Source organism: Lagopus muta, chromosome 1, assembly GCF_023343835.1.
Source record: "Lagopus muta isolate bLagMut1 chromosome 1, bLagMut1 primary, whole genome shotgun sequence".
Lineage (NCBI taxonomy): Eukaryota > Metazoa > Chordata > Aves > Galliformes > Phasianidae > Lagopus > Lagopus muta.
In genome coordinates, this window is record NC_064433.1 from 44,215,049 (window position 1) to 44,358,847 (window position 143,799).

The 143,799-nt window shown below is 44.6% G+C and overlaps 3 protein-coding genes across 4 annotated transcripts; 2 read left to right on the forward strand and 1 right to left on the reverse strand.

Moving 5' to 3' along the window:
* Window positions 1–467: 467 nt before the first annotated feature.
* On the reverse strand, window positions 468–9,200 carry LOC125693492 (uncharacterized). The gene is made up of 3 exons (XM_048945556.1): window positions 8,916–9,200; window positions 7,859–8,178; window positions 468–2,876 (listed from the first exon to the last, which is right to left on the reverse strand). Exons 1-3 carry the CDS (start codon window positions 9,198–9,200, stop codon window positions 2,498–2,500), a joined length of 984 nt encoding a protein of 327 aa, XP_048801513.1. The 3' UTR covers window positions 468–2,497.
* A 61-nt stretch (window positions 9,201–9,261) lies between these two features.
* On the forward strand, window positions 9,262–14,461 carry SOCS2 (suppressor of cytokine signaling 2). Its single transcript, XM_048933472.1, has 2 exons — window positions 9,262–9,352; window positions 9,957–14,461. The coding sequence occupies exons 1-2, from the start codon at window positions 9,331–9,333 to the stop codon at window positions 10,403–10,405; spliced, it is 471 nt and encodes a 156-aa protein (XP_048789429.1). The 5' UTR covers window positions 9,262–9,330; the 3' UTR covers window positions 10,406–14,461.
* A 6,070-nt stretch (window positions 14,462–20,531) lies between these two features.
* Window positions 20,532–94,763, forward strand: CRADD (CASP2 and RIPK1 domain containing adaptor with death domain). 2 transcript variants are annotated; one of them, XM_048933467.1, is made up of 3 exons: window positions 20,532–20,678; window positions 23,741–24,046; window positions 93,046–94,763. In XM_048933467.1, the coding sequence occupies exons 2-3, from the start codon at window positions 23,749–23,751 to the stop codon at window positions 93,339–93,341; spliced, it is 594 nt and encodes a 197-aa protein (XP_048789424.1). In that variant the 5' UTR covers window positions 20,532–20,678; window positions 23,741–23,748; the 3' UTR covers window positions 93,342–94,763. The 2 variants fall into 2 exon arrangements, with proteins under 2 accessions (XP_048789424.1, XP_048789425.1); XM_048933468.1 differs by lacking the exon at window positions 20,532–20,678 and adding an exon at window positions 20,914–21,015.
* Window positions 94,764–143,799: the final 49,036 nt, after the last annotated feature.

The window sequence follows — 143,799 nt, forward strand, 5'->3', positions numbered from 1 at the left end:
TACCTCATGTTCACACTAGGGAAGCACCGTTCTCGGAGGCTGCAGAGCTGTTGCACCTCATTTCAGGCACTCTGAACTGAACAAAACGCAAGAAGGCATCATTCCACATCGGACCCACAGAGCACCAGAGTGCAGGGAGTGCTGCGGAGTGGGGAAGCAGGAGGAGCCCAGGAGGAGCCACATTGGCACGGCGGTAACATCAGGAATGTTCTTATCCAGAAGTACAGACATGCCCTGTGGGAGCAGGTGGCTGTTCTCACAGACAGTCCAAGCTCAGGCTCTTTGCTCCTCTTATAAACACTGTGGCACAGGCACGTCGGGATGTGTGAGAGCAACAGCTCGCATGCAGTTATTGCTCTCTCCGCACACCTTGAGTCCTCAGCATGGTCCTGCCCAGTTCACAGGTGTTCCAGTTGAGACGGCAGTAAACATCAAAGTATTTTTCTTCTGAATAAGCAAAATAAAAAATACAGTAACATAAAAAACAGCCCGGATTTAGGAACACACAGCTCTCAGCAGTCTGCATCAGAGTAAATGGAGTGAATGAAGGGTAACTAAATATCAATGCTCTGTAATCCTGGGCCTTCAGAGGATCCAAAAGTCTAATGAAATAGCTCAGGTTGAGGCATTTGGGAAAATAATGAGGCTTCTGGACAAAAATAATAATCGAACATTAATTTATTGAAATCTTCATTGAGGCATTTTAAAATAAAAAGGCTGTATTTTCATTTCAGAGCTAGTGACATTACAACAAAAGATATATCAGAGCATTAAAGAGCTCCCTTTCTTCTCAGGATGCAATAGGTTAATGCATTTAAAAATCTGCGACACTGGCAGATAAGCTTTTCCCTCTAAATTACTTGCCATTTTTCCCCCTGTTCAGCTGCTCTACATGACAAATTAACTTTGCCTGGAAGGCACTACCAGCACAGCTCCTCTCCTCACTTGGCACCCTGCTACCCCCGCAGCAGCCCCAGAAGCCAGAGCTGAGGCTGCCTCAGGAATGAAGTTGCCTCCACAGTGCATCAGAGCATGGCTGTCAGCATCAGCAATCCGTCCTGTGCGGGGATTCCAGAGCTGCAGCTGTATACTTTTGTCAGCCAGTCCAGAGGGGTTTCATTAACCTCTCCCCAGTACCTCTGTTTAAGCATGGATGGTGACTAGATTGTGAAACTTCTAGAAAAAAACTATTTTGAAGTGTTAAGTACATAAATGCAATTGAGTGGAAACAGCTGTTATTTACATACGCTGAGCACAGGATTCTGCTCCCAGATGGATAGAAAAAAACTTGCCACTACAGGAAAAAAAAATTGGAAAAATATGGATTTAGAAAAAATACATGCAATGGACCATGCTGTCAAGTTTTATAAGCTATCACAGCTCCACAGGTTTGCCACAGTGATGGGATACAGCCCATCCACTGGAGGGCTACGTGCATCCCTGCAATAGAGCTCTGCAAGGAGTGGGCATGCTGCTGGGCACAGTGAGGATGCATGGGCCATGTGTCAGCCTTGTACACAAAGGCAGAGAGCCAGGAGTCTTCACAAATAGTCTCGCAGAAAACAGCCCCCTTCTTAACCAGATTTTGCCATGGACTTCTGTAAATTCAAGATTATGTTCTAGAAGAGAAATAAAAAAATAAAAAAAAAAGAAAGAAAACAAAGCAAACTTTAGAACAATGCAAGCAGCATAGAACTGTGTAGCTAAAAGTGGTGGATGGCTGGGAATGCCCATCCCATCCCATCCTGTCCCAGCAAGCAGCTGGCCCCAGGACATGAGGTGGCTATGGCACTGTACAGAAAGGGGACACAGACCACCTTGGTACTCTCCATTGGGAATCAGGTTGGGAGCTTAGGTGGGGAGGTTTGGTTGGCTTTTCCTCGTAGGAGCTGCTGTGAGAAACAGCAAAAGCTCAGGCAGAGCGAAAGCTCAGGCACAGCAAAGCCGCTCAATTCTTGGAGCTTGCCATGGGATCCCCTCCAGGATCTGTTGTGTTCCAGGGCTGCTGTGTGTATCACTGCACACAGAACTGATGCAGGCACATGTGTGGGACATAGGTGCCACCTGTCCCACTTCAGATACAGGCCCCCAACAACCCAGCCAGCAGAGGGACATAGGGCAGCTGAATGTGTGTGACCGAGCAGAGCTGGGCCACAACAGCAGAGCTGGTTCCATCAGACACAGTGGGGCCCAAAATGCTGGGGCAAAGTGTGCCGTGCCCTAGGCGGCTCGCTGGGCCAAACTCATACCCAGAGGGATAAGCTATCAGGGGAGGGAGCTCTGAAGAGAAAGCTAAAAATAGTGTTAACATTTTGAAATATGGGACAATGGCATTCACAGTCAGAAGGGACCCAGCCCCAGACTTAACACTTTTTAAAAAGCTCTGCCTGTTTTGTAATAATCCCAGATATTTTTTCCCCTCCCCCATCCATTTACAAAAGCAGAAATAATAGCAAAAACTTCAGCAAATCTAAACCCGGTTACGCGGAGCCATCTGTTAATTCTGGTCCATGGCAGCAGAGGGCATCTGAGGATTTCGAGCCACATCTGGCACGGGGCTCAGGCAGATAGCTGAGATAGGTGCCCACGATCCGGCCTCGGTCACGGCTTGTCCCAGCCGGGGCTCCCACAGCCGGGCATCCCCAGGCTCCGCACCGCAGCGTGTGACCGAGGTGCTCCGAGCATCCTTGGGCAGCAGGCGGGCGCTGGGCAGCTCACTGAGGTTGTGCAGCGCGTGGGGCTGTGCGAGGCCATGCCCAGCCCTGCAGGCCTGCAGCCACGGGGCCTCGGGCAGGCCGTGTTCGTTGCCTGCTGTGAGCGCTCTGAAAACACGCCTGAGGTGAGCACTGCGCACAGCCCCAGACTGCACGTTGTCACTGTGTGGAAGAAGTTTAAAGTTACAGCGATGCAGTAATACCCATCTGATGCCCTGTTATTCAAGCTGCTAAGTGCAGAAGCACGTCAGGCCCGAAGCACTCTGCAGCCTCTCTCCAAAGTGTAGCAGTGGCTGAAGCCCAGGAGAAGGCTCTCCAGCTCCCTCCGTGCCTCCCAGCACTCCCAAAATGATATCCTCCTGCTGCTTCCCGTGGCAGTGCTCGCAATCACAAACACGTAATTGTAGGAATCCATCCTGGAGACCAAACAGCTCCGAGTGAGTTAAACATCCTCAGGACAAGAACTAGAGCAGTGATGTAAAATAAATCCTGCTCTGACGGGAGAGCATTTACTCAGAGCCACGTAACCCAGTTTCTGCTGCATCCCCGTTTCACTTTGCGCTCCGAACCCTCTCAGTCAGAGCCAGCCACAGCTGCACCTATTTTAATTTTCCCTCTTAGTTTCAGGGCTGCCCCTACCAACCAAGGTTCTGTACTAACGCACACAGCACCCCTGAGAGCCTCCTGCCCGCTGGGGGAAGGCAGCCGCACAGCACGGGCTGCCCCTCACGGCGCAGACACCGACCCGTCCTCGCTCAGAGCGGCCGTGTTGTTTCTGGCAGCGGCCGGGAGGAGAAGGCAACACTGCACAGCGCTCCCAGCCGCTATCTCGGTGGGCTTTAAGAAGCAAAGCCGGGGGTGCGAGTGCCGACAAACACCCGAACTTCAAAGAGCGCAAGTGTGACCAGCGGAGCCGTCGGCGTGCGGCTGGGTGCGCGGCTCTCAGCCGGGAAACAAGCTGAACAAACAGCACGGCCACGGCACCGTCTGCTACAGCCTGAACGCTACAGCTACAGCCCGTCACACTCTCCCAGCAGCAGTTTGAATGACCGCTGTCAATGCAGGGCTTGCAGCAGCCTCTTTTTCTGCCGTGCTGATGAAAGGAAGGACTAACGGAGAAGAAAACGCTGTCAGAGCACCAGTATCTGCCCGTGAAACCCTCCGTACCTCTGTGTGCGGTGTTTTCCCCATCCCAGCCGGGGACGCGGCACCTCCATGTGATGGCAGTGACCCAGCAGATGGGGCTCTGAGCACACTGCGACCCTACACATCAGGTAGGCACTGCCAGGTACTGCACCAGGTGGGCACTGCTATGGAAATTCTCTTATTTATTATTTTTTTAAAATGCTTATTGCCCTATGCCACCACGTCTTTTTTCCTTAACAAGCAAATATTTTCATGTTGTTTTGTCGTTGCTTTAAATCATAAATAATAAATTGGAGAAGCTATGAAAGTACTGCATGCAGCATGGTTCTAATTAAAGCTCCCAAGAGTGTGTGAATCTCATTCGGTGCAGCAAAGGCCTCTGTGTGCCACCAGGAGTTTCTACAGAGGAGAGGGCACACGGGGAGAGGGCAAAGGGTCCTGATGCCCCTTCCCAGGGGCCGAGATCTGTGCCTGCCATGTGCTGCATGTACAGAAAGGGCAGGGGGACCGACCAGCCCTTTCAGGGGGAAACCAGCAGGACCCAGCACTGTCTCCACAGTTTGCTTTCTGATTCTGAGCGCTGCTTTCTCTTAGGACAGCACTAGATCATAGGAATTATCCACCCACTTTTTGATGTCTCTCCTCGAGCAAATATATATTCTTAAGGAAGAAAAAGTGACTGTGTCTGAATAGATCAACATGGCAGGAAATAAGGTGGCAGCTGGTTAAGAGTAAAATTGTTTCGTATACATCATAATTGATTTCATCAAAACATTCTGTTTCTCGGGCAGCTGGGAAGAGCAGCGTGGTCCCACTTAGGGAAACGCTTGTTTTCTCTCTACTCTATTTATTATGTTTTAGGAGCTCTTTGTAACAGAAGCAAAAACCTGACTGCAGGGCGAGAAGTTCCCCAGCCCCTGCCCGCGGGGTGCACCCCATTAACTCACCCTCATTTGCTCACAGTGAGGGCTCCATGCTCCCATCTCTGTGCCTGGGGCCGGGATGTGGCAGAGCAGGGAGCTCCTGCTGCAATCTGTATGAGCCCAGCAGTGCGTGGTTGATCCCTTAGCGTGGGACACGAAGCCCCCAGCCCTTTGGCTAACGCAGGTTGAGCTGAGCACAGGGCACGCTGAGGGCAGTGGGCTTTCTGAGCAGCATCCTCGGGGAGCAGGGATGCAGCAGCAAGGAGAGGCCCCTCTGTTCTGGCCAGTGGGATAAATGAGCACGTAACTTTTGCAGCACAGCACTGCAAATTTAGCCAAATCGGCTGCACCAGGGACGGAGAACTCCCCCCGTTCCTCCTCACATCGCATTACATAAATAAAGCGGTGCGAGCTCTCCAGTGCATCTGGCACACTTTTCAGGAACAAAGTGAGAAGCATTTCTAGCAACAGCCACACTTCGCACCACTGCAAAAACACTGCTGCCTCTTCCCTCGATCATGGAAGAGATATTTGCCTCAGGGAAAAATAAGCAGGGAACCACCTCGTCCTCCCGTTCTCCCCCCCCCCTCCCCCCCCCAGCACTCGCCAACCTTTCTCTCTGGGTACATCCAGAACCAAGTGAGAAATGCGACACACGCTCCATGATTCCAGGAGCTCCCCACTCTGCTGCGGATCCGAACCTCCATCTCACACGTCTACCGACGGCCGACGCACTGCCCGACTGCACTGCTCGTGTGCGGGGGAAAAGATCTGGGAAAGGAATCGAACTTTCTCATTCCTCAGCCTCAAACCTCCGACGTTTGTGCCCTCGTCCCGGCCGGACACTGCATGCCGGGTGTTGGCAGCGGCTGTCCCGGAGCCTCACCGGCAATATATAAAGCACGCTGCCCGGGCGGCATTACCCATTTCAGATCCCTGCTTACAGACGGTCGTTTTCCTTTCGTATCAGTAACCCCGATTAGAAAATTATTGTTTATAGCACGGCAAATTAAAGCCGGATTTTGTTTACATGGAGCAAAGCAAAGCTCTCAGAGCCCGAGATTTCTGTGCCTCTCCCGTCTGCTTTTCCTCTGCATCCCATCTCTCTCCCACCACGCACTTTCTCATCCAGCAAAGCACTCGTGCAGACCGACCGAGCCCGTATTAAACGCCCTAATGCCAAAGAAGCTACAAAGTAGCTTAAAGTACTTTAATACACCGCATGTGGCCCGTAATCCCCAAAGTAATTTAATTTAATCGCCTTTTCTTCCACCACCGAATGTTTTTTTCCTCCCTGTGACCGTGCGGGAGTCTCACCCCGAGGCGGGATGGGGGTGGGGGGGCTGCGAGGAGCGGAGCCCGAGGTCCCTCCTGTCCCCCGCCCCGCCCGGGGGGATCCCACCGAGCGTCCCCGCACCGCTCCGCTCCGAGAGGGAACGCCGCGGTCACATCGCTGCCTCGGACCTTCAGCGCTGCTTTTAAACAACACTGACTTCTCGTGAAAAGTTGAACGGGACCACGTTGAGAAAAGCCCCCGCTGGAGTTTTATCGCAGCTTTTCTCGTAACAATGGCCGGAGCCGGTAGTAACGCCCGTTCATTGCATTCCGCCGTTCCCGTTCCGCCCCCGGCTCATGAATCGCGGCGCTCCACTCCGCTCTCCGGGAGCGGTTCCCGTACGGCTCCGAGCGGCCGAGAGAGCGGCGGCGGCAGGGAGGGGAGCGCCGAGAAGCGGTGCTCCTAAAAGTGCCACCGACAAATAACGCGGGGGGACGGAAGTGTGGCAAAGCGGCACAGCACAGCCCCGGCTCGGGGCGGGATGCACCGCCCCACGGGGAGCTCCTGAACGGCAAGGGGAGAGCTCCGACTGCAATGCTGTAATAATAATATAGATACCGCAGCAAAAATAAGTAGCGTCGCAAAATAGATATCACTGCAAAAATATACCTCGTAGCGGAACAATATAATCGTGAGCAAAAGCTCTGTATCTGCATATAGGGAATTATTTTAGGAAGAAGAACGGAGAATATTGCTTTCTTGTTTTTTTTAAATGTAGTTTTCTGGACGTACTGCAGCCGATGTGAAGCAGTAAGTCGGGCTCTGCACAGGCTGCCCCCCCTCCCGCCGCCTCCCCACTCGCCCACCCTCGAGCACAGCTGGGAGCGCGGCCGAGGCGGGGGACCGGAGGGGCATCGACGGCCCGCGGGCAGCGCGTACGTAGCACGGCCGCCTTTCCGAAAAGCCCAACGAGCGAAGTGCCCGCACATCGCACACACGCGGAGCCACGCCGACCACCTCGCTTAACAACCGTTATTCTTCCACACGAATCGCTTTAATTACTAAACGCACCGCTTGTGGCTAATTTTTATTATTTTATTTCTTTTCTTTTCTTTTTTTTTTTTTTTTTAAGGGAGAATGATTAACCCCAACGCTCCTCGCTCACACCCCGCAGAAGAGCTTTTAAAACTCCTGAACAGCTCGAAGCGGCTCCCCCCGATCCCGGCGTTGCCGGAGCTCAGTTCCCGGCGCAGGGACGGCGCGGCCCCCGGTTGGGGCTCAGCGGACCCCCCGCGCACCGTCGGGGCCGTCCCGGCCGCGGCCTTCTGCGCCGCGTTCCGCCGACGAAGGGTCCTATGCTCACCCCTCCCCCCCCCCACCAGACCACCACACACACACGCACTATTTGTAGATCTGATTTTGCTGTGACCGATACCGGCCTACAGCAAACCTAACGGCCCAATGCAACCCCGATTCCATCCTCTTTCAGACCCGAAAATTATCTCCTTCCCAACACCGCGGTTAATTTGAGGGCGATCCCCACCCTTCGCCAGGGACGAGCCCGGCACAGCCGCGGCCGCTGTCTCTTTGCTCCCTTTTGTTTCCCCGTCAGACCCCCCCGCACCCCGCACCGCGCGGCCGCTCCGCGGCACCGCGCCCGCACCGCCCCCCTCCCCCGCCCCCCTCCGGGTTCTCCCTGCCCCGAGGCCGCGCCCCCCCCACTCGCTCTCAGGTGCCGCGGCCGCGGAGCTCCCGCTGCCCGCCTCCCCCCCCCCCCTCCCTCCCCGGCGGGCGCTGACCTGCGGCGGCGGCGGCCTTGCGTCTCCGCGCGATCCGTGAGGCGCGGTGCGAAGCGGCGGCCCGTGCGGAGAGGGGGGTTGCGCGGCGATGCGGCGGAGCGGCGCTGCCCGGGAGCGGTGCGGCTCGGAGCGGGTCCTGTCACATGATGCGGTTCCTGGAAAGTTCCTGGAAAGCGGCCTTTGTATGGAGCCGGGCGGGGGGAGGATGCCCGCGCCTCCTCATCAAAGGCGCGCGGAGCGCTCGCTCCTGCCCGCTCCCGGGGAAGGGGGCGGGCGGGGGGTGCTTCCCCCGGAGCGCGATCCTCCTCCTCTTCTTCCTCCTCCTCCTCCTCCTCCTCCTCCTCCTCCTCCTCCTCCTCCTCCTCCTTTCGCGGCGGTAGCCGCCCGCCTCTCTGTCTGTGTCCGTCCGGCTGCGGGAGGGAGCGCGCTCCGCCGTGTGCCCGCACCGCCCGCACCGCCGCGCCCCGCCATGCCGCCGGCCCCCTGACGCTGCCGGGAGCCGAGCGAGCGCCACGCCCCGCCCGCGGGCGGCCCCGTCCCGCCGAGCCCGGGTGAGTGCCGACCCCGAGCGCCCGCCGCGGGGCCGCGCGTTCCTCGACAGCGGGCGCGGGGCGGGGGGGGGGCTCGCGACCGCTCCGTCCCCTTCGCGTCTCCTTCCCGAGGTTCCCCACCTGCGCCTGCGGCCCCGCGACACCTGCGAGTGCCGGGCGCCGCGAAGTCAGCTCCGGGAAAAGTTTCGGAGCTTCGCCGCGGGCCGTGCGGCGGGAGGGATCCACTGCGCTCTGCACCGCAGCCCCCGCAGCACCCGCCGCCCTCTCCCCGCCGGCACCGCCCGGCCCCGGCTCGGCCGCGAGGTGACAGCGGTGCAGCGGTCGCTCGCGGCTTTTCCGTCCCCGCAGCCGGGCGGACGGGAAGGCGATTTTTCTTTTTCGATATCCCAATTTAATGGAGCGGGGAAAGCGCTGCGTCCCCGCCCCCGGCGCGCCGCGACTCGCGTGTTCGGGAGCCGCCGAGCGCTGCCCCGCGCCGCTCCCAGTCCCGTTCCTCGAGGTCTCACCGTGCCCGGCGTCGCCTCAATCCGGGGCGGTCTCCGGGCGCAGACCCGCGTGAGCCCCCGATCCCCCCCACCCTCGGCGCTGCCCAGGCCGAGACCCCGCTCTCCCCGGTCCCTCTGTGAACGCGGGGCGGTCCCGAAGCGCCGCACGGAACCGCTCCGGGTGCGCCTCCCGCGGGGGCCGCCGCTATAACCGCGCTTTTCTCCGCTCACAGGCGGCGGCGGCCGCGGGGCCGGGGCCATGCCCCCGGCGCGGCGCTGAGTCCCCGACCCGCCGCCGCCCCCCATGACCCTGCGCTCCGCCGAGTCCCTGCGGAGCGCGGGGAGCGCCGGGCCGCGCTGGGGGAGCCCCGGGGCGGCGGAGGCGGCCGCGCCCGCCGCAGAGGAGTGCCGGGAGGCGGCTCAGCTGGTGGCGGCCATGGAGGAGCTGCGGCGCGCAGGTAAGCAGGGCGGCTAGGGGAGCACGGAGGTGCCGCCGGGAGCGACGGGCAGGCGCGGGGCGCTGCGCGGCGGCGGCCCCGCGGAGGCGGCTCCGAGCGCCCGAAGCGAAAGCGGCGGCAGCGCCGCGCCCCGGCGGGAGCCCGGATCGCCGGGCGGTCCGGCGACGGGGAGCGGGCAGCGGCGGCATCCCCGGAGCCGTGCCCGCCGCCCCGAGGGGTGCGCGGTGCGGGACGGGAGCGCCCCTGCGATCCGCCCTCTCGCTCCCCTCTCCCCAGGAGGAGCCGCTCGGGCATCGCGGCCACGCGGTGCGGGGCCATTCTCGCGTGTCGCCGAACGGAGCGACTCCACGGGACGCGGGTGGGGGGTCCGGGGGTCGTGCACGCACTGTCTGGCAACAGCCGCCGGCCCAAGGGGCGCGATAAAAGGAAACGCGTCGTAAGGCAAATTATTTTCTATGGCAAATAAAACTTTACGATGCCTGCAGGACTCCAGCTTGCGAGCAGCGCAAGAAGTGGGTTAGTGCAGATCTGTCGGGCAAGGAGCAGGCTGTTAAACAGACAGCCAGCAGCAAATCGATCTGTGCTTTCTCCCCTCCTTTACCAGGGTGGTACTGGGGCAACATGAGCGTTGCCGAAGCCAAGGAGAGGTTGCAGGATGCCCCCGAAGGGACTTTTTTGGTTAGGGACAGTTCGCATTCCGAGTATCTGCTGACCATCTCGGTCAAAACCTCGGCGGGACCGACCAACCTGCGCATCGAGTACCAGGACGGCAAGTTCAGGCTGGACTCCATCACCTGCGTCAGATCGAGGCTCAAGCAGTTCAACAGCGTCGTGCACTTGATCGAGTACTACGTTCTGATGTGCAAGGACAGAACCGAAACGCCTTCGAATGGGACGGTCCACCTCTACTTGAACAAACCCCTGTACACGTCAGCCCCGTCTCTGCAACACCGCTGCAGAATAACTATAAACAAATGTACGAACCAGATCTGGGAGCTGCCGTTGCCAACAAGGCTAAAAGAGTACTTGAAAGAGTACCGGTACCAGGTATAAATGTCTTTTCTAAATGCCTCTAACGTAGAGTAACTTTTAAATGCAATTCTTAAATTCAGCCAAAGAACTGAGTAACCAGTTGTACAACTCAGCGTGGAATTCACTATCAAAACAGTGGCAGTTCTGGGGAAAAGGTTTTTATTTCAGATGCCACAAAGGGAGACTTTATGTAGAATTATCCCCGCTTGCATCCCTGGGGTTGGACAAGGTGACACGCTGTCCCTGCAGGGGGAGCAGAGCCAGGAGGCTGTCTGCATGGCATTGCTTTGTCAATGGGGTAAAGTAGTACCGTGTAAGGACGGAACGCTGACTGAGCGGGATGGGGAGAGGCTGCGGAGTGTCAGAGATGTGCAGGAGTGCATGAGGAGCTCAGCTGTCTAATTCTGAGATTCATGTGGTGCCGGTGTTCGTACAATCCTGAAAGTTTAATTGGATCACACTGTGATAATCTTGCCAAAGTTATGCAACTAATCAAATCCAGTCAATAGAGTGATCATCTATCCAGTTTTTATTGAACTCTGATTTTTGTGCTTTTCTGCAAGGAAAGGTGTACTGTAAGCAGTTTTAAACCTTGTTTTTCAAAGTTCTCTAAAAGTTGATGTTAAGGAGCAAATGCCACATCTTTCATAGGAACCCAGTATGTTGCTGATTATACCAGATTGGTATCCCAGAGTCTTTGTTAACATGTTAACATCTTCCCGGTGGTGAATATATCCATGTTGTTACTATTAAGCCTCTTTTGGTTGAGGCTTTAGGACTCCACGCTGCAGAGCTGCAGCCGCTCAGTTCCGATGTCAGAACATGGATATCAGCAGATACAGCTGTCTTCTACAGTGTAGAATGTTTTCTTCAGCTTGTTTCCCAAAATATGGGGATATTTGGATTTATTTTTTTTTTTTTTTTGAGGGGAATGGTTTTTGTGGTTTTGTTTTGTTTTGTTTTTCTTCTAATTCACGAATGTAGCTCTCAGACTATTACTCAATAAAATCAATCAGATTGCACATCTATCTTCATCTCTGTATGTATGGATCTGCTACTCTTCAGGAAAGAGTGACACTAAGGACCCCTAGCATTTCCCATCTAATACCTACATAAGTGGACATGTATCAGTGACGATGAGTACCCTCGCTTTGCCTCTGTGGTGCTGCTCACAGGTACAGCTGCCTGGTGTTCAGATTACTGCCTTATAAGCTGCCTGCTGAATTCCTACAGTTAATTAAGTTGAATATTAGCATAGGACTTTGATTTGTGTATTACGGCAGTCCTCCGAATGGGAAGATGGGGCTAAGACCCTCAGTATCCTTTCCTCTCTCTAAATGTAAAGCATTTAACAGAAGAAACATTCCAATTTGGGAGTAATATGGGATCAGTGAAGAGGGAAACTAGAGCATAGATTCATTCTCATTAACAGTTTCACAGTTTTAACTCTTTTCCTAGCTTAACTTAATTAAAGCAAGAAGACTTGTGTTTGAACAAGGAGAGTTGTCAAGACTTGCTGCAGTCTAGCCCTGCCCAGGCTGAAACAGAAACAACAGAAAACAACTTTGTTTTCCCTGTGCCTTAGCTGCTCTGCAGCGCTTCTGAGCATAACTGAGTAAATAAGGGGGAACTGACCAGCTCATGGCATTGCACCCAGACGTCTCATGCCAGGCACTGCGATTCCAACAAGCACATGGGCATGGGAGACCAACAAGGCTGAGGGGATGTTCCTTGAGCACCACGAGTGCTCAGTGTGCCGTTGTTTCCTCTGTGGAAAGGTGACTTCTCTCCTTCACTCAGCTTGCATTCTCTGCCCGAATTTCATGTCGAGATGGGCTGGGGGCAGTCTTCTCCTGGAAAACAAAAAAGATTTTGTTACGTAATTTTTTTCCCCATGCCCTGCCAAGATGCAGCAGTGCTGGAAGGTTTCCACCCTCTGCGTCCCACCCCAGCAGAACTGTGGCACCGCAGGGACGTATCACCGCGACCTGCCTGCCCTGTCCTTGTCACCTGGCTGACTGGCACCTGTCATCTCAGCACGACGAGCAACTGCTGTGGTCAGCAGAAACACTTTTCATTCCAGTAAATGTGCATTTTTTACAGCTCTTGCCTAACCCTAACGCAGAGTTGAGGTGGCTGCTGTGTGGAATAAGCAGCACCTGTCAGGGTGAGGAGATGCCCTGGCCCACTGCCATGCTCACTGCCCGTTCATGGGCACACGCCGCCAAGATGGCGCCCGCCACGGCACTGTGGGACTCGGTGTGAGCACGGTGCATTCAGCACCCTTACAACGGGTTCCCTCCGGACAGCCCCTGGCTTAGCGATCTGAAACAGAGAGCAGCTGAGAGAGGCTAGTGAGGTATGGGGAACAGTGGGGGGCAGCTGGAAGGGCCTGGTGCCCGCTGCCAGCCGTGGAAGCCTGCCAGGCCCTGCCCTGTCCTGCCCAACGATGCCAGGCTGAGGCATGAGAGGGCAGAGGCTGTGCAGCCCTCGGGTGTTCGGCACCGCTCCACAAGGCACACGGGCTGAGGGTGAGGGGTGAAGAGGGGGAAAGGTGGCGACGGTCATAATTAAGCGGCAGAGGTCCCCATGCTGCACAGTCACATTGCTAAACGCGCAGCACCCTGACAGGTACTTCCTCTCCTCAGTATTGGATGCTGGGAGGAGGGAGCAGGGTCTGCAGCAGCGCTGTGCTGGAAGCAATGAACAATATTTTGAACAGACTGGAGGGGGAACTAGACCTCTTTGTATGAGAGCAGAGCTCTTGTCCTCATTAGGATGCCAGCCCTAGGGCTGATGCACTCACACAGCTAAACTTTGCTTGGCTTGCTGCAAGCTCTTCTCCATCCTAGTGCAGCACAGGGGAAGGACTTGCTCTGGAATAATAAAATACAAAGATAGCACGTGATTCAGATCACAGTGGTGAAAAAATCTTGCATGAAGACTCCTTGATTTTTCAGGCACGATCATTTGCCCAAACATTTTAAAGAAAGACCCATTGCTTCTTAAATTTAGTATTACTTTAACTGCTGGCCCTTCAGATCCCCAAAATGACTTCTAACTGACAAATGTCAACCTGAATTGCAACCACGGAGTGTTTGGTGAAGGCAGTCTCACAGATTTAACACCTCTGAGTCGACCAAAAATCATCATCAGGACTTTAATCACAAGTTTCTTTTCCTCTCATTTTTCATTTTTCAGTCTTGAGGCTCCAGATTTTTCAGCCTGCGCCTGAATATTAGTCTCAGAAAATGCCTTTGCTTTGATAAATGAAAGGTGAGAAACCCACGACTGTAAAAGTAAATTGTAAAAGCTAATTTTTATTTTTACTTTTTTGTGAGATGGATGGTGAAAGTAGAATTGTGCCGGGATATAGCTGAGCGCTAACGCCAACACAAATGTGAGATACGGTTCCATTTCAGCTGTTCGGGCATTCCTCTGCCACCAGCGTTAGCACCAGAGACAGAAAATGGTTCAGTACAGGATGGGTGGGCAGAGTGGGAGTATAACCAAACAGCTGCATTCATTGCATTCTAATTGATTTTATTTCCCTCTGATCTCATCAGCATCATCCTAATTGCAATTTATGTAACCACGTTCTAGATGTACAGTATGTAATTGTTGGTGAGCAGGAGAACGGTGCACTGGAATATGAGGTGGGAGTTGTTTATTTTTAATCTCAGAACAATCTGCCACTTGCACCTCGCTATAAGCTGTGGAGTTTTGAAATCTAAAACCCTCACTGAATTTCACCCCCTTAAGAAAAAAAAAAATCTAATTACAATAGGAAAGACAGTGCTGTGTAGCTGCATGAATTTGTATATGTTGGTATATGTTACCTCTTGTGTCTTCGGAAAGTGTTTCTCTGGAGAAATGATCTTGTTGCAGAGTGTAGAAAAGCTTTATTTACTCACATATTCTATTCTATTCAAGAGTTTTTCCTTGTATTCCTGGTACAATTCCTATGGATTTTTGCTTGTCGGGCAGTGTATTGCTTTGTTCTTCACCCAAAGCACACGATGGGTATGGGTGGAGATGTGGGTGTTGTGTCTGACAGTCATTTGAAATAAAGTAAAACAAAACCTCAGCCGACTTTGCTATTACTGAAATAAATCTGTGTGTCGTACTGACTGCTGGAGGAAATAACGGGTCGAGGGGCTCTGAAACTTGTATTACTGGTTCTCAGGGATTGTAAGGAACTTCTCTGTCAGAGGGGCAATTAAACAACTACAGAAATACGGGAAACTTGTAGCAGATAAAAAAATGAAATTTCCAAATAAAATAACTAGGACGTTACTTAAAAGATGCAGCTACTTATGGCTGCGCACAAAAGCGTGGGGGATGACAAGCTCACTCAGCACAGCCCCTGGAAACTGCTTCCTCAGTGCTAACTTCAATACGACTGAGAATGCCTGGAAACAGCATTTCACCGACACATCCCTTCAGATCACCCAGACCTGAGCTCACTTCACAACGCCATGGCGATTTGCCACGGTGTTGCTCAAACGGGCTAATTTCCACAAAGGGCTGAAGATCAGCCAAAGGAGTGAGAAGGCGGCGTCGCTGTTAGCGGGGCTGGAAAGGTCATCGGTGCCAAACACCCTCAAGACGGAGGGCAGCTGCATTCTCGGTAAGGCACAGCACGCGGGGAGCCGCTGAGAGCTGCTCTGCTCATTGCACAGGGAATGACCCGCCTGGTGTCCGAGGAGGGATGGCTTCACTGTGGCAGGGACAGCAGGGAAGGACACGGCACGGCCGGCACAGCTGCAGGGCTATGGGAAAGGTGCATCGGGGGAGCCTCAAAGTCAAGGGAGGGGGGGACAAATATCTGCACACAACTGTGAACTGCACACCAAGTCTGTCAGAAAACTGAACTTCGGGAAAAAAAAATCAGCTTACAGCAAAACCAGTCTGTCCTGGTCCCAGGGTTGCCAAGGGGATGAGGGATTAACCATGTTTATTCATCAGGTGTCTATATGGGTTGGAAGTAGCCAGTTCTTCTGAGAAAGTCTATGGGAATGTAAAAACATAGCACCGCAATTATGGTGCTTAATCTCCTTGATAAACTGGATTTTATTCTACTTAAATCCCACTGAAAGAAGGACTGCACCTGTTTTGTTTTTTTATAGTTACTCTTTTTGTTTTTTTTGTTGTTGTTGTTTTCCTCAGAGTTGGAGCTGCTAAAACTATCCAGGGACTGAAACATCAAAATGATATCATTATTTTTCATGGCACAAAGGAGGAAAAAAAGTGCAGGAGCAAAACCTCCTTAAACTAGCATAAGAACTAAGCTGGGTTTTACCAGGAAGGAGTTCAAATGGATAGGACTGGGGACAAGTTCTGTGCTGTGTGCTGTACAGAACAAAATACATGAAAAAATCCCCCAATTAAATGTGCCTGTCTTTTAATTGCTCTTTCATTGGCAGGCAGGGTTTATGTAAGTGAATCCTTTTGTTTTCAGACAAATTGTTACATAATTGATGTTTCATAGCCGAAGACTGTAATTCGGTGCTCTGTCAGCTAACAAATGGTAAAGGCAGAGAAACGGTAAATGTGGGAAAGATTTAAAGCCCTGAGCAAATTCTTCTTTCTACTTTCCTGGAGTTATTATTTATCAGACTTTAGATCGGGCTCAATAACAAGAAATAAACTAGAAACAGCTGTGGGATGGACATTTCAAAGCTCTAACCTCACTTTTCAAAATGCTTTGTTAAAATTTAATTGTGCCTCTTTAGGCTGCGGTCCCAAAACAGGATTCGTTCAGCTCAGCCTCTGTCCCCACACCCAGCCTGTCTCAGTGGGAATGCCCCAGCCGGAGGGCTTCCTCCGGACACCTCTGTCACTCGTCTGCCAGTTGCTTCTCTCTTACCTACCGTGCTGCTCACTGACACAAGGCAGAGGAAGCTGTGGCTCAGCTGTGGTTGTTCGTGGAACTTTTTTGCTGCCACATTTTCTTTTCAGAAAAGCAATATTAAATGTAACCGAGCCCTTACTAGCTGCAGTTTCCATATCTGTAGGGCAGGAGATCGACTTCATATTTCCTAGTTTTTTAGTGTGGGTGAAAAATAGCTTATTTTTCAATTAGCATTTACTCTACAACAATGGTGATCTGCCCGAGCAGCTGCTTTGCTCTGCAGAGAGCAGAAAATAAGTAGGGGAAGTGTGCTGCTTGTCTGCCTCCATTGCAGTGCCAGGGCATCGCAGCTCCTCTGTGAGCTGAGTGCTACACACAGAAGCACTGCGAGGAGATAGCAGCTTCTGGAAATCATCAGTTTCTTCTGAGTCCCTCGTTGGCAGATGCAGTGCCCACTCGAGGCTGCTGAGCCAGCGCCCTGCAGCCATGAACCACACAGGTTTCATTTTGCAAAAGAACAAAATCGAGCCTGAGGACTGTGAATTGAAGGGTATTTTTTATTGGAGAACAGGACATATGGAAGAAGTATAAGCACAGCTCCAGCTAGGCTACCTGCAAAAACTTTCCATGAGTCATTACCAGCTCCTGAAAAACTTAACCTGAAAGCAAGAGCCTTTAAAAAGAGATGCACTGTATGTGAGTTTGTGCAGCTCAAAGCCCGAGAAAGGAACTGAAGATGACAAAAATCAGTGGTTATTCTCCTCCCAAATAAATCCTGCGCTCTGTATGGAGTACTAGGCAGGCAGTTCCTGCTCTGGAACTTGCAAATAAAAGCAGTTTATTCTGGGACAGGGTTTTAGACCTGAATCTGAAATTCTTTTCCCTTATTTCTAAGTATTCAATTTTCAGGCTGATTTGTGATACTTCTTTACTCTCCCATTAGTAAAATGGTTGCTTTGCCTTAGAAAAAGAAAAAGTTTCCAAAGTCAAGAATATTTCAAGGCTTTCAGAATTTCATCTCTTTCCTGAAAGCATCTTTAAATTGAACTTCAAAACAGAGGAAAGCATTAATTCATATGCTTAAGGAAAATGGACTACAAATTCCTCGTAGGAGAAATATTGAGTCACATTTTGCAAATATGCATTGCAGGTTTTTTATTACAATTCGCTGCAGAGATTCTTTTTCTCTGGAATGAACGTGCCAGTTTCACATTCGATGCCTGCTCCTTTTCTTAGGACTCTTCTATGTCTGAGTTTTGGCTGAGATCATTAGCACCAAAGTAAACAGCACTAAGAATCAATTCCTCACAGCACTGCTAATATTTATTTACTTCATTTTATTACTGAAACAAACGTAAAAGCACAGATGCTGCGGGGTCACTGCAAACCCCAGAGGTTTGATGCTTTGAGACAGTGCTTCACCTACACACTACCCATGCCTTTAAATAAAACAACACGTTTACAAATGCTGATGACGTGTCACCTACATTTTACACCCTTTGCTCTCTTTGAAGTGCACTTAACTCAAGCCCTTATCGTTAAAGTTGGGGGGGGGGACTCAGGAAGCATCAGAATAGCCCAACGTGCAGGCTGGGGGCTGGCTCCCTCCCACCCCACCGGGTACAATCTCCCCACAGCCGGAAAGAATAGGGTTGTCGGGGCTGCCCACTGCCCTCAGAGCCTCTCTGGCACCAGCCAGCCTTTGCAGCAGCACCAGGTTTTGGCGTGAATGACAGCCAGGCTTGCCGAGGGCGGCATAGCAAGGGGAGGCTGAGGAGAGGGTGAGAAGGAAGGGATGATTCGCAGGACCCTCATCTGCTCCTCAGGCCACAGCATTTGGGCCACCCTGGCTCCTATTTTAACAGAAATGTTCTCTGCACTCGTCTGTCTAAAAATGACAGGCAGCCCTATAATACATGCTTCTTTTTTCCATCTTCATTTTGGAGGTTTTGTGAGAGATTTAACCAATTAGATGTGTTTTTAATAAACAAATATTGAGGCTCATATTTCTTTTCTTTTGTCCCTAAAGTTGGAATGCTGTCCTAAAGACAATTGAAAACAGCATAGTCCTAATAGATTAAATCTGGTTGCACGAGTTTTAAAAACACAGTTTGGCTCTCGTTATCAGCAGAAACAAATTAGTATGTAGAAAACAAAGAAAATACATCCACGCTAGGATGGAACTCAGCTCTAATTAGCAGAGAGGATCCTCTCAGAAGATATATATACTTTTTGATGGACTTACTATACTTGTAGACTTTCCAAAAAGATTCAGGATTTTTTAAAATGTCTACAGCACATTTAAAAATCTGACATTCTCATCTGCAATAGCAGACATGTAAAAGGGAATAGCCCTGTCAGAAGAGATGCTGCGTAGCTTGGTTCCTATAGAGTTGGACTTAGCTCTCAGAGTTGGACTTGCTGCCCTGATCTCAGTAGTCCTCAGCAGCATGGCCTGAAGACCAGTAGCCATTCCCAATCCCACAGAACCACAGTGAGCAAGGTTTTAGGTCAAATGTCCTAAATGCTGATGTGTGGGATTGATCGTGGTGCACTGACCTACACAGACCGGGAGATACTGTTTTGATCTATGTGTTTAACCAAGGTCAGAGCATTCAGACCTGAGCAGATAGCAGACAAATGAGCCAATCCCAATCTGGATCATGTGGTGGTTTTTTTCCCCTAAAACTGGGATGGAACTGAACTGTTCTTCTGCAGTTTTGTTGAAGTTGGATCAGACCTGGAAGAACCACAGTCAGAGCTGAACCTAAGCAGAACTGCTAAGTGTGAGGGCTTCTCTCCCTGTGCTGTTCTGTGGCTGCAGGGTGAGCGTGGAGTGCAGTCACTGCTTTGTTTGTGTCACTGCCGATGGACCTGAACAATTCATAGCACTTCCAGCTTCTACCGGTAAATTTACGACACTGCTTACAAACCATTGGAAAGAACAGGAAACACCAGATTTTCCCTTTAATCAAGCCTGGACCTCTGCCGTTCCCCTCTTCCTTCCGAGGCTTATCTCCTTCCTCCCACCACTCTCCTTCTCTGCATGTTTAGGCTGTAAGCAGCGACGTGACCAGTGCTGGCTGTGCTAAAGACAACGAGGCTGCTGCTATTTATTAGAGAGGGAACCGGAGCTGCTCTGCACACATCCATATGTTTTGCTAACTTTCTAAGATATTCTTGGACAGTATAAAATAAATAATCACAATTGCTTCAACTGGCAGAAAGAATGCAAGCTATCTAACGAACTGCTTGTGTCCCTTCTCTGGGCTAAGACGTGGGCTCATTGTTTGCACGGAAAGGAGCCGCCAGGATGGCAGTGGGGCGGTAATGGAAGTCCCCAGGTTTGGTCCCTCTAAACACAATACAGTCCCTTCCATGGTGACTAGAACTGAAAAACAAAGCAAAGCAAACATTGGCAAGCAGAGGTACAGGAAGTTAAGAAAGGAAACTTTCAGCAGACAGATGGCTGTGTGCGAGGGATGATCTTATCCATTGATTGTGGCGTCCTCCGCTCCCCGATGCCACTCTGAATCGCTTACAGATGCGTTTTCGCACCGCAGTACTACGGACGGCCCGAGACACAGAAACGTGACAGCCGTATTGCGGCTCCAGGGCAGCCGGCTCCTCGTCACTCAGCGGCTGACGGTGCCTCCCCGTGCGGTTTGCAGCTAAGGTCACAGCGCATGTAGGCTGTCCCGCCCCCGTTCCTAGAAGGCTGAGGTGTGCCTGAGACAAAGCATTTACCGCGGTTTGACGGACGTGCCGAAATGCAGCATCACCTACCAGTTATTTAAAAGCAATTTCAATCCCTTGCGTCGAATTTATTATCATCTGCCCGCCAACCCACACCGACACGCGTACGCCGAGCGACCCAAAGCATTGTTTTCAAGCCGCCTCGCACAGCGCTATGCGCGAAAGTGCCGGCCGCACAACCACCACTCGCGTCTGTCAGAGGCAGCGCGCCCCGCGCCCAGACGGCCCTCCGCGCCCGCTGCGCTCATCGTGTCCCCCCCGGCGATGCGCGGCTTCCGCGTACCGACCGAGAGCCGTGGGGCGGGAGGGGGGTCGGGTTCCCGCAGGCGAACGCTCTTCGCTGCGGGCCGCTCGGAGGAGAGCGGGGAGGCCGAGCGGAGCCGGGTCGCGACGTCCCCCTTCCCGCGGTTCTCGTTCACCTCGGCGGCGACCCACCCGCCCCGTTCAGGGACAGAGCCGCCCCCGCGGTCCCCGCGGCCCCCGCCCCCCGCCGCGCCGCCCCCGCTGCCCACAAGTGACATGGCGGCACCCCCCGCCCTCGCCGTCAGCGGGGCCGGTGGCGGCGCTCCCCCGGGCGGCCCGCGGCCGGGCGGCGGCTTCCGGCGGAGCCCTCAACAAAGATGGTGCTTTCCGCGCCGGGTCCGCGGGTGCCGGGGCGCCGCGTGTAGTTCCCCGGTTCCCTCTGTAAGTACGGGGAGCGGGCGGAGGGCTCCCCCGCCCAGCGCTGTCCGCTCCCGGCCCGCTCCGGGGTTCGGCTCGCCGGGGAACCGCCGCCGCGGGCCGCGATCCCCCGGTTCCGGGGGCGGAAGAGCGGCCGAGCCGGCTGCTGGCGACGCCGCGGGGCGCTTGGCTGCGGCCCCCCGCGCTGCGGGGCCGGGGCCGGGGCCGGGGCCGGGCTTCCGCGGGGCGGGCCGGGGCCTGCGGTAGGGGCCGCCGCGACGCCGCCCCCGGAACGGAGCGGGGCAGGACGGGGCCGTGCGCTGCCCGCCGGGCTCGGCGCTCCGCCGCGTGCGAAACCCGAGTGCGTAGGGCCGGGGAAGGACGGGGCCGGGGGCTGGGTGGGCCGCGACCTGTCAGAGGGCGCGGGGCCACTCAGTGGCATCGCGGGCGGCGCGGAGCGTTTGGGGCTGGGAAATGCCAGCCTGTGACCGGGGCAGTGTGCGTTTTGGGAACAGGAGGTTCGTCTGCCTTAGTGGACGGGTCACTTAGGTCCAGAAAAGCCCAGATCTGTGCCTGCAGGTGTGGGGATGAGTCAGGGATCGTGGGATGTGGAGGTGCGGTTCCTAAGTTTGGCTCTGCAAAGGAAAGATGTACATTTAGGAGTGTCTGGGAAGGACTGAACTGTGCCATCCTGCAGCTAAACTGGAGTCGCATCTGTTAGTTTCGTTTCAGCAGCAGCCTTACAAGGAAAGTTTACTTTAGAGCTCACCATGGACCTCTAGGTACAGATTAATTAGAATTAATTGAAGATGTTTCCCTGTTGCATTAAACTTTGGTCCTATACTTGCCTGCATCAAAATCCTGATAACACCTCTGTATCTGTCTGCCTGGCTCCTTAATCAAAAGTGGTAAACACCCTTAAAGAAACACTAATCCATAAAAAGACCCTAAATATCAATAAGCACTAGCCTGGCAGTTGCTGGGCTGCTGACCTTGGTGGTGAGTGGCCCTGCAGGCTGTGAAACCTCCATCGTGCTCACCCCTGAGTTTGTGGGCTGGGTACATCCTTCAACAGGCATTGCCACTGCCACTTCATAATCCAGTCAGCATTTCCCAGTGCACAAAGGTGCAAACATGGTTTGGAAAGGGTTTGTTTGTGGGAAGCACTGAGCAACTTGGTCATGAGAACAAGGAATGGGGCACGTGTTCCATCCATGGTGACTGGAGGCCTCTGTTTCCATTGTTCAGTGTGTGGGGGAGGCCCATGAGGCTACTAATACCCATGCATAGGAGGAAGCAGGAGGGTTTTGTGGCATGGAGGAGCTTTCTGCTTGGGTTCAGCGCAAGGTTCTTAGAGGTGCCTGTTTTAGGCTCTGCAAGCACGTCATGAGCTCACAGGTCAGTAGGGAATCTGGGAAGCAAGAAATTGCAGGGATCTGCTTTCTGATTCTTGGGCTGCTCCCACATGTATAAGAGCATCTAGAGACCAGAATGTTGAGTTTCACTGATCCCTAATGAGCATCCTAACACTAGACACTGTTTGTCTGCCTCCTGTCTCTCACTATCACCACACTCCATGGGGTTCAGTGTTTAGGTTGCACCCCTCAAATCAGGCCTTGTAAAAAACAAGTGCTGGGGGGAGCTGCTCAGCTCCGAGATGGCCCAAAGCAGAAGGTGGGCACCTCAAGATTCAGGGTAACCTCCTGGGCAGGTGCCATTAGTGCTGCATTCAGCACACAGGGAGAGTGTTTTCAGAAAGCTGCTTTGTCAGAGGGTGTCGCAGATGGAGTTTTCCAGTCCCTCCCTTTTGGCTCTTGCATTCTGTGCAGAACACCATTTGTGTGCTTGTATGTTCTGCTAATTAACTGCCCTGAATGTCAACAATTAGGCCACATAGGCATGTCTTTAATGGAGAGTTAATGGGCATCTCTGACAGTAGAAAAACTTAAGCAGAGCTCTTAAAAATCTTGGTCTCTCGGTATCTTCGAGCTAAATGGAATATAATTCCTGTACAGTCAAGCTGTTATAACAGCAACTTCTAATTTAATTACTAGAAATTCTCCTGGTAATCACATTCAACACCTGCTACAGTTTTTTGGCTTCATGATTTAATCACAAGAAAGTATTTAATTGTATTACTAAGTCATTTTCCTTTGCAAGTGCCATTAATGGTCCTGGGGATATGTTTGTCATTAGGGACTAGACTAGACATCTTGATTTAGTTCCTAGCTCTGGCACTGGCTCTTGATTTGATCTTGGATAAGTTGCCTGGTCTCTCTGGACCTCGATTTGTCTTTCTCAGAACGGCTATAAAATGCATCTTTTCCAGCTTTTGTCTAGTTGGAGCGTTAGTTGAGTGAAATGGAAGCTGGCAGGCAGCACCCAATTGCTTCCTATAAACACATTAGAAGGGTGAATACCAGGGAGGGAAAGGAGCTGTCTAGGCTAAAGAATGATATTGGCAGAAAAAAACGCCTATAAATAGAAGGTGAATGAATTTAAGATGGAAATTTGAGGAAAATTTCTCATCACTGGGTCAGTCAAGTCCTAAAAGAGCCGTCCAGGATGGACTGGGGGAGAGGACAACCTGGTGCCTGTGGTACGTTTCCACCCCTGCTGAAATTAGAATGTGTTGGATTGCCAGGACCACTTGCTGGCTGGCGGCAGAGCAGCAGCCCTCATGTCTCAGGTGTTGAGACCAGAGGTTAGGTGTGACACTGGGTTAACTTTTTGGGGGTAGAGTCTCTCATGGACTGGCAAATGCTCCAACTGCTTCAGGGGTGGACTTTGGCCAGTTAGTGAGCCAGGTACTTTGGCATGGTTGTCATTCCATCTACGCACTGGTATTCACAATGCCAAAAGTTCTCTTCCTGTCTAATATTTCCCAGAAATGGCTGTGTTTTAGCTTGTGAGACTGTATGATTTGGGCAGAAAGGAGGTGGTGGAGATCGTTAGTACTTTTCTTAGGCTGATGATTTTGAGAATGGAGTTCTTTCTGAAGAATGTTGGGCATCAAACATCACTTGGGGGTGTTAATGGTTCGTGTTTTAATCTTGCATTTCCCCAATCCCTTCCTTATGTTCTAGGTAGCCAAATGGATGCCAGAGACAAGCAGCTTTTGCGCTCCCTGCGCCTGGAGCTCTGCACGGAGGTGCTGGTGGATGGACTGGTTATTCAGTATCTCTATCAAGAAGGCATTCTCACTGACAGTCATGTTCAAGAAATAAAATCCCAAACCACCAGCCAAAGGAAAACCATGATGCTCCTTGATATTCTTCCTACTAGAGGACCCAAGGCTTTTGATGTGTTCCTGGATTCCTTACAGGAGTTCCCATGGGTTAAGGACAAGCTGAAGGTGAAGCGTAAGGAAATGACAGTACAAGATCCTGCAGGTAAGGCCAGGGTTGTTGTTGCTGATATTTTGAAGCTTGTTCTCAGCTGTAGTTTTGAAAGTGTTGAACATACCAGTAATTTCAAGTTATGCATCATGTAGATACAGAGCACGATAGCAACATAGGGTACAGCCCGAATTTCCTGGAAGCCAGACCAATGCCAGGAAGCATTGCCAAGCTTGGGGTGTGAGCAAGGCTGAGTTTCTGGGTATGGGGAGACAGCAGCTCAACTGAGGCTGCCTTTGGAGAGCTGGGAGATGTAAAAAGACCCAGACTCCTTTACTTGAAAGGGATAAAAAGTAGTTTTCCCTAGCTGAATAATGGCCTCTTTGCTACCCATACCTGATTAATGTGTGTTCTATGTATGTTGTCTGGTATTTTGTTTCTGGATTGACAGAATTTTTATTTATGTAACTTAATTATTTTAATGTCGTTTTAATTTAGTAGCATATGCTAATTTAGAATTACGTGGTTTATCATGTTTATTGGAGTGCAGATATCTGGGATTATTGCCACCAAAATTACTAGCTGCTGCTTAGTTTTAAAAAGAGTTTAGGAGTTAACTGATGTAGTGTACGTTACGTAATCTTGTTGAACCTCTGTTTTTCTGACATTTAAGCATACTTCTAAAACAAGTTTTCTGGATTTGATGTTTATTCTGAAACCATTTCTCTACCAATACGTGTATGCAATTACTAAGCTGTTTTGAAGTCAGGAAGATCGCTTAGAATACATTTCCTTGCCCTAGTTTCTTGCAACATGTGTTAGTTGTTAAATAGTTAGTTGTAGGTAATAATAGTTAAATAGTGAAGTAGTTCTCATTTGGGAACATCTTTTTCTGAGCAGTTGGATTAACTTTCCTTCCTTCCCTCCCCTAGCCTCCCCCCTTTCAGATTTGGTCATATTATGATGTGTGATCTTTCCAGTGTCAGTGTGCTTTGCGTGAGGCTCTAAGCTTGTGAAGATGTGTGACTCAGGACTGTTGAACATCATGTGCACCTGCATCTGAATTAGCTGCATGCTGGAGAACGTTTTGTCAAGATCTGCTGGACAAATATGGCTTTATCTTACCTTAGGACGTTTTTAATGAAATGTCACGACAGCTTATCTTTCTGCTGGGTCTCTGTGGAGACCTGCTTTATGCTTGCTCCACAGCTGCGGAAATAGTAAATAATTTTCAGAACTTTTTGGAGATTAAATATCATGTGCTGCCCATGGGTGAAAGCACTGTGAGTTCTCAGCATGGTGCAGACTCGTGGTGTTGAAAGTGTTGGAAAAGATGGTGCTGTTATGACAAATCCTGTCATGCTCGTGCTCCTTACTTGCCTTACAAATGAGAGCGTGTGTCTGTTTGCTGATTACTGGTTAAGCTATTGAGTAATCCTCAGAGTTCTTCAAAAACACACGCAGCTATCAAGTACAGGCAAGGTCCCATATTTTTTTTACTAGAAAAATGCTCTCTGATTTTTATTCTTTTGGCTGTTTTGTGGATTGCTCGTTTCCATTGTGACTAACATAATGTATTCATGCATATCAGGTTCTTCGGTTTCGAGTGGGCTGATTGTACTTGATATTGCCAAATCTCATGTATAAAGAAAAGATTTCCAGATTAGATCAAAGGTTACTGTCATTTTGTACTGTGGCAATCCGGAGTGTAAGAAAAGGGTAAGCTTTAATATTTGGGCATGTTCTTTAGTAGCCAAAGAAAGAGCACCATCTGGACCCTAATAAATGATGAGCGCATCCTGCAGTGAATTGGAAACTATGGTGACATCATCAGGGCTGATTACATGCAAGAAAATGTGGTTTGGGATAAAAAGCCTCACTTTGCATTCAGAACAACAAACTTGTAAGCTTTTGTCTCAGCAGAGTACTTGAGCATATGCTTGGCTTTAAGCATGGAAAAAGCCACTGCCTCTAATAAAACTGTAAGCATGCTTAAAATTAAATGTGTTCTTCAGTGCCACGCTAGATAACTTCTACCTTACTGGAAACAGTTCATACAAATGATGATTTGTCACTGGCAAATTGTTTTAAAGAATCTACTTCTAGTGAAAAGAGCCTCCTATATACATCTTATGTTTTTTTAAAACTGTAAGACCTTTAAAGTTGAAATCTGTTTCGTAGTCTCAGATTTTAAAATCTTTATTCCTTGGAATCATGCATACTTATGGAAATGGCATGCCTGCTGTTCACTTGTTCATGCTCAATTAAAATTCTGTTTCCTCAAGCAAAATATCCTCAGTTTTTGCAGATCTTTTGCAGGATTAAGGACTGGTGGCAAGTTGTTTCTTGGAGGAAGGCTTTATTTTGTAGTCCTTCACTTCTTACAAACTAAACTGCACGCAGGGTTTTTTAAAAGTTAATGCAGGTACGCTATCGCTTTATCTGTAGGTGAAAACTCTGGCACATGCACAGTGATTTTTCTATTTAGGGCTTCAGACTGTTGTGCATTTTGCTTGAAGAGATCAGGCTTTCTGATCTCTTCTGTGGATCAGCTGTGAAATAGTTTGTTGGTTACCGCTTCAAAAAAAAAAAATCACAACTGTAAATGTTAAGAAGCTTTTAATTTATTTTGTTCTCCTTGTAAAAGCAAAACAAAACAAACAAAAAACCAAAAAAAAAAAAAAAAAACCAAACAAAAAAAACCAAATTAAACAGGAATTTTAGGACAGAAACAAGAACACTTTTGGTGATGCTCTGTAGTTATGATCTGGTGGACTGAGCAGCTACGAGATGGAAGCCAGAGTCTGAGACATAAACAAGACACTTCTACTGACTCATCGTGAGCTTTGGGCAGATTTTTCCAAGGCAATGCGTTTGTCAATCGCAATTTGTGTAACTCAGTGTAATGTTCATGGAGCGGCATAGATTGTAACTGCAAATTGGCCCGGGATTGAACCCAGAGTGTGCTGCTTGGCTGCTTGCAAATAAATGAGCCTTAAAAGCTGTGACATCCTGAGTTTCATTGTTTAGTATCAGTTTAGCTTTAAAGTGGTAGTTTCAGATACGGTGAGCTGCTGTAGTTACACAGAGCACAGAAGACCCTAATCCTGCAGAGCTCGAGGACAGTTTCTGCTGGCATCAGGAGACTGACTGCAGGTAGGGCCACTTACATCTATATAAGTCCAACAAAGAGAGCTGAGATTGCATCCCTTTGCTTGTTTCTGCGGAGGACAACCTTTTGTCTAAGGTAGCTTTTCTCCTATCCTGTATGGTTCTGCCAGGTGGCTGCACCCTGGGGAAACCTTTCTTAAGGTAGGCAAAAAGTAAATGTAAGCCCAAAAGGATCAGGAAGAAAACTTCAAGTCATGTGCTTTGGAGGTAAACACTCAGGACTTTGATCAATTTCAGGATGATTAGGATGTACTTCTTGTTTTTTTAAGAACCTGAGATAAAGTAGCTGACCCAGTGCGGTGTCAGTGCTTGGCTTACGAATCGTTATAAAGATCAACCCCAGTTGTGGGTGTCTGTTTTTGAAGGTCATAACTTCTGCTGTAATGAGAGTTAACAGAAATAGCACAGGTCTTTTAGAAGACGATTGTTTTTTTCTGCCCTAGTTTGGATAGCTTTAAGCCTTTGTCAGGAGCATAAATCTTCAATATAGTATTATAAGTCCTCTGAAAAGCTACAGCTGTTGGCAACAAAATTCCATTCTTTCTAGGAACAGCACACAGTTACCCAATATTTTTTGCTCTGAGGAAAATAACATAAGCTTTGAAGGCGTTTGTTTATCAAAGTGCCTTTCTACTCTCTCTCTGCTCAGGAATTTCTCTACCCAAGTATTATATTTCTATATATACTGTAGGCTGCTGTAAAATTATTTACTTCAAAAAGTGTTAGTACTGCACCTCTTTGTAGTATAGATTATTTCTCCACTCCTCAGGAAATCACAGCATATTGAGAAAGAGAAAAATGTGAGATACAGTGTTTGCCAGTGGAATTCTGCAGCAGCCGTTGCTGTCCTGGCAAATGTTAGTGAATCTGGGGCATTGAGTTACACAGAATCATCTTGGGAAAGCTGTTTTGTCACATCTAAGCCAGGAATATTTTCTGATGTATGATTTCTTTTTCTTTGTTGTTGTTCTTTTTGCGGTACCTACTGAGCGGTCTGCACTAGGGTCCTATTAGACTCAGGTGAGGTTTTATGTTTTAAACAGATTTTAGTGGAGTTGGGGTTTTTCCCTGGACCTGTGTGAAGTGCATGTTTTTGTATAGCTCTATAAAACTCCATGTTGTGTAACACTTTGGATGAAGCATGCAAATACAAAGCAAAACAAGTACTTTTACTGAGAAAGCCATCCTTCCCTCCACCCCAGCTTTACCAAAGTTCTTTTCCACAGCTGGGTTGTAGATTTATAAGAGTTTTGATTCAAATGCAGCAGCATTAGGACATGGGGAAGTTTAACATCTCTTCTTACCTTTCTTGGCTGCTTCCTGCCCTCTTCCTATCCTGCTTCCTCTCACCTCTAATGCAGCGAGGAAACAAGCTGGTTTCTGCCTTTTCCATTTGGATGTGAGATAGGAGAGCAGCTGAGGTATTTCATTTCTTTTCTTTCCCTAAAATGGTGGACAGAAAGGGGTGTTTTTTTTCTTTCTTCTCTTTCCCTCCCCTCTCTTGTATAGCCCAGTGACAGAAGGGGGAGTTTCCTCCCATAGAGGAAAGGGATGGGCTTAGCAGTTTTGGCTGCACTGAATTGACCTGGATGAAGGAATGCCCTTATGCCACATCCCAATGCCTGAAGGCTGTAGAAAAAGTACTTCAGTTCTCTGGAGAGATTCAAATCCATCTTTGTAGGAGAATTTCCCAAACTCTTTTCCATATTCCCATCTCCCCTGAAAATCGGGTGTTACATTTACGGCTTTGGCTTTGCTCCTGACCGCAGTGAGATCTGGCATTAAAGGTCTGTGCACACACTCAATAAACAGCATACATCGTGATATGGACAAGTAATCAACTTCCCTGGTTCTCCTCAGCGTTCTGTGTATGTATTTTAGTTTGAATGTGCATATGACTGTAAGTTTTTTTTTATTATTATTTTTTACATTTTAAGGAATATTTTTATTGCTTTTTTTTTCCCCCTGTTAATAAGCAGCCATGTTTTCGCTGTTTACATTTTTCACATTGAGAAGCCTTAATCATAGGCATCACTAATGAAAACTGTAACAGGTCTCAAGCAGTTTCTTTCATGCAAGTTAACAGCCATATTCATTTGTAATAGGTGTCATCCTTAGTAACACAGGTATGTGGGACTAATGGTAACTAGAGACTTAGTAGAATGTTTAGTACTCTGGGAACAGGAGAGGAGTGAGTTCTGGCAAGAAAAGTGTTTGGGCCAACTCTGTCTGGTCAACTACTCATAAGCAGTGCCAGTGGTTTGTAGGAAGCAATGGGTGACAGGGATTGAACACTCCCTAGCACAAGGAATGGGAACATCCATCTGCTGACCAGACCTAATGACTTCCGAGGCTTGCTGCTTTCCCAGGGACTGGATCCAGGACATCATGGAGGTTGCGAAGGCCAATCATCAGACTTTGCTACTCTTTCATGTAGGCATTAGTAATACTTCGCAGGTTGAGGATGACTGCAGGGCTCAGTGACCCAGAGTGAAGAGATGAAGAAATGTTCTCCATCCTGGGCAGCAGTGGATGCATCCTGTGTTCTCACACTTTTCTGTGTACCTGGTGGCACGGTCATACAGGACTGTATGGCCACAGGATCCTTTTCAAGAAATGGGGATTGCTAGGGACCAGTGGTATCAACTGAATAGTATGGGGCAAAAGTGTCTTTATCAGCAGGCAAGCTGGAAAGAAGTGGCTTTTACATGGTGCAATGATGTCATTTTTGCATTTGAATTTGCAGAGACACGGTGGGAAGTTCACACAGTTGCTCTTGGACAGGGGTGCTATTGGAGTCTGGGCAGCAGGCTGGTCAAGAGCTATGGGTGAGGATCAGATGGGGAGCTCAGTACAAAACATTGTGGTAGCATCTGTGGTCAGCTGGCCTTGCTTCTCCAGATAAGGAGCAACAGTTTAGGGATGTGATAGTTGAAGTCAGTCTTGGCTGCAGGTACCATGCAATACTTCAGTTTCAGATCATGAAAGAAGTGAGGAAGGCAAATGGTGAGCAAAGATCATGGACTTCAGCTTGTTTGTGAAACTGGTTGATGGGGCACTGTAAGGGACAGTTCTGAAAGACAAAAACACCCAGGGGACGTGATTGATTATCAAGGAAAACTTCATATCACCAAAAGAGTCCATTCCTGTGTGCAGAAAAAGGAATTACAGGAAGCCAGTTTGACTGTAAGAGGAGCTTCCAACTGAATTTACGATAGAATGACTACTTTTCTGGATGACAGGAGTAGATTTTGTTTACCTTAGGGCTTTCAGCACAGTTTCTCTTAGTATTCTAGCTATGGAAGTATGGACTTAATGCATGGACTGCATGGTAGGTGGAAGAAAAAAGAAAAGCTGGACCATCAGGCTCAAAGGATGGTGGTCAATGGTTAATTAATTAATTCTTTGTCTGTTTTGCTCCTTAGCTTGTATCATAATATAAAATCATGCCAGTGTTTTTTATGTCCAAAACCATGCATAATTGCAGTCCTCTGTGATCCTTAAGATCTTTAGTTAATTGTTGCCAGCTTCCCACTGTTGGCCTTGTCTCAGAATGTGGCATGGGAACCACTGAAAATGCTTTGTGCAGACAATAATCATTGTTTTCTGAAACAGAGGAGAAATGTTCTGCTAAGTACCTACAGCTTGATAAAGCCAGTTGTAAACTTAAAAAAAGATGCAGTTGTTATTTTTGCATTATGTTATATACCTGTACTGGCATTCTGTTGATACTGATTAATGACTCTTGGGGCCAATATGCACACACTAATAAATACTCCTGAGGAACTGAGATCAATTCCTATTTAAGTCTTTTAAGATCTCTTTTCACAAAATTTTTCTTAATGGATATTTTCTTTCAGAGCTGGCCGGCAATTTTTTTACCACCTCCAGAACTGCCTTGGAGCTTCATCTGAAAAAGTTTGTTTAATGCTTGTATTCCCACTGTGTGGAAAAATCCATTGTCTTTTATAAATTAAGACTGTGAATGCTATTTTTAAAAAGAAATTAATCAACAAACCATAACCACCTTAGTTTGCATGTGTTGTGGAGGCTGCACAGCTATCCAGAGTCAGTAAAAATGTTGTCTGATGTGTTACAGTAAAAACCTGACTTTGCTGAAGTCACAGGATGCTGTTGGCTAGAGCAGGACCACTGGTAACTTGATGATCAAGGATGCTGAAGGTCTTGGCACTGATAACTGAAATGTTCAGTGGGGAAAGGATGCACTGCTGTCTTCCCTACACTGACAGGGCACTGTGTCTTGACCTTCAAAGCAACATCTTTTCTGCAGCTGAAAAGCTATTTAGTTCAGACTGCCCATGCTGTGGCATTTTGCCTGTTGACTGAGAAGATCAGCAATGTCAGAATTCCCTCTGACTGGGAAATGTGTATGACAAAGATCAGGAAGTTTCTCTAAGATCCAGGTAGTTATTTATGGTTATTATATGTGAGAAGCCTCCCTGCTTTGCTATGCTCAACTAGACTTCCCTTCCAGATTTGTTTATTTGCTTTTGATCATATATGTTTACATAAATGAGAAAACAAACAGAATTGGTTGTAACCTCAGGGGGATGCGGCTTCAGTTTATCTTTTTAGACTTAAGATTTTGTATACAGAACTTTAAAGGCAATTTTTATATATTTAGCAATTTTCTGTGTAAACAGAAAACCAGTTTTGTTGCTTTATTAAGCCGTTAAACCCTTGTTCCACTGTACTGTCAGGTTTTCTTAAAGTTTTCTTCCTGCTCTTGCCTTGTCTGTGAATAGATTTGTATTCCGTTATAGACTGATGTATTGACGAGGAGTTGTACACGTGTTTTGATAAACATTTCTGTTTCACAATGCTGTGAACTAAAGCTTTACCGTTTCTTCCAATCCACATTTAGAGAAGGAGCTGATTTGATTTATACTACACAGTTTGTGTGTGCGGGAAATAAGCATTAATGCATCAGGTCAAGGGGAATAAATTGCCATTAGTGCACCATTTCTTCTGGCAGCCTTCTTAATCTTAGTGTTTCACCACCTTGCCTGGGATTTGCAAAGTACTCAGAGTTAACCCAACCCTCCACCCTTCAAGGTCAAGGGTAAGCTCCCTGGGCTTTAAAGAAGGCAATTTTAGTCCTGCGCTGATGCTTTTGAAAATCTTACCTTTCATTTGTGGTTAATGATGTGTTGAGCTCTTTAACGAACAGCTTGTTTCAGTCTTTGGACCTGTCTAATACATGGGCTACGATTGAGTGAAGGGGCTTTGTGTGATTTCAAACAGGTAAAGGGTTAACAGAGCCCCTTGCCAACCCCTGGGCTTCCAAAATAGGCAGCAGATTCCGCCTTTATGCAGGGGTATGCGAATCCTCAGCAAAGTAACTGCTGAGAAGGGACAGCTGGACCAAAAGGAAAATCAGTACTTCCTAGTATTTCTGGGTAAAAAATGTAATTCTTCCAATATGTTTTTATTTACTGCAGCTGATGGCTGTGTTCGCTCAGCTTTTTGAAGAGACATTTCATTCCTACTCCTCTTCTGCTTAATTAAGAAGTCATGTGTTTCTCTGTGATCCAGTTCTGCCACATCCCACAAGAGATGAGCTTTTTCTTGGTGTCTAAGAGCAGTGACTGCTGCAGTCATGATTGCAGGACACTCCTGATCTCCTTGTTTTGTGTGCTCATGGGACATCTGACAAGTTTATCTGCAATGCCCACATTTTAGAAGCAACTCAAGGTTATAGCTAGAAGTGCTGGCTGGCTGTTTATCATAGAAGTTAACTCGGGATTATGGCGACATTGCCCTTGCAGGCACTCTGATCCCAGAGGGGAAGCCTTAAATCATTCCCCAGGGAGCAGCTGAATGTGCTGCAGCCAGGCCTCTAGGCCTTGCAGCTTTTGCTCCCCGCGTCCCTTGTCACCCAAGGCATGTCCCAAGGCTATCTGCCTCTTGGCAGCAAGGTCAGGAATTTCTCCAGCCATCTGTCTGTGTCGCCTAATCCAGTGGACATTCTCAACACTGCTAGAGGGCTTGGGCAACCTCTGCCAGCAGCAGGGCAAGGAGCCTGCACTTCCGTTTTGTCCCATGTTGCTGCATGGATGGTGGATCCTGTGCTGAAGGGCCTTCTAGCTTTATAGGAGAGGGCTCTCAGTCCCTGATGCCGCAGCCCTTTGTGTAGAACATTTGGCATTGATGTGGCCCAGCCATGTGACAGGTAGATGCTCCTTGGTGATTTACCTCTTAGGCACTTCCCTGGGGTGTGCACCTCTGGTAGATGTGTATGTGGCCACTGGCCTCTTCAACTGTCTTTAGCAAATCTGGAGTAGCGGAAGCTCTCCAAGAGAGCTACGCAGTGCTTTCTGGCCATTGAAAGAAACATACCTAAACCCCAGGAAGACATAAGACAGGGCTCAAGATCCTCTCATCCTTGTTTCCTGCGGGCTAATTTAGTCAGCTACTCAGTTGGCATGCTGCCCTTTGTGAATCCTATTCTTAATGCACCTAACTTTCCCCAGAAACTGTGCCCGGATTTTAGTGAAATAATTCAGACCTGTCCTGGAAGTGATAGTGCTGTGCTTCTGCTTTACACCTGACCTCAGAGGAACTGATGCTGTGATTGTGAGTCTCATTGAATTTATCACTATTTGTTTGTATTTTTTTTTTGTTTCTCTAGTTTTCTTACATAGCAATATCATTGTATGTTTAAATTGTTCATGTAAGTACATGGTCTTTCCCATGCAAAGTATAAGTACATACACTTCACTTGACTGTCAATAGCTGTTACATATGCTAGGGATTTTTCAGCTGCCAGTGAAAACAAGCGGGACTGAAAGATGCATGCTGAATGTAGTATGTGTCATGTGTGGATTTTGTTAGGCTTTTTGTTTTTATCAGTTTGTGATCTACTATAGTGTAAAAAAGAAAAGAATCTCAGTAGTGCAGTACTTTCCCTAATATTAGGTATATGGAAGGTAAAGCTGCTGTTGTTCACTTGACTTTCATGTACTAGTCTGTTACATGACAAGGTGTTTTCATGACTAACGCTGATCAGAGGCATTCCTAATGTGATTATATGTCCGCTGCAGTGTTCATTTTGCCTCTGGTATGTTACCCTCTCAGAACATTCTTGGCACCCCAGGCTCTAGTTTAGAAAATTTCTCCCTGATTATTTTGTGAAGCCAGATAAGAAGGAATCCGTGATTTACAGCCTTGAATGTACGATTGAACAGCCTTTACTTCCCCTGCTCAGCAGCCCGTGCACTTGGTAACCTTCCTTCCATATCACTGAATATTTTTGTTGACAAAGATTGCGTTCTGATTAAGAAGACAGCGTGCTGAACTTTTCTCCAATTGTTCTGCCTGCCCAAATACACTACTGCTTCCTATTCAAAACCTTTTTTGACAAGTGCTGAAAGAAATTTGGGATGTATATAATTTTAAAATCAATTCTGATAACGTGAGCAATCGTATTATCTTCGGATTCTCTGCATGTCTTCTGCAATCATCCGTAAAAGTAAGGGAAGGTATAACTAGCCTTTTGTATTTGTTCATAGACCTTTTACACGGGCTTTAAGCATTACATTGTGTTGTCATTGCCCTTCCCTTCTGGTTTTGTCCCTCAAGATGAAGTTCACCACTGTATGCATGTCCAGTTTTGTTCTTCATTGTAAGTGCTTAGCTGAATTCTATCAAGTATCAGGTATTTTTGTCCATAAAATTTCAGAGGTCTAAACTAAGGAAATATATGAGATGTCCATCTCTTAATGCTGGTTCTCAGACAGCTGATTCCTCACGGTACAGATTGAGGAATGACTGTGAATTATTTGTGCAGTGTACAGCATTACTAGTTTCATGTACTAAATAGCATACTGCCAAGTAAAATTGCAAACCCCCCAGTTTATGTAAAGATGGACGCTGCTTGTTTTGGTATTTGCTGTCCTTTCCTTGGAGATTCATTCTGGGAATCCATTATCACGTCAGCAACATTGTTATAATGTCAGCAGCATATATGGACAGGACTGGAGCTCTTAAGACTTTATCACTGTCTTACATTTCTGTCTGTGAGATGTTTGTGGACTCCTCCCACAAATGGTTCAGGAATGCTGGAAAACACCACTGCACTAAACAGAAGACCTGGATTTGGACACCTGGTAGTGTTAATACTGGAGCATCAGATAAGCAGGCAGTCACAAAGCATTCATATTCCTGTGTGTAAGAGATTCTGTACTGCCAGAATTAATTAGCTTTCTGATTTGGCACCAGCTGATGTTTACGTGCTTATAGGCTTTGCACTGATAAACAAATCCCTTTTCTCCTGTTCTATGCCATAAGTGTGGCTTTTAGCTTTCACTAGCACTCAGTTCCTATCAAGTGTACAAGTCGTTGCAGTAGCCCTTTTTTCCTCCTGTAGTGCTACGACCTTTTAATTACTCAGATTGCTGATTTGATCTTGTGCATCAAGAAAAGTCTTTACAATACTATATTATTAATGAAGAGTTACCCTTCTGAAAAGATTAAGTCCTTTGGTTTATTGAGTTAGTGAATACCTGAGCATGGTATAAAATCTGGAACATCACTTGTGTTCCTACATCATTGCTGCCTGGATCTGGTTCTAAATGACTCCTTGACAGTCCTTATTTGGTACCAGTCATCTGGGAGCCACAGCAGCTGTGCTATTCCTCATTTTGGATAGCTTTTTCCCTCTCAGTTTACTGTTTCCACTTGCATAACCCTTTCTCAGATACATTAGCATTATGGCATATAGCTGACTTAGTTCTGAGACGCGAAGCCCAATGGTCATACATATCAATGAAGAGTTTAATAGCATTTCTGTGAACAAACTGAACATCACTGTATTGCATCTTCTTTGAAGATCTAAAAGTGAAGGTACTAGGACCTTTTGCTAGGATTAAATGCTCCGCCTTTGTCAACAGATGTGGAGTAAGTACATTATTATTTCTTATTCTTATCAGCTTCCAAGTCCAATGCCATGACAAAATTACAAACAGAATTTCATTGGCATATAGAATATACAGAGAAAGAATCAAGAATTAGCTTTGTATCACCATAGAAAACAGCCATGAGTTACCTCTGTGTTTGCTTTCTTCATTGCACCAAAATAGACTATTACATTTTATTTTATTTTTTTTAAATCATTTCCTTTCTGGTTAAAAGCAGTCCACACCAAAGTGACCTTGAAGTGTTCTGCTAATACACAGTTGCTTGTCCTTCTTTTGCAGTGGTAACATTAATGCTTGCCATCATGGTCTTCTGTCTTTTCCAGGATATTGTGTATCTGCTGTAAAGACTGAAGAACACTTGTGGCTTCTACTTTGTCCTTAAATCATTGCAGCTGTGCAGTAGACACTCACCAATGATGGGCTTACATTTCATAGTACATTTTATTGAATTCCTCACCTTGGTTTTGGAAAAAAAAAAAAGAAAAAAAAAGGAGCTTTATCAACACTTAATCATAATCCTGTCTTATCCTTGCATAGCACACATTATGACCTACTCAGTATTCGTATTGGATAAATCTTTGCCTTGCCTCAGCTGTACAGGCATATAAACTTTGAAATGATTGTTTTCCAACTTTCTGTTATGCTTCTAGGAATATTCCTTTTAGTATCGTAGTCTTGTAGTTGCTAAGAAAGCTTCCTTGCCCATCAAGTCTTAGCTGTTAAAGGAGGGATGCCTGGGGTTTTGATCTCTATTTCCATGATACAGCCTCTGGAGTAAGAGGATGGCAGGAGGAGGAAGGAAGATGATAGGACAACTATGCTGGATCTGTCTTTCTCAGTATACCATTGAGCCAAGAAACTCACTGTCAGTGGCTGTGGGAGAAGCTAGTCTAATCTATCTTTTAACCCCACAGTCGTAATTATTTTCATGTGAAGTGGTAGTGCAAGACATACCTGAATAAAATGCGTATGCTATGTCTGGAACACGGAGATGAATTACCTCAGAGGTAGAGGCAGAATGGAGTCATTTTAAACGAAGTATGATTTAAGATTCAGATACGGGAAATGTATTATCAGATAAACTTCCCCTATCATTCCAGGCTTATAAAATAAGGATTGGCATCAGACCACAAAGACAGTTGGTGCTTCAGGAATGCCAAAGAAGATGCAGTTATTTGTCAGAATAACTGCTTGGGTTGTTGTTTTTTTTTTTTGCCTACAAGCTACAAGAAAGTTTTGAGAGCTGTTCTCAGCTTTTAGAGGTTCACCCTTTCTTGGTAGCTTGAATTCAGGGTATACGTATATACAAGTAATTTATTTCCCATGAGAAATCAATGTGCTTAAGTAGATGAAAATAATTTGTTTCAGGGAATTGGTGCTACTAGCAGACCACAATTCTCTTACTTTATGATGTATGCAGACTGACTGTTAGATGTTTGGTATTGGGAGGAAAAACAGTGGAATCTGATGCTGTTCTTTGATGTTTTCTTATGGGGGAAATGATTGAATTATGTTTAGTACAGAAGAATTGTTTTAAATCATTTACTTTTTTCTTTCGGATGTGTTGTGCTGTAGGCAGCACCCAGCTGAGCAGTCTTCTCAGAAAAACTTCTAGCACTTTGAACAAGCAGTACTTAGCAGCTGGAGATTTGTCCCTGCACAGAAAGTGTGTGTGTTATATTTACACTGTAAAATACACCAACGCTTAATTTCAGGTTAGTTTTCTTTGTGACTAGAGCCAGGTGAAAAGCTGAAATTTCCTTTTTGTCTACAGTTGTCTTGTAGTTCCCATAAATCACCAAAGCCTTATAATTGGTTTAGTTTCATTACAAAATCTTGAAATCGAGCTTTAGAAGGTCGCTCCTATTTGGAGGTGAAGCCTGTTGTAACTCTTTTTATTGTAAGTTGAAGTTTTGGATTGCTTTTTATTTTGTTTTGTTCTGAACACCGAACACCTCTTTTAATATCAAGAAAAAACAATGTGGATGTGCGCTTGATGTGTGCAGTCCTGTCCACTTTGTGTTTTCTCATCATATTTCTTAGTATGTAGGTTGCTCTAGAAGTAATGTCTTCTACTTATTTCCATGGAAACTACAATAGATGCAAAGAGCACAACAACACCATTTGATAGAGCAAATTCTCAGCTGCAAAGCACTATTTTCCAACATAGTCACTTCCATTAGCTGTGCATTTTCACCAGTGATGAACAAGAGCCTGCATGCTGCACTTAGAAAAATCTGCATCAGCGGAGGTGATCCACCATTTCACAACTGCTATGACAGCACTGTTGCTAGGAAAGTTTTGCCCCTTCAGTCAGTCCATCCTTCATTGAACAAAGCAGTCAGAAAGTTCCAAATCCAGACTGTATGGTAGGTGTGGTAAGACAGTCCAGCCCAAGTTGGCAGTGTGCTCCACAGTCTTCAAACTGGTATTATTGTATTGCAAGAGAAAGGTTGTCTTTTTTTTCTGGACTGACTCTGGAAATTCAAACCTTCAGCTTAGTCTGTGGTGCAGCGTAGCAGTCAGAGTTCATGTCTCGTCCAGGTTCCTGGAAACCCAGAAGGATCACTCCTTTCTTATTCCAAAAGACAGTGCACATCACTTTATCCCCAGAGGGCTGCATCTTGAATTTGTTCTTTGATGGAGAATTCACAAGCTTGCGTACAGTATTCTTTCTGGTTGTGCATGAATATTTGTGGGACCTACCTGGTGCAAACTTTGCAATATTGCAACATTGCCACCATCATCTTCAAAGCATTGAAGTTGCTATTCAGCTGTGTATGCAGTTCACTGGTCATAATCTGCTAATCAGCAGAGAGGAGCTGATGGAGATGCTCTTCATTTTGTGGTATGACAGCTATGTACGGCCGCCTGGAACAGGGCTTGTCTTTCATGTCAGTGTCACCACTGCTGAAATGCACCAGCTATTGCCTCATTGTGCTCACATCCACTGTTTGGTCTCTGTCAACATTCAGCAAGCATCAATGGATGTCAATGGGTGCCATTTTTCCCCCGTGGAAGAATCCAGTGATACACTTCTGCTTCATACATACTTCCATGTCAGATGCCATTCTGTCACACTGCCCCTCTGCTTCCATCTGTCTCATGGCAACAAAATGAAATGGAATATTGGTGAGAGGGTTCAACCTCTGCTGCTATACCAATGACATCTGCCTCTGATGTCTTGAGCCAACATAATAAAATAGGAGGCAGTACTTTCAGAGCAGCCCTTGTATAAATGGAGCCAGTGTTGGGCGACATCCTGTATTCCTATTAGGCACAAGCACTAGTAAAAGAACTTCTGTTAATAGAAACAAAACTTCCAGACTTCTTGAAGGCCAGCAGTGATTTTTCTTAAGAAGTTTATAAAACAAAACAAAAGTTCTTGTAAGGCTTGATCTTCCATAGGAATTATATTCTTAAGCCTTAAAACTTTTACTTTATGTTTAAAACTCATAGAAGATACGGTTGATGGGTGTAATGCTGAGAACCCTTTAAGCCCAGGGGTCTGATGTCAGAAGACACACTTTTCAAAGATTCACACTTCTCAAACATTCACACTTTTCTTGCAAGGCTCTGTTCAGTGCTGCAGGGGAGTTTAACACCAGAGTGAAGTCTGGATGTGCCAGGTGTTCATAACTTGCCACAGGAGACATCCTCATTAGCTAGATCTCTGTTTCTCTAGCTTTTCAGCAGATTGTGATCAGCAGCTCGTATTGCATTTAGAAGAGAAGTGAAAACTGGTCTGAAATATGCATAGTCATTCAGCAGAGCTCGTGCTTTTGGTGTCTGTGCAAACCTTGATTTTCCTGTAGTTAACCTGTTTTGATTTGACTGCGTGATGCTATCCTTATCCTGGTGCTTTTGTCTCACACTGCTTCCCTGGAACTGCCTTGACTTGACTGTTCTGAAAGATGGCATCACTTAATTGGCTTTTCAGGAATAGCTCCTTTTTTAAACAGTTTGGTTTCCTCCATCAGTAGGTACCACTGCTGCTTTACTCTGTTTCAGAATTTCTGATCCAACTAATTTATGGCACTGGAACTCCTTAAACCATTCTGTAATTTGCCATACGTATATTTTAATCTCCCTGCTGACTACCATAAAAATATTTGGAAAAGAAATTTCTCCTTTTAACTCATAATAAAACTGATGTAAAAAAAAAGTCAGTGTAACTGTGTGCTGCGCTCCCATGGGTGGCTGCGTTACTCGGGCCATCTTATTGTTCTCCTGCTTAAAACAATGTTACCAGGGAAAATGGGTTTCAGAAGTCTGTTTGCGCACAGTTGGGCCTGCAGAAGTAGGATTCCAATGGGGGCTCTGCTCTCCAGCTGCACCGTGGCTGGAGTTGTCTGGATGCCAAACCAAGGTCCCCACAAGGCCCCTGCTGAGATCCCCACTGCCCCTCAGACCAAGCCAGGCCACGGGCACGGAGGAGCGCGTAGTGCTTGGCTTCCATTCCTACGCCTCAAGGGTTAATGTTCCTGAGTCCTCCCCCATCATCATAAAGAATGTATATATACATATACTTTTCATGACAGCTAAGAACGGTGGGTCTGGTAAAATGTCTCTGTGAGCCAGGCACTTAGACCAAGCAGCAGATAGCGTCCCCTGGGAGCGGTGCTGGCTGGGCGGCAGAGGTGAGGGCAGGCTGGGTGCCATGGAGCGAGGCCTGCCCATCAGTGCTGCTCAGTGGACCTTTCAGCGCATGCCCTGCCTGACGCACAGATCGCGGTTCTCTTCTGCAGTGAGCGGGGTTTTTATTCTTTGAAGAACACTTTGGTAGCTCTCAGGCATTCGTAATTCTCAGCTTACTCTCTCAGGCTTAACTGTTCCCTTTTGTGGCCTGTCTTGTAGGTCACAGACTGTTTTCTAACATGCTGCTGTCAGCTCGCCTCTAAGCCCCTTGTGTGGTCTGATGGATGTTGTACTTTCTGGTGCGATCGGTGCCCTTCCCCAAATGCCATACATCTTGTGCTTCCCAAGATCTGTCATGTCTGAATTGGGGCAGTAGGCTTCCTTCCCCCCTTGCAACAGCTGTATTTATTTCCTACCATTATACTCTATATGGTCTCTTGAAAGTCTTCCTTAAGAGCCTTTTGCTTACGTTTCAGTAGATGGCTTCTCAAAGCGCTCCCAGCTGTGCCATCCATCCGGGCAGCGTTGGGCTGCTTGGCTTCAGAGCTTTCTGAGAAAGTTGAAAGGATCCTCGTATTACTGAGCTGTGAAAAAAAGCCTCTGTGAAAAATTCCATCCCTTCCTTCTTGGGGTTAATGGTTGCATTTAAGTTGCAGAGCAGAAGAAAGCTTGTTTGGGTATTTGAAACAAAATAAAGAAGAAAAAAAAATTGCTCTGTGTGCTGGTGCCCCCTTGGTTTCGGTTTGGTTTGGTGTTAGTGCAGAGCACAGCCCCGCAGCGCGTTCGCTGGGCAGAAGGTTGTTTTCTTTAAACATTTGCAGCCTTTTCACTCTATATTCTCTTTTAAATGGGTTTTAAAGATCATTCCAAGCAGCATGCCAGGGCTCTGAAACAACTCTCCTGGCCTATTCCACCCATCTCTCCCGTGTATTTCTAACCTATATTTGCTGTCAAACTTGCAGCTCAGATTCTCTGCACTATATGATTTCTGATTCAGGCAGGCATCTGAACTTTGCTGTTTCTGCTCATTTCTATTTTCGTGTCAAGTGCTGTACGGCCCGTTTTGCTTCTGACCTTACTGAATTAGGACAGAAGGCTGCTTCTGTGTCTCTGTGGACACATGCATTTGTTTACTGGCAGTAATGGGGTGGTTGCTGTTTTCCCAGTGTGTTAAAATCCTGCTTTTTTCCTGAACTGGTGAGCCGATAATGTCCAAACCTGTTCAGACTACCCACTTTTCTTTGAGGTTTAGCAGCCCTCATGTTTCAGGTGGGTGCTCAGACCGAGCCCAGATGCACGTCACTCAGCAGCTGTTCTCCTTGTCACAAAGCTCCCCTCTTGCAGTACTTTCCCCTCTGCACCGAGCTGTTAATTTTGTCTGTATGCCTGTTTGGTTTTGTGCTGCAATCTTCTGAATCGTGCCTGAACCAGGAAAGCAGAGTGATTTGGGAATTTTATTCCCAGTTCTGCCCCTGATTTAAAGTGTGGCCTCGGGCAGGCGGCTGTCGGTCTGCCTCGCCGTCTGCTCACAGGAGGTGGTGGCATTCCCTTTGCATCTCAGGGACCGTCGGCCGAGGTGCGGGGCATGGTGGCACGCTGCTGTGGCATGGTGAGCACCTCCGAGCCGCCAGCTGCCTGTTTGAGTTGTCCCCTCCCAGGCCAGATGGATTTGAAATTTATAGTTCTGAGAAACTGAAGTCCTTTGTTCGTTCTGCAGGGCTGGGGTTTTGTGTGTGTGTGTGTGTGTGTGTGTGTGTTTTCTGTTGTTTTTTTTTTAACCTCAAGATGGGGGTACCTAATTTAATAAAGGATTCGATCAGCTGGAATGAGCACTTCTGAAAGCAGCACACAGCAGAGGCTTCCAGGAGGAGGCCAGATGCACGAGCCGGCTTTAGCAGAGAGAAAGAATGAGGCAACTGTAAAATAAAAGATGTCTAATGTAGTTAACATACAAATACCGTGCTCAAAATGAATAGTCTGCTCTCTGTCTTCATCCTGCTGGAGCATGGTGGTGTGTCAGACCTCGCCAGCTCTTTACTTTGAAGAGGTTTAATGCTTTTTGACAGGTGACAGGTTTGGTGGCGTCTGCTTTTCTGAGATAAAAAATTAAAAAATCCACCTGCCTTCCCTTTCACGTGGGGTCTGCAAAGGGTTAAGGACTGCTGAATGCAGACGTATATGGTGTTGTATTGATATAATGTACTTTGTAATAGAAAACAGAACTATCCAGGTCAAATATCAATAACATTCTATAAGCCTTTCTAGGAAAATATAATTAAAACCATTCAAAGCTGTTTCCCATAACTGAATTTACTGTGTCTTATTGACTTCAGTCCCACGTCTACAGTATGATATTATTATTGACTGTTAGAGTTCTGCCTATTTTAGAAATAAAGAAAACACAAACTCAGGTGGTGGTATTCAGCATCCATTAGAAACCTTGTCCTCCTTTTCTCCCTGAAGCAGGGGTAATGTGGTATTGTTTGAACCACAGAAAGGTTGGGTAGCCCTTGGGTTTGTTTAGCTCCACGGAGCTAAGTCAGTGGACCATCAACCGACAACCTCTCCCACATCCTACATTTAAGCAAGTCACTAATTTGCACCAAAGGCTGCTGATTACAGCACGACCTCTGGTTTTATTGTCAAGCTATATTCAAGCTATATATTGTTTTCGTATTGAATATCATGAATAGGATCCAGAGTAGGAAGTTCACTAAATTGGTTAAATATTTATGACAGAATGACTTTGCTTGTCTAATCTGTTCCTTCCTCTCCTTGAAGCAAATACTTTGTCATTTCATATACATTTAAATCATGAATGTAGTCTCCCAAGCATATAATTTTCATGATAAATACATTTGGTATATTCAGTGAGTTCTTAAAAGCTAGCACAGCCTCTTCAAAGAATAAGTGTAGCAGACTCAAAACCTGAATAAAGACCTGATACTATACATTCACTAATTATATTTATTCTGAAGACTTGTACTAAATATTGACTATGCTTGTATTTTTTTTACACAAATCTGCTAGTGGAATAATTTTTAGTTATAAATGGTAATAATGTCGAGCTGTTTGTGCAAGTATTTCAGAGCCTAAGAAAAATCTTTTCAGAGAATAGATTTGTTATTGTTGTTGGCTGTGGGTAGATTAGCACTTTATGATTATCACTCAATGTTTGATCAATATTTAAGACTTTTGAAAAAGTCAGGTATATGCGTGTGTATAAAATAGGTACTCACACAGAGATGCATATATAAAGAAGAAATGGGCACAGAACCTCATAGGGAGTTTTAATGCACACTTCCTTAAAATTCAGTGTACTCTTTTAACATTGGTCTGCTTTTGCTGAAATCAGAAATTTCTCAGAGGTTGGTAGGGGTTGCACTGCAGAAGAGAGAAGAATTCAGTCTGTTTTCTTTCTACTTGAATTGCACTGTATTGGGTACATTTGTGGCTCGCACGGAGCACCTAGATTTAACATCAGCTTGCTTGAAAAACATTTAGATATGGAAATGTATTGGTTATGACAGCCTAGAATATTTTCAGTTTACTGATGTTTTGTGTGCCTTTTTTATTTAGCCGGAGTTTAATTGCTAAAGGAGCACCCCTCGTGTCCAGAGGCAGACAGTGGTAGCACTCAGAAAAATCTGATAGTCAGTAGTGAATGTGCTCAGAAAGAGATGAGCTATAAGAAAATCCTTCTGGAAGTGTTGAGAGCCAAGTAGGAATATTGTGTGTGGAACAACAAAAACTATTTTTTTTTTTCTTTCTTTTAGCAAGTATCCTTTTGCCTTATTATAGCTTAATAGGTACGTGTGAAGTTGGTAGATGAAATGCTTCGGTAGGAAACATAATTTTATTCCTCATGCTGTCAAAATTGCTAGAACTCTGTGACTGAGTTTTTAAAATTACAGATTTAAAATTCAGGATAATTTGAGCTAGTGTCTTCATTGCTGTTAGATCTGAATGTTCAATACAAATTCATCTGAGTGAATAGTATCTTAATTTCTTTTCTTGTTCAGTCATTTTAAGTTGCCTGCAAATTGTAGGCAGGTCTGAGCCATAATTTTAATATTGAACTTTCTGAACAAATAAATATAAAAGCCCAAATCCTAAACATTTCAATTTGAACTGCAGAATATTTTACACTCTTGGTATTTGTTTAATATTGTAATAACTATATTTTTGATATCGATATTTTTTGCTCAAAGTATTAGAAACTGCATTAATATGTAAAATAGAAAAGAGTAAATGATTTGGAAATTGGAAGGACTCTGGTGTCAATTTCATTACTTCTTGTCATTTCTGTTTCTCTCGTGTTTGGCTTAAAAGGGGCTCTGCAGTCTGGTTTTGAGTCAATGCACATCTTCTCTAAATATAAAGATGCTGATTGTGAAAGACGTGCCAGGGGGAATCTGTATGGGATTTTCATGTGCAGTCCTGTTGTTCTCTTATCTGTAAAGAAAAATGCCTCCGAACTGATGGACGAGCACACAGGCTGGGCAGTGGCTGTAGAATTGTAGTCCCCCAGTTCTTTTTTTCCCAGAACTGATAGTCCTGTGCTATGGCTCTGCAAGAGCTAATATTGCTTGCAAGCATTATAGTATCACAAAATGCCCTGCATTAAAACCCCCATGTTTTAGCATACAGGTGGCAGTAGGAAGATTAAACCAAACAAAAGAACATTACTAAAAGACGACAGGAAACACAGTCTATTTCTGACCTGCATCACTTGTTTTCGGTGTAAACTCCCCACCTCCTCCTGATTTTTCATATAACCAATGGATGCTTGGAGAAAACATTGTTAAATCAATTTTTCACATGCATGTATAAATTTGGCAGAGTCAATTACTTGTCTGGGCCCGCTACTGTTATATTTTTAACTCTGTTCTCACTTGCTATGTGAGAAGCATCACTGCAGCATGCAGAAAAATTGTTGCTGCAGTAACATCTGGAGCTGCCTATTTTTTCCAGCTTCAAATTAATTATTCTCTTTATCTTTAGGATTACTGTAGAACGTTGTGATTTTATGATTATTATCAGGCCTTATGAGGTAGTTAGAATTTCATGTAATAGCTTCATGAGTTCAGAGACCAGACTTTACTGTACAAGAGTGGTTAATGCATATGGATACACCCCCAAAGTTTCCAGTAACAATTACATTCCAAGAAAGGTGCTAAATATATTGCTACCAAGAATCTTCTGTTTTTTTCCTCCCTGGATCTTTGATGTCATTTGGGAGTGCCAAGAATTTTCACTTCACCTACTTAAAACTTTTAAATGTGAATATAAAATTTGCTTCAGATTTTATTCTACCCAGGAAGCTTGATCCTGTGGCTATCACCTAGCAGAAATTCCCACTGCATGAAAGCGAGTCTCCCTTGTGTCAGGGCTGCAGGAGGAGGTCTGCAGCTGCAGTCAGCCCTTCGTGAGGAAATTATTCGGAGCCCATGTGAGGCTGCCGGTGCTGTTCCTCTAACTGCAAGCTTAACTACAGCGGCACACACTCCTGAAAGGAAAGTTCTCAAGATGGGTTCCGATCGCTTGTTTATATTTTGTAATTCGGCGATGTGAACCGGTTGACAGTGATCTGCTCAAAGTTTGCTTTAATTCGGGGAGATGCTGGACTTCTAAATTTTGGGGAGAAGGAGTTCTCAATATAATTTTTATATGCCCAGAGCAAAAGCTCTGAACGGATCTGAAAGTATGACATACTTCTTTAGGTCAGCGTTATACTTACTACATAGTTTCTACCCATGGTTACTTAGCAAAGAGAGAGCAGATGATAATTGGGGTAGTTTGCAGGCAATAATAACCTGCATTTTCTCACAGGAACCTTAGTAACAGTGTGACATAATGAAGGTAAAAGCAAATTGAATTAGAAAAACAGCAAACATTGTGTTTTATAACCCAAAATAAAATTCTTCAGCAGCAACTAGTCCTGTAATGTAATCCAATCTGTTTTAATACTGAGATTTTTCCAAGAAAGCAGGAAACAGTAAAGGGTAAGGCTTTCAAACCTCTGCTGTTTCGTTTACAGATCCCTTGTGTTAATTTAATGCTTCTAGGGAACTGGGGCTCTTTCTTTTTCTCAGAATCCCTTCTCTAGGAAATACTGAGTGGTGTGGCGCTGAGAAGCAGTCATGGTTTACAACAGATAAGCCAAAGGACCTGGCTTCAAATTCCACACTTCTTTGAGAAAACAAAACACGCCAATGTGTGTTTTCTCTAAAGCTAATGTTTTCTTGCTCTGATATTAGAAAAAGTTTACCTTAGAAGGGGTGTAGCAGGCAACCTTGCAGGCACTGACTCTTCTCCCCTTCTCGTGTCCCTTCAGTGCATGTCTCAGCATCTAGTAGTTCTGTGCAAGAAGATTGTTAAGCACTGAAGATAAACATTTACAGCTAATGCTTTTGAAGCACTGCCCTGAAAGTTTTGCTGGCCCAAAATTTACACTCCTGCCGATGCAGCCGTGCCAGCTACAACCCTGGAAGATGCACTTGCTGCCCCTTCCCAAGCCCTGGCTGTGCACTTTTCCTGTTCTTCTCTTCCCGCAAACTGGAGACACCCACCTGGAAAACTGGATTTTGCAGAGAAAACTCATTTTGTCTGGAAAAAAATAGAGTGAGTTGCTTGCAAAAACAGTCTAGCTGACGTCAGCTGCGTGCTTATTTGTAGTCTTCCTGTTGCAGCAGCTTTAGGAGATGCTGGGGCAATGCATGTTTTGGCCTCTGTTTCTTTTCCTCATTTTGCTTGTTCAGAAAAAGGTTTTGCACAGTGAAGTCTGAACTTACAACAGCTCTGGCTTCTGCGGTGCGGTTGGCGGGGGGTGTATTGGGCATAAATCATAGGTTTTGGGCAGTGGGGGTTGTGAGGCTTACCCACAACCTGCCGGAGCCCTGCCAGCCCCAGCGCCTGTCCCACACCTGCCTGGGGAAGAGCAACAGCTGACCATGGGAAGAGGCACTGGGAAGGGGACGCGGCAGGGGACATGGCTCCGAGGGCTCCAGCTGTGGGTGATGCATGCCCTGGTGGAGGAGAGCAAACAGCAGGGAGCATTGGAAGAGAGGCGGTGGGAGGGAGGCTGAGCAGGGAGGGCCCTGCATTGCCAGCCGCAGCATGGCCTGTCTTCACAAGGCGTGCAATATGTGGGGAGTGGGGGGTGGGAGAGGGAAGGGGGGAAGAAGGGCTGCTGGAGCTCAGGGATGGAGGAAGAAAGGTGTTTCCCAGAGCATTTAATTGTTCCTGTCTTTTTCTTTCCCCTTTGTATCTGAATCAATAACTAAAATTTTGTGTTAATTAGTAATAAACTAAGTGAAATTAAAATTAGAGCTGGAACAGCTCTGCCCACCACAGGAAGGGAAAAGCAAAACTTAGCGTGCTTTGTAAGCAGCAGCCTCTCCTGTCTTCAGCTGCAGCTTGGCTGGCCTGGGAGGAGATTTTCAGAAGCTTTGTTCTTGCTGTGATACAGAACATCCTGATGGACTGATTCTTTCCCTCTGGTCATTGATTTTTTCATTACTATGTACAGGCAGGGAGAATATCAAAGGCTCAGCTGTATCCTCTCCCAGGTCCTGGGAAGGCCAAAAGGATCTTGGATTCAAACGAAGGGAGTAGAAATTTGGCAGGAGGGAAGAGTTTTGCACTAAATCATACGTTCCTAGTCTTGGCCCCACCTCCAGTGCCATACAGCTTGGGAAAGAAAATTCAGCAAACAGTCCTAAGTGTAACACCGAGAATCCCGCTGCCAGGCCAGGGAAGGTGCAGCTCCTTCAGGGGCACGTTCTGTGTTTAAGCTTACGGTTGTGAAATTGGTAGTTCCTGGAATCAACACCAGAGTGGGATGTCGTGGCATTCGTGAGATTACCCAAGATCTCATCTAAAGAAGTATCTTTAGAATCTTCTTGAGGGACAGCTGTTACTCCCACACATGCAGAGGATGAGAAACCTCATGTGTGGTAGCTAAAGCACGACCCTTTCTTCTCAAGTTGTCTTTCCAGGGTTTTATACGGGAGGGAGAGCACTTCATCAGTTTCGTCAGCAGGTTCGGTTTATGCTTACACTGTGTATTAGAAAAACTAATAATGAGGTGCACTGGGAGAGGAAAAAAAAAACAACAAAGTTATGATTTTAGAGGATATTCATGTAGCTGTTACAGTTATAGAGCTTCTTATGTCATTTTCATTTTCTGAATCCTGTGAAGAATTCTTGGTAATGCAGAAGTGTTGTCCCTACCAATTTTGGAAACACACTTTGAAAAACAAATTGACTACCGAGCCAAGAATTTGCAAAATAAACTTCCTCTCTCTGCCATTTCCAGATTTTTCTTTTGTTTTGTCTTCCTTGTGCATGAACTGTTCAGGACTGGCAGTGTTATATCACTCATTTCTTCTAGGTTGCTCTAGCTCTTTGAAACGGCATCGTGTGCGTGGTATTTCCATGAACAGACTTGGAGAAAACCAGAACTTAAAAATTAACCTAAGGATTGCCAAACCAGGCCAGAGTCAAGTCCATCTGTCCTATCAACCTGTTTCCAAGTGCAGTCAGTAGTCCGGTGGCTGAGGGAAAGCTGCATGAGGAGGCTATGTGTGTAGGCTGTACTCATGCTGTGGTCTGATGCTCAGAGGCTTCCCGAGCTGAGTTTGTCCCTCACTGTTTTGTGTCCTTTCATGGACTTTTCTCAGCCTTAACTCAAGAAGGTGCGTGTTGAAATCTGGCACCCATGTCTGGAGATTGTGAAAGATTTAACTTTTGGCCCATTCCTGTTCTGCTGCGTGAAATGCATTTTTGTTCCCAAAGCACCTCTCACTTGAAGGAGAAAGAGCAGCTCACCAGGGGTCGGTGTAGGCTCAGGAGACTTTCATGGTTGGCCCTCTGAGGTCAGCCACTGAGACTGTTTTCACCCAAGAAGTGCTTCTGATAAAAAATACTGGCACATTACAGTGTTGGGGTGTCAGTTTGATGTTATTTACGTAAAGCCTTGCACAAAAAGCCAGAGCATTTTTTTGTTGGCGTGTGATGTATGGTAGAGCAGCTCCATTCACCAGAAGGCAGTGCCTGTGGTCTGCGTCCCCCGCAGAAAATAGCCCACAGCAGTGTTGTGGCTGGTGGCTGCATGATGGCAGGCACAGTGTTTGGTGGTGATTATTTCTTTCCTGTGTAGGGTTAATCTGCAGCTATGTGTGAAATTATATGTCCTGTGATGTGGAAGTTGGTTCAAACTGATCATCTTCCAGACCTATGGAAAGAACCTCTCCATCTATTCTGTTGCTTTGACACTGAGCTGAGTTTCTTGGCAGACAGAAGGAAGATAATAAAAAAGTGCTCTCTGGACACAAGGCAGATAGAATTTGTCCCATGCCGTAATAATTGTGCTTAGTAATTCGTAGCTGCTGTGTTTTTAAATGAAGAGTGAAGTTCATAGGAGGTCAGATGGATTTCTGCATTGCAGTATAGGTTGTAGGAGTAATAATTAGCAAGAAAGTTATGAAAGGCCTCGCATTACAAAATACGGATTAAAACAACTCAGCTTTTATGCAAATATGGTAATCCTTGCTTTCACAGAAGTTTCTTCAGACCCGCTCACAATGACAATATTGTTTTCTGTGCTGTTTCTTTTTGTTATGCTGCTGGGAGATAGTGAGTAAAACTGGTGGATTCAGAGAGACTCTGACATGTAGTATATGTTCTGTAAAGAGAAAAGATGTTTGAAATGATGTTAAAATGTATGTTTTTATTTAAGTATTGACAATATGACTAACTGTGACCTTGGAACCTGGAGTCTAGGTCCTATTAATGTGTTTGTGACTGCAGTTTTATACTGCATGGAGTGTAGTTGTAATTACTTGCTCCTCCATGTACACATATTCCATTTACAAGCAAAAGTTTTGATCTCTCACATTGCTCCTGACCAACACAGATCAGCCTGTGATTGGGAGCTCATGACACTTGTCCAGCACTGAAAGCTGCTGCAGAGGAGTGGTGGTGAGGTTCCATCCAGAGTGGCAATGCTCTTGGGACTGGGAACAGCATGGAGGGGGCCTGGCTGATTGCGGGGGGCTCAGCAGGTTGTTGTGTGATTTTGCTTTATGGCTCAGCCTGGTCAGTCTCCAGAGGCTGACACACTGGGAATAAGCCAGCAGAACCAACGCTGTCCTGTGATATACACCTGCTTGTCCCAATAGTGTGAGAAAGGTAAAATGAGAACAGGCCCTGTTGTTTGCATCAGTCACTGTCTCCAGGTGTGGAGGCTTCCAGACACAGGGCAAGGGAAAAAGATAATTATTTTAATTTTACAGCTAGCGAGTGGAGCAGTAGAATGGATAGTTTCCCCAGAGTTTATGGCAAACTCAGGAACTGAACTATTAAGTCCCAGTCCACTGTCCTAACTGCAGACAGTTTTTCCTATTGTCAATTAGATGAAGTAATTTTAAATCTGTCGAAGCTTTTTTCATGAGTACTGCCCGTCTTCACCTGTGAGTATTTTAAGGTCTAGCACCTATGTTAATTAAACAGTGAAATATTTACTTAAATAGTAAGATAGTACCTGCTTTACTTTATTTGCTGTAATTTAACTTCTGAGGATAAAATCACCTACCAGCTCATCTTTGAATCCTTCTGCAGTCCCCCGAGAGTGAGAAACTGTGTTCCTCTGCAGAATATTACTTGAACCAGCAGTTCAAAGTCACGATTAGACATGTTTTCTAGAAAACCCAGTGAAATAATTCTTTAAATTCCTGAAATATTGCAACCCTGTCTTAGCTCTAAATACTTTTTCCTATCATTCTTGCTTCCCTCCTTGTGAATGAGGGAGCGTAGTCCTGCTCTGGAGATCAGACAGCACAGAGATGAATGTGTTAAAAAGAGAGAGCCTCTTCTGCAGTGCAGCTGTGCATGTCTGAACATTGGCTTCCAGTAGGCATAAAGAATAGGTATCAGATTATTTGCACTGAATTTTCACGTGGTGTCTGGAATTGGATGTGGGGAATTTTACCAAAATACATAACTCTAGAATGCATGAGCTTTGAGTTGTTTCAGTAATTCCTCATTTTTATAGTTATCACTGCTAATAATGAATTTGCTGCAACTGATGTTAATGGCTTTCAACGTACTCATTAGGCTTCCAGCATACTTACTGTTTGTATATCATAAAAATACAACGCTGTCTTTCAACAGACAGGTTTTCTTTTTAACAATCTTTTTAAGTACATTTCATGAAGTAACAAAGACATCTATTAAAAGACAGTATTAAATAACTTCTGCCAAGTTTCAGTGAACAAATTTTTATTTAAATTAGGAATGGAAAAGATTTCCTGAACCTAGCATTCATTCTCTCACTGTTCCAGGCAATCTCCTCCTGCTGTTCCATTTGCAAAGTGATCAAAATCCCGTTAAGTTCTTTGTCTTCCTACTGTTATTAAAAACATGCTTCAAAACCTCAGTGTGGTCAGGCTAGAGGCCTTCCCCTAACTTCAACCGAAATTTCATTGTGGCTTGTTTATATCCACTTGTTCTTAACATTGTCATTTTGCTAAGTAAATCTTTTACATCCTCTGTGATACATTTATAGAGACAAATCTTAGAGCTTTCTCAGCCTACTCCTTCTGAGACTGATCAAGCCAAGCTCCTCAGAAGCTGTTCTGTTCCTCTCACCGTTCTAATCACCCTGCTCTGCACCAGTTTGAGTCCAGTTTCCTCCAATACGAGCAGTAAAACCTTTGCTCAGTGCTGGAGGTGAGGTCTTTTTCTTGCCAAAACTCTGCAGAATGGCAATGATTTGTATCTTACACAAGCCTATCTGAAACAGTTCTGAAGTTACCTTTGCCTTTTATGATTATTTCAGGGCGATTATCCGTGTGATTGTATGGATTGCCTTTGACATTTCCAGGTGATGAGTTTCCAGTTTATGGCAGAGTTTTTTGCTTTTAGTCCTTTTGTTCATCTTTTTCAGTTTGTTTGGCTTTGTTCAGCTTTTTCAGTTTCATTTCTGTAGCTATGCTTTGCAGGTCGGTTAGCTCCTCCTACTTGGTATCTCCTCAGTACAGGTGATTCTTTAATAACTGATCTCTTTTAATTTATCAAACTTGCCCTTTGAAATCCTGAACTTTTATGACAGGCATTTAGCTTATCTGTTTAACTAGAACAAATGTAAATAATGCTCTCTCAACTTGTAATTATTTTCTTAATCTATTCTTATTAGAGATATCTCTACTCCTTCAAAAATCAACCCTGAGTTTACAACTGTTAAAGCAGTTGTTGGTAAAGAGATAAATGGGATCTCAGATTCAGAAGTCTCCTCTCTCCTGCTGTCCCATGTGTTCTACTATCTGTGTCTCCTGAATTAAAGTTTTGTTTTCTGCTAGGAATTCTGCTTTTTGAATCTCAATGAAAAACTTCTTTGGTGGAAAGAGGGAAAAATATTTGCTGCAGAGGAACCTAGTCTGCTGCAGAGCTCATCTTCCCCTAAGCACATTTTGTGTTGTCAGAGGTATTCCTTGCTATCACACTGCTACTGACATTATTAATGTTCAATTCTTTCCCATCGTTTTCACTTGTATTTTTATTTCTCCTAAACACAGTTGTGTTCCCATCTTGATTGAATTTTCTGTTATTCCTTCGAAGTATTGCTTCACATTTTGCACCAGCAATTAAAATTCCTCTTTTCCTTTTCTGGTCCATGGCCTAAGTATTATTAGTACACAAACATTTCACTTGTTTCTCGCTAACCACATCCATTTCCCTCACCGAATTAGGTATAATCCTGTGTTTCCTTTCAATTACTGCTCTCTGCAGTACCGAATCTGTTTTCTTATTTCTGTCTTTCCCTCGCTGACATTCCTTTGTCCATTGTCATACATTAAAACAGAAGATTTTTCAGGATCATTCTTAACTCCATATCCCGTAAGCATTGAGTGCACACTATTCTTTTTTTCCTACACCTAATCGTATGACACATTTTGCAGATCTTCCTAACGACAATCTCCCTTCATCTATAAAATGTCTTTTTCCTCTTCCCAGTGTGAGTACATATCTGACTCCTTTCTCTTCCATTTCTTCTGTCCATGGATCACCCTACTTCCCAAGTAAGCCTCAGCCTCCTGAGCGCTGTCAGCCTGTTCCTCGGTGCCCCGTCCCTCAGTGTTGCTTTCCTTTTCCTTTCTTGTAATGCTGCTTTTCTCCACCGCTGGCAGGTCTCCTGATCTAGGGGCTTCTTTTTGTTTTCATTTAGTTCGGTTTGCAGATCTGTGTGCCAAGACTGTCACATTATTGGGCTGTACCAGTACTCTTCCTGCATAAAAAGCACCCGTTGTGTACCCAGTTGAGGATAAGGGGTGTCTCATTTTCAATATCCAGTCATTTTGGTGTCTTTGTAATTATTTGGGTCTGCCCCACCACTGCCATCATCACTGTTTTCTCATCGTTGCCTTACATTTATAACACCAAAAACAATAAGAAAAAACCTTCCTCTTCCAAACTCCTGAACACTGCCCTCTTTTCTGCTTTCTGTCACTGGTTCCAAGGCTGCTGGCTCTGTTCCATTCTTACTGGCTTCTTTCTCAAGAAAATACATACCGTAATCACTTGGTGAATTGTTTAATAGAAGGACTTACATCGAGGAACTGTGTGCAGTGTAGTAAAAGTTGATGAATTTAATATAGCTTGTTACTGTATTAAAGAAACGTCTGACTGTAATACATACCAACAAACTAACGCAGCAGCTTTGCAGGAAAGCCTTTTAATGTTGAACTGTATGTATTAGCATTAATACTTTAAAGTTAAGGTTTCAAAGAATGTTTTCTTTTCCTGGAAAAGAAAAAAAAAAAAAAAAAAAAAGATGCTTCTGTAAATTAACTTTTCCCTAGTTGAAGCTGTATAAAAGCCTGACAGCCTAAGGAAATGTATTTCTCTAGTACGGCTTATTCTAATAACATTAATTCTCATCATATGTTTGAGCCTGAAAAAAATGCAAACAATGTTGAGAATAATTTCTTATCGTTCATGCAAATCATTTGCAGTAATTGGGGCATTATTAAATCATTACTTAGTAAAGCTTGTTGGTGGAGTCACAGAGCATTACATGTTCACTCTTTCTCAGGACTGAGGATTTTTTTTTCTACAGAACAGCATGGTTTAAAGCTTTTGAAAAATTAGTAGATAATCCTTCCTATTCAGCAAAACCTGCATCAAAACTACATTAAAATGCATTAGGTTGATTACTTATTCCAGTCTGATAGTTGAATAAGAGACCAGAATTTCTATTCCATTTGCAGATGTCTCCTGTAGCTGACTAAGAAATTAAGTAAATTTTAATTAAGTTACAGTTGCTATTTGTTGAGCTTTTGCTGTTCCTATTTTTTTTTCTCAGTTACTCTTACTGTTTTCCAGGAATTCTGGAACTAAGAAATGTTCTACTTAGAATTTGAAAACATAAAGCCTTCAATTCAGGGAGTTTGTTTTTAAGTTTGGAAGACCAGTGAAATAGAGGTTTCTAATTTGTTACTCTATGTACTATCTTGTAAACACGTTTAATATAATTTAATTGCACTTCATGGAGCAAAGAAACCCACAAACAGTAATTGCAGATAGATTCCTGCAATGTTAAACAAACATCATTCACCAAGAGAGAGTACTTCAGTAGCAAGAAAGGAAGGAAGGCATACGTAACTAAATAATGGAGTTTTTAGAAGTACAGAAATTATGTAATAGCTTGCTGACCTTCTCCCCTGCGCTTGAATTAAACTTATCTGTCTTTTGTTCTTTCTGGCTTCTTTGAAAGTAGTAAACTCCTTCTTTCCTACCGTTCTCCTGTTAATTTGTTTTTCACATTAAAGATGCCAAAATTTGAACTTTCTCTTCCTTTATTTCCTTTCTTTTCCAGCTGTTTTCCTCGGAAGCATTCTATCTTTAGTCCTTTTCTGCCTCTTTTATTTCTCTACCCTCATTCTTCATTTCACAGGGCCCAGCTCCAATGATGCTCAGTACCTCAGAGGAAACCACAACAGTCTTTTGCTTAAGCTGGTGGGTCCGGTCCTATTCTTAGTGAGGAACAGAAGAAGACATCAATCCCTTAGTCACCCACACCAGATGCTGCAAACTGAAACTGATTATCAATGCTCCCGCTTCATTTTATTTTAAGTGAAAAAATATGAGAGGAGAGGGAAAGAATCTCTAGGCTAGTAATTGCAAAACACAAGCAGGCACCATATCAGCAGAGTTTCAGCTTGTTTTTAGGAACAGGAATTCACTTGCCCTGCTATTGCAGTGTTTCTCTCAGCTGCCAGACCTCTCCTGTTTTATTTTTAATATCCATCGTAGCTCACCTCGTTCTCTTTTCAGTATAACAATAATCACTCCTGGGAAGAGATGAAATAAGTAGTCTATGAAGTTAAACGCATTTTAAGGTAAACAGGCCGGTTCCCACATGGTGTAAATCGATACAGCTCCACTAATCCTGGTTGGGATTACAGCAGTTTCTGCCATTTGAGGGAAGTGAATAAAGCCTTTGGTGGAAGACCCTGCGCTTAGCTTAATTGAGTTGTCAGCTGAAAACACAAGTAGTCGGCCATTGGACAGTGACACATGCATTAGTTATCACAGCCCAAGTTTATTTTATGAATAAGTATTACTGACGTGTGCTTTCCAATGCTCTGTGAGTGAAAGCCGACCTGAAGCAGACAACCAATAGCAAAGCCAGTTGCCTCCACTTACTCGTGAGAAATGTGAGTGATTTTTGAAGTTTGGTCATCAGGTTTGTTGTTAAACCTGACTCAGCTCTCAGGACTCGTGCTGATGCTTTCTCTGCTCTCCATTACTTCACTTCACACGCAACAAACTGCTTGCTCAGTGGGTGCCAGTTTGCAGGACTGGACCTGCCATCTTGGCCTTCTGAGCAGAAACATTCTGTTGTTTCTGCCTGTGCTTTGCCTCTTTGCAGGTGCTCCAGAGCTCCACGGAGGGCTGACCATAGCCCTTCCTTCCAACTAGGGCGCAGCAACATCATTACCACTCACCTGAGCCTGCGCCTCACCTCCCTCAAACCAGCTCAGTAGAGGCCCAGCAGCTCAGACGTGCCACCTGGCAAAGCAGCACACGTCCTTCCTCCTTGTCCTGCTGTGTGTCTTTGGACACGTTCCTCGCTTCACCTGTTGGAGAGCCAGTCCCGCAGCATTTGCTGGCGGTGTGGTGTCACCCAAGGAAGGCAACAGGTGGGAGGACGTGCCAGCTGCATTTCTGTCAGGTGCTGAGGGGACTTTTAGAACCAGATATGTGGTTATCCATTTGGGGATTTCATGCTGCTCTTTCAGGTTGCTGGGGCAGATAATCGATCTCTCTGCTTTCTTCCAGTGTGAACATTGCCTTGCATTTCATTTTCTTCATTTCCGTTTTCCTGGTTATGAGCTTTTTCTTCTCTTGGAAGAGGAAAAGGAAAATGAGTTTCCTTACTGATAGCTGGTGTTTGCTTTATGCCAACTGTGGTAAATTAAATTATAGCTTTCTCAGTACCGAGAAAACGATGTTCTTGTCGATAAATATGCTTTTGCTAGACGTGTTGGCACTTGTATCCGTGGGTGGAGACTGGCCTAAGGTTTACTCTTTAGTACTTGCTGGTGACAGGGTGACATCCATTTCCTCACCTCCTTGCAGCAGGTAATTTGGAGCAAAGCTCTGTATTTGCAAGGAACGCTTTCTCCCCAGCCTGCAGATCCTTCCCCGTCTAGGAGCAGCAGTAGGCCTTTTAGCACAGACTCACTCACAGCGTTGCTACCAGCTGTGTTAAATCTGACCATTCTGCTCTTCACCGCACTTTACTTTTCCCGTCATTTAAGGACTAATCTTCTAATATTTAAAATTAATTACTTTATTTAGATGGTAAGAGTTTTCTGCATATCATGATCCTGCTGGACAGAAGTCACTGGCTGCAGAAATACTAGAAATGACTAGAAAAAATAGAAAAGCCGTCTATAAAACATCTCTGCATTTGTGCTGCTAGGAGCAGGTGTTGAAACTAGGTGTGAAAAATGCCTGTGCTGTCTTGGAGCGTAATCATTCAAATGATGTACTGGGAGATAACTGAAAACAAGAAAGGAGAGTGTGTGTTCTGGTGATGAAATGTGTTAAATGTGATGCAATCTGCACAACACATTTCCAGGTTGGGGCATGCTGGACTCTGGAACCTGTGCTGCTTCCAAGCACCTTGTACTGGGCTTTGTGCTGGCTGCCATCACCCTGTTGGGCTCACACACCGACCAGGAAGAGGCAGCAGATTGCCACCCTATGCATGCAGTGCCTATGTCGGCACCCGCAAGTCTGTCTCTAGCTTGTAAACCTCCCACTGAAGCCCTCTTTTTCTTCACCACTTTAATATATTCTCCCTTTCAGAAACATTGACCACAGAGCTGGATAAGGTAATCCATCCAAAATCTCGTAACACTGACTTGAAGGGTATATGTTTTATTGTTTTCCCTAGAGAGCTCTTTCGATTCTAGCAAATTTTTCCATTCACAATTCTCTTGATTTCCCTCTCAGAAACCTCAGGCCTTGCATACTTCCACTCCTTGGTCTCCAAACCCTCATTCCATTCTATCAGATCTCTGGGCTCTGTGTGTGGCCAAGGGCCTCTCTGCTCACCCATTCCTGTTTCTGACTGCTCCCAAATGTGCCCAGTCTTCTACCCCACATGCACGCATGCTGTCACAGTGCAGTGGATCTGTTTGTTCTTTCTTCCCATTGCATTCTGGAATGGACTAACTCTTAAGCTTATGAACACTTTATACACAGGTGGGGCTCTCCCCAGGCTTCAGGAAGAAGCCGGTGCCTAAGTTGTCTTAGTGCTTGAAGCAATCTGCAAAAGAAAAATCTGTTTCTTGTCCTCTTAATGAAGAATACACGTTCTTCTTGAAAGAAGCTTTCCGGAGTTTCCTTGCATGTCATAAAAAATGAGCTCTCCTTTTTTCTGCATAGCTGGAAGGCGGGCCTGAATGGTTGAGGAAAGATGTGGTCACCATCCTACATAATCCTTTCCAGCTCTTTTGAAGGAAGATCTTTGTCTTCACTTTTTCTCTTTCCTGCTGTTGCTGTGCCTACCGCTCAGTGTCTCGGCCGGGCTTGGCTTTGCTCAGCAGCTTTTCCTTCTGAATCTTCCTGCTTTCACATACCAGCTGCCTACCCTGCCATCCGGACAGCTTTTCACACCATATAATGTTTTGCTGTTCTCCTCCCCCTGCAATGCTGTGTGGTGCTGTGCCAGGCTGGGGCACACTCAGTCTTGCAGGGATGGTATAGGGTGGCAGGAGGGACCATATGCTGTGAGAGGTAAGCCTAGGGAACACCGGGGACCAGGTGTCAGTGCAGGGCTGGGAAAGCCTTCACTGGCTTGGGGAGAGCTGTTCTGTGGGCCTCCTCCCGCCATCCCCTTGCTGCCTTCCCTGTGATTTTCTATGCAAGAGCAGCCTCAGCTTGCTGTTCCCCATCCCTCCCTTCCTGCCTCCTCCTTCTCAAGCTGGCCGGGGAAGGCAGGAGGAATGTCCCCCAGGAGAGTGGGGAGGGAAAAATGTTGAGGAACTGCTGCTGTGGCTCTCTCCTTCTCATTAGTAAGAGAAGTGTCACAGTGAGCTGCCTGTGACTTGGTGTGTCTGGGACCACTGCCAAAATATCCATTTGGTGTGAGTTTTATTGGTGGAGTGATACAAATAGCAGAGGGGTTTGCAGAAACCAGGAACTACCAGGCTTGGTCAGTGCTTTGTTTTCTGTTTTTGAATTGCTGTTAGGCTTCTAAAGTGACTTGAAGTACTTTTTGTCCGCGGTAAATGGAGTCTTTATAAAGCTGGCATTAGTAAAGAAATCCTTGAAAACTTAGGTGCAGTCATTGAGGTTAGAGACTACAGCAGGTGGCTTGAGTGTTCAGAGCATCCCCCATTCCTGGTATTCTTTTCTCCCTGAGGTTTGTTTGCTCGTTTTAATAGAATCTGCATATCAAGGCCAAACCACTGAATCAATCTCTCTTTCTTCCTCTCTGAACTTGGGTTTGCTTTTACGAGAGTAAAAGGGGAACTGGAGGCCCCTTGGGGCTTTGAAGTAAATGGCAGGCTTTGACATCTGCAGAACGTGGGGAATGTGATTGGTATTTTCTTTAGAAAATTTAATGGTGTTTGATAAGGAACCTGAGAGTTAGGAAAGCTGCACTTTTGAATTTGCGTCTTAAACAGTAAAATTCATTTGGGGGCTGTCTTGTATTTTATGTGAAGGAGAGAAAACAAGCAAGGGAAAAACTGATTCCTTCCATGTTTCTTTTATTCATGTAATAATAAAAAAGAGCTCTTTGAGTGTGGTTAGGGCGTATTTGTTCACCAGTCCCATAGGAAGTGGTATTTTCTGAGCAGCACAAAAACACACAGCTCTCAGGTACTTCTCTCAAAGTTATAAAAAAAGAAGAAGGCAGCACGCATGCACAGAAACAAAAAGAACTCCCCAGACCAAACTGCAGGCAGAGTGGTACACCCAGACAACATCACCACCTATTCTGAAGTTTTCTGTCCCCAGATTTTCATTTTATTTTCCCTCCGGAGTACCTACATCAAAACGTGGGCAAGTTGCTAAGCTGATTTTCTAGTGAGCAGCAGTGAAATCGGTTAGAACTTTCCTGTCCTTCTTCCCTCGGATCTCTTGACCTTAAGGGACAATTTTACGTTAAAGCACAGTGGAGATTAGAGATCCCTTGGTACCTTGTTTTGGCTAAAATGATCCTATAACAAATAAAACTGATACACTTTTTTGATGGCATACTGTACATATATCGCCTGTTCTAACCTTACTGTGGCTATGGTGAACTTCAACAGATGCCTTGGCATAATTTGCATTGCAAGACATATATGTGTCTATGTGAGAATTACCTTGTTTTCCTGGTAGCAAAACTGTTCTGCCATTTTTATAGATTCATGCTATCTGGCCATATTCAGGAGCCTTACTGTCTTTTTCCAACAGGTTGTGTTTCAGAGTTTGAAATGGAAATAATTTCTTTTCAGTGTTATGAACATAGATTGAATTAATTGTGAATTGGTGTCTGTGGCATAAAAACTCCAGTAAGTATATTAGTAGGTGTAACTTAAAGGGCTGCTGGATATAGTCCATTAGTATGTTGTGCTTTAGTATCTTCAGTAGGAAGGAAAATTAGGGAAAACTCAATAAGGAATACTGCTGCACTCGAGAATTTTTAATTTTGGCTTGTTTGGCTGATTGTATTGCTCTAGACCATGTCCATATGCTGAGCAGGATTTGAGGAGGTCCCTTGTTTGATATTCTGGCCCTTTTTCAATGGAGTACTTAATCACAAGCCTAACTTCAAGCATACGGATGGTCTCACTTATCATAGGTGTTGACAAAGTCATCTTCAAGAGTCCATTTGCTGGCCTGTCTAAATATAGCCTGTTTTATTTTCTGCTAACACAAGTTATATTTGACCATTCATCCTGTATTATCTTCCTCTTCCTGTTTTTTCATCCCCAAAACACATTAGATTCTTTCAGACTGGAAGAATTTCATTCTTAACAGAGTGAACGAGGCACAGAAAAAAATTGTTTATCAAGAAGATCAAGGGAAAGAAATCTACAGAACATGAACATTTCAAAACATTTGGTTTGCAGCTAGGGGCAAATGAGTCCTCTGAGTGGCAAAACAATATCCCCAGTGAAAAGGATTTCAGCATGCACATTGACAGCATCACAGAGTGGTTGAGATTAGCAGAGGCCCCAGGACATCATGCGGTCCAACCCCTTGCTGCGAGCAGGGTCTAACAGGGCAGGTAGCACAGGACTATAGCCAGTCAGTTGTCTCCTAGATTGGCTTGGGGATGGCATCAAACAACACCACTGCTCTCCCTCCATTACCCAGCAGTCTTCTCATTATAGAGGACTTTCAGGTTGGTCACACTGCAGCCATGATGGAAGTAAGGATGAAAGCAGCAGCAATACACTGGTGCATTCCTTTCTCAGCCAGTGAATTTACTAGTTCAAGTCTCTAAACAGGCTGTGAAAGTCAGATGAAGTTTTAAGCCTGAAGATGACTACTTTTAAGATGGAAAAAAATGTGTTTTAACAAATAATTAATAAAGCTCTTCTTTATTCTTTTATCCTAGTAGCGTGGATAAAATCCATACCAAAAATATTCTTCAGTTTTGTATCAAGCAAATTGGTAATCATGACTGATGAGCTCATTAGGCATTAAAAGCAAGAAGGCTGCATAAGACTACCCTATTATGGCTTTTCAAATGTGACTAAATTCTTTTGTACTGGAAGCTAAATCACATTGAAATCTGGGGTTTGGAATTTTGTGTACTGTTGCAATTCATGTTAGGTCTTTTTTTCCTCTTGTTTAACTTTCTAACTTCTGTGCTAGTTAATCATTTATAGGTATTCAATACTATACTAGATTTACAGGGAGTAACTTTGGCTCACTGCCTGCATAAGTAGTGCTTTTTCTTTTTTTATAAAAGTTTTAATGTGCTGCGAGTCTGTGGCCACTGTTGAGTCATGCTGCATAACTAGGCCAAGTAGGGATATCTTGCCTATTTCTGTCTTTATGAGGATATTTCTAACATTCTGCTCTAATTAACAGTGTGAAGAAATGAGGGAAAACAAGATTTCATTTTTTTTTACATGACCTTCAATTACTTAAAGAGGGAGTTAAACTTAACAGTTTGAGTTCTCCTGTTAAAATGAAACTAGAGTGGTGGGTCATCTGTACTGTGTAGGTACTTTTGTGGGGAGAAAATACTGAATGCTAAAATAGTGAGTTACTAAAAGGTCACTTTAACAGGAGCAGAAGGCATATCAGGAATCAGTGGCTGGAAGCTGAGGCCAGAAAACTGCAAATGAGAAGCAGGGTTCGTATTTTTAATAAGAGAAGTGGCTAACCTTTGGAGGAAATTGCTGGCTGGCAAATTAAATATTTCTCCATATCTGCAAGAGAAGACTAGAGGATATTCTTAAAGATGCAGTATAGTCGGACATAATTTTGTCCTGTATTCAAGCAGTTACTGAACTTAGTGTGTGAGCAACAGTCTGACAAAAAAAAGCTTGAGGTGATGCGAAAGGTTGGACTGGATGGGGTGGGTTAGCCTGTCTAACTCCAGATCATATGTGGCCCTCATACACTCTCTGTTACACTGCATTGTGAGACAGGGCAAAAAGTGGTATAACTCTGGGGAAGCTGGTGGCTGGTAGCCTCTTATGCCAAGACACACATTTGTTCAGCTTTGCGTCTGCTTAGATTAGAAGAATTCCGTGGATGCCGTTTTAAGACCGAGGCTGGCAGGTGAGGTCTTGCTTAGCCTGACTTTCTGTCCTGCACTTCACATAGCAGTGTATCAAGTAGCTCACAAGTAGCTCTTCTGTGAACCTCCTAACTTCTGGTGAAGTCAGTCAGACTTTTCTAGAGGAGATGCAGGGAAATGATGGCAAGGAGCAAACATGCTGTACCTCACAACATCCACGTGTACAATGGAGAAAACATTTGGCTAATTGACAAATGCTTAGCGCTGTGGTGGGGTACCCTCTGATCCTTGGATGGAAGGTACACAAATACATGTTTATTTTTCTTGGGATCACAGGGATCAAGGCCTTAAAGATGAGTCCGATATGAGTTAATAATGTGTTGAGCAATTAATAAACCCATATAATTGAGTGAAATTATTTTCTCATGGTAACACAAAGTATGTTGCGACACCTGTAGAGAGGCCATAGTTCTGTCGTTGCGTTTGGTCCTCTGACTGAAACCAATGAGAGTGTCCGACATCTGGCTGAATCGTTTCCATGGTCCCATGAATTAGAAGAACAGATTGTTGTGCCTGCAACTTAGAAACACATGTCTGTGCATCAGGATTCTGCTTCCTGTCGGCTCTGCTAGTCTTCTCTGGAAATCTCTGGCCTGAATTGCCAGGCAGATTTAGCTGCTTTTATCTGTCCCTCCTGTAGGAACTCCAACTATGAGAAAGGTTGTTTATGCAAATAAGCGGCCTAAAAATAAGAACAGCATTTATAATGCATTTCAGCAATCAGTAGATTACAGTTCCTGGGGACTTGTTTTAAGAACGTGGCAATAGCTCTGATTCTTCTGCAGAGGAATGAGAAGATGGTAGAAAGTAAGGCATTGTTGGGAAATCAGTATTTGTTGTAAGATGATTTTGGACTGTGAGATACTGCTTTAATTACTGTATTTTTGCTGTTATTTTTATGCAGGGCATTTTATTACGAGCTAAGGGAATAACCAAGGATGATTATGTAAATGCAGAGTGTCATCTTCGTTCTACAGATGGTTCCGCTCTGTCATACTTTACATAAATTACCCTAGCACGGAATAACTCATTTGATACCTGAAGTTCTTAGCTAGACTAAGGAGAAACATGCTTTGTTTCTAAGATCTAAAATCAGAGGTATCCTTAAAATGTGTAACTCCACTAGCAGTCAGAGATCTCGCACTGTTGAGATAAAGAGAAAGCTCGAAATACATGGCCTTTTAAAAATCTTACAAATCAAACCATCAGATTTGCTTTCTTTTTGTATTTACCTCGCTTTTATTATATTTACCCTGCTTGTAGATCTTGAATGTAATCAGTGTCACAATGACCTTACAAGTTTCTTACCCAAACTTTTTATCTCCACGTCACCTCTCAAGTGTCTTACCCAATTACTCTCAGCATCCTTCATCACATCATCTTTCCCACCTTCTCGATGCAGCCCAAACTGCCCGTCAGCTTTTTCCGCATTCCGTTGCCTCTTACCACATTTGAAGAAAGCAATTCCATCTTTTGAGTTACAGAAAAAAAAAAGATTTGTCTTTTAGGCCAACCAGTTGAGATCTTAATCTGCTGGGCCTCTCAGAAATCCTGGCCTTTATTCACACCAGAGCGGTTATTTAGCAAATAAACAACCCACCATGGCCCACTGCGCGTAACAGAATGATGGCCGTCACCAAGCTGGTATGTACTGAACTCAGTGCTTGAAATGCTGCTGAGGTTTTGTAGGCAAAAAGCAAAGGAGAATTTTCGAGAAGGAGTTGAAAGATGATTTTCTGAAGCAAACTACAGATTTTCTCTCAAGTTTAGCCAGCTGCTGTAGGAGTGAATGCTATTAGAAGATGCTGACATAACCTGTTAATATTAATAGAGCAATTCCAAGAAGTTCTGAAAGCATTCTTGTGATTGCTCCCAGGCATTCAGATTATTTGAACTTGGTTCTCTGGATTGATTCATTTCTTTTTTTGTACCATAGCATCTAATGTCATGATAGCCTGTTAGAGGTATTTAGCACCAGCTTGAAGTACCATGAAGTCTCATTCAATGGTAGGATCTTTCTGCTGGAGCTTAGAATCTAATTTCGAAGCCATTGATGGGATTTATTTTTATTTTTGGTGGGAGGCTCTACTTTTAAGCATTTCTCTGTATTTGAAAGGCCAGTAAAAGGTATGCACTGACCTGGAAAAGTAGCCCTACCTTGCACAGTATTGCTCTCTGTAAGAGGCTGGTAGGAGGCACTGATAATGTAGAGGACATACGTGTGTCCAAAGCAGCATTTGGATGACTATATTTTGGAGACTATTTGTCCTCTGAATTTGTCTAATCTGTTTTGAACCCTATTTTAGTTTAACTTCCAGAACATCCTGTGTCTATGAGTTTGGCAAACTGTAGGGTGAGGAAAAAAAAGCTAATTGTTTCCTTACTGCTTTTTATGTGCAAGCCACCTGTTAACCTGGTAAGCACCTGTGCTCACGGGTGGCTTGCATCTGTCTTTCTGTTCCTTTGTATTCAGTGAGTGTTGCTGACATGGTGATAGGTACTAAATATAAAAATATGATTACCAAATGGGAAGTATGAGGATAAATAATCTTTTCAAGAAGATTATGTATTCTGTGCACAGATGGTGGCTTTTTAGTGCCCACAGACTCAATTAGTCCAAGTAAGATAAGCACATACTTTTTATGATCTTTTGAAACACGGTAAGCCACAAAGCAGTTTGTGATACTGCTGTTGTGAGAGCACTCATTTTTGCATAGGTGATGCAGTCTCTTGCTCTGTGGTGGTTTGAGATAGGGATGGACTCTGACAAGGGTTAATGAGTTATGCTCAGCCTTGGACCTCTGGCAAGCACTGTAGCACAGGATCTGTCGTAGGGTATGACCTGATTAATAGCCAGGTGCTGGGGGGGAGGAGGCCAAGTGAACGTTCAGCAGGCTTACAGATGGCATGGTACTGGGAGAACCAGTCAGTATGTAAAGCACAAAGCTCTGCCGTTCAGAGGTGCCTCGACAGGCTGGAGGCATGTGTTGGTGATAACCTTAAGAAATTCAGTGGGGACAAATGCAAAGTCCTGCATGTGGGAAGAAAGATTCCTGGCAGCACTACAGGCTGGGGACTGCCTGGCTGGGGAGCAGCTGTGCTGGAAGGATCGTGACACACAGCAAAGCAGAATGTGAGCCAGCAGTAGACCCCAGCAGCAAAGGGGCAACAGCAGTCTGGGTTCTATCAAGCAAAGCAGGGCCTGTAGATGGAAGGAAACAGTTTTCTGCCTGAGCTGTCACTGGATCACACCTGGATACTGCAGCTGGTTTTGTCCTCTTGAGTGCAGGAGGGATGTTGATAAACTGGCATGAATTCACTGTAGGTCCACCACAGTGATTGGGCTGGAGCACCTTCCCTGTGTGTGCAAAAATCCTATATGTTTCAGAATGTTTTGGGGAGCCTCGCTGAATGTATAATTTCCAGACATGGTGCTTAGAAGACATGACATCCATGAAAGCTTTGGAACTTTTGCCTGTAACTATGATATTGTATTCACACTTTTCTCAATAGTCTGCAGTGGAGAACCTGATGGACGTGATCTCTGTGACACCTGACATGAAAAACAAGTACATTCCGCTTCTTCATTTCTCTGAGAACATGAGAGCTCTTGAACTCCTGAAATGATGCAACCTGTATTGAGATCTCTGTTAGCACTTCACTTTCAGGAGGTAAAGATAAACTTGTAAATTTGAAGAGCGGGGCAATTCTTGAGAAGTTGGTACCGATTGATCTCTTTGCTGACAAAGCTGTTGACAAAGCCAGCATTTTAATTGCAGGAGCATGAATTCAAGGATGCAGAATCACAGTATTGCAGGGATTGGAAGGGACTTCAGAAGATGATCAAGTCCAACCCCTTTGCTGAAGCACATTCTCTACAATAGGTTGCACAGGGGAGTGTCCAGGTAGATTTTGAATATCTCCAGAGAAGGAGATTGCACAGCCTCTCTGGGCAGCCTGTTCCAGTGCTCTGCCACCCTCACAATCAAGAAATTCTTCCTCATGTTTGTATGGAACTTCCTGTGTTGCAATTGGTGCCCTGTCACTGGGCGCAACTGAAAAGAGCCCAGCCCCATCCATTTGATTTCCACACTTAAGATATGTATAAAATCAGTAAAACCCCTTGCAGTCTTCTTGAGACAGAACCATCCAGGTCTCTCAGGCTTTCATCAAAAGGGAGATACTTCAGGCCCCTCATCATGGTCTCTGCCAAACTCTGTAGAAGCTCCCTCTCTTTCTTGAACTGAGGAACCCAGAACTTGATCTAGTACTCCTGATGTGGCCTCACCAGAGACCTGCTGGCCATGCACCCCAGGATACCACTGGCCTCTTTGGGTAAGAGGGCACGCTGCTGGCTCATGGCCAACCTGTAGACCACTAGGACCTCTGAGACCTTCTCTGCAGAGCTCCTTTCCAGCAGGTCAGCCCCTAACGTAGTGAAGCATGCAGTTATTCTTTCCCAGGTACAGGACTCTACATTTGCCCTTGTTGAACCTCATGAGGTTTCTTTCCACTCATCTCTCCAGCCTGTCCACATCTTGCTGAATGATGTGTGCTGCTGAGCACAGCCTTCTGGTGTGCCAGCCACTCCTCCCAGCCTTGTGTCATCAACAGAATTGCTGAGAGCACATTCTGTCCCTTCATCCATGTTGCTGATTAAGATCTTGAACAAGATTGGACCCAGTACCTTCCCTTGGGGAACGCTGCTAGTTACAGGCCTCCAAATGTACTCTACACCAGTGATGACAGCACTCTGAGCTTCTGCCAGTAAGGTCTCAGTCCAGCTCACTGGTCCGCTCATCTATCCCATACTTCCAAAGCTTATCTGTGAGGATGTTATGGAAGACAGTGATCACTATCTTGCTGCATGTGGTCTCCTTTCTCAGCCAGGAACTGGTTTCAGCAAGATTTCTAAAGGCTGAAGAAAGAAAGCCATGATCACTTTCAGAGATCCAAACTAGCCAGGACAGAAGTGGCAATACCCTCTCTCTATTGGGACGTCAGCAGCTAGCACTTCCTTTACAGCGTAAATACATGTCAAAGAGCGTAAGCAGTTCTACATTCTTTTCAGTGAACATGCTGGTTACACACATGGTCATTGTTTCTGGTCCAGCTGAGGGAGGCCTTCACAAAGCTATGGCCAGATTCATCACCTGGATCAGAGCTCGGTTTGGGGCATGGAACTAGCACAGGCAATGTGCCGAGCCACCTTCTCTGGCACAGCACATTGCCAGTCTAAGTGTGCATGGAGACCCATAATTTTGTATTCAATCCGTGCTCTCTGTGGCTACAGATCTCAGAGCAGAACCCTTCAGCTTTTCAGTCAGCTCTGTTAATGTCCACTGCTGTTGTACAGGTGTTCTCGACCTCCCCTCACCACTGGTGCTCTGGTTTCTTAGAGCCTTGCTAGAGAATTACCCATCAATGAGGAACATGTCCTGCCCACAACATCTTGAAACCTACCAGTTCCTTTTTTTCTTCTTCTTCTTTTTTTTCTTCCCCAGAATGCTGTTAGTTTGTGCAGATATGAACCATTCCATATACAGTGTCACTGAATTAACTTGTTTCTCAATTATTACTTTCTGCTTTTGCTTACGCTGCTGTTTTCTTGAATGCAGATCTTATCCTCCATAGATGCTCTTATCAACATCAAAGAGTACAGCTGAGTTTTCAGCTTGTAGGTAGTGAATGGGACTGAGAAGAAAAGACATTGCCAAAAATCCCCCCCAAGCCTATGAATTCCTTGTGAATTGAATTAATTTTATCCTTAAGTCGCCAATGCATAAAATGTACTAAATTGTAATGTATTTTTGATGAGGCACTTTCCAGAGCAAATTGCACTTTAAAAACTCAAAGTTTTAATAGCTATGCTTGTTTGCTAAAAGCTAGCAAGTACAGGCAGATGTATTTTTAGAATGGAATAGAAAGAGACAGACCATTATTGGTTATTCAGAGAAAGTAAGGGAAGTAATAAACCTCTGCTCTATACGGAAAAAGACCTCATGAGAATATTTGGGTTGCTACAAGAATTATTAATAATTAAGAAGGCAAAATTGTCCTCATTGTTTAACTCCTCATGACTGGTTATGGTAACATTCTTGAATTGTGCTGCCATAAATACATATTTTCAGCAGTAACACTGCATCAGTGAGGTGAATATTGGAATAGGTAAGGTGACATCACTAAGGTTTTACCAAAGACTTTGACCAAAGGCAAGGAGATCTTAAGAGATACATGGCTTCCTTGCAGCAAGTATCTTCATCTTCATTATACAGACATTATGCTGCGCAGTGGATTTCCAGTGTTGTTTTGTTTTTTTCTTGTTTTATTCTCCAGCTGAGGAAGGATAGTATGTAATTTAATATGATGAAGGTTATTGCAGAGGTAATTGTTGCATGGGTAACATTGAAGTAGCACTTTGCAGCTGATGAGCTCTTCACTTCCCATTTCAGAGCTAAAAAAAAACCCCTCGACTCCCCCTCCCCAAACCTCTGAGAAATGGCATCATTTAGATCTCTTTAAAAGAAAGCATTAGAGCATTCTTCAGGATGTGGAATATTTATCATTTCTCCCCATATGTAGTTTGCCAGCAGAAGCAATTAAGAAAAATAAGACAAAGTCACCAAGTGCTGCAATTGCAGATCCTCCATTATTGGCACTGTGAATGCTTTTTGAAGTTTAGGAATAAATGAGGATGCATTTTCAAACATTTTTGCCCGATGGAAACACTTACATGCCATAATTAAAATTTGTCTTTGCGTCATTAGTTTTCATAATCCTACTTGCGTGCTTGCTGTCGTTTACATCCCGTTGTGGGAGTATGGTCCTATCTGGGATTAATAATCAGAGCCTGGCTGTGCCCTGCTCTCCAGTTTGGACTCAGGCGTGTTCTGTTCGTATGCATATTGCTTGACTTGCAAGGCAGCTGTCTGGCTGTGACGAAGATGTGGATAAGAGAGAACAGCTTCTAGATTCTTGGCAAGCTTTCTGGATTTTCAGCAAACCTGCAAGACCAATTTGATTAGTGAAGCAAGCCTTGAAGGTGATCAAAGGACATCACCTGTCAGCAAAAGGTGACAGAACTGCCATGATGCTCATATATGTTTTAATATAGCTTTAATAAGCGAAACATCGCTGCTGCCTGCTTACAGAGCCAGATCATGAACTCCTTATCTTGTAAATCCATACTGAGCTTATGGGATGGATGGGAAACCCACAATATTTTCTGAAGAAAGAGATGCCTATGTTCAAACAACTACCAAATCTCAAATTAATTAGATTTTATAAATTAAAGGGGAGCTTAGGTTATCAGAATATAAAAGATTGCAGTACTTCTCTTTACATTTAGCTGTATGCTTTTTTATTTAAGTTACCAGCTTTAAGCTGCCAGATTATAATTCAGATGCAGCAGAATTTCAGTAATAGACAAAATTATTCTTAAGCACAGCTTGTTTGTAGAGCTGTTTGGGACACATCAAGGACTTGTGTAAATGTTTTCTCTGAAGGCACAGTATTCAGGTCAAATACGTAATATGCTGCTGGTGTCTTAAATTTAGGAATTTTCCTACACTTCAGTACTGTCTCTCTCTCTCAGTGTATCAGGTTTACAAATGCCACCGATAGCCAACTGGCTTTTCTTTTAAGAAGGCGCAGAATCCTTGAACAAATTAACAAGCTGCAAGGGCTTCCAAAGGGAAATTGCCTAGACTGGAGTTTGTCTGAGGAGAGTTTGTCATCAAGAGGAATTCTCTGCCATCTAAGAAATCTTTCACCAGCAGTAGACATCCCTTGCATAGAAATCACTGCCAAGCACTTATGGAAATATTTGAACTGGAAATGACTGACTAATTGATTGACTGGGCTTTTTCTACCACAGCCTTTTTTTTCTTTTTTTTTTTTTTTTTTCTTCCCTTTTTCAATCAGGCAGTTTAGAAACCAAAGACATTCCTGGCCACGACTGCTGACTCAATTGACTCAATTTTCCCATTTCCTCCCTGGCTTCCGCTGGGATCGCTGTGACAGGAAGTTTCGTGGTGCTCACTGTGAGACTCACCTCCTTCTGCAGCTCAGGCCCAGAGGTTTTCTGGTCACTGCAAACCCTCCAGAAACCTCAGGTCTGAAGGGAATGTTTGCCCTGTAAGACTTCAGAACTGACTTTATTATCATCCTAAAACTGTGCAGCTTGGCGAGGGTCGTGTGGCAGGTCAGGATCCTCTCCAGCCGAGGGGGAAGGCTCCGAGCATCTCGGCAGGAGGCCAGAAGGCCACGTGTGCTCCTATGCCAGCCAGCAGCCAGAACAGCTTCATTGACAGGGAGGGGAGTGCAGAGTGCCTTTGGGAACCTAGAGGTGTAGCTTCAAACCCTTCAGACCCAGAGATACTGGACAAAATGGGTCAGCAGCAGCACTGCTGCTCAGGTGTTAGGAGAGAGTACTGTAGCATTGTTCACCTGTGAAATTAAGGGTTTGTCCAGATCTGCAAGAAGATTCTGGACTGAGAACGCCGACCAGAGACTTCTGGTAACCCTCTGCTAGGTGCTTTAGATCTCTGGAGGAGCATGGCTTGGCACTTCTGATCTCTGTAAGCAGGTTGTTGTTCAGTCTGCCAGCCATTATGGATCATGCTGTCCAAAGCCCAACTCACCACATGCATGGCACTGAGGGAGTCTCAGCGTTCAGGAAGGCATGTGAAGCCCCATCAAAATTCAGTCTTCGAAATCCTTCAGGTCTGCACTTCCCACTTTCCCTTTGTTCAGGTCTCTGCGGAGCCCGTAGCTGTTTGGAGCAGTTCTCTCTTTCCATTTTAAGCACACAGCACAATACCTTTCATCAACGTCTTTTCCCCCGAGCGCTGTTTACGTGTGCCTGTTCCTTTCAAGAGATGCAGACCTCGCTCCCTTCAGCAGTCTGAAGTGATCAGCTTGCAGCGTTTGAACAAGTTTCCCTCTCCTGGTAAATTCCAAAATAGAGAACATGTTATTTTTCTCTAATTTTCTCTATTTTTCCATTTTTCTCCTTTGCTGCTGTTCTGTCGGGATGACATGTCAGGATAGACAGAAGTCCCCCTGCCCAGCCTCTGAGGTAGTTTCTCTCCAGCCTCATTTCTTCCAGAGAGACTTGACGTCTCAGGCTTTGTCAGCGTCCCCCAAAAACGCACCTCCCAAATCTATTCTCCCAAATTGCACATTTCTTACTTTGTTGCTTCAAGTTGCTTCATCTTCCTGTAAGATCACTTCTTTCCCTCAGTGGTGCTTGACAAGAGGTTTGGAATTGCCATTTCTTTGATGCAGGCTTTTGCTTGCTTGGACCTCAAGTGGTTTGTCTCTCAGGCAATTTAATGCTTAACCCTCTAGTTCCCCGTTGAATGCTGCATGCCTTGTTCTCAAAGAGCAGCGGAAGGAGGGAGAAAAATTGCCATATGAACATTTTGCAATACTGCCAGTTTACGAGGCATTGAGGGGGATTGTGGCTAAGCCTGTCTATGAGTATCTGTTAGAGACAATGTCACTGCTTTCCATTGCCACAATGCTCTCTTTTCCCTCAGCTCCTTAAACTTTGAGGCCCCATGCAATAAAGGAGAAAGGAGCCTGCATCGGCATCAGGATGCGAAGTCTGAGTGTTATCAAACATTAAAAAGGTTAATTTCCTTCAGTTCAAAGGAACATATAGAAGAAAACTTGAGTATTGCAATGTGTGAACCAGGCTGTTAGCTGGGGTATGAAGCCGTTAAGACTTAACCTTATGGTTATAAATTACTACCAAGGCAGCTGCCAGATGCCGTTTTTCTGATCTTGGTGACAGTCATAGTGAGAGAACTTTGCTGAACTTCTGTCTGTGAGGAGACAGCTTGGAAGTGCTGGGACAAAGGGCTGAGGACAGATCATTGTATTTTAGATGTGGTGGAATTGTCATCGCTGTTTTGTAGCGCTGACTTGCAGGACTAAGTTGATGCATTAAAACTACAAGTACCTTGCAGCTTTTTGATATAATGTGATTTTTAAGTCAGTACTGCCGGACAACAAATGAAATATTTTAATCTAAGTTTACATACAAGTAGTCGTACCAGCCTGGAACTCTTAAGTCTGAAAGAACTTTAGCAGCTGGATGTGTAGTTCTCTGTTGGATTTCCCATGCATAGGCTGCAGTATTTACAGACAGTCAGTGTTGATACCAGAGCCCAAATTTGTTTTTGTTTTTTCTTTAATCACAGAATTTGCATTTCATGGTCACAAAAGGTGGAGAGAGACCGGTCACTTTCACTTTCCTTTTTAAGGGCTATTTTTAATGCTTTTCATTTTCTGGCTTCCCTCCATTTGACCTGTGTTGTAATGTTTGGATTAGAGATGCTGCTGGGGAAACATTAAATCCAAACAAACTCCCTTCCACCTTGTTTTCATGAAATCTTTCTTGGAGAGTCACTGATGCTCTCTTTTTTTTTCCATTACATTCCCTGCTAAACACAGACATGCACTAGAGGTCTCATGATTCGTAATTTCCCAAAACTAAAGCAGCTTTAAATGCTTTTTTGCATGTTCTCTATTGAAGAGAAATTAGAAACACCATGGTATTTGCTTGTCTGTTTTATTTTGCTTTGCTTTGCTTTGCTTTTCATTGTTTTTCCTGAGGGTGAGCTGTAAGAAGTGAGGAATTAGAAGCCCTGGAAGTACTTGGCACTAAAATGAGAATAAATTTTTCCCCTTTGTAGCACGTCTGGCACTGAAGAGTGTGGAGTCATTACCTGGTTGGTCCCTTATACTGTGATGCATGGAAACTTTCCATAGTGACAGTGCCTTCGATCACACCTCAAAATGTATGAGCTCATTCTTTTGCAGCATGCTCACGTGTTGCGTCTTCCTGAGGCTGTGTAGGCCGTGCAGATGCAATGCAGGCAAGCTCTGGGAACGTTTTGGAGAGGGATCTTCCTTTTTTACAGAGAATGTGGCAGAAGCATAATGAAGTATTCACAGCTCACTATTAAGAATTTAATAAATGGCTCCTCCTTGGCCAATTCCCCAGTAGGTGTGACACAGCAAAGAAAGAAGCAAAGGTCAGAAGTGGAGAAGAACAGCAGCCCAAGCGATCAGCATAGAATCGTTGGAAGGTTTGCCGTGGCTGTGCTCTGCCTGAACCTTCTCCGAAAGCAGGCTTCCTGAGAAGTGGCAGTATTTCTCTGTCTTGCTTCGTCCGTGCTTTATTATTTCATATCAAGTCTCGTAAAATCAGCAACTTGAAATGCAATAAAATCTGCATGCTTTGTTTATGTCCAACACAACTATATATCTTCCTCCTTACGCCCTGCACCTGGGATAACACGAGAAAGGGTCTCTTTCTCATGTCTTCACAGAGTGCCTTTGTTCCGGAATTTTTAAATCTAATAATTTACTTTGTATCCTGTTGTTGGGTAAAATATGTATTTCATATGCAGCTTTGGTAACTCAAGTATCTTATGAGACTTACATTCTTCCTGCTGCTGTAGTGGATTTTTTCAAATGTATCTGGTTTGAGTTGATGAATCTGAGAACCATGATCTGTATTTTTATTATGAGCTTCTTGGCACTGATGTGTAATAAATTGGCTTCATTACCCCATCCAGAAGAAATACTGCTAAGTTGAGGGCCATGAATGTTTCATATCAATATCCTGTCTTTAATAAAGCCTGGTCACTGCTGCAAAAAATGTGTCTGCTTTATGTTTTGGGATATTCAGGAAGAAAAATATGGAAAAATGAAATGTTTTAGTGTGGGACTTCCTTCCTTTTCACTGCTGCTGTCTCCTTTGTCTTTCTGGTAGATATTGATGGTCTGTGCTCACTGGTCCAAGCCACAGCTGAACTCAGGAGCGGGAGCTGAGTCAGTGCATCCATACTTCTGGTAGCTCACTTTCTAAAATGCTCTGACGAAGAACATTTTAAAGCTTGTCTGGGGAAGAGGAGGTGGTTACTGGTACTGGAGCCATCTGCCCTGTGAATCTAAATCTCTTGAATATAAGGCACTGCCCTGCATTAAGCAGGTTCTAGCCTAAACTCAGTCATGGTGCAAAAATCTCCATTTTAACAAGGAGGATTGGACTGGCTATTTAGCTTAGATCCAGCTGTGCTCTGCCCAGTCTACCCTCTGTTCCCAGTTCTGCTGGCACATGTTGGTCAGGACAGGGAAAGCACAGTTGCAGATGCCATGGATTATCTGCTCCTAAAAACTGCTGCAGTGGCAACCAAAGGTCTGTCTCCAAGAACAGGCAGAGGCCAAATCTTTTGGAGCAACCTAAGAACATGACACAGAAAGAGTGACCCTTGTGCTTACTGTTATTATGTAGAGTGAAAGAAAGTAGATGAAAATAAATTGACTGCATCTTTTTATTATTTTATTATTTTTACACTTGCAGGAGATGGCATATACAAGGCCCGTGCAGGTACAAGCACCTAGTGATGGTGGGGATTGAAATCAATACCTATAACAACACTTGTTATCTGCAAAAAAAACCTCAAGCTATGTGCTCATAACAAACGAAAGCTATGGCATAGTAGTTTTCCAAGTGAGTGGTGATACCAAATCTTCAGTTTACTTTGGAAGATGCTACCAGGATGTAATTTCATAGGTGGGTTTTCTGTGCTGTTATAACTTGTCAAAACACACTTCAGTTAGTCCCGTTACTGGAATCCCCTGGAGGAAAGCAGCCTTCAGAGGAATGAAAACCACAGCGTACTGGCACAGATAGTTTCACCATCTGTTGCATAATGGGACAGCTTGCTTGGTTACTCTGTTGTTTTCTGCTCCTGTCCATACAGAAAGGTATTGGGAGGCAGCGTGGATTCAGATTCAGGCCATCTCACGTGTGCGTGCGGGTGCAGAACACTTCATATGCAGTGCCCATAAGAGATCACGTGTTAGCACTGCTCCACACAGAAGGTGTCTACAGTGTGCATACACGATCTTTTGTTTTGGGAAACAACATCAGGTATTAAGAACACTTGGCCTGAAGTTTCCGACTGTACTGTTCATTGTTTGGTTTGCTTTTCAGCTCACAGAGCAGTACTTTTCAACTCTTAACTGTAGCTTATCACACCAAAAATGTGCAGTGCTGTTGCAGTTGCTGTGGCAAACTTTGCTCTTAACGACATGCTCCATGTGGAGAGCAGCAATTCCATGCAGTGTAGCTAAAGGCTTGCTGGAACTTGGGAGAACAGCTGGCTTGGCTGATGGATATACAGTCTGTGATGTTGTTACTGAATTTGGGCTGACACCGTAAAATCTGACCCATTGGTGCTCCATTGCTTGTGGAGGGTTGCTGGACTCCAGCTGCATCTTCTGGCTCAGCAGTTGCTGGTGGTCTGCTGAGAAGCTGCATGTGTGTGTGTGTGTGGTTGGGGTTCCCGCTCTCATACCTCCAGGTGCAAGCAGATTCAGTCGTAGAGGAAAGAGTGTGAGAATTGTTTGTCCCCAGAACTTGTCATATTTCCAAGGGCTGTTATTTCGGTTGGTTTGTGTGGAATTTACTTGTGCCAACGAAGGTCGCTGGAGTTTCGCTTAGTTTGTGTTTTGTAGGTAGCTGTTAAGCATTAGGCAGCAACGCCCCACAGGGTGGAGAGGTACTGGGTCACACCTGGAGGTGTTGGGATGTCTGGCTGCACTGCAGGAAGGAAGGGAACCCCAAGGTGCTGCTGCCATGGGGACTGCTGCAATGTGCACAGTGGGTTAACAGCCAAGCCTTATAAGGAGGCTCCTGGCCAAAAACAGAAAAGCTGCTGAAGGAATAAGCTAAACTAATATATGGTTCGGACACTCTTTTCTGGTACAGTTCTGCCTTATGTATTTGCTAGTGGTAATAATGTTGGGGTGTTGATGTGGTATGACCAGAGCGGCAGGTCACAGTCTGAACTGGTGGTGTAGGCACTGCTCTGAACTGTAGGGAAGTCAGATTTATGGTATGGCCTCAAACAAACCAAAACAACAATGGTTGAAGCAGGAAGATTGTTGTAGGTAGTTAATTAAAAATTGTGTAATGGTAATTATGTCGTCTGGCTAGATACTTACTCCTGAAACATATAAAATAATAGTGTGACGGAAAGAATTGGAGAGACAGTCATTTTTGCTTTGGTAAAGAGAGAAACATTCTTTATTTTTGAAAACAGCCTGGGGCTAGTTTGGCAGAAAAATGTTAACCCAGCAGCCATCACATTTGCCATCTGCTAAGACAAAGCCTTGAACAAGGTTGACTCCTCAGTACAAACACAGCGTGCAGTGTGTACGTACGCTTGTTCCTCACCATCCAAACTCCCTCGAGCCTCTGCATGTCAAAACCATGTTGAAGTCTGTGACCTTGGGGAGTTTGTCTTGCTCTTCACTGGTCACCCCTCTCTCTGTCGTTCCGTACATGGGAAGGCTGTCTCGTAGCTCAGGGTGCTCCCTCCCTCCACCCCTACCATGCGGAAATAGTGGGGATTACTCTGGGGCGTGTGGAGCCAACTGGCAGAAGGAAAGCATCACACACTGCGCTTCTACGCTGGGCTGTGGGGTGTGATTTCTTCCTCCAAAACCCCAACAAGCATTTCTTAAAGACACAGCTGAAGAGAAAAATTCAAGCTGACCTCTTGCTACCCGTAAAGCTGGGCTTTGTGATAAACAAAACAAGGTCAATAGTTACCGGCTCTGCGCTGCCTTCCACCCCAACTGCCTGTATTAGCTGGACACTCCTGTAGGAAATTTTTAATAAAAACAGGATTCTGAACTTCGCTAAAAAAAAAAAAAAAAAAAAAAAAAAAGGAAGAAAAGAAAAATCAGGAACAAAAATCTGTCTTGGTGGAAAATTTTTCTGTGTTTTTTTTTGTTTTTTTTTTTTTTTTCCAACAGAAGCTGAGGAAATCATTATTCTCCCTGTCACTTTCCTTCCCACTAGAAAAAGTGGGAGGAGGAAAGAAAGCATTAAAGGAGGAAGAAAAAAGAAGAAAAAAATGCATTTTCTAGAAGTAGGAGGGGATTTTTATTACAGAAAAGCTTGCAACACACCTTTGGCACAGCTGCTTCCACCCATCTGGACACAGGACTGCATGTTGGCTGGTGTGGGATATGTGACAGACAGCTGTGGCAGAGGATCAGCCATGGGCTTGAGGTACTTGCTTGTGAAAGCATCAGTTCCTTTGAGAAATGGTCATGACGACACCTGCATTCACAGAGAAGGCACCAAAGGCCCACAGTTGCTGTAGGCCAACCACCGGGGTGTCAGTGCTCTGAGTGAGCCACATCAGCGACCTCCACTCAGCCCCAGTGAGCTGCAAAGGCTGAGCAGCAGGGAGTGACCATTCCAGCACTTCAGTTCTGTACTTACGATGGCTTGGGACAATTTTTGGTTTGCATTTCTAGCACCTCGTAAATTAACCTCTCTGATTAAAACCGCGGAGACATAACGGATCTCCATCAGCATCTAAATATAGGCACCTTTCACGAGCAGGAAATCCAGCATGGATGAGCAGGATTGCTCCTCATCTGTGATCCCTTTGGATGCTTTTCCTGTTTGGCCTGTTTCGGCCCAGCTCTTTGGAGCTGTTTGAACTCTCTGACGGCAGTCTCTGCATACATAAATGGAGACACGCAGAGCCTTTTTCAGGAGCTGGGATTGCCAACTGTCTGTCTGTCCTTCCTTCATTAAAGACAATGAGGCCAGTCTCACTGGGAGTTTCCAGACAGTACAGTGTGGAAGCCACAAAATACAGTAGTTCAGATATAAGACTAGAAGGCTGTTGGTTTAGAGTTCCTGGAAAGCCTGGGATGGTGTACAAATGAGCTAATATCTAAAACATCTTCAAATATGTTTCTAAATCAAATGTTGCACAATTAATGCTTCAGAGGAATAAAAAGTGGAAACAGACTTGCTTTTCTGTGCAACAGGACAAGCGTGTCACATCTAGTGATTCCCATAGAAAAAATGTGAACTTCAAATAAAAGTCAAAACTGTGCTGTCAGTCTAACCAAGTGTATCAGATTGGGACAAACAGAGCTGCAGATTCTTGCATAAAAGCAGAGAAGTTCTGACCATCTCTTTCAGGCAGAGTTTTGTCTTTTCAAGGTCTTCTCTTTTAGACTCATAGGTATATTCATGCATTAATTAGACTTTTTCTTGGGGTCAGAGACGGATGAGCACCAGGGCTGTGCTGCAGATTGCTTCAGCTGCCTCCTGCTGTCCCTGCACGTAGCTCTGATCTTTTCTGATAGATATTCTCAAGCTGTGTTTCTTAATGAAACTGTCTTTGGAATAGCAGCTTGTGGGGTGACAGGGCTACATTTTTTTTTACAGTTGTGTATCTGAAACAATTTGATACGTTGCTTGAGATTGCTGCATTCAATTCAATAGCTCCAAAGACACTTCTGTTCCCTACAGACAGCACGCTCCCATGGCACGTACAGATGGAGGCATCGTTTATTGACTGAGTTTCTCCAGTTGCATGTGGAAACAATTGCATGACACAAAGAATGGTATTAAAAATGGCTTGTGCTTTCCTTGCTTGGTTTACAGAAGAGAGAGGTCTGTTGAGTCAAATGCTTTGGACCTGGCTTTGGTTTCTCATGCTCATCCTGAAGCTCTTGTCTGCGGTTTCGCAATCCGTCTGTACAGAACTTCCTGAAAACACTCAGGCTCTTTGCAGTTTTCAGCTTGAGTATCCAAACTCACTCAACAGTTTTGGAAGTGAGTACCTTCATAAATCTTTAGGCTGTAAAATGTGCACAGCAAGACCTTCTCATGACATGCCTAAAGTGCTCAAACAATGTAAATACGGTATAAATACCACTAAATAATAGGTCTTGAAAAGCCTGAGTCAGAAATACTTTTATGTTCTTCTTGACCTCTTTCAAGTAGACAAGAAGGCCTCATTTTCAACATAAAAAACTGAATGGAGATGTTTAAATAATTTAGTCCTGCATCTTCAGGACAGAACTCCTAGGCTTTATAATCACCTCAAAAAGCTGTGATCTACAAAACGAAGGAAAACCAAAGCATGAAAGCCAGATTTTCATCTGTTTCCTGCACTTGAACCTGTAAACTTTGCACATGACCCCCCTGCGCTTGTTATTAACATATTGATACACACTGAAGTGCAAATGGAAGGTCAGGTTAGGTAGCAGGGCTCTGTTGGTGTGGTTTGTTCCGCAGCAAAGTTCAGTTTGCGCATGTTGATGTGGTGTGTCATATTCCTCAAATCAAAACCTGAAGACAGTTTCTCAGAACTTGTCAGCCTTGCATTTCAGAAACGTTTGGTTGTTCTCACTGCAGCTGGGAGGAGCCCATAGGCACAACTGAGTGTGGAGTGTGTGAGGTTCAAACTACTTCTCCTTGTCTGACTCCACAGTCAGTTAGAAAGGTCATTGCATCACGTATTTTGTTTATTAAAGTCAACCAACACCTAGCACTTAGATCTGAAGAAGAGAGGGAGAGAAAAATGTTCAGGTTTACTGTTCTGGCATGAAAATTGACAGCATTATAAAAAATCCTGATATCTTCATGAGTTTGTTTAACTAGAGAGATGTTTGCTTAAGAAAAATTTTTATTTCCATGTTTTAAGATTGCTTTTCCATTTTTACCTCTAGGAGGTAGATGTGATGTCAGCTGTTTTCAGCTGCTGAGCAAGTAAGAAACTCTTCTCGCTTGTTCCTAGCATGGCTTCAGATTTGGCTCCCCCAGGGATACAAGCATAGTTTGTATTTCTGCATCTCTGTGACAGAACAGAGTTGTTTAGTTTCTTGTTTCGCCTTTTGGTTTTGTTTCAGTCTCACTAAGATTAGCAGAGCTGCGTCAAATTCCCAAACCAAGTAAAATAAATCTTCTATGGTCTGTCTGATCTTCCAGCCTTTTCATTTCTGATGTTAAGACATTTTTATTTCTGATTTGCTATGCATAACAGCCAAAATGACTGAAATTTTGATTCTGAATCAAAATCTGACAGCTAGTAGACTATGAAACTGTGAGGGAGAACATTGCTCTGCATGCACGAGACGTGAAAGTTAATTGCTTAAGCACAAGATTTTTTTGGATGTTTAGGTTTGCTATATGAATTATCCCACTAATACTGGCATAAATCTTATATAAATATCTTAAGTAATACGAGTGTTTGCTTATAGCCTGTTTGATTTTGAATATGCTTCAGTTGCTTTGGCAAAATACTGTTCCTAAGAGAGAAAGAGCATGGCTACAGCTGTGAGTCACCTCATTACTTTCAGTACTGTCCTGGGACCCTCGATGAGCGCAGTTGGTCGGAGTGCTGCATCCCAGGGCAGGTACAACGTGTGCCAGCAAGCACATCCTGCCGGGTGTGAGATCAGCACTGAGGCAGGGGGGAAAGAAAGGCAAGAACTTGTAGTGCAGAGTGGTTTGTGCAGCAGGCTATACCTGCACTCCTACTTCTATTTCTCAAAGGGAGGCTTGCCAGTTCTCTAAAGTGAATTGCGGAAATTAAATCAAAAAAGGGATGAATTTGACTTGCAGATACCTCAGACTTTCATCTTTTTTTTTCTTTCTTTTTTTTTAATAAAAAGTTGGAAATGTTCATATACCTATATATACACACACAAATGTGTACACCCGCAGATGTGATCTCCCATTTGCCGTAGAGATAAATGAAAGTCCTCTGACTGTGACCCTTTAAAATTACTGTCCTATCAGTCAGCTGGAAATGCTTTCAGTCCAGCTGTGTCAAATAAGTCACGAGATTCCAGATTCATTTCTCCCAGATCTTTATGTGACTTGGCACCTGAGCAGGCTGTGGTGCTGAGCCCCATTATTTTGGGAACACCGGTACCTATGGAGCACCCGGCCACAGCTGAGCAGTGCGTTTTAGTACCAGGAACTGGTTTTCCTGGGGATTTTAAAATGTCAAAAACTCTACGAAAGTTCATAAGCCTTTAGGGAAAAAGGTTCTGTTGCAAGAAAAGGAGCAAAAAAGAAGCAGAAAGGTCGAAGTCCATCTTGCTTATGGCAGTTGGTGAAGTCTTTCACACCTGTGCAAAATGTTTATAGAAAGACGCTCAGCTGACCCATTGGTAGCGTTTTGATTACTTGCTTTGCATGGGTGTAAATGATTAAGTGAAGTGCCAAGCAGTGGAGAATTCAGCATAATGATAGCACTGTTTTAGCTTGCTCTGCACAGCTTGTTCTATTAATATATGTGGTCAGGAAGGAACGCAGTCTCACTTTGCTAAAATCTGAAACTCAGTAAAGCATAATATGTGCAGTATTAATTTTGGTTTGACACCTGCCAGGCAAAGATCTTCATGAGCCAAAGGCATTCTTCTAAACGGAGTTCCATCTGTTGCACAGATCTTTGATTCTGATATTTCTGATTACTCAAGCCAAGGCAAAAAGAATAGCCAGCTTGATGAGAAATCTCTAAGTGGAATGAGCAGTTTTATCAGGGTTAAGTATAACGGCTAGTTGTCCTGTTTTGTTTAGGTTCTGTAAGGGAAAAATGTGTGACTGGTTGTGTTATATAACAGAACAGTCCTTCGTGTTGGCAGCGCTAGCTTTGTTGTTGCATGAGAGAAACATCTATAGCAAAGTCCAAGTGTGTGTTTTTATCTTTGAAATGCCTCAGCCTTTAGAAATATTCCTGTGAAGGAAAGTTGCTGGTAAAAAATTTACTCACTCGTTGTGGTTATCGGTAGATAAACATCCTGTGGGTCCTCCTATGGCTCTTACACACAGAGGAGCAACAGAATTAATGCGTGCCTCAGCTCCTTCAAAGACATTTGCAGTCAGCATTCAGGTAGTTTCTGTCAAAAGAAGTTATGTGCCAATCCCTCGACAAAAATTGTATGGTGAGTTTGTCACATAACTGACAAAATAATCATTAATTGCTCCAGCTGTCTTTGTTTTGCACTTAGAGTGGTGAGTTCTTCTGTCAGTGCTGCCCTGCCCACCTGGATAAACATTGGTTTCCATGAGAAGTCTGCTGCAGATACAAATGTGCCTTATGATCATCATGACTTTGTACAACCAGCCGCTGATTGTTAATTGCTATTTGTGATAGTGCACAGAAGAGACTTGATTGAGAGAAATGATGGCTCTACATGGTTCAGACCCATAATTAATGGTTGAATGTGTTGTGAGTATTATCAAAGTCCATTGAATTCACTCAGAACTGCCGAGCATTCAAAATTAAACAGAAATTCGCAGACATACTTTAGAATTTGATTTTCAGCATTATTTCTAGAGTTGACTCTTGGTGTGACTGATGGCATATAAACCAGGGACTCTTGTCTCTGCTCTGGCAGGCTATCAGATAGCTTTGTACTAGCACATAGTTGTACTTGGCTTCCAAAAGCATGGCCTTACCTGTTCTTTCCATGAAACTTTCCAAGGCATATTTGGAAAAATCTTTGGCCAAGATCTGAATGCTGACTATTTGTATTTATGCAGTTCTTCCAAGCTCAGGTGTTCCTCAGAATCTTCCCATTAACGGGATGTTTGTTTCTTCTTTCCTTAGTGCTGCATGCTGAACTTGTTAATGCAATTCATCGAGTCATAGAATCATAGAATCAAGAGTCATTGAATCATAGAGTCATTAAGGCTGGAAAAGACTTTTATGAACATCTCATCCAACCATCAGCCCATCCCCACCGTGCCCACTGACCGCGTCCCTCAGTGCCCCATCCGCACAGTTCTGGAACACCTCCAGGCATGGTGACTCAGCCCTGCCCTGGGCAGCCTGTGCCACTGCAGCACCACTCTTTCAGAGAAGATATTTTCCCTAATGTTTAGCTGAAGTATCACTGCAAGGATGCTGTGGCTTCACTACTGTGTGTGTGGCTTATTTATGTACAACAATGTTCTATGTAAATGCATATAATAAATAAATGTAAATCCATATCAAGCAAATGTTATTTCCACTTTAGGTGCTAGAGCAGTAAGATATAATGCTAAAACTGAAAAATCATGAAACACAGTATAATTCAGTCCAGTCCTGTCTGTAATGCTTAGGTGATCCTGCTTGAAAAGGGAGCAGGCGTTATAACCTTTTGTGTTTGTGCTTTCTTTGCACAGGAATTCTTTTCCTCTTACACATCGATATATGTCATTTAATTTATACAGTCAATTACGTGATTTCTCAGTGTGCAACAGCAGAGAATTACTGGGTAGGGTTGTAATTATTTAATTTTCACATGAAACAGAACAAAATCGGGGGTATTAACTGCTGGAACTTCATCCCTGCTCTTCCTGATAGAAAGCAATTGAAAAGTGAAAAACAGATTAGCTTCAGCTCCTCAAACGCAGGGATTGCTTCCTGCAGCCTGAAGAGGGTGAAAGCATGGATTTATTTAGGGACTTCCCTGTCAATCTGTTTAACGTGGATTAAACAGGACTAATACTGAAGGCTAACAGTCTGCAGAAATCCGTGGAGGTACAAACATGTTAGACACATTACAAATAATAAATCCTGGAAAACCATGCAGCTACTGGAACTGAATAGTGAGAAAACAATTGAAACCTTTTGTCATGAATGTTTATGTTTCAGGTTTTCCTAGTCTGCTACCACATCCACAGCTACTGTGCATCCGTTAGTGAGTGATAAAGAAAACATGAATTAGCTGCTGGTACTGAGCCGTAATAGAAACATCTGCATTCTGGAATTGCCTGTAGATTTACAAAATTTTATGCCACCTTTTTTTCCTACTCTAATATCACAAGTTTATTTAATGTCACAAAGCACGACGCTTTACAGAGCTTGCAGATGAAGAGGTCACCAGTGAATGAAGATATATGTACCTTTGTATTACTGTAGAAACGCACAATCTCAGTGGGAAGGAGTTGAATTTGGTGCCAGGGGTGGGTAGGATCTTACTTGAGGGAGACTATTTAAAGTCGCTGTGGCTGGGATTATCACAGAATCGTGGCTGCATTTTTGTCTACACATTGACTGTCAGAGTTTTGGGTTCATATTTGTTTAAAAAACAACAGAGACCTTTCTGTTACGCGGCGCGTTTTAGAAACCAGCATGATGTGGAAGAACGCAGCCAATCTTTGTAACGTGTATTTACTTTCATTTTGATTAATGTCTGATAATTTAATTATGAGAAGTGGAAACGTAAATTACCGTAATAGAAGTACACTTAAGGGTAAGCGTGTTTTACGATCTCTAATTGCTGAGGTTGGTTTTAATCATACACATTCTGTATATTAATGACTGCATGTATTCATAAGATCAGAAAATACCCTCTTGCAGAAACTTTAAAAGTCTGCATCTGTGAAGCCTACCTATAGCATATACTCAGGTGAACATAAAATTCTCTGTCAAATTTGTTTTGCTGTAGCATAGTCAGTGCTTTCTGCCCTTGTATGTGCTTATAGTACAGACTCCATTCTGTAGTTTAGTCAGAGTATTTAAATGAAAAAGGTTTCATTTTGATTACATTAGAGAAGATAGCATTTATTCTGGATTTATCCAGGCATTCTTAGGAAGGTAACTGGGCCTATTCTTCCTGCAAAGCTGCAGGGTTGTCATCACCAGGGTTTTCCTGTGTTGATACAACTCTATGGAAGAAGGGGGAGTTTCCAAGTGGAGATCAGCGCATTTTTGCCAGTCATCATTAAATGATGTCCCCTGATACAGTGAAATGGGTTGAAAGAGGTAGGTGAGACTCTCAATAATGAGCAGAAAGCTACAGAGGAGGCAGCAGGCATTGGCAGATGGAACAACGACCACACTCTCCCACCATGACAGACAAACAGCTGGGCATGTGCTAAAAGCAGAAGTCAGTACATCTTCTCTGCTGATCTTCCATTTTAGTCTTCCTCTGTAGATTATTTTAATCTGGGTGTATTAATTTTATATACAGAAATATCTGTAATGGGGTCAGATTTCCATGTTCAGGTACTGCAAGGTATGGTTCCATTTTTCTCATTCCCCGGTCCAACAGTTTTTGAAACTCACCGACATCAGGAAGCAGACCACAGTGGTTTGAAGAGTCTCTTCTGGATGGACGGCATGATCCATATTTACAGATTTATACAAAAAATACCTATATGGTGATATATAGAAGATAAATATTTTTCCATATTCCACGGAGCATGATTATTTGAAGCTGTTGCATTTTACTGTGTTCCCTTCCCAGCCTTTGAATCAGTTTGATGTATAATCTGCAACAGCAAAAAGAAAAAATCAGCACCCAAATTATTCAGTACAAGTTGGTTTCTGGGTAGTTTGCTTGTACTTTTTTTTTTTACTCATCAGTGTTTTGAGCTGCTTTGTTATGTTTGAATGGGTCTTGAATCAGGCCTTCTACAGTTCACAGCAACGAAATAATCTTAAAGTGCTTCCTCAACATTTTTAATTCGCACAGGACAGAATAAGTGCTTCATTCTCCATGCAAGCCCACCAAATAAATCTAGCATGATACATTCCATTCAGCACTCCCGTCCTTCATTGCCAGAGGCTGGCTTAATGCTCATGAATTAGGATATGGCTGTAAGAAGAGGGCAGGCATATGCCTTGCATTCTGCCTGTTAGGACAGGGATGAAAGAGAAGAACTGAACAAGAAAGCAGAAGAGCAGCCCCACAAAAGGAGGCCCACTATCACCTCCCATCCCCTTTTCTACAAATTGAGCCAACCCGCTCCCCGTGGTTACCCAGCAGTTACCCTCTTTATTCCATCCTTCCCACCATGACCACTTTCATCATCTGGTCTTGGATTTTGTGAAGTACGTTACTTGCTAGGAGCCCTCAGGACTCATAATTTCCTCTTTCCCTGTCACCCAAGGTCTCTGATAGCTCATGGAGGGCTGCTGCTCTCCAACATCTCAGATCCCTCTGTTAGCAGCAGCCTTACACTCTCACCTTCCATTCAGGTTCTGCAGCCCCTCCTCAAAGCTCTTGAAAGCTTGTCCCAGCCTGATCCTCCAAGTGTTGTTCTGCTTCACGATCCAGTTCTGCTGTTATGCTCGGCCCAAGGGGATTACACTTTAAAGCAAATCGACATGATTACACGCAGGTTTTTTTGCTATTATGACACTTAGTCATTAAATGATTCCTGGAACATAAGGCACCTGCCAAAACACACAGCACACAGTCTGGCAACCATGACCAGACCTGCTCAGTCCTGGGTCGGCTGTTCTGACTAGTTGAACAAGTGCACTGCGTTTGGAGGGGGCTGGAGGGAAGCAGCGACTGCCACTTGTTCTTTCTTATGTATGTTTTCATAGAATCATAGAACCACAGAATGGGTTGATTTGGAAGGGACCTCAGTTAGTTCCATATTGCTGCCACGGGCACGGCTGTCACTAAATCAGGCTGCCCAGGGCCCTATCCAGCCCAGCCCTTAGCTGAAGTGCTCCACATGTGTCTGGCTGCTGGCACGTGAGCTTTGGTGTTCTGTGGTGCCCTTGTCACTGGGAGTGCCCATCTTCTGTAACTTAGTTTCCTATTAACCAAAGCTGTGCTGTTCTCTTCTGAGGGCTGGTATGTATACTTGTCTACCCTTAGTACCTTCTGAACCTGTTGGCCAGTTTGAAGAAACCTGCCTACTTGCAGCGGTAGAGAAGGGTGATTTCATCAGTAAGCCTCCAGAGAGGTCCTATGAGGACTGGCTGAAGCAGGAGTCAATCAGCTATGGGACTCACACCTGGGGAAGCAAGGCTTTTTTTCGGCTTGTGCTTGTGGGACTGCTTGCTCCAGCTTTAACACTTCTCGGGGAAGAAGTGTACTCCAGATGCCAGAAAAGACGATTAAAGAGGACTCTGAAATGCTTGCTTTGAACTCTTTAGATATTATGAGTAGGATCTGGTAAGCGTGTAAAGAGAATAAAAAGGGCTAGGCAGTTGATTCAGATCACTGAAGGACTGTGCGCCTACCAACAGGAGATGTGGAGGCCAGAAGCCTGCCTAAGAAATTATTCCTTTCTGCAGTCTCATTCCCAGCTGTGCAAGATTTGAAGCCCAGAATCACCTGCCTGTTTGTGAGGTGATAATACAAAAATAAGAGTGTTTGCCTAGTACTTTCAGCCAAGGATCTTGCATTTGATTTTATTGTGTCTAAGCATACCTTTCTTCCCAGGAGTTTTCTCTTTCTCCACCAGCCTCTGTTCTGGAGGCTGGGAAGTGTTCTTAACCCTTCACAGGGAAAATTTTCTATTTTTTACCGGAATTATTAATCAAGAGAAAGAGAACAAAGTAGAGCTTTATCATGCTGCTCAGCACTGGGATGTGCAGCTCAGAGAGACCTGGATTCCAGTCTCTTCCAGGACTGCTTCTGCTTTCTTATCCAGTGAGTGCACTTGGCCATTTTAACAGATAAAACACAGAGGCAGTGCTGGAAGCAGAGACCAGTTCCCAGAACATCCTTTCCCAAGGGGCAGCTATAACCAGCAGTTATAGATAACAGGTGGGCCCAGTTATCCCTAACTCTGTCCTTAACTGCCCATGGAGTTGTCCTCCAGGATTAGGTGGCAGCTGATTGGGACTTTTTCAGCATTTTGGATTCAGGCACATCATTTCTATCAAAGTACTTCTTACACAACAGATAGCAAAAACCAGTAAAATGAATTGACTGCATGAGGGAGAAGGATCTTTGAAACTCTTAACAGATGCTTTTGGTCACACATAGAGAAGTCATATTTACACAGAAAAGAGTCGTTCAGACAAAAGCACTTTAGGTTCTGAGGAATCAGCTGGGCACTTTGCAGATCACCCAAAAACACCTCAGTGCTTATTACTGCTGTGTCCCATGCTGGAACCAAGCTTGTTTGCTCCCTTATTCAAAGCTCACTTTGCTGGACTTTGCGTTACATCCTCTCACTTCCACCAAGGGGGCTGAGCTGGGGTGAGTTTCTTTTTCCATCTCCCTGATTGCTACAGCATCCTGGAGTTTTGTGCTTGAAACTGGGAATGTCTCAAAGAAAACTGAATGCCAAAGTGGGACCCGGATGCTTTTGCCCCAAACATATTTTTGGTATCTGGGTTGCTCTGTTTTGTTTGGTCCCTGTCTGTGATAATTTCTATTTATATCTAGATCTGTTTCCTGTCCACACTCACTAGTGTGGCTATGTCTCCCACTTTGAGCCACGGTCCAGAAGCACGCAGGCTGGTAGTTGTCAATGTTTTCTTTTTGTTTTCAGCTGGGATGGTTAGGATTAAGGTTGAGGGTGAATGATCTTCCTTGACCAGCTAGAGCCAGTGGCAAGGAGCAGGTGGAGAAGGGGAGAAGCCCTTCCCTTTGTGCTGCAGCTTTGAACAGGAGGAGCCATAGTTCTTTCTCTGGGTCAGTTCCAACTCCAAATCCAGGGTGGAGAGCATCCTCCCTGCTTTCAGCCCTGAGAAAAGGAATTTTTGTGGTCCCAGTGCTGCTCCAGCAATCTGGCATTAGAGCAGCCCTGCCCCAAGTCAACGTGCTCCCCAGCATAGAGCTGTCAGCTTGCCATTTCTCAGGGGCTTGGTGGTTTTGGTGTGAGCAGTGAAAGTTGGACTCTTAATCTCCACAGCACGCAGCCATGACACTTCACAGAACAGACTATGTCCACAGCTGTTGTGGTCTTTCACTTAGCCTGCTCTCTGGAGGTAGAAACACCGCAAATGGTCTTTTCTGTAATACCCATCAGCACCTTCCAGGTCCTCCTGTGAAATACAGCTCACACCACTATAGCAAAATAATAAGCAGGCAGCCCAGTGGCACCTTGGGTGCAAGTCAGGTCACCCTCCATAAGTCCCACTTCTCCCCATTTCCAACGATGCAGTATGAATTTCACAAGCCTGTATCTATCTTAAACACAGACATCTTCATATTGGATCCACCTAAAGCTAGAAAAGCTTCATATCTTTGCAAATTTAGGTCTTAGTTTCCTGAATGTATATTTCAAATGCAGTCAGAGCATCTGCATAATTGGAACTTATACTGTAATCTTGCTACCTCGTTCAGCCTGTTCTGACCAGTGCAGATTGTAAGCGGGGGTCTGCAGTAAAAATAACCAAAACAAGCTGTCTTTAATGTTTTTGCAATGTGTTCAAAGCAGCTTGGTTGCTGCGGACAGAAAAAGCATTTCCCTTTTACCTGAAATGCCCTTGTGTTTATTAAATTAAGAGTGTTATTAATCGTAGATCATATCCAAACCTTTACATTATTTTACATTTGTCATAACTAAATGATCTCACTAAATATTTCTGTATACCTCTAAATAATGTTGCCTGTCATGTAATACTTGTCTTGGTTTTTTCTCAGTGAGAAGTGAGCTGAAAAAGAGCTATCACAAAAAATAAAATGGGACTAAAGTAACAGGCCTTTGTATTAAATTTAACATTTGGCTCCTGTCCCAGAATTTCCTGCATCCATATTGGAATCAGATGCTAGCCCAAGATGAAAAGATTTCCTGGATGGGTTTTATTCTTATTCTTATTAAAGGGCTGATAACAGGCTGAAGGCAAGATACTTGTTGTAGTAAAAAAATCTGCCTGATATCAAAGGCTGGATGGACAAGCTGACATATATTGTTGTTAGGCCTCCCTGCTTGATCACATTTCAGTACAATAAAATCATTCTGCTAGTGAACACGAGATGTAAAAATCTCAATGTGAGAGCAAAAATCTTGGGCTGGCAGGTCCTCCTCCTGGGCACAGAGTTCTTGCTTAGTATCTGAGACAGTACGTGGGTTCAGTAGCAAGAAGTACTGTTTGCTGCAGTGCAGGGTTGCTGTCTTTAATGTAAATCGTACTTAATATCAAATACGTGCGTTCACTTTTGTGTTCATGACACGCACTCAGTGGTCTCGATGTGCCCATGGAACTGGCATTGTGTGTAATGGTGGTGCTGCTCTTCCTTCTTTGGGAGAGTTGTGCTGGGGTGACAGGCCGCGGAGGCTCCTTTGCCACTGCTGACATCGACAACAAAATGTACAGCCTGCATGCCACAGAGCCTTTGTCTTTGCAGATGCGTTCTTGGGAGGAGGTGAGCTCTGTCTTGGGTGTTCTTGAGCTCTGTGATGAGGGCTGGAGCCACTGACCTGACACAAACCCTTCTGTCAGAAGCTGCTGAAGCTGAAAGGTGGTCTGGACATTCAGCCTTTGCTATTGTAGCTGGGACCTGTGCAAGAAAGCTGTGTGACCTGTGTCCTACCCAAAAACCAGCCACTGTCCCAGTTCCTTTGGCAGCCAGGAGATGAGAGGCCCTAGTGCTGCGGTTTAACCCTGCAGGCAGCTCAGCACCACCCAGCCACTCACTCACACTCCCCAGGTGGAATGGGGGGGAGAATTGGAAAGGGAAAACTGCAGAAACCCATGGACTTGAGATAAAGACAGTTTTCTGGGTAAAACAAAAGCCGTGTACGTAAGTGAAGCAAAGCGAGTAACTCATTCCTTGCTTCCCATCACCAGGCAGTGTTCAACCACTTCCAGGAAAGCAGGATTCATCATGCATAATAGTTTCTTGGGAAGACAAGCGCCATCACTCTGAAAATCCACCCCTTCCTCCTTCATTCCCCTGGCTTTTATTGCTGTCCATGATGCTGTATGGTATGGGACATCCCTTTCATCAGTCTGGGTCAGCTGTCCCGGTTCTGTCTCTTCCCACCCCTTGCTGCCAGGGCAGCACGAGGAGCTGAGAAGTCCTTAGCTCTGTGCATGCACTGCTCCACAGCAGTGGAAACATCCATGTGTTGTCAACACTATTTTCATCAAAAATCCCAAACGCAGCATCACGTGAACATCTAGGAAAAAAAAATACCTCTATTACAGCCAAAACCATGACACCTAGGTGCTCTCCAGAAAGCAATTTTGCCTTTACTCAAAACAGCTCCATACAACACTCATGTGTGATTGGCCTTCAACGGTACGAATGGTCACAGGCTCTGGGTATTCTATGCAACAACAATTATTTTTTTTTCAGACAGTGGAGTAGTGCTTTCTAGTGTTGCTCTTCTGCTGTGGCAGAGACTGTGAGCAGGGTATTGGAGCTATAAATTAGATTTTGCAAAGCAGCTCTTCTGGAGGGAGGCTGCTGTTTCAGATTGGCAGGCTATAATTAGCATTTTCCTGAGGTTATTTTTGCTCTGTTTTGACGCAGTATCTTCAGTGACAAGAGTAGAGTAGCAATTGCAGCTTGCATTGACCCTTCATTACAGCTTGTGATCTCAAAAGGTATCAGTGAATATGTTTTGCAGATATGCTGCTTTTCTAGATACACCTTTTCAAAGCAACTGGTCTGTGGTTTGAATTTACAGGCAGAGAACTGTTTCACCAGCACTGGGCGTTTACAGCATCGACGTCAACATGTGAGCTTATACTCAGTGCTCCTATTATAGTCAACGGAGAGAAATGTGCGTTTTTAGAGGAGTAATTCATCTAGTCTATTTTAAACATCTTCTTTCAAATATACAAATTGTATTCTAGAAGAGCCTATTTCTCTCCTCAGCAGTAATTAATCCTAGCACTGTTAGGGTTTATTCAAAGAAAAGAAAAGCCCCCAAAGCTGGCCATCCAAAGATGATTTTGCTATATATGACAGCAAACAAAGGATAAGCAGCATCCTAGGAGACTGAAGACTTTCTGGTAACTAAGGAATCAGTTATTTCTGATGTGTATCAACAGAGAGACAGGACCGAAGTGATAAGTTGTTATTGGTCCTATATGTGTCGTTGTCATACTCGTACAGCAAGGCTGATTTTCAGAATGTGCTGACTGCTGGAATCATGTTCCTTTAAAACCTTTCTTGTTCACTCTCCCAAAATCTATAATTACTTTTGAAAGTTCTGGCTTGAGAGTAGAATTCTGATATCTGGATTATTGGCATTCAGAAGCTCCAGGCTCTCTAATAAGGTCCATTGAGCATTAGTTTTCCTCTAATTAATCTTGTATTTGATTATGTAATTCATTTTTCCGGTTGAGTGTCCTTGCTGTTTCTCTAATTAATAAATTATTTCACCTCAGCTTTGCTTATTCTCTCCTTGTCAAGGTTCTGCATTAATATTTGCAGCATTGCCTAGTGACGTGTGTTTGCATTTTCTTTCCTTTTTTTTACAGATGCAGTCGAAATTGCCCCATGTATTTTGAAGAGTTCACCAACAGATCGACAGATGAACAAGCTTGCGAAGAGACTGGGACCCGAATGGGAGCATATTGTTCTGTGCTTGGGTTTGTCCCATACTGACATCTATCGATGTAAAGTCAATCACCCTCACAACGTTCAGTCACAGATAGTAGCTGCATTTGTGCTGTGGAGACAGCGCTTTGGGAAAAATGCAACAATCCAAAGTCTGCAAGCCAGTCTGATGGCAGAAGAAGTGGATCCTTCTGTGATGCAGTACATGCTTGAGTAAAGCCTTGCCATTCATTGGGAGCTTTCAAGTACTTTGCTAAATTAAGTACATCGCTGAGACGAGTCGAAGATCTGGTGCATCAAACTGGCAAAACCGGGGTTGAGAACTGTGATTTTGTTAAGTTTCTACATTTCAGTTTTCTGTGGCACCTTGTGACTTGTAATTCTTTTCATGCCAGGTTTCTGTTTAGCAGGCATTAGAAAATGGATCACTCTTTCCTCTTTCTTTGCTCTTGTACTATTCCAGTGGGGATATAGGGTGACACTTAAAGTCCTTGCACACAGGAGGCCCTGCAGTCAGTTCAGCAAGGTTTCCCATTTCACTGTGGAGGCAACACTTGATTTAACCTGTTTTCTGCAGTATGGGCTAAGAACCTTTTTTACTGCTGTTCCATGCTAATTCCCCGATATCCCAGTAAGAAATGAGAATAATCACTGTTACTAATGCAATGATTATACAGCAGTTACTACAGGTGACCCGTTTCACATGGGTCAGAGTCTTAGCACGTATCATTTCTTGCTCGGGTAGATGGCTGCCACCTTACTCTACCTTTTAAACTGGCCCTAAGAGGGAGTAACAGGAACCTGGTGTGCTCGTGAGGTCTCTTCCCATTATAGTTTAATAGGTGTAGGTTTCTACAAGGAGGCAGACACTGTGTAAGTGTGGGTGGGGAATTCTCTGGGAAGATATGCAGCAGGAAAGTGACCAGAGAATAGGCAGGGAAGGTGCCTAAGAAATGAGATGACTTCTAAGTTTCCCATCTTTGTCTCAGCTAGAAAACTGGAAGACAAACGGATGTCTGCTGAGTCTTTGTACTATAGCATGTGTGCAAAGGCAACAGAAGCAACCAGCTGCTCTTAGAGACCTGATGGCAAAAGGCTAAGTACATGTTAATTCTTTATAGACACTTTACTGTACTGTAAATGAGGAACAGTGTTTGAGTGCAGGGTTTCCAGGTCTATTTATGAGCAAGTTCTGGTAGACCATTTCATCTATACAGAGTCATTGCCAAATAACTTCCCATCCTACAGGATCTGCTCCATATAATTTAACAGCTTAACAGGCTTGTCAGAAATCTTTACTAGAGAAAGAATGAGCTTTATTGCCTTTTTTTCTTTTTTAATTCTTCCTCTACTCTGATTTTTGAAGCCATTTCCCAAAGATGGGAAATTAGGAAGAACAAAGACATTTTCAGGAGACATTGTCTGCCTTGCTTTTCAGAAGCATGAAGAGAGAAAACATGTCCTGGCAATTCCTGCAGGTCCTGAAGTGATCTGGTAGTAGTCTTCTGCATACAGTTTTCACCTTCAGTAAATCATGATCCTGTTATACCTCATTTGGATCTTAATTAATCATATCCTATCACAGCTATTTACAGAGTCTAAGTCTATCAACAAGTCCGAAATAAACAGTTTAAATCGATGTAGGCCGTGTTACTTATTTTACTAGTTTGTGATGCTTTCATGCCAGCATAACTTTTTGTTGAAAAACTCCTAGAGGTATGCAAAGACATTTGGCAAATTCACATAGACACGGTGCAAAGAAAGGAGTGTGAGGACTGTGAACCTGTTCTGCCATGAGATGAGCACCAGTGTGACGTGGAAGAGGGGCAGAGCGGCGTCCCTGGCAGCAACTTGGAGGGAGATGTGGAGTGGGACGAAGTACAGAAAGCATGGCTTACAGGAGGAATGCAGCTGACGTGTGCGACTGACATCAATGGAAGGACCTTGTCTTGTTCTGAGCCGGCATGGGCCAAGTCTGAACACAGACTGGTGGCGTGGGGAGCCATCCCCAGTTAGCCCAGCCTGAATGCAGCCAGTCCTGCAGTGAATCAGTAGGATGGGTGGCACACTCACAGGGTCCTGCTACTTACTTCTCCGCATGAACTTTGGATTTTACGTTTTTCTTTTATAAGGCCAATGTCAGATTATGCATAACTATATTTACAGCATTTTAAAGAAAAGAGCTTGGAACAGGTACGAAGTCTCATGCCAAAGAAGCCTTCCTAACCAGTCAGGTATCCTGACAAAGCACCTAATTCATAATTTATAGCTGCTTTTACGTTCCCAGGCCCAAAATTAATGCTGTAATACTTGAGCTGCAAATACTGAAGGGAGAGGTTTACTTGTTTTATGAGACTTTTTCCATTGCTGTTATTTTTAAATTCATGGAAATGTTTCTATTAGACTCTTCAGTTTTATTAAGGCTTGTTTTTGCACCACACAAATACAGGGACACATTAAACTTGACAGTAGTATTCCTTTAACCCAGTGGATTTTTCCATCTACTTAAAAATATTTTTCTTCTGTATGTAATGCTTTATTTTACACGAGGATGTAATTAAGACAATTTAATTCTTCAGATGTAAAGCAACGCCTCTTATTCTCTCTTAGCACAGCCAAGAGATCTTAAAATGTTTATTCTTCTCTGGCTAATTTGGGAGCAAATGTTACTTGTTTAAATGTCACTCTGAGGCAAGCCTGCACTCGAGCATTGTTCAGGGGGAGGCAACTCCGTCAGCGAGTGTCCCCATCCCTGCCTTCACACTTTGGGTGACAATCCAGGGCTGGTAGGGGCTGCTCACTGCCCCAGGGACAGTGATGGGAACAGCCCCCACAGAGGTCATCTCGCCTGGTGGCAGTTCAAGTGTTTTCAACTGTGTTCTGGTTTCTGAGCTGAAGCCAAAAAAGGCTTTTGAGCGCAACTGGTGTGATTGCTCTGTACTTGTTTGCAGCAGTGTTTAGGTGCCCTGAGAGAGGAAAGCAAAGGTGGCTCCTGGGTCTTCTACAGAAATGAATGGCTTGACTTCTAGCTCCTGGAATAAGCAACCATTGCTTTTCTTCCTTGACTTATAAAGGAGATACTCAGATCCTATTTAACTCTTCAGAGGTAAGTAGGCTTTACAAAAAATTGTTTTGTACTCGGAGAGTACAGGCAAACTCTTAGCATAGCAATAGGAAAGGGCTAAGAGCAGTACTTCCCATCTGCACAGAGCAACGTGGATTATGACAAAGGAGGGACCACATGACCACACGGATTAGGCTTCACATTGCTCTAAACAGTGGCTGGAGTGTAGAGGAGAACTAAAATGCAGTCACCTTTAACTGCTTCTCCAAGATGATGTGGGGGAAATTTCCGCTTTGACTCATATATTACAACAGCCATCGATCTATGGAATAAAACATGTTGCTGAAGGCTGGAAAAACAAACAAAAGTCACATTATATTCAAAGAATATAAAAGGCATGCTGATCTTATTCTAAATATGGTCATGCTGCCAATTTTGTTTCTTACTGGAAATAAAAACAAGCTCCGAGAGCTAAACTATTTATAAGCTTCTGTATTCTGAGTGGCCGCAAACTAATCCTGAGGCATAGCAGAAGTAGAGCTGAAAAGACAGTTCCTAAAAGGTTTGTGTTTTTAAAGTAATTTACAATCTTTTATTATTATTATTATTATTTGGTGAATTTACAAATGGTGTCCGGATTTCACTAAATGAGAAAAAGATTGACCTTCAAGGTGTCTATCACCCGATAAGTAAACCTAAAAATAGACCTAGTGATTTGGCTTCTTTTTAGCCTGAACATAGTGTCTTTCCTAAGAAAGAGGAACAATTGCTGGAAATGCAAATAATCTTTCAAAACATCTTTCCAGATTAAAAAAAATAAGGATGTGTTTTATCTGAATTCACTTCTGAACCTGGCATCTTAGTTGTGAGACAGATGAATTGGTAATTTTCCTTTGAAGCTGTCGGGGAGGGCTGAATGCTCAGTGGAGCGGAGCGGTTACCAAAGAGCTGATGGTGCAGGAAGACTCCTGGTACTTCTGTATGGAGACAGCATTAAAATGCCTGCACGTGCTGCAGATGCCATTTCTGACACTGATGTTGGATCCAGGCCCCAAAAGAAAGGAGACAAAAAGTCTCTTATTGACTTCAATGCGCTTTGGATTAGGCTGTCTCTAATTGGAACCTGCTGAAGCGTGGTACTTTTACTACCTCCCTTTGAAAAGCAGTCTTTATGAATTTGGGGCAATAAAATGCAAAGGGTTTTTGTGGGTGCAGAAAGCATTCTGGGTTATGGGGTCCTCTTTGCCTCAAGTGCTGTTTTGCACTTCAAAATCAGCGTCGTGAGAAAGGAAAAATAAAAGAGGAGCAGAAAAGGGCAGAGGATGGAACAAGCCAAGCCCTTGACCCAGAGCTCTCACAAACCAGCAGCAAGTTTGCTCAGCAGAGAGGGCATGCAGCTGCCCAGCTGCTGGCTGCCATTGCTCTTTGAGTGCTGTCGTAAGCCTTGATGAGGAGCATGAGCCCAGCCCCAAACACATCTTCCCCATGGCCATGGCCACCAACAGGCTAAGGGCCAGGCAGCACAAGGCCTCAGCTGGGAGCACAGCTCAGCCACACGTCTCGCTGGCCATGACCAGAGCCTGAGTCAGGGTTATTTTTTGATGAACAGTGTCTTTTTATTTTGTCCCATGGTGAGGATCCTTGCTGTCGGCCACCTGGCAGATGTGAGCCAGCCTGACTCATGGCACGAGGCTCCGGGTTAGGCCCCAGAGTTAGCCATTCTGGCTTTAAAACATGCACAGCCTCCTAGCACCCGGGACATCTGCATGTTGCTGCTAAATGCCATCTCAATCATTCTGTTATTGTTGCTGACTGTAATCTTCAATTGTTGCACTGCTAGTTTGGGGTTTTTTAAGGGAGTCACTCAGTTATTCTCACAGGGCAGCGTGGTTTCTTTGTGCACGCACGCTGAGTATCATTCCCTAAGAAGCAGCACACGGAGCTTATTACGTTCCAACAACGTTCATTTTGTTTTTTCAGCAATACGTTCTGTCATGTCCCACTCCAGAAAGTCAGTATTTTTTGCTTTACACCTTTCCTGCTGAAACGTGGTGCTTCCCAGCTCATACAACCCAGCCTCCAATTTCCAAGGGCTTCTGTTGGGCCTAGGCTGGCATGGCCGAGCCAACCACCCCAATTCATCTTCAGAGTACCTTGGTGGGAACAGCACTGAGCACACACGGCCCGTTCGCCACCCTTTGAATTCTAAGGGGCACACAGCAGCCCTGTAAAAAGATATAAAGGCCTACTAACAGGAAACAATACAACTTCCAATTAATTGAGCAGGCAGACCTCAGTGATACCGTCTTCTATAAGGTAATTTTATTTTTATGGACACGTTTGCAAGCTTTTATTTGAATACTGAAAGCAGTTAACAGCTAGAACATGTGGAGCCTCCTGATAAGGATCCTTCTTTCAGGTTATTAAGCGGACTGCATAACAAGTGCTTGATTATTCTGGAAAATGCTTAAGCAACACCTTTTGTTCAGAGTCCCGTCCCAAGCTACCTCCCAGTGCGGCGCCTCCCAGCAAGTTCCAAGAAGCAGCGTGTGATCAGCACACGCCCCTGTGCTCCATAATAAAGATTTCTGAGAAAAAGCATTAACAAGCCAGCCACGTATGGACCTGGGAAATCGAGCCTTCTGATGGAATTTTATTTGCCTCATGCTGTGCCTCTGTGCCTTCGGGTCGGATGTCTGTATGTGAAATGAGCCTCCATAATTAAATATTCTTCCTCTCCATTGCCGGCCCTGACTTAGCAAAATTTGAGAAACGACTTCAGGCTGCAACCCACAGAATAATGCAGATTTCCCGTGAGAGGAGCCCAACTCACAGGTAGCAAGTCCTGGGTTATTTGCCACATGAACGTTTGCCTTTGGAGCAGGGTACAACAGAAGCCTCAGCAGAGCACTGTGAGGAGGCAGAGCATAGGGCTTTCTCCTTGTGACACACAAGGGTCCTCTCACCCAGCACCCAGTCCCGCAGACCCAAAGGACAAAAAGTGACAGGAGCTATCCATCTAAAGCAAAAGTCACATCACAGAAGCACGTGAGAACAATGGCATACATCTGAAGAAAGCCAAACTAGAAGTGAAACCCAGAGACGGGCTGAACAGTTTGCTGTGAATTTGAGGACCATGATTTCGTTTTGCTTCAGCCCCAGAGCAGGCTCTGTGCCACAGGCTGTCAGTCCCTGCCTCTGTGGTGGCTCTGTGCTCTGGTGAGTCAGCTCCTGGAGCTCCTGGTAAGGACAGCAGAAAAAGCAAACAGTGCAGAGAGGAACACGTGGGTCAGCATGGTGGCAACAGAGAGCAGGGGGACAAATTTAACAGGAGCAGGAGAGGAGGGAATGAGCTCTGGAGACAAAGGCTGCTTCCCAGTACCTCTTTGTCCCTACCATGAGACCCCATGTCAGGAGATATCCATCTTGACCTTAGCAGATACCGCAGCAGGTAGGATTTTTATTTTTCTTCTTTTTCTTTCACTAGGTGAACACAGTCAACACATCAGATTTCACCCTGAAATCCAGCTGACAGGCTGGGTCCAGGTTTAACACACTTTCCTAGAAGGGACATTGCTCACAGGGCATTCAGCTGCCATTTCCAAAAGTTAATCCCAGGAGGCGAGAGATCCTGGCGAAATGACAAGCTGTGAATGACTGAAGCAGAGCCGTCATCCCAGAGAAGTGCCAGCAGGCACGCTGCCACGCACTGCCAGCAGCAAACGCTCCTGGCCATGGCTGTTACCCACCCAGTACTGCATGAGGGACACGCAGCCATCACCACCGCTGCGTGTAGGACATGAGCACTAGGTCAGTGTTGGGACACGGGGACATGTGCCACCCCGGCCACCTCATCCAAAGCCAACTGCTGAGTTTTGGCCCCAGTCTGGGGACGTGTTTAACCTCCTTTCTGACCCTGAGCCATTGAATCCAGCTCTGATGGAGCTGGAGGACTTCACTGGACGACACAACCTCCCCGCTGCTGTGAGTGCTGTGAGGGACTCGCCCAACCCTGGTGTGGGACTGTGAGTCAATACACAGCCAGGCTTGGAGAAACTCGCACCCAAAATAGCTGGTTCCTTGGGAAACGAAAAGTCAACAGAAACTTTGGCTGTTTCAAAGCCCTTCTGGAGTGTCTCATCTAAGAAATGCAGGTTGTTCTCTTAAGTGTTATAAAAATAAACATTTCAAGCATGGGGAATAGGAATGGACGAGTGCTGGGTGCAACGCATAGGCGTGTGCTCCTGTTTGCTCCTCAGGGAGCACCCCTTGGTGCATGTGCCTGCCTGCCCCTGCTGGGGGCACTCCACTGTGGGTTTGCGCAGACCCTCATGGTGGGCCATAGTGACACATTTCAATCTGTATTGTTCTTCACCATTCGCCCGTGCAGAATTCCCTCTCTCCTGGACACAGAAGACATGTGCAGTGCCCTCAGCCTGCTTGCTCCCGTGTCCTCTTTACCCCATGGTAGTACTACCCAACAGTACCATGCAGAAAAGTCCTCTGGGAGGACTTAGATGAGGCAGGTGGCCAGGCCAGATCAGTTCTGCAGGCAGCCTGGGCTTCACTGGTCATAACAACACAGGAACTGCATCTGGAGGCACTGCGCACATGCCCAGGTGCAGGCACCTGTACCCGGGCAGCAGTGTAGGCATGGCAAAAGTAATCAATTCTGTAGTGCACTTCTGATGAGCCCAGCAGAAAGCAAATAACAAAGACTGTTCCCTGTTGAGTCTGTTATCAGGCAGTGGTGAATGTCAGTTCCCCAGCAAACAGCAGAGTTTTCCATCAAAAAGCCAGCACTTCTCCGGTAGTGCCATTGTGCTCTCCTGTACTTGAGCGTGTTGGCAAATGTTTTTAAGGGCCATTACAGCAACAAAGTGGGAGTGCTGCACAAAAGTAAGCGAGCAGTGCAGCTGATCAGAAGCAAGATTGCCATGTTCGCTGCCATGAACTCTGCTGAGGACATCAGCTTTGTAAGAGAAGGAGGAAAAGAGGAACGGCATCATTTGACATTGGCTATTACTAACATGGCAGGAAAAGCCTAGGCCTAGTTTGCAGAAGACAATCGTATGCCATAACAGAATTGCTCATCTGTTAAGCATTACTAAATGCTTACTCTACTAAGCATTGCCGATCTCCAGGAAATGTACCTAGGTGAAGTTGAAGATTTTTAAATCTAAAACTGATGGCATAAATCAAACCCTTCTTAGGATCCTGCAACAAGAGGAGAAAAGGAAATTGCTTTTCAGCCCACAAAGCATGCTCCTAGTAGCTGATAAACTGGCTGTGACTCCCCGTAGAAGGTACAATGAATAGCAAGAGGGCAAATATCATAACTATAATGAGCCTCCAAAGGGACACAGGGAGTGACAGCAACTGCTGCTGGAGGCACCTGGGGCCACAGGAAATCTTCCTGAGATGGACTGTAGTGGTTAGGAGGGGGGACTGTGCCTTCCAGGTGAGGACTGTTTCCTGGGGTGGAGTTTCCTATCAGACGGGGGCTTTCCTTTGTCATTTTACCTGCTTTACCTGAGAAACGGTATCCAAGAAATGTGAAAGCACCATGCCAGCCAAAAGATGAGCCTGACTGAGATGATGGGTGAGGACACACATAGGAGGGTGTGATCCTGAAGCAATGTAACCCTGTGAAACAGGAACCTGGCTTCTTCCCCTCTGACCTTCCCCATCTGAAGATCAGACACATGGCCCAGGCTTCTCCCATATCCAGCAGAGCAACGATGGCACCACTGTGGTCAGCTTAGCCCACTTTGCAGATTAAAGTGACATGTTCCAGAGGGATCTCTTCCACTGATTATCAAAGGCACTTAGATGAGTTGCTTTGACCAGCCCCTTGGCTTTAGAAAGCCAGGGAAGGATCAATTTAACTTTAGACATCTACAGTAGAGACACTGACATCAGAGCTGATCCTTATTGTGTCCTTTCATAGTCAAGAGAGAGAAGTGGGACCCTTTTGGGAGTAATGCATCTACTTTTCCATATATTTTTGGTAGGATGAATGAACTCATACCCTACTGACTATAACAGATGCTTGACTCAGCTGTAGGTGTGCACATTTACTGAGACAAACCCCATCCTTCATGGCAGATTAAATGAATCCTGTCCCAAAATCTTGATCCTTGGAGAGAGCATGCCCCAGCAGGAACCAATGCTCCCAATAGTTTTGGCTGCCAGAGCAGATGGCCCCTGCAGTAGCGCTGCCACCTCGCCTGTCATGGAGGTCCGTGGGAGCCTTGACAGCATCAGTTTCAAGGAGGCCTTTCAAGGAGTAATAAAGGGCTCGTAGATCCAATAAAAGGAAATTGAAACTTGGTTGACAAGCTTCCTTGGAAAAAGACCTACTCAGTTTGTATAAACAGCTCACACACAGCAAGAGGGATTCTGGAACATTGTAATCCAGTTCTACTCTTAGCCATCCACAAACACAGAGTGGATCTCTGCTTCAAAAGGAAATATATTAGAGGGAGCCAATAAAGATGATTGTGCCTACTAAAGTTGATAAAATACAAAACAGTACATCTTACATGTTACCTTTGCAGACGTATTTTATCATCTGCTTTGTGAAGCACCAGAGCAAAAACGTTCCACTTTCTGCCACGAGAGGTTTGGTAGGATTTGTTGGGTTGTTTTTTTCCTCCTCTTTGTTGCTAGAATTTTAGAAGCTTGAATTTGGAATAGACTTGCATTTCCTCATGTCTGTATGTCTCACCTCAGTGCCATTAAAAGTCATGACACGTAATAGAGAAACAGCTGTGCAGGAAACTTCAGGCATCTGTTTAATATTAATTGCATGTATTCCTAAAAAGTCATAGCATGTTTTTAAAATTTCACTGCACATCTGGTGCGTCACTACTTTGGGTTTTTTTAAATAGGTTTTATCTGTGAGTCACTGAGGATTATCAGCCACAAGCTGGCCAGACAGCAGAGAGATATATAAGCAAGTAAAATGGAAGAGACATTTCTAAATAGCTTGTAAAAAAACCCCATCTCTCAACAAAAAATGACAAAGCAGCACTGACTCTGCCCATCAGAAGACACTGAGTTGAAGGGAATTTAGGCTTAGGGAAGGACAGCACATTCTATAAATAAACATTGTATGATTTGAAAGATACAGTTCTAAGTCCCGTCTTGAACTTTAGGTTAAAACTTCTTTCTCAGCCAGAGAAGCTACTCAAGAAAATATGACTTGTTCCCTTCTACCTCTGAAAAGTATGTGAAGTTTCTGAGAAGCTTCTTCTGGATGAATGAATGAATGCTTGATTTTTGCACATCTTTCTGTATGCCTACCCATTAAGAGGAAAGGATGCCTAAAAGAGTCACTAGGAATGATTCTTTTCTTAATGTAGAGTTGTGTGGTGTTTTTTTTTTCAAGAGCTGTTCTTGTATACCACACGGCAGGGTGTTTCCTACTGTCAGTTCTTTAAAATATTTGCTGCGTGGTCATAACTAGTAATTAACTCAGTAACAAATGATGATTTAAGGTTTTGATTAATATATCTAAAAAGAACTAGAAGGCAGAGATCTGAAAAAAAAACCCAGATCTGTCCATGTTACATAGCAGGCGTGTGCCACAGTGAACACCATTTAGAGAAATATGGAAGTAAGCCAATGGCACGTGTGTGTCTGGGGTTATCTTCAGTAATGAGTGGAACCACAGAGGCAAGGGCAAGGGAAGAAAGGAAGAGAGCCCTCATTCCAACCTGCACTGGAACAGGTTGCCCAAGGAGGCTGTGGATGCCCCATCCCTGGAGGCATTCAAGGCCAGGCTGGATGTGGCCCTGGGCAGCCTGGTCTGGTGGTTGGCAACCCTGCACAGAGCAGGGGGTTGAAATTGGATGATCATTGTGGTCCTTTTCAACCCAGGCCTTTCTATGATTGTATGATTCTATGATAAGAAGGTGTTTATGGGAGTTGTCCTCTCTAGTCCCATGCTTTGGAGGTTATTCATAGGAGTTATTCATAAAAAATAAAGACATGTTCTCATTCTCTACTCAGGAGGGTTACAACTTTCTCCTTTTGTCTTGGAAAGAGCTTCATTGAAATGAAATAGTCATTTCACACCTGCCCTCAGCTCTGGGGAAAGTCCCTGTTTGGGGCTAAAATTCACCATTGCTTCCTGTGTTTCTATTGGGGTGTGCCAGCGTCCTCTTTGGGGAGCCTCTTGTCTGAACTCGATAGCCTGGGCTCCCTGACAGCTGTGAGCTTCACACCTCTCTCTGCTTACCTGTAAATTAGGGCAGTGACTGTACCTTCTCCTTGTGAACTGCTTTGATTTTTTCAGAAGGAGAAGTCTTACAACATCTAGGAACACGTGGGAAGGTGTGAAGTGGGTGTGCTCCAGAGATGCAGGGACTGATTGTCCATTGTGCATTCCCTGTGTTTGCATTGCCAGCACAAGGAGTACCTTCCAGTCCTTATTTTTCCCATCTCAAAATTTATGGCTCCTTATTAAAAAGGATTATACTCTGCAGCTGAATGCAGAGCTAGTTTTAAAAGCTCCAGGCCAAGGGGAATCGGTCAGAAAAGGAATTATAAGGGGTAAATCAAGAAACAATGCAGTGTATCTGTGATGTGAGAAGGGGAAAGGGAAGGCTTCTCTGAGCCTCTGCCGGCAATCCAGTAGGTCTGGTGCCAGCTTAGGCCATTGTTTGAGCCAAGTGTATTTTATCTTGATCTTTTTACAGATATGGATGAAATTAAGTTCCTGGCAGAGAGCAAGAACATTATTTGTGGACTGAGTCGAAGGGAAAACACAGAACCTGCAGAATGCTATTTTAAATTAATACTAGTGAACAGCTGCATTCAAAGGCTGCAGAGTAGAAAAAGTAAGAAAGCTCAGGGGCCTCTGAGCAGGGGCAGTATTAAGCCCTCACAAGCACTATGGCCCAACGGAGAAGTAAGGGAGGCTTTTTGCTTTATGCAAAATTTTATACTAGCCTAGCCCCTTTGCTGGCCCTCCCTTCTAGCTCCTGCTCATGGTGAGGTAGGTGAAGGCAGCCACTGCTTGTACTCTGGGACAGAGGCAGGTGGTTGCTGCCTGTGCCATCAACAGGCACTCACTGTGCCGTGCTGGTGCAGAGCAAAGACTGTTTAACTCACCCTCTCTGAACAGTGCCCTGGCATTCTCTGTGCATTGAAGCCAATGCCCTCTCACCAGGCAGATGGGAGAGCTCCTGCTCACGGCCCATCCCTGCGGTGGCACTGGGGCTGGCGTGGCTGGCATGACTGGGCTACATGAGAATACCAGAGAGCATCCTGAGTGGCCCAGCTGCGGCTGGGTGTCATCGCTACCCAGGGCCTTTTCCTCACTTAGCAAGAGGTACCAGGATCCACCCCAATATCGGTGAAAGAAAGCGATCTCGCCAGGGTAATTACTGCCAGTAACAGGTTAAAGGCATGAGGAGTGATGAAGAAACCACCCGACATGGATCTTTGTTTTTTTTCCTCGCCAGCATTCCTCACCTTATGCTGCTTTCTCACAGCATGACTTCACTCTGTGTTTTCTCACTGCTGGCAAACCCTGATGTGCTGCAGCCCTGCAGCCCTCCACAGTGTGTGCTCAGCTCGGGCGGCAGTGGGACGAGCAGGAACAGGGGCCGTCTGTGCGTGGCGTTGCCGTCACACCAGTGAGCGGGCAGCGCTGCAATTTACAGTCTGGGGCCGTCCGCCTTCATGCGGCAATTGTTCTGGCAGCACAGAACAACCACGGCAGCGCTGCCAGGAAGGAAATAGGACTCCAAGTATGCCGAGTCCTGAGGGCCTGCGCGGTGCAGGGTGCGCTCTGAGCAAGGCCGGTGCCCACGGAGCCCTGGGGCTGTGCTGAGGTAGGGCTGAAGCAGGGGCACGGGCCCAGGGAGCAACAACAAGAGGCAGCGAGTGGTGCGCAGAGCGGAGAACAAGATCTGCTCAATTCCATCAGTCAGCACTCTCTTCCAGAAGATGACCTATTGAACATTTCCAGGAATAGCTGTGCCAAGCCTGTCAACTGTTTCTTGGAAATACACTCAAGAAAAATGGCCTCCTTCCAGTAGGGATCTGCAGAAAGCCTGGACTGGATCGAGGGCTGCAGCCCGGTGCCAGGATGGGTGGGTGGATGGCTCTTGCTCTGCTACTCGCTCAAGTTCTGTGGCCTGGGGTGCTCAGGCCACGTGGTGTCCCCTTCTCCTCCTCCAAAAGTCCTCCTGCGTCTCACACAGACGGCTGGAGGGAAGGGACAAGGCCTTGCAGACTGACTTAGCCCTCAGGCCTGCTTCTCTCTAACTTTCAGTCTTCACAGTGAGCCCACGTGGAAACCGGCAGTGCTGGAAGTGCCACATGAGCACGTTGGTGCCGTCCCACCGGCTGCAGTGGTACCAGCTGTCCAGGGCTGCTCAGGGCCTGGTGTTCAAACCTCTTCCCTGTGTGCTCTTCCTGGAATTCCCTTATCATTGTCTTGCTGATACTGACACCGCAATCTGAAGTAATTGCTCTGACACCTGAGTCTCAGCATGCTGCAGCAGCAGCTCCATGTGCCAGCCTGGCTGCAGTGGCCCCATCCCAGCAGGAAGGCCCCACTGGCTCAGGTCAGCCATCAGGGTGCGGGACCATGAGTCACAGTGATGGGGACATCTGCCTGGGCCCAGTCACAGGAGCATGCACTGTGGCCTGCTACCCTGCCGTTGCCAAATCCATTGCTCTTCTGCTGGCGGGAAGTGGTAAAATACAAACCAGAGGCACATACCAACCTGATGTACAAGAGGATTCTCTCAGATTTAAATGTTGCAAAGTGGTACTGGTGCAGCAAATGGCTTTTGGAAGATGTGTGCCAAAGTCCTTCGCATCTCACCGGTTGCTTTCCACCATCGTCCTGTGACATGTGTCCGGGTAAGCAAAAACCCACAGAAATAAATATTTCCCCACTGTCATATGCCAAGAGAAAATAGCCAGATGCTGTTCCGTTATGCGAGAGAGATTGTAGAGCTGCCCTTCGGAGTTGTTCTGGATTGACTCCAGATCTGGATTTACATTGGGTCCTTCATGACGGGTTACAAATAAACCAAAGTAATGGGATCTGGCATGGCTTGGCAGATTTTTAATAGGATACAGAGCCATTCATTTGTGGGTCATTAATTCAAACCAGCCCAGATCAGTAGTGGGCTGGTTTGTTGCAGTCTAATAGCTGTATAATGACCTCTCTGAACAGAATTAGGGAGTCCATCACCATAATTTAAATTAATGATAATAACTTTTGTTGGCTGTCTCATGAAGAAACCCAAGACTGAATCCTGCTCAAACTGGGGGACTCTCCAAGAAGAGCAAGCAAGAGGTGTGGGGCAAGTGGTGTTCCTCCTGCAGCAGATGAGTGCAGGCTCTAGCACTGGTCCTCAGGAACTGTTTACAAGGTGAAGCTCTCCAGTGCACAGATAGACCACCTGAGCAGTGTGCATCCCTGCGGCTATTAAAAACTGGGCTCCAGATGTAGCCTCCAGCTTAAGAAAGTCCCTGCAGCCCCTAATTGACTGTTGGAAGTGTCCGATCACTCGATAGTTGCTTGCTTTCTTGTATTCTTTCCAAAGCATCTGTCGTTGGCGACTCTCCGAGTCAGGATACCGGGCTGGCTGGGCTAGTATTTGACCTAACAGGGATCCTTTAACTTTTTTTGTTTTTAATATTCTTATATTCTGAAACCCTCAGAGGGAACATTAATGATAAACAGTGCACTTGTGTGGGATCTATACACATGGATGCATTCACCCCTCAGTTCACACATGCACTTGTACATGCTCACTCCCAGCCAGAGATCGTCTGCATTTTGCAATGGCCCAGTAATTAAAGAACCTTCGAATGATTTATAATTCCTTTGCGAGGAAGGAGAGCTGTCCTTCTTTTTTTTTCTCTTTCTGTGTCAGATCCAGTTAGCTCGCCACCATCTCGCTTGAAAAATTAACTAAAATAAGCCTTCTGTTTTCCTGGGAGGAATATTTTCATGTTTCTTTCTGGGTGTGGTCAGAATTTCTGGCAGCACTGTGCTGAACTGCAGCATATGCCTGACTAATGCAGCAAACAGGCTAGTACACTGTGCCATCTGCAGAGATTATTCATTTCATACCATCAGATCATATCATTTGTAATTTGCTGTAGTGATTCCAGAGAGCCCCAGAGCTTCATGCTAACTACATGTAGTTGCTTTCAGTACAAGGCAGAGGAGACTGGGAGGGGGTGGAGGAATGCTGTTAAAGTGATACATGAAATAAGAGCAGTGGAAAAAGCCATTTCTTCTGAGTGTCAAGGCTCTATCAAACAATTTATCTTCAAGGATATCCCTTCATTCTTGGGATGTCTCCAAAAGAGTCATGTGTCAGAGATGACAGTTTTCATTTCTTTGCATCATTAGTTATATCACTGTGATTCTGGTGTTGTGGTTTGGTTTTTTGTTGTTGGTTTTGTTTTTTGTTTTTTGTTTTTTTTTTGTGGTTTTTGTCTTGTGATTTTTTAAAAATTTACTTAATTAATAATCATTATTAAATAATAAAATAATAACATTAAATAATGTAATAATAACATAAATTATTGCTGCTGTTGTTGTATTATTTAAATAATAATAATTCATTCTTTTAAAAGAGAGGCGAATGTCCTTTCTTCATCTAATGAAAGAACAGAACAGTGACAATCTCCAGGTCACCTTGTCAGTATCCTGCTGGGCAACTCTAATTCACCCACAGCAGTGCTTGCTAGTATGGACTGCATTTAGCACTTGTTCTGCTAGCTGTCCCAATAAGTAGGCTTTGCTGTAGGAATCAGTTCACACCACTGTATTCCAGTGGTCTCTTGCCTTTACCTCTTGCCCCTGCACTGCCTAGTTGCTTGCTGTCCACTGGGACCTGGAATGCAGCCTTGAGCTTTAACGTGTGCACATGAGAATCGGGGGGCTGAAATGCAAAGGCGACTCTCTTTTGAACACAGGGAGACTTCATCATGCTTGTTCCCACATTTTACCCATTCTCATTACAATAGCAAATGCGAAGGGGACACCTCTTTTAAACACAGGCAGAGATGGTCTGAAGTTCTTCTAGTTACTATGTGTGAGCAGTTTGAACTGGTCACAGAATTAAGCAAATCACCTGCAAACAATTCAAACACCGAGTGCTAAAGCTGCCATTGGAATAGCAACTGCAGCTCTTATTTGGATAATACAGGGGTTTATGCATGGCACTATGAATTAGAATAGATTTTGGAAGGGTATTAATCAGGAGCTCAGATCACTTTGGGAACCAGTTGTAGCTGCCAGGCCAAAAGTAAACAACTCAAAACTTGAGTGCTGCACAATGACAATAATATACCTATCAAAGTATGAATGCTAGAAGAGAGATTACAACTCCATTAAGACAATCAACAATGTATCTGTGCCAGTGACAAAAAGAAATTAAGCCCTTTGGTGGACAGAAAGCTTAATGGAGTTTGCAAAGCTAAAGCAATTTATGGTGGAGACTGCCATTCTTGTGCCAGTTGTGAGTATGAAATCAAGCTATTATGGAAAGCTTTCCTGAAGAGTAACAGCACAGTTCTCTTGCAAAAGCATGATCAAAGTAGACCGGTAGTTTAATCCAAGAAGTATATGAGGAGTGCTGTGCTGATGAATGCTGCCCATAACCTCTTCTAATGACACCAAAAGAACTGCAGACAGCTGATACTGAACATGGAGAGGCTGCATCCAGCTTGGTGCAGGTCCAAGCTGGGCAGAGCTGCAGCCCCACACCAGGCATGTGCAAGAGTCTCTGAGCAGGGCAGCATGAGGCAGAGCTGTGGGACTCACACACTGAGTCATCAGGTATGACCTCTTGGAGCAGGGATGAGGGTGGACTGTTGAAAATCAGCACTGGCAGCAGCATGCTGCTGTACTTCCAGTTTCTTTCACTGTTTCCTAAAGGAACAGGAAGAATTGCTCTCTACAGTTCTTCAGGTTTTGGTCTGGCTTAGATTTAAGCCAGTGAAATTTTAAGTGGGAAGAGGCTTGAGACAACCCTCAGGCTCATTTTTGCAGCAACAAGCAAGAAAGCCAATTATATTGACCTTGGTGACAGTGATGGTAATTTTTCACTTGTTCTATGAGAATTGCACTGACATCAGTGAATCATGTCCCATGGGTGATGAAACACCCATTCTGGGACACAAACTCTTGGTCATCACCAGTAAATCTTGGCTTTCAGTCAATTCTGCCATCTGTTGACATGGCATTGCCAAATCCTCATGAGTGTCACGAGACTGTGCTGTACACAATCTAAATGATGCGTAGGTGTACCTAGCTAGATCAAGAGAGGCAGCCCACAGAGTGTAACACCCAGGTCCTAACACATTTGCTTGACTTAGGGGCTGTACAACACATTAGCCTTGTTATATTGATCAGTCTCCATTTAGTGAAGATGTAACATGAATACCTTTCATGTTTTCTGCCAGCTCTCGTGTAGAAGAGCTGTTGCATGTCAAACAGTATGTAGATGTCAGAGTGCCCAATGAGCTAAAAGACACTTTGAGATCCTTGACTGACATATACTGCAGAAATGGACTGTATCATTATTATCTGACCACGGCTGTGAAAATTGTTTCCTTGTGCAAATTAGCTGGGCTAACCAGTTTGATTTTTCCCAATAGTTAAAAGAGGAGACTAATTCTTTTATTCTGCCTACACCCCTGACTGGAATTCAAACCTTTATCAGTCTTCCCTACAGAAAATCACAAGTGCCAGACTGCAAATTCTTTACAAGTGACCCAAGCCCTTCATTTTATTTCATTTGATGTCTAGCAATGAGCTCTTTTGTAGTGTTATTTCCTCAGGTAATTTTACCTGTGCAGCCATGCTGTCCTTAGGTGTCAGTTTCACAGATTTGACCAGGTTGACTAGTTGACCAAGGGAAGGAAGCTAGCTGATGTTTGATACCATTTTTCACAGTATCCCTCTGGAAAGTACATCCGGCAAACATAGGATTTGAATTTAGGGTGGTCCTCTGTGGAGCCAGTAGTTGGATTTGATCATCCTTTTGGGTCCTTTCCAACTCAGTATATTCTATGATTCTGTGAAATAACAGTGAAGTAGAAATCTCAAAGATTCATTAAAGTCTTCTGAAAATAGGCAGCAGAGCAGAGGAAAGAGACTCAAATTCATGGCCTTTCTGAGAGGAAAGTTTATATATCAGTGGAGCCATTTTCTGATTTAACATGCACAGTTCTATACAACAGAGTATGCGCTGCCTTCTCTCCAGGTAACAACATAGGGAAATTGAAAGGAATTCATACAGATAGGGGGGAAGAGGTCCTGTAGGCCCACAAGGCTGAAAGAGGGCCTCTTCATGACAGAAGAAACTTCTGCCTGCACTGTCACACCTTAATGGGTCATCATGGCTCTGCCTGCCCTGGCTCAGGCCACCTGCTGGAGGGCTACCCTCAAGACCCGGCTCGCTAATACCACAATACCACAGGCAGAAGAGTAGCAGGTGTGACCAAGGATCCATCTCTGCAACAAACCTGCCCACATGGTGGAGCAGCATGGCAGCACCAGGCAGGGTGCGCTGGCAGCTGCAGAGCAATGGGATGGGACAGGGCAAGGACAGGAGCCTCTGGCCTGCGCTCCTGCAAAGAGCTGCCTCCCGCAGGGAGTTAAGACCAGCTCCTGCTCCCAGCACCCTTTGCTGTTCCTTGTAAGGAAGTGCCTTAATTAAAATCCGATAGTTTAATCTGGTTATCTACTTCTGAAGTTGGAACCGCTTAATTCAAGCTTCCTAATGAAATACCAGGTAGGTCAAAATTGCTGCTGGAACATGCTAGGCTCACGAAGGAGACCAGAACTGCAAAGCAAATGGCAACCTCACGTCTGCTTGCATAACAAGGACTTGTCTTGATCTTCTTCTTTCTGCTTTTTTTTTGATGTGTCTAACTTAAAAGGTAATCTTGAAATTTAGTTGTTTTCCTAGAAAGTGTCGCAGAGAGGTGTTAATATTTTTTTTTTTTTTTCCTAACAAGCTCGGCATAAAACCAGAGAGAGATTAGAATGATGTCACTGGGAAAATGGAGTGCTTCAGACCTGAAGCTCATCTGAGTATTTGTCAGCTCACAACTGACAAGGCTTGAGTCCGAAATCAGAGCCTGATCTCACAGGAGGCTACAGGGTTTTGTAAAACCCTGGGCACTGGTTCCAAGTTTTCTGTGCTTTGTAGCCCTTGGTGCCAGGTGAGCACAGCTGCCAGAACTGTGGGAGACACTGCATGGGCAGCTGAAGTGCTGCAGCAAGGTGGGAAGATGGGGAGCATGTGTCCTGCCCGGCCCCAGCCCCAAGCCCCTTCCAGGCATGGCCTGAGGCTTCCCCTTCCTCTCCTGCTGTTCCCAGAGGGTGACATGCTGAGCTCTTGAGCCTCTGGAGGCCATAGCGGCACACTTTTTGGAGGGAGGCGCTACCAGATAGAGTGATATACTTATGAAATTGTAGTATTGACTGTGGTGTGCATATGCACACATCATACCGCAAAAGGCATAGAAAATTGAAGACACCCTGCCTGAAAAATGCGGGTTTTTTTCCTGTTTTTCCATCCCCCAAGAAGACAGCATCTTTCTGTTTCTGGTTACTGGCAGCCAAAATAACTGTCCTCCCATTCTCTTACGTGCAAGCCCACACCTATGTGTTTCTCATGTTTCTGTCTCCTGTTGTTCACACTAACTGAGTTATCATTATTTATCCTAGAACTAAGAAATCCATTCTTTTACTCACAGAGTCAGGAACCAAGCGTGATAAACACCTCACAGTGGTCTTTATTTGCTTTGTTATTTATAAAAAGAAATTAAAAGGAGAGCAACAAACACAAGGAAAAGGCAGTTTGTTCACTTAGCAAACTAAACATAAATGCAGAGCATGTAGGAAATTTCTGCAAACTGCCTGTTCTGCTGACTCCTTCTATCCACAATCCCAGGGCAAGATGTAGGCTGCTGCAATTTTTGAAACTGAAGCCAGAGCATTAACCCAGAGGCCTACTGGGAAAGGAGGGAGCTTGTGGAAAATAGCAAACAGGTGAGCCTGGCTGGGAAATCCACAGCAATCCTGAGAAAGTCATAAAGGCACAAAGACGGGAGGAGAGGAAATCTTAGAAAAGCAAAGTTCACCTGACCAAGTGGCCCCCCAGGGCATGTCTTCGCAGTCAGGTGCAAACAGATGCAAGTGAGTTCTTGTACAAAAGCCGTGCAACCGCAGCAGCACGCCGCCAGCTGCATGTATTGCGGTCAGTGGTGTGTGAACCCAGGGCTGATCCCCTGCTGGCCTGCACCCACAGCACTGGCAGAGGAGCCAGAGTCTGTCTGCACCTGCTCATCTGGCACACTTAGGTTGGAACGAGCATGCAACCTAATACATGGCAGGCCTGCTAGTGCGTAGATGTGGCCTTGTGTTCCACCACCACCTTTTTATTTACCTTCCCCTCAACTGCTTCCACCCAGCTCCCCTGGCTGTGTATGTAGTCAAAGCTGAGAGTGGGGCCCCAGGAGGGCAACCTGTGTCTGAGAAAGAGCCCACCACGGACTGCCATGTTGGGGTTGTCCCTGAACTTTTCTAAGCAGTGCCTTCACTATAACCAAGTCAATACTTCGTATTGATTAAAAGAAGAAAAAAGAAGATTGAGGATCACAAGTACTGATTTGTGGGCTTCCTGATTTCTGACGGAGCCATGAAATGTGCCCTGCATTTGAGAGATGCAGTTGTCCTAGGCTTGTATGGCATGCAGCGAGCTGTGTCTCAGGGAAGGAGCTGTAATATATCAGGGGTAACTGCTCAAACAAGAATCCCTTATTCATTCCCAAAACCTGCTGGCGGTGTGGAGAATAGAACAGGAATGTTTTTTATTACACCCAACAATTATCCTCTCAGATAACACCATCAGTTATGTGAAATCGCAATAGACATTTTTCCCTTCAGGAAGCTGGTAGAAACTGATGCTTTCATCAGAAAGGCTCCTCTATTCAAAGCTGGTGCTAGCAAGGCCAAGTATGAGGCAGCCTGCAGTGGCAGCCTGCCACCGGCCACAGAGCAGCCCTGCTGCCTCTTTCCCCAGTAAAGATGGGGGTGAGATGCTTTCTCCAAGCCCTAGGTGCAATTCTGCCTTTATCCTGCACAGCACAGAGTCGTCTCAGGCAGCAGGAGCAGCCCCATCCCTCTCAGGAAGCCTGACTCCGTGGGATCCAACCCCACTGCACCCACGGAGCTGCTCGGGCATCCACCTCCTGTTTCTCAACAGCCAAAGCTCCCTCCACTGCTGTGCACCACACGTTGCAGTTTATAAGCTCTGTCCATTTGTCAGTGAGGCTCTTGCAGTTGAACATGTGTTTCCCAGTGCGTTGCAGCTCTGATTACCCTCTGGAGTAGTTCTGTATGCCAGAAGCACTAAGAGGCGCTTGATGCTGTAAACTTGCCATGTGCATTCATTCAGAGATCATCTTTACAGTCTATCCCCATCTCGTACAATATGATGAGAAGTATTTAACTGCCTCTGAGTCCAGCTGCAGCCCTAAATCATGATTATTATGCTACAAAGAGCAGTGAGGAGTGGTGTGGCTATATTTCCAGGACCAGTCTCTACCAAAGCTGTCTTAATTTCAGCTGAGACAGGGTTAATTTTCTTTATAGGAGCTGGTATGATGCTGTGTTTTGGATTTAGGAGAAAAACGATGTTGATAACACTGATGTTTTAGTTGGAGAACAGTGCTTACTCTAAGTCAAGGACTTTTTATTTTCTTACGCTGCTGGGGTGTGCAGGGGACAGGTTTTACCTTTTCCTGATTCTCTCCCCTGTCCCACCTGGGGAGAGTGAGCGGATGGCTGTGTGGTGCTAAGCTGCCTGCAAGGTTAAACCACAACAGAAGCACAGGGCTTGTTTGGAGGAATTGTCAGCTGCCATAAATCAGCTTCCTAAAACCAAGTCCCAGCCCTTCTCAGTGGGGTACAGCGGAGACAGTAGCAGAGAGGTCCCAGCAAACAGGGGAAGCATTCAGGGTGATCCTCCCTTCATGGAGCCATGCCACATAGCACCACAGACACAGCAACGTGACACCCAGAGTGTCTTCAGGTGGTCCCCAGCGAGGTCACACGCCATAGTCCTGCTGAAGGCATGCAGACCTACAGCGATACTGTCACCCTTCTCCCCACCAGCATGCACTCTGCTACCTGGGACCGCAAGTGGCACCAAACGTGTCCCTTGGTGCCCTCTGAGTGCTGGTGTTCCGGCAAAATCTCGATTAGATCTCTGACTGGCACTGAGACCGTATCTGTCCCTGGAGATTTCATCTTTCTCATTCATACTGGCTGTGAGCATTGCTCAGTTTTTGGTAATGCAATGAAGCAGATAGCCTTGTGGGAGAACCTAACAACAAACAACATTTTCACAGAATCACAGAATATCCTGAGTTGGAAGGAACCCACAAGAATCATTAAGTCCAACTCCTGGCTCTGCACAGGATCACCCCGCATCCTTCACTCTCCCATTGCCTACAGCTTCATCCCACCCCTGCCACCACATCCTGCACAGTGAGGTGACACCTGTGGCCATCTGGGCTTTTGCAGTAGGACATCCGTGGGGACAGCCTTGTCTAAGTGAGATACGCCACAAGTTCTTGGGGTAACTGTTAAGGCCCTGGGCTGGCTCTAAAGAGGTTTGGCTGTGCTAATGAAGCAACAACCCCCATGTTGTGGGGCTGGGACTGTCCATGCACAGATGTCTTGTTGGGAGTCTGGGGCAAAGGAGCAGCTGATGCCAAAACCTTATGCAGAGTTTCAGCATTCAGTAGAGAGGTTAGGATGAAATTGTTAGCAGCACTTCAATCCTGCTGGCTTTAAACGAAGACCATTTAAATGAATGTGGTTGGTAAGCCTTAGTTGAGCTTCTCCCGCAGCTAAATGGTCTGTGTTTAGATCTTCGATATCAGTGTGACTTTATTGAGCCTCTAGGGCTCTTGCTACAGTGACCATTTGAAGGTCAGTGGGTGAACACCTCTGCTCTCAGATGCAGCCCTGCAGCTAGAGCTGGGGTTTTCCCCCCTCTTTGAAAGGTCCCTCACGAGCAGCAAGATGTGACAGCAATCCAAACGAGGAAACATGGCGGCCCTCAGGGTAAAACTGCATCTGTACTATGGGAGACCTGAGCCCAACATGAGTCAGGCCCAGCAGCTCTCCCTGAACTGTGACAAATCAACAAGACAGCTGTCACAGAGAAAAACAGCCCTGCAGTTATAGCTTATTTATGGTGTGGTTACTGTGTGCCGGGTCTAACCCTACTGCTCTGCAGGGCATGGCCACAGATCTTGAGCGTGGCTGTATGTGGGGCCAGTGACAAGCAAAGCTGAGAGTGGAATGGCCTCCCCACAGGGCCTATGGTGGGCTCCATGCCTGTGCTGTTGTCAGTGCTGGGAAGGCAGGCTCAGCAGGAACAGCCCTGGAGCCCATCACACATTACTCCCATAGCAAAACATGTGTTGGGGGGATGCGGTGTCCCTTTATATGCAGTGGCCATGTAGGGCCCTGTCTGCTGCTTCTGGACACAGAGAAACCTGGGGCATACAAAATGATTTTTCCTGTTGTTTGATCACTTTACCATCCCAAATCATTTGGTTATATGTGCTACTCACAGTCCTCCGCCGTGTGGCACTTGTTGTAGCCCCTGGTGCAGTAATAGCTGTGCTAATATAAATTAAGCTCTGCTAGGACTGCAGGCTTCCTTGATGGCAAAAGTAATGGCTGCATTAGGGAGAACATAAGAAAAAACTGCACATAATTGAATTATTTGAGATTAATGCAGGTACTGTCAGCAGATACCCAAATGCTTCCAGTACTATATCACAAAATCACAAAGCTTGGCTGTTTTCTTTTATCACAAAGCACAGTTATGGAAAACAGTGTCATATTGTCAGCACTCAGAGTATTAAGGGGTGTGCTGTAATTTTGAAATTACATTTTCTTGTACAAAAAGTGCGTAGACTTTCTACCAGCATTCGCGTTTTTGTGATTCTGGGTCTCAAGGAAACACAAATAAAGGCGTAGAGCAGACATTTGGCTTGTCAGACCATTTTCCCAGCTCTGTGATGTGTGTATGTGAGTGCAAGTTTTCAGCTCACAGTTATATTTCATTTATATTCATTTGAAGAAAACATTTCTTTTTCAAATGCAGTGAAGTGCACAAATCAGGTTTTGTTCAAAGCAGCTGTGGATAAGCATTTCGGCTCTTGGAAGATGGAGAAATTAACGGCATTTTTCAAAATATGATAATAAGGTTTTAATGATCTCTGGTTTATGTATGATGGAAAGGTTACAAACACTCAGCTGTGCCTGCCTGCAGTGCTCATGAGAAAATGAGAAGCAATAGTACTTAGCATTTCCTTGCAAATTCCTTTCTCACAATCAAATGATGCTGCAAATACTGAATGCACAGCCTGTTTTGAAGGCTGTCTTAAATCCTGCTGGAAGAGCTGGAGGAATCGTCCATGTTTTAATTGCTGGAAGAAAGCTGGAGAAAAATCTGCTGACAAGTATTCAGAGCATGTTTTGTTTTGTTTCAATTGCAGCAAGGCACGCGTCCAGCCTGTTTAGAGCAGAATCAAGCCTGTCCTGCAAAGGAGAGGTCCCACCAATGCTTGCATCTGAAGAAGGCAGTGGGGTGTCGTTCTTCCGTGCTTTGCAGGCTGCAGGAGGGGGCTGTGGGCAATGCCTACCTCTAGCAGGGAGTGGTATAACTGCTTTAAATTGCCTCATTTTGGAGGAAAAGGGAGTGAATGGCACTCTACATGAAAAATTTCAATGCCTGTGGTACCACGGAAGCTGTTACCTGGTGACTGTCACTGGGTGCACCAGGGACATTACATGTGGGGCCCTTGCTCACCCCATCCTGTGCTGCTGGGCAGCCCCTCGCCCCCAGGCTGGCTCTGTGCGCAGGCACGAGTTGGCCCGCGTGTCTGGGGGAAAGGCTTATGAGCTTTGCAAGACTCAAAGAAGGTGTCGGATTTATAGTTGTGAAATCTTTCCAGTGAACTAAGGAAGTTTCCTAAATGTTGGAATAATCCCTCATTTCCTCCGTAGTCCTTGGGAACCGATTCTTCTTTGCTCTGTGTGGAATTCCTCTCCTATTAGACAAATCAGCTCCACTGGACTCTGCTGCAAGCCCTGCTCCTCACTGCTACATGCCAGCAAATTATGTACCACTCACTGCATCAGATGGGTGCATCAGGAAGTTGGAGTTCCAAAGCAGAAGGTGGGAACAATCGTATCTTTATTTGTTTCTTGAGACATCACCCAGTGCCTGCAGGAAAATATGCTCTTGAAGCTGCATGCACTGTTCCTTCCAGTTCCCATGTCAGCCACATGGCCCCTGTGTGCCCTTCCTTATCTGTATGACGTGTATGTGAATAATTCTTCATCTGTGTGGTTGAGATACAAACAAGCAATGATCCTTAGCCCGAAGACCGTGCTCAAGTCTAGGCTTCTGCGCTTAAAAGCTTCTGGTTTTTTTTCTGAGACAGTATCATATTTGCTTTTTAATCCTCAGACTAGATTGATGGCTTTCAACTGCAAAGCCTGGTAGAGATGCTGATGATATATGTCATGGCTCACATTAAATCAAAGAGAAATAAGGATATACAACTGCCAACTTAATTTCAGCTTCTGTTAAATCAGAATGGCCCCACTGTGTGGTTACTTACACTTGATGATAGGTGAGTGCAGCACGTCAGCATATCTTCCTTGTGTCATCTGTTACAGCTATAACATATAACACTCATGCAATTTTTGAACAATGGTGATTGAGTGTGATTTGGCAGTTCAAACCTCAGGAAGCCATATATTTCCCCATGACACCATGCTATCTAATATACCGGCTATCTCAGATTGCATCAGCTCTGAAAGCTAGCGTAGAGGTTATGACTTAAGGCGAATAATGAAGTCCATTTATTGGTTATTAGACATGAAGCAATAACATTTCTGACATTCCACCTCCCAAATCCTACAGCCATTTCTCCTGCAGCAGTGGGAACATGCGGTCTGCATTGCAGACTCCTTGCTGGTGTGTTTGGGGGTGCACTTTCTGGAGGGGCTGTGCAGCTGAGCACCAGGGGCCAGGGGAGGTGGGCAGTGCATGAGGTCTGCACACCTGCAGAAAGTGTCCATACGATGTGCCATTCTGACATGGATAGAAGTGGAGGCTTTCTGGTCTGGAAGGGCCACTTTATGCCACTTGTGGTAGAAGGCCCACTGTAGGAACAGGCACGATCCGTGGTGTTGGTGGTCTTTCTGCCCTTAATAAGTGAACTACAGTAGTTATTTATTATAGAAAGCTTTTAGGCATGCTCCAGGTATTTGAACTTCACCGTGAGTTTTAAAGTCCCGTCTTCGAAACTGTTCCTGTCTCATTGCTTTTCTGTTCCTGAGTTCTCAAGTTATTCTTTCCATTTCATTTTTTCCTTGTTTTGTCATCTTCTATCTAAAGGCCATTATTTACCTGTTACCCAAAGCCAAATTCTTCCTGTGAATTTGACGTTCATTTATTCCCAGTGTTGAGAAGGAAGCATAGCATGAGACACCCACCCAGCAAACACCCACCGCCATGTGCTTACTGCCCTGGGTTGGATTCTGCCCTCATTTACGCTGACACAAACAGAGCTGCTTTATGGTCTGTAGTCACTGTACTCAGTATTTACAGCATATACCAGTTCTGCTACCCTTGCACTCCACGATGATGTCAAAGAAATAGCTTTTTGAAGAATACGTTCTTTTAAACACAGTGCTTTAAAAACTGTGTTGGAACAGAAGAGTCTTTTATGTGCATAACAGCCGTTATACTCCATGTCCTTCCTTACGTGATATTCACAGTGCCCATATGTTAGCTGCCAGCTCTGATCCTGCCTGTTACTGTGATCTTCCCCCAGCCACATAAACCACTCAGGATCTGACTTTACTTTGAGTTTAACCCCTCAGATTTCCATTCACAGTGCCACACACAGTGTACATTTAAAACGTCATAAAAGGGATTAATAATGCCTGACTCTACAGAGCAAAGTACAGAGAAGGAAAGGACAGAAAAGCAAAATATAACTCTCTCTGCTGAAATTTAAGCAGCACAACGAGATTAATTCTCCAGCTCTTGTGAAAAGCGTCATGGGATCTTTAAAGACCACAGACAAACCGGGCCAAGATCTTTAAGTCCCTTCAAGAATAATGCTCCCTTTACATCATATAAACCATATAAAATAACCACCGAGGGAAAGCCTCCCAACAATTTAAACAGCTGTGTGGCACGTAACCTGATGCTGGGAGGCTTTAGGTGTCCATGCACCCGGCGCATCCTCTGATCAGTGCTGAGCGCTGCACAAGATGTTCCTGCCAAGGCCAGCTGGACAAGTGTCACCACCACCCATAGCAGACAATGCGTGGCTGTCGGGCAACGCGGGTGGCAGCTGAGCGGGAGAGGGACCGCCACTGTACGGCAGCCTATTGAACAGATGTTTGTGACTGCTCGGGCTGCTGCAGATGCATTTAATGAGATTAGCTCCCCAAATGAGAACACTTCAAAAGAAGTGTATAAATAGTTGCCTGTATTCTCCCCTTAATGAGGCAGATCATCTGCTTGGGACTGAAACAGAGGCTATCAGTCCCAGCAGCCACAGGCAGCACTGTACTCTTTCTCTGGAGGGCTCTTTGTTGGCCAAGTGAGAAACCACAAGCCACACTATTTGTTCCTCCTCACTCTCCATCTGCTAACCCATCTCAGAGGTCCCTGTACCCCTTGCAGGGGTGTCCTCCTGCCCAGCAGCACACTGAAGGGGAATTTACAGTCGGCGGTGATGCAGACACAACTCAATACGTGCTACTCACAAGATGCCAACCTGACCAAACTCAACTGTGTGCAGTCTTTGGAGAGAAAGGGAAAGCTTGTAGCATCATCACGAGCACAGAGAAAAGTGTCATTACCAAGCTGATAGTAAACCACATCTCAGCTTCGTGTCCCCAGGTGAAAGGAAGGAGAGTAAGCACTGAGTGATGTGACAGCAGCAGGAAAACAGCAGTGGGAGTGGGGAATCAGCAGCCCACCTGCAGCTTGGGCAGCTGGCACCAGCCCTGCAGAGATGGATTCTTGGATGTAAATGTTGGATCTCAGCGTAACTAGGCCAAGAACTTGCACTTCAGAGGAAAAAACATTCCTGATTCAGTCTTAATTAACATGCACGAGTTAATTTTTTAAAAAAGGTGTCAGTAGCTGAGCGTTATATAATTAAAGACAACCATATAATTAGGCTCACAAAGGGAAAATAAAACACTGGAATGTGCCATGGCTCTGGTAAGCACTAAAAAATAAGATGAACATGTTAGTTTAAAAGGCTTTAAAATTAGAATTAAATAAAATCTCTAGAAAGTTAGCTACTCAAATCACAGTTATATAGTGTTGGAAGATATGCATGAGGTTGAATAAAAGGGAACCAGACAGGGGCAGAAGAATGCCAAGTGGCAAGATTTAAGAGGTAATTTGAGCCAGTCCTTCAGCATTTGGAAATCTGACCCTACTGAGGGTAATAAACAGGATTATAAATTATGGTAGGTGATAAATTAGCAGGAAATCAGAAAGATCAACATAGCCTTCAAAGGAATATAGCTTAAAAAAGAAGAGTAAATATGAAAACATGTTTTCTTAAGTCTATCAGAATTGGTAGATGGAAGAGAGACTTTATGGCTCTGTGAGAGAACCAGAGTCTAAGGGAAACAATTTAAGGAAGGAAAGGAAATTTTTCAGAATTAGAGTTATCTTTTGGTGTAAGGCTTTACTACTGGGTGATGTTGGTTCTGTTCCTAGGTATTAGATGAAGCTGCTGAGGAAATACCATAACTGAGGTGTTGGAGCAAGCTGAAAACCTCGTATGTTGCTACATTCAGATCGTATGTCCAAGACTGGGAAATTGCTCCAGTCCTGAAGGGGGCTGATGGGCTGAAAGAAAACAAGCTTTTCGTCTGCCTTGGGACTTCAAGTGGCAAGCTCTACCCTACATGAGTAAAAATCTGGCTGTGATCACTAATTGTCACTTTTGTGCTGCAGAATACATTGAAACAATCATTGAAGTTAAAGCAATAAGACATCGGGAAGCAGAATAAATTGTTTGGATTTCTACAGAGACCTAGTTAAATCTTATCTCGGCAGCTAAATAGCGAAGAAGTGAGAAAACTCTGTCCTGAGCCAAACGTTGTGCAGGGGACAAAAATCAATGGGTAGGTGGAGAAGTTTATTTTCATAATGACAAAATGGTCAAATGCAGAAAGTCCTGTTCTGGAACCTGTGTGATTTATTGTCCCTATTATCTGGAAATAGGAAGGCAGTTGAAAGGTAGTAAAATTATGAGTGATTCAAAGAAGGCAGTAGAGGAAGATTAATTAAATACATATTGCACTTAACAGATGCCTTTTTGGATCTTGTCAGATCCTTTTTTCAAAAGCTTCAGTGCCGGAGATTTCCCTGCCTCCCGTTGTCACCCTGCTCCACTGCTGCACAGTACGTGACTATCACATAACGTTCCTAACAAGGAACCCATTCTCTTTGCTTGATGTCTGGAGTTGCTCTTTATCCAATACACAACAGACATTGAGAACAGTTTATTCCTATGACTTATTTCTTGCATATTTAAATCATTATTTTTGTGTTTATTGACTTACACATTTTCTAAGGGCTCATCATGAGAAATTTAAGGACTCGTTCATCTCTCACTGGAGCCTCCTCCATAATAAGAGAAAATCTTCCAACCCTTCCCACTGCAACCCCTGGAGGATGAACCCCTGATGAATCTCTGTGACCAAAGTGGGACATGTTCTCCCATTCAACTTAATGACACCACATAGAACAAAAAATCACATCATATATCATGGACTGCTTGTTTTTACATGCATTGTAATTCAGCTCTCGCCTATTTTGTGACTGAATTCTTGACTAGTAGCTAATAGGAATATTACTGGACCCCAGGCTGCATTACTCTGTGTTAATTGATTATTCCCTTCCTATGTTTCTGGAGTTTGTTATTCTTATTTAATTATTTACATTTTATTCAGTTGCATCCTTTTTCTTCCAAACCACTTACTCAATTTGTCAAGACTGTTCTATATTATATTCCCATCTTGTCCTCTGTCATCACCACTGCTTCTCCCGGTTTAGTAATTCATACAATTAAACAGCGTATGTTTGCTCTCTCATGCAAGTAACCTTTACAAATCCAGCGTAGTATTGGATGCAGTACAGATACCGCTAAACCTCAGCAGATAGATTCTGTGGTTTTGAGAATGAGCTGTTGATCTCTGCTTTCTGAGTACAGGTTTTCAACCAGTTTCGGTACTTCCAAATGTTCATGTCTTCCTTTTTTTCATGCTTATTTATCAGGATGTCATGAAAGGCATGTTGAGAGCCTTAATGAAATTAAAAAAATATATAGGCCATCAGCTTCCTCTTTCCAACAAATAAGACCTGCTGTCCTGCCGCAGAGAGTAAACTATGTTAGTATGACATGACAGGCCCATGTTGGGTGCTATTCATCTGCTTGTTATCTTCCAGATGCCCACAGTTCTTTGGTTACTTACTCCAGCATTTTTTCTGTGAATTGAAGAGCAGCTGATTGCCTTGTAATTCCCCAGTTCCTTGACAAAGATGATAATTATGTAGATCTGGTTTTAGGCTTGTGATTTACCCAGGTTTGCTTCTGACATTTCATTGTAGCCTTTCTCCTCACTTGGATAGATCATGCTTTTGACCTTACTGTAACATTCAGGGTCTCTCCACTGTTCTGAAGTACTTTCCCTCTTACATTTGTTTTCAGTGTTGATCTTACTGTGCTGGAATATATTGAAGGTTACTTTCTCTTCCTGGTTGTTTTTTTTTTCCGAAGAGTCCTATAATGATCACATGGTTCACCTTCACTTCCGTATTCTTATATAAACCCAGATGTAAAAGACACTCCCTTCTAATTGCTTTGTCCACCCTCTGTATTAACAGAGTGACTCACAACATATCCCTGTATCTTGTGGCCAGTCTCTATCCTGCTATTCTTCTCTTTTAACAAATGATTGTGTGGGAGTTCTCATTAATACCAACTCTTGTGTTTTGAGTGGTTCTATTAGCTGCTGAGACAAAGTTGCATTCATCTCATCTTCCTGATATTGCACAAGCCTGCTGTGCTCATGCCTGTGTGAAGTTTCTCCTTTTGTATTTACTCTGTGACTTTACAGCTGTGAAAGTACAAAGGAGGGCTGGATTGTTTATGTTACATAGACAATGTGGGTAGTTCTTTCTCTCTTCTAATAATAGGTCACTGACATAGAAAGCACAAGTAATTTGAGACTGCTGAATGGAAGCATTTTTTTCCCACCGATTCATCATTAGATCGTTCATTGCCATGGGAACAAATTTTAGCTGAGATTAAGATTCAAAAAGCCACATGGAGCATAAATGTGGACAGTGTGCATTTCCAGACACCACATATACTGAAAACACTGTTGAAGAAAGATATTAAATCTTCTCCAAATCTCATATCTCTAACAGTAAGGCGTCAGAGTGGCTGGTGACACTGAAGAGCCTTACCCTCCCAAGGTGATTCTTTGTTATGCAGAAGCTAAGGAGAGCTGTTTGAGCTCCAGATCAACTTTGGTATGTGTGCAATACTTCTGACCACCAATGGCTGCCAGGGCAATGCAATCTGGCTGTTCCTCCCAAGCAGAGCACAGCTGCATTTACCTCTTCACCCACATACCTCTTTTACACCTTTCTCTGAGGCATCTGCTGCCAGAATTTATGGAGGACCTGACAGTTTTTGCCAACTGAATCAGAGCAGGGGCTGCTTTCCTGTTCCTATTACTTTTTGGCAGCAGTTTCCAATTTTTTTAACTCTTAATCCCACTTCCTGTGTCCCCTCAGCTTGCCCTTCCACACTTGTGAGCCCTTTTGCAGAAACTGCTGCTTTATAGTATCATATGCTCCCCATATTCCCTTCCTCCACATCCATTCTCACTGCATTCCCACTTTGTCACCTTTCCTCTCTGCCTGCTCCTTTTCTCATTCTTTTGCTCCTAAGCCTCCATTGTGCAGATGTAGCCATGTTTCCTTCATTTCTTCTTGACTAAGGAACTCTATTCTTCCCCCAGAACTTCCTAGACTGGTGCAGCCCTCTGATTATTATCCATTGGGGGGGGGGGGGGGGGGGGGGTGATTCTTCATGTACACAGCAATGTAGTAGGAAACAGAAGTGCAAAGGTGATCAAAAGAATCTTCGGGGCCCTGGGATGGTTGGCTAAAGAATTAAGAGCACAGATAGGGCTTTCTTCTAACCAGAAGAAGGAACTATATTGGAAGAAAGAAGCAGACCGAGCTCCAAGACGCTAATATGTGGCTCCAGGACTGGTGTGACCAGTAGAATTTTATTTTATTTTTTAAATCATGGGATGTTCCACACAACACCAGGCCTGCTTGCACCTGATGAACTGTACCATTCTCAGAGGCAGAAAAGGATTTTTGTGCATGAGGGCTGACTGAAAGAGTTTTAAATTAGATTTGAAGGGGGTAAGGGATAAAAACAGTGGTAAGCAAAGGGCACTACGTCAAAATTTGAGAGGCTGTGTGCTAGCAAGAGTACACTGGAGCACATTTGAGATGTTTCTACACCAATGCATGCAGCTTGAGGAACAAGCAAGAAGAGCCGGAAGCCTTGGCTCAGTTGCAGAGCTATGATATCATTGCCATAAATGAAACCTGGTTGAAAGAGCCCTGTGACTGGTGGGTCACGATGGACAATTCTAGGCTCTTCAGAAATGACAGGCAAGACAGTCGAGGCAGGGAGTAGCTGTGTGTGAGGAGGGGCTGGCCTTTATGGAGCTCACAACAGGTGATTGCATGGTTGAGAGCCTCTGAGTAAGGCTGAAGGAACAAACAAGTAAAGCAGATGTCACTGTGGGAGTCTTCTGTAGGTCACCCAGCCAGGATGACAACACTGATGAAGGAACTAAGGGATTCTTCTGCATAGGTTGCTCCAAAATTAATCCCTCTAATTTATTTCAATGGAAAATACAACAGATACAAAAAGCACAATAACACAATTTATAGAGCAAATTCTCAGCCACAAAATGCTATTTTTCACACCATTAGCTATGAATTTTTTTGCCATCTATGAACAAGAGCTTGTATGCTGCACTCGTAAAAATCTGTACCAGCAGAGGTGACTCAATGTCACTGTTTAAAATTGTCAATACAAGGAAAACTAGTGACAAAACTTTGATCCTGAATATGCAGAGAGCAGACTTCAGGCTGCTCAGGGAACTGGTTAGTAAGATCCCCTGGAATTCTGCTTTTGAAGGCTGAGAAGCACACAATTCCAAAGTATCAGAAGTCAACAAGCAGAGCAGAAGGGTATCATGGCTAATCAAGAATCTTCTTCCAGCTCTTAGATCAAAAAGAAAAGTGTATGTGCACTATAAACAAGGTCGGCTGATATGGGAGGACTACTGAAGTTCTATTCGTTATTGCAGGGAGATCATTTGTGCAGCCGAAGCTCAATTACAGTTGAAGCTGGCCAGTACTATGGAACACAATGAAAATGGCTTTTTAAAATATGTTAACAGCAACAAGAGGAGCAGAGATAGCATCAGTTCTTTACTTGATGATGATGATCACAACACAAATAGGTACATAGGCAAAACAGAGATTTTTAATGCCTTTTTTCCCCCTGTCTTCAACACCAATGTTAAGGACTGGAATGCTCTGAGCCGTGAGCTGGAGAACCACGACTGAGATAACAATAAATGAGGAAGCAAGGCAAGTTCATGGATAGTTATGAAGTCATGGAAGTTCATGATAGATATGATCATTTATTAGGAGTTGCACTGTAGAGTAAAGAGTCCATAAAACATATACAAAAGACTAATAAAAAGCAAAGGGCTGTAGCTGCCTAAAGGAAACTTCAATAAATATGAACATGAATGATAAGTTTTCAAACTTATAAAGAAGTAAAGATAGGATTGTACTCAGTTGGCTCTTTACCTTTTTCTATCAAACATCGTGTATGACTCATGTATGCAAAAGTGGCTCTAGGTGCAATTGGCTGCTCCCTGAGTGGGACCAAGTTCCACTGCAGTCATTGCTGGCTCTGTGGGCAGGAGTGAGGCATATAAAGCCTTTTGTCCCTACCCCATCTCTGGGCTCACCTCTGCATAGAATAACAGTTTGGTTTCAGGTAAAGGAAAGAATAGGATTATTTAGAAAATAATAGCCCAGAGGAAGAAAGTTTGGTATACATTAAAAAAATGTTTTTGCTGGCTGTGTTCTTGAAGAAGAGATTTTTCCTCACTTAGAAATACCTTCAATGGCAACGAAGACAAATCTCCCAGAAAAATACTGGAAAAAATGTGTAAGAAGGAGGTTGATTAATTTCCCAAGTAATTTTCTGGAAGATTTGTCTTCATTGTCATTAAAAGGATTTTGAAGAAAGAGCCTGATTAATTTCCAAATTTAAGACTGCCCATGTTTAGACAGAAAATTATATTTGCCATGTTTCCACTCTGCTGATTTATATTTTTCGCTTTGGACGTAGGCCAGAAGGATTTACAGCTTGAGAAAGGATCTTCCATCCTCCTAGGAAGTTAAACCATTGGCATTGCTTCAGCTTTTGTGTATAAAGGAGATTAACATCATATTGACGTATAAGGTTGAACGAACCACGAAACAGATGTTTGGATAGTCAACTGAATGCTGAACCCAATGGAAAAAAGTCCATTTTGATCAATTTGAGGTAGGCCTAGTTGTCTTGTGGCTTGTGTAAGATACTAAAATCTGGACTTTATAAATGAAACACTCATTTTAAAAAGTCCTGGAGAAACACAACTGCTTGAGGCTTCTCATTTTGTGTTTTTTAAACTGCAGTAATCTCTGGCACAGATGGCCTAGTCCAAGTGGAATACATTAGCATTAGTTATTCTAATAATCATTACGAATTTTCAGATGATAGCCATCTCCTAATCACAGCTGGTCCCCATCTAAGTACTTCTGGTGCCATCATGGTGCCTTTTTGGCAACTTCTCACAGAGGTTGCTCTTAGAATGAGGATGGAGGATTAGTGGAAATGTTGTGTAGAGGTGTTCATTGCTGGACATTTGCTTCTTCCCAAAGAATACTGTGAGAGGTCCCTGCTAAAGCTATGGAAGACAGTCTGGATTCACCACAAGTGGTCATTAGCAATCAGGCATACAACGAGCCATAGTGCAGGCCTGGAATTCTCTTCACCCTGGCAGAGGGGTGCCTTCAGATTGTTACAGCCAAGCAGCATAATTTACTGCTGCTGCGGATGTGGTTTCCCTTTGTTATACTCACTGAGCTATATTGGCTTTTTCAGCCAGGTATTCTAATGCTTACCATCTTTACAGTATATGGCAACTTTCCATCCTTTCCATGCTAGTCTCTTTACCAAGAGGTAGAAATGAAAATCTCATTGGCTTTTTCTTACCTGGAAAGGGATTACAGCACCAACTTTTTTTTTTGTCTCAGCTATGGGGCGAAGGGGAAGGGATAGCCCCTCTACCTTGTTATTAAGGCCTTTGTTGTAAGCACACTTATTATTGCTCACATTCTTTAACATAAGGAGTTCATTTGTTGGACCAGCAAGAGCAGCACTGCGGCAAACAGACCTGTAGCATGCACTGATCCTCATATGCTGTAAATGTTAGACTCTTGGGTCCAGTCCTTGCTCAGAACCTGTGTAGGGTTGCCATTACATATCCCTTTTTACCAGATTTAGTCAGGTAAGTGGTGAGAAACAAAGAACCAGCAAGCGTCAGTTTTGTTTAGCAAGAGTTTTTAGAATATGCTTCTACGAACACCAGTGTCTCTGATTATAACATGGGCAGATTGCAGTTGCTGTAGGAAGGCTGGAGATGAATCTGACCTTTAATAATTACTAAGCTGGGCAGTGGAAAATGCCTAAATTAAGGTTGTTAAAATGAGCAAAAGAAATGTTGGTTTTTGTTGTGCTTTTTTTTTTTTTTTTCATTTAGGTGGTTGATTTGTTCTTTTTTTCTTTTTCTTTTTTTTTCTGTTTTGTTTTGTTTTTAATTTGATCTGACAGTAACTGAATAAGCAGAGGAAATTCATGATACAAGTTGCAGTTTTCTACTAAGCCTCCAAGTGTTAGCACCAGCATGAAAAGAAATGGTGCCTTTGAAGTACCACAATGGATTGAGGTACATATTTAGACGAGGAATGTGGATTTCAAGATGGGGAGCTGATCAAAAGCAAATCTATCTCTTTTAACCTCCAAGTTCTGTTCTATTTGAGAATATTCATTTGAAGCATTTTCTTCAGCTACAGAATTTGCAGATACACTGAGCCTCATTACTCTCTGATATATTCATTCATGCTTAGATTTACACTGGCAGCAAAAGTAGACTGTGCATGTAGAATCCTCTGTGAACATTATTTACTTGTCTGTTTCTTCCTTTACATTAAGATTCATCTCCCCTGTCTTCAGGTGATTTAGATTAAGCTACTCGTTGCTACAGTCAATAGAAACCAGAGAGACACCAACCTCCATAAGGTGTCCTTCGTGGCACTTATTTCACCTCAACTTCAATCATGTCTCTGTAAATGCTCCCTCTGAAAGTGATTTACCCTCTTCACTGTCTTCAGACAGTCCACAGCTCAGCTTTGATAGCTAAAGGTAGATTTAATGGTCCCACCAGCATCCATAATGATTTTACCCTTTCTTTCTCCTAAGGTCAGAGATCTGAAAAGGTGAGAAACACTGACAGTGACACCCAAGGAACCCAAGGAAAGTTCAGTCATTAAGCATCACAAAGGGAATTCATTTTGTGTTTTCTCTTCCTTTTGTGCTCTTCTGCTTTGAGCTCTGCCAAACTTTAGTGTTTATATTTCATGTCCTTCTTTATTTTCTGAAATAAATACTTGACACAGAACTGGAGAACTGCCACAGTCTCATGATTAGTGAGCCCTGCTTAAACAACCTAGCAAGCGGCATTTCATCATCATCTAATTTCAGCTTCTACTGTCATTTTTGTCTTTCCCACTTCAAATGCATTAGCAAGTATGCATGTTATCCCAGTAAATATTTATTTTAGATGCTAACTGGAAACTCCTTGTCATTCCAGAGATATTTTGAAAGTCTGGGCATGTCTGCACAGATGGGTCCAGACAAGTGTGCTCAACTGCCATGCTTTGAGCTGATCGAAGGGAAGCCATTTCAGGTCTGGAAACCATTGAGCCATGTTCCTGCAGCTCTGTGCCCAAGTTAACATGTCCTGTAGAGGAGATCACATCTGTCTGCACCCATCTGCATAGATGTGCCTTCTGCACATAACTTTGGTTCTGTGCTTCTCATTGTTGGTTGCTCTTGCTGCATATGTATGTGCATGCACACACATGCTGCTGCATTCCTGTTTTATATACCTAAATACAATCTGTGGTGGCTCAGGTGGCACTGAAATACCACAGGAATATGTTTTACAAATAACAAATACTCCCTTTTGAGTGTACAAGCAATTGAAAAGCAACCTGTATCTTCACCTTGTGAAATTTTGTAGTAGATAAACTAGGTGACTTATCTATGCATTCCATCTCTAAATTATGATTTAAAATGCATGGCAAATAGATTGAGAGCCTCACGCCACTGGAGTATTTAATCTAGGCAATATAGTCCAGAAGGAATTAAGAAAAGCGTTAGTTAAAAAGAAATCTTTTCCGGCTACATCTGCATTTGAAGTTCACTCTGTGAACTCACAAACTTTGTTGAAATGAGCAAAGAGAGTGGAGATGCTGAATTTACACACGTGCAAAGAGCAACTTGCTATGCAGATGCAGATTATGGCCTGAAACCAACTAACATTTTTTCTTTAAAGTCCTTGGTGCCTCCAAATCCTTGGAGGAATTTTGGCTGGTGCAGACTTCCTCCTGGAACGTTAGCAGAAAGCAAACTAGAGTCTCACTCCACCTTCAAAGAGCTATCCCTTGGTCCCATGCATGGAGCCAGTTCTCCTGATGCGAGTGTTCACATGCCTCTCCTCCCACGTGGGCTGTGATTAATGTCCCCTGGAAGACCTCAGGTGTTCTGGGTGCCTGACGGTTATGGCCATGGACAGCTATTTGGTGGAACACAACTGGGATGGAAAAAATCTTGTAACCTTTTTCTTCTTTTCTCACGTTAGTGGGAAAAAAAAATTGTGTCCAGTAGTGCTTCAGAAATTACTTTTGCATGTAGCATTCCCACAGATTGTGAAGAGCATGCTTATATATGAAGTGGGTGCCTGCGCACATATGACTGCACTTCTGGCTAACCCTTCATTCCTAAAAGTCTGCTCCAATGGACAGCAGTGTATTTACCCACTTTTGTTTGCAGTGATCACTGAACCACTTCCTAATCTTGTAACCTCCGAGTAAGCATTACTCTCTTCATGCTCTTGGAGGTGTCCCTGCTTCCAGGGGCTTGTCTACAGAGGGAAGCTAGCATGCACTAAGATAGGGCATGAATTTACAGTGCTCTTGAGATATCCACACTTGATAGAAAAGCTGTTACTATGGAAAATGTGAAATTACGCTTGGTGGAATGGCTTGTTTAGCTAAATCTGGTTTAAATGTGGATAATGCTTTATTCAGATGGCAATTTTGGTCACCTGGCAGATGTTCATGTACGTTCACATAGCTTTTGAATAATTATTCCACAGTTTCTCATCCCATTTTTTAGACATGATTTCCACTCTCTCCAGCCACTGCTTTTCTTGGCCTTTTTCCAGATGTGAGTGATTTGATAAAATCCCTCTTCAAATGTAAAGTTTCTGCAGCTATAATCAGTTTTGGCAGCCTGCCCAATAAGATAAGCTGATCTACAAATATTAAAAAGATTGGACTGATATGAAGCTTTATTCCATCACCCTTGAAAAACAAACAAAACTCACAATTCCACGTAGGTCTGTTCTTAGAAAAAGAAGATCTGATTTTTAACACAGAAGGCTTAGCAGTAATAAGAGACTTGCTCAGTTTCTCTTCATAACATCAGTGATGTCATGATCTTGTATTTTTAAACCAAAATATCTCCTTACATTGGTAGGAATTAAATCTACTTCTGCATAAAGACAGATTCAGTAGATATATAGCCATATCTGCACTTCTTTGGCAGTGTTATAATCTGCAGCATCCACATTTTCCTTTTTAGAGCTGCTGCCTTCCAGAATGTGCACATAAAAAGAGACTAAAAAGAGAATCTTAGACTCACACTTATTCAGTGATGCTGGGCTTCACATTCGTCCCTGTTGAATTTCCTAAGGTTCCCATTGGTCCATTTTTCCAGCCTATCTAGGTCCCTCCAAATGGCTACATTGCCCTTTAGCATGCCACCTGGACCCCCTAATTTGGTGTCACCTGTAAATCTTGTCAACATGCACCGTCTCCTCCTCTTGGTCACCGATGAAGATGTTGTACAATACAAGTGTACTGTATACCACAAGACCCTGTGGTATTCCACTTGCCACAGGCCTTCACACTGGATACAGCTCATTAAGCACAACATTTTGAACCCAGCCACCCAACTATTTTTACATTGTAGTCATCAGGTCATCAAGATACATCATCAAGACCCCAGTGTTCCACCTTGTACACAAGAATACTGCAGGACAGCGAACTGAAGACAACATAAATGATGCCCACTGCTCTGTCCTATTCCACACATCCATTCATTTTGTCATAGGAGGCACTCAAGTTGTTTGGATATGCTCTGTCCTTTGTAAACGAATGCTGACAGTTTACAATCATTTTCTCTGCCACATGCTCAGAAACCTAGAGTATGATTCAGGAGGACTCGCTTCACGATTTTCCCAGGGATTGAAGGGAAGACTAATGGCCTAATTTTCCTTTCATCATTGGAGACCTCCCCAGTCTCCACCATCTTTCAAAGATACTAGAAAATGGCCCTGGAATTATATTAGCCTATCTCTCAACACCCTGCAATGAAGCCCGTTGGGTCTCGTGGATGTGCATGGGTCAAGTCCTGTGAGATAATGCCTGGCTTGACCCTCATCCACTGCTTGTCATTCTTTTCTTCCTTAACCCTGTCTTTAAGCACAAAGGCCAATGTGACCTTGCTGGTGAAGACTGATGCAAAGAATCACAGAATCACAGAATTGTAGGGGCTGGAAGTGACCTCCAGAGATCATTGAGTCCAGCCTCCCTGCAAAGCAGGCTCCCTACAGCAGGCTGCACAGGTAGGTGTCCAGGCAGGTCTTGAGTATCTCCAGAGAAGGAGAGTCCTCTGCCTCCCAGGGCAGCCTGATCCAGTGCTCTGTCACCCTTACTGTGAAGAAGCTCCTTTACATATTGGTGCAGAACTTCCTATGCTCCAGTTTATAGCTGTTTCCCCTTGCCCTGTCCCCATAAAGCACTGAAAAGAGGTTGGCCATGTCTCTTTGACTCCCACAGTTAGTAGGATATTTATAAACATTAATCAGATTCCCTGAGTCTTCTTTTGTCAAAGAGCAGACCCAGTTCGCTCAGCCTTTCCTTATAGGGAAGATGCTCCTGGCCCTTTAACATCTTTGTGGCCCTCTGCTGGTCTCTCTCCAGGAGATCCCTGTTTTATTTTGTACCCAGGAGCCCAGAACTGGATACAATATTTCAGGTGAGGCCTGACCAGAGTAGAGGGAGAGGATCACCTCCTTTGATCTGCTGGCCACACTCCTTCTAATGCACCCCAGGATCTCACTGGCCTTCTTGGCCATCAGGGCGCACTGCTGGCTCATGGTCAATCTGTCATCCATCAGGGCCCGCAGGTCCTTCTCCGCAGAGCTCCTCTCCAGCAGGTCATGTCCCATCCTGTACTGATAGTTGTGGTTATTCCTTCCCAGGTGCAAGACTTTATGTTTGCTTTTATTAAACCTCATCTGGTTTTTTGCTGCCCAGATCTCCAATCTGTCCTGGTCTTGCTGAATGGCAGCACAGCCTTCTGGTGTATCAGCCACTCCTCCCAGCTTTGTATCATCAGCATACTTGCTGAGGCTGGACACTATCCCCTCATCAAGCCACTGAGTACTCAGTCTTCTCCATGTTCACTATCATTAAATCACCTGCCCCACTCAGTAATAGGCTCAGTTTTTCCTTTTCAGCTTTTTACTATTAATTTAAGGTAGAAGAATTAATGCTGGGCCATGCACACTCTACCTGGGCCAGCAATGGCTGATAAAACTCCAGTGAAGGGTGTCACCATAGCTGGAGGCAATCAACAGGAAGAGTTGAAAGCTGTCTGAAAGGATAATACACCTTCCTTTGGAGTGGCATGATACAAGTCATTGCTAAGATATTTGCATCTGCAACCCCGAGAGGATTTTTAGCGGACAAGGTAAACACGCAAGAATAATTTAGTCAGTGGGTTACAAAAGGATAAAATTATTATAGAAAGCCAGTCATGTGTAATTTTTAAAATCTTACTGTATATTTTTTAACACACTTCACCATCAATAACACAATGCCTTCAAGCAATGTGGAATTTCCTTCTCATGGAGCCCTTCACTGACCTCTGTCTCCAGAGAGACGAAATGTCATGGCCTGAAATCAAACAAGCAATTCTAATAATTATTTAACAATTATTGCACCTCCTTTCTGCATAACTTAAGGGCACCCTGTCAGCTTCATCTTACAGCTGGGAAAAGCAGAGGAGAGTGAGTCAAGAAATTACACCACGTCTCACAAGAACTGGAGGGTAAATGTCTCGTCTTTCTTGCCAGCCCCTGTCCTTCAGGCCATATTGCTTCCATCAATGGTATGGAAGTGAAATCATGGTACTGGTATGTCTAAATCCTCTATGGTCTTCACTTTTTTTAGCTATTGCAAGCACCAAATTTTTATCCCAGTTATCTTAGCTGAGATGGTGGACAAGTATAAATGCTTAAAGGGAAAGAAAATAACATGGGTGCACAATGTGGCTTCAAGAAATCACTTAATGACAGGATGTGGAGAAACACAAAGACAAAAATATCAGAAGGAATGACAAGAATGATGCCACAGTAAAGAGCAGCTAAAATGAAGGAACAGAGCAAAGCTGTAAAAAAGCAGGTTTGGGAGAGCTAACACAGCATCTCACAAACATTATTGTGTGCCATGCACTAAAGAGATAAATTGGCAGTGGTGTTATCTTGACGCCAGAAGAAAAGCAGGATTAGGGGCAAGTGTGTGTGAGGGAGTGAAAAAGAGCAAGTGCTATTTAAGTTGGAGGTAATTTGCTTCCAGAGACATCAGCATGAACTGCATAAGGTGTCTATGATGGGTTCACACAATGACTGGCTGAGGAGTGAGTGCTGCTGCCCCTTACATTCACCCACAGTGTGTTCAATGGTAACTTCTTCAAGAAAGCAAGCTCTGAACTAAAGGAGGCAGACTGCATGGGATAACCTAGTCCTCTATTATGAGCCTGCTTCTTGTCCAAAACCTGCAAGAATCTGGGGCCAGTAGTGGGAACTTACATCTAAAATTAGAAAACCCATTATGAAAATAGAACCCCTGAAAATAGAACTGGTTTTATTTTGAGATATACTTTGGGGAATGCCCCGGTGAAATGTGACCTGAAGCCAAATCCTTGAGTACTCAAAATTTGTCGTATTTGTGCAGATCGTTCAGTAGACTACTTTTTTTCTGTAATTGATGGTCATTAACAAATCTTTGGTTGATGTGTCCTGAAGGTGTTGGCAAAATGGGCGCTCAGGCTGTTAGCAGCAGAAAAGTACATGTTCTCCCTCTTTGGCACATGCAGGTCCCACCTAAACAGAGATCATTTGCAATGTGTCTAAAAGTCCCAGCTGGTGCCTCAAGGAAAACTCAGCAGGGGAAAATGTTGCACTGAGACTCAGGTAGATCTTGGAGTGCTGAGGATTTATTTCCTACATTCCTTCTAGCATGATTCTGGAGATTAAATAATAATGCTCTTTGTTTAAATAAACCTGATATGCTTTAATGGAATTTTTTCAGCTCATCTGTTCATGAAGTATTAGCTAGTGAGTGTATTACTGAACCTTCACTTCCAAAATGTACACAGATGCAATGCCGGCCACAAGCCAAGTCATAAGATGTCAGAAAATAAGCCTCAGGAGCAGCAGGCTTAGGAAAATAGACCATTTACAACCCCTGCCATGAAATACTTTTGAACTACTAATTTCAGATGTACACACTAGAATTGAATAGCAAAGGGACCAGTGGGGTGAGGAACTGAGGATTTTTTTTATCCAAATGTTAACCTAGAGCATGCTGATATTCTCCCACCCTGGTGTACTTGTGATGGCATGTCACACCATCCTAAGAGGCTGGCAGGACATTCTGAGAAGAATGTTATTCATCTTGGGTGATGAAACTGGCAAATGTTTTTGCTGATAGTTGTCCAGGGAGGCTTTCTTGGTGCCTATCTACTGAGAACTGGCCTTGGGCATGAGCAGGTGGAGCGGGTGGCCATCACACCAACCTCCTTAGCACTGCACTGCCCACCTAAGCAACCACCTTCCTCTTCCACACAGCAAATCCCCTGTGCTTGGAGAGGAGCCATCACTCAGGGTGTGAGAGGAGCAAAGGATTCTGGTCTGGGAGGCTCAAGGAAGTCAAGAGCCCATCGCCAACCCTCCACAGGGAACAGTTTCCACTTTTCCTGATCTTCCCAGGTTCCAGCTGTGGGACGGGATATACTGATGCTGTAACCCTGCCTGGGTCTGTTGTCCTCTAGCTCACTTCAGTATTTTTCCTTCCTTCCCAACTTGATCTTCCCAAGTTTGGATCTTCCCTCTAAATGTTTCTGGAGATGCTCTGGAGGTGTTAACAATGTGTGGCCTGAACAATCTCACCTGTCCAGATGGACCAAGTGGGATTTTTCTGAGGAAATATGGACATCTGTAGTGTGGATAACCAACGTTGACATCATGATCCGCAGTCCTATGATAGCTGTGGATGCTTATGTAAACTTTTAGGCTATACTCATTGCATACTTACACAACATCTCAAGAAGACCAAGTGAACAATGCTTTCACAAGCATGATTTCCTCAAGCTGCTCTCTCAAATGTGAAATCTGAGCTGGAGGAATCTAAAATAGGCAAGATGAACTCTGCCTTTAGTGACTCCTTCCCTACTTCAGTAAGGTTACAGCTAGTCATTAAATGCATCGAATGCTTAGTGCCATGTCCCTGTTTCCTGGAAAATGTTTAAATCACACGCTGATGCTCCCTCTTGTTCAAATTGCATGTGCAGTACATAATATCTTCCTGCTCCCAGCCAAGAGCCAGTATTACTGAAAGCAGCTTCACTAGTATGTTTTCCTTGTCTAGACATGACACAACAACAAATCCCTTTTAGATGATAATTGGGTTTGGAAACCAGACCATCTCCTGGGCTCATCTTCTAAGAAATACTCCGAAAGTAGAATTTTAAGTGAATCTAATTAAAAGAAGTGAACATAAGATGAGCGCGTCACTGCAACTTGTCAACTTCAGTTTTGCACAATTTAACAAATATTGTCATGCTTTTTGCCAGACTTCTGACAATATGGTAATCATCAGTCATCACAGACCTGGGTAAACTCAGTGCATGCAATTGCTTTCATTTCATACAAAACTAGGAGCATCTTCTAATGTAAAAAATAATTGAAACCATTTCCTTGAGGAAATTGTTAGCCACCGCTGCAGAAGATAAGACATCACCAAAAATTCAGTTATATTGAAAAATGGCTGCAAGCCTAGGATGGATCTGTCATATCACAAACAAAAAGCTGCAATACAAAAGACCAAGCCAGCAAATAAGGACAGATGTTGTCATGCCCCTAAGAGAAAGGACAGGCAGAAAGTGTACTCTCTGAAAGAGCAGTATTGGAAATTGTGAGCAAGAAAAATGTCAGATTTTTGTTCTGTCTTCATAGAAAAAGGTTTTATTTAAAATACTGCATTCTTTGTAAATAACCATTGCAGACCCAGAGAGCTAATAATTGACTCCTGTAATCAATTCTCCTTGCAAACCCTGAATATTGGCTAGCCTTTCTATCCAAGGGCCATTCATATATTGTCCAGGAGTAATTAAGGACAAGGTGGATTTTTATGGCTTGCATTGAGAAAGGAGGAACTGTCAGTACCTTGATAACACAGTGACCAGGACAACTCTTTATTTGGTGACTCACTGTTGATAGACTGCTCTGTATGCCACTTACCCCTCTGCTTAGTTTGGACACATTGTACTCAGGGATGCTACCAAAGTCAATACTGTAGATAAGATTATAGACTTGGCTAAAGTCAAGGGGAAGCTGCAGGGAAATAAAAAAAAAAAACAAAAAACAAAAAACCAACAGAAAGTGCATGGCATAAAGAGTACTCTATTCATTTTCAAGCAATTAGCCACACATAAGGAAAACTAAAAGCCTGAATCACAGATGTCAAAGAAAGTGTACTGAGACACCTCCCTTAATCTGAAAACATTCTGCATGCAAAAGGACGTAATGGAGTGGGGAAGATGGCAATTAAATGATAATCAAGATGGAATAGTCAAAAAAGGTGCTAAAAGTGAGAAGCAGTGATGTATCCTGTAGCAGCCCTTCTGTGACAATTGTGGATGCTGGAGAGTACCATAAATGGACCACCGTAGTGTCTACACTCACCCTCAGTAACGTCTCCATTGCTACTGTCCGCCTTATTTCTCTACCAAGGAAACAGAAAAGAAAACAGAGAAGTCAAGTGATTATGGGCTCCAGAAATTAAGGTAAGGGAAAGAACTGTATGTCAGAGAGTGAAAATGGAAATCCAAGACACCTTGACAGAGCACCCTGCAGTGCCCTGGCTGGAGGCAGGACAACTGCAAGCCCTGAAATAATAGCTGCAGAACCCTTTTTTCCTACACTTTAAGAATAGCCCTTAAACAGAGAAGAAATAACATGGGTCAAATTCTGTGGGACTGATACAAGTCTTCTCCTGTTTCAGAGCTGCTATCCCACCAGACTGTCCCCCAGGAGGATTGGCATGAGCTGACGGTCCCACAGGGGAACCAGTGTGGGCAGCTGGGAGCAGTATTTGTGATAGCTCCCAGTGGGGAGAGCAGGGCCTTTAAGTAAAAGGTGAGGAACCACCATCTCCAAGACCTGTGGTCCTGGTGAGGGTGGCACAGGGCTCACCATCCTCACTGTGACTTCTGTTACCTCTGGATCTCTCATCTCGTAGGGTCTCACTCTGCTTCTCAGCGCTCTCAGAATGCTTTCCCAGAAGGCTGCAGTGCCAGGTGGTGGGATGGCTGCATGCTCAGAGTTGATCTGGGTGACTTTGCAGAAAGAACCTGTGCTCTGAAGAACATAGGAGAGCAACAGAACCACGCCAAAAGTGACCCAGAGTGCAGAAAGCAAAGAAACAAGGACTGGTTGCGTTCCAACACGAGCAGGGCTGCTCCTGTGGGCCAGTGCTTGGATTCCTGCAGGAGCTTTTCAGGATCAGAAAAGGCTCTTCAGCCACAGCTGAGCTGAGAAAGGTCAAAGCACCAGACTGAAGAACCAGCTGAGGTTCGCTATAAAGAGGCACTTTGTTTAAGGAGATTAAACAGGGGAAGTTCAGTAAAGCACAATAAATAAACTCTGGCAACCAAATTTGAATAAGTTTGGTGTCTGTGCTATCAGAAAAGAGGTGGAAAACAAAAAGATCGAAGCTGTAGCAGTGGCAGCAGGCAGCATGGGCACTGCACCTTCCTTGGGAAACAGAGATTCCTCCTGCTTCAGGAGAGAAATTTCCACACCATTCCAGAGTGTCAGTGCATAGTGGGCTGGGCCATGGAATTGGGCAGCTGCTTGGCTTTCACATCACTCCCCAACTCTGTGAAGTTAGCTGCCTACCATAAAATTCAACTTATTAGTTTGAAATCATTATTGAATCTAATAACCACACCAAACAAAATTTCTCTCTGAAGTGCATTTTTTCCCAAGTAAGCCCCAAGTTAACTTTTCTAATATCCAAACATCTTGAAAGGCTATCCAGACTTTAACTTGGCTCTCAACAATCTTTCTGTCTTCTGGATACTTCAGGACCAGCAGAGGTTACACAAAAGAGTCAAAAACCTTGCAGGCCCCTGTGTCAGCCAGGGAAATCACAGTCCCAGACCGGCATACACTGCTGGCCCTGAGCTCCAGAAGAAGTTGGATATTATTTTCCTACAGACGGACAGATTCTCATTTTTGGTTGCTTTTAAAATATGTTGGTTCGGTACTGCAAGTAGCCCGTAACTAAAACTGATATTTGCTTTTTGGTAGCCAAGGTGATATATGTATATATACTGTACATATATTACACATGTTACTTAAAAATGCAGTTCCTGTGTTGGATGAGCAAGAAAAGTTTGAGTCACACAGAATCACAGAATCACAGAATCACAGAATCACCCGGGTTGGAAGGGACCCCAAGGATCATGTAGTTCCAACCCCCCTGCCTAGCAGGGCCACCAACATACATATTCAGATCAGGTTGCCCAGGACCCCGTCCAACCTGGCCTTAAACACGTCCAAGGACGGGGCATCCACAACCTCCCTGGGCAGCCCGTTCCAGGGCCTAACCACTCTCCTAGTAAAGAACTTCCCCCTAACATCTAACCTAAATCTTCCCTCCTTCAACTTAAAACCATTTCCCCTAGTCCTGCTGTTGTCAGCCCTTTTGAAGAGTTTACTCCCCTCCTGGGTGTAGGTTCCCTTCAGGTATTGATAGGCTGCAATGAGGTCACCCCGCAGCCTTCTCTTCTCCAGGCTGAACAAGCCCAACTCCCTCAGCCTGTCCTCATAGGGGAGGTGCTCCAGCCCCTTGATCATCTTAGTCGCCCTCCTCTGGACCCTTTCCAAAATCTCTATGTCTTTCTTGTACTGAGGGCTCCACACCTGGACACAGTACTCCAGATGGGGCCTCACAAGAGCCGTGTAGAGAGGGACAATCACCTCCCTGTCCCTGCTGGCCACCCCTCTCCTGATGGAGCCCAGGATCCCATTTGCCTTTTGAGCTGCCAGAGCGCACTGCTGGCTCATATTCAGTCTCTCGTCCATCAGGACCCCCAGGTCCTTCTCTGCCGAGCTGCTCTCAAGGACCGCTCCTCCCAGCCTGTACAGGTGCCTGGGGTTCTGGAGTCAGAGCAGGCTACACATTTGCAATAAAATGAAACCTTAAACAAAGAAGGCATTATTCATAGCAACAATTGAACTGATGGTTTCTGATCACTGTTCTTCAGAATTTTAGGATTGAAGTACGTTAGCCTCTCATATCTCATTTCTATAAATAAATGGGAAGAGCAAACCCGGCTTTTCTGCTTGCTTTTTTCTTCTTTCCAAATCCCATCTGGTCTCTCAAATTCTATTACATTACTGAAGTAGCTATTGCATTGTACAGATCTGATATGAAGAAAACATCCTTCCAGCAGAAGAGACTATAGATTACCAAAAAGAAATGTAATGCTTCAGCAAATTCTGTTTCCAGAGCCCAGCTAGTGATTTCACATGCTTCAGAAATTTCATTTAAGAAAAATATGTTGTCTAATATGGTGTTCCTCTTGTAACCTACAAGCTTTTAATAGCTTAAGATTGGAAGTTAATATAGCTCATGACAACTCTTCAACTGCATTTAAATAAAAATCACGAAAACACATTTATTTTTAGGAAGAAAAATACCTTTTTTGCTGCTGTATTTACTTGTTAAGACTTTTGCCAGCTCAGTGCCTACTGCCATATTGAGAGATTCTCAAGGCCTTGGGATGCGTTGCTGCTATGTGTTGCTGACAGCGATCCCACGCAGACTTCTCAGCCTTGTCCTAATGTTGTGACTCACTTGTATGGATGGATCATGTAAGGACAACTCCCGAAATGCAGGGAGAACTGAACAAGATCGGAACATCTTGTCTTCCAGTTCAATCTAATAGACTCATTCTCCGCTCTGGTTTTCTGGACATTTTTCTCTCTTCCTTGCTTGGCCAGTTCTACTTTCACAGAGGATTTTGCAGCATTTTCCTTCCTTCCCAAAATATGCAGCAACTTGGCTCACCTGCCACAAACTTCAACAATTGTGTTTGAGGTACTGTGCTGGAAAATACCTTTTGACTTTAATAGAAAACAACATTCTTTCAGCTCTCTAAATATATACATGGTTTGATTTGCCTTTACCTTATAAAGACACATAGCCCATGAAAGTGCCATGGACAAAGAGATATATGAATGTGTGTGTGTATAAAGTTATACACATACTTCTTGTGCATAAATACATATCTGTAGACATATACAACCTGTGCAAAAGTAGCCTAAAATGAGCTAAATCCAGGAACAGATTTAATAAATCTCTGTGAGAAAATCGACACCTGGAGACATTTCTTCAGACTCCAAATGAAGCAGGGAAAGAGCCTTCCTTATGATAAACCATTTCACTGATGTGTTTCGTTTTTTCCTTGGCATTTTACAGGATTGATTGTTTGCTTTACTGTCATTTTCTGATATTGCTGCTGCTCTTTACCTCCTCCTGCCGTGCTCTGTTACTAACTTGGTTCTTGGGAAAGCTCTCTTTTCACATACTCTTCTTCAAATATGCGTTCAGTGGTTTCCTGAGTGCAGAGGCCAACACACATATTTACATGTATATTTTGTGTATATTTTAAATCCATAGATGCATTTGTATACATGCATGCACATATACGAAGTCTGCTCCAAAAGTAATGCCTCTTATTTTACTGTATTGGCCCACAGTCAGAGGCAGATGGTGGTGGTATGACAGTAGAAATTGACCCTTCCCACCAACATTCCATTACGTTTTGTTGCCGTACAACAGATGGCAGCAGAGGGGCAGTGTGGCACAATGGCATCTGACGTGGATGTGCGTACGAAGCAAAGGTGTGAAATGGAATTCCTCCCTGAAGAAAAAAGGACATCCAGTGATATTCACCAACACTCGCTGAATGTCTGTAGAGCCCAGAATGTGGCTGTTTGCATCGTGAGGTGGTGGTGCATTCCAGCAGTGAGAACAGCATCCTTGGGATACATCTGCTGGTGCAGATTGTTATAAGAGCAGCACGCAGGCTCTTGCTCATCACTGGAGAAAATGCACAGCTAATGGTGCTGGCTATGTAGAAAAACTGTGTTTTGTAGCTGAGAATCTGCTCTATCAAACAGTGCTACTGTGCTTTTCGTACCTGTTGTTTCCATGGAAAGAAATAGGAGGCATTACTTTCAAAGAAAGCTACTTATATATTGACTACTGTCATTACTAATACTTCACGATTCAAAATTAACAGTGTAATACACAGTTAATACTAACAGCATAACAATTATTACCATAGTAATTATGTGTAATTTTTATATTTCCAAACTGAGGAATAGTGACAGGAGCAAGAGAAATCATTCCTGTCAGTGAGGTTAATAGCACTGAGGCCATCTCTTATCTGCACACCCACATGGCACCTGGCTCCAGCAAGGAACCCACCTGCTCCAGCTCCCTCAGCCCAACCAGGCCACAGGCTGGCATGGATCCTGCCTGCTCTGCATCAGATCCACTGACAGGATCAGGGCCAGAAACTGCTCTGCTGA

Coding starts and splice junctions, on each gene's coding strand:
- LOC125693492 (XM_048945556.1), bottom strand. CDS start 9,200: ATGGGGGGCGGCGGCGGGTCGGGGACTCAGCGCCGCGCCGGGGGCATG. Junction 8,179..8,915: donor TTGAGGCGACGCCGGGCACG/GTGAGACCTCGA, acceptor GAGGAGGAGGAG/GAGGAAGAAGAGGAGGAGGA. Junction 2,877..7,858: donor CAAGGCCGCCGCCGCCGCAG/GTCAGCGCCCGC, acceptor TCTTCCACACAG/TGACAACGTGCAGTCTGGGG.
- SOCS2 (XM_048933472.1), top strand. CDS start 9,331: ATGGAGGAGCTGCGGCGCGCAG. Junction 9,353..9,956: donor GGAGGAGCTGCGGCGCGCAG/GTAAGCAGGGCG, acceptor CTCCTTTACCAG/GGTGGTACTGGGGCAACATG.
- CRADD (XM_048933467.1), top strand. CDS start 23,749: ATGGATGCCAGAGACAAGCAGCTTTTGCGCTCCCTGCGCCTGGAGCTC. Junction 24,047..93,045: donor GACAGTACAAGATCCTGCAG/GTAAGGCCAGGG, acceptor TTTTTTTTACAG/ATGCAGTCGAAATTGCCCCA.